This window comes from Magnolia sinica, chromosome 7, assembly GCF_029962835.1.
Source record: "Magnolia sinica isolate HGM2019 chromosome 7, MsV1, whole genome shotgun sequence".
Classification (NCBI taxonomy): Eukaryota; Viridiplantae; Streptophyta; class Magnoliopsida; order Magnoliales; family Magnoliaceae; genus Magnolia; species Magnolia sinica.
Genome location: NC_080579.1, coordinates 55,946,792 through 56,090,970, shown reverse-complemented (window position 1 = coordinate 56,090,970; position 144,179 = coordinate 55,946,792).

Here is a 144,179-nt window from a genome sequence, read left to right as displayed (position 1 = left end):
GTAATGATGTCTGGTATCTCGTTCCTAGACTTAAAGATAAACACATTATCGGAATAAAATGGATTTTTAAAAATAAGTCTGATGAACTTGAAAATATAATTCGAAACAAGGCAAGACTATTTGTACAAGGGTACACTCAAATTGAAGGCATCGATTACGATGAAACCTTTGCCCCAGTTGCTTGCCTTAAATCAATCAGACTTTATATATCCATTGCATGCTATAGAAAATTTAAGATTTATCAAATGGATATAAAGAGTGCTTTTTTTGAATGACAATTTATATGAAGAGGTATATGTTGAACAACCTATAGGGTTTGAAGACCCTAAGGTTACTGATCATGTATACCATCTTAAAAAGGCTCTCTATGGTCTAAAACAAGCTCCTAGAGCATGGTATGAGAAATTGACTAAGTTTTTACTCAGTCATAATTTTCAAATGGGCAGTGTAGATAAGATGCTTTTTGTTAAGAAAAACAATAATAATGTTTTAATGGTTCAGATCTATATTGATGATATTATTTATGGATCAACTTGTACTAACATGACTATTGAGTTTGCAGATTTAATGAAATCTAAGTTCGAGATGAGCATGGTTGGGGAATTAAATTATTTCCTAGGGTTGCAAGTAAAACAACAACCTGATGGAGTTTTTATTTCTCAAACCAAGTATACTTTGAACTTGATTAAAAGGTTCAGATTTGAGAATGGTAAGAATTTTGATACTCCTATGAGTACATCTTTAAGACTCTCAAAAGACTCTACAGGTAAAGATGTAGATCCTAAATTGTATCGTATCATTATTGGCAGTTTACTTTATTTAATTACTAATAGACCTGATATAGCTTTCAGTGTTGGTATTTGTGCTAGATATCAGTCTAATCCTAAAGAATCTCATTTAACTGCTGTTAAGAGGATTATTAGATATGTTACAAGTTCTGTGCATTTGGGTCTTTGGTATCCATATGATACTAGTGTCCAGTTGGCTGGGTATTCATATGCTGATTGGGCTGGTAATATTGATGATAGAAAATCAACCAGTGGTGGTTGTTTTTATATTGAAAATTGCTTGGTTTCTTGGTTTAGCAAGCAACAAAGTTCTATATTGCTCTCAACTGCTGAGGCTGAATACATTGCAGCTGGAAATGCATGTACTCAGATTGTTTAGATGAAACGTATGTTAAGCGATTATGGAATTACACAGGACTCAATGGTTTTATATTGCGATAATTCCAGTGCAATAAATATTTCTAAAAACCCAATCCAGTATTCACGTACCAAGCACATTGACATTAGGTATTATTACATTCGTGAATTAGTGGAAGAAAAAATAATATCTTTGGAATATATTCCTATCGAGACTCAACTTGTGGATATTTTCACTAAACCACTTGACAAAAGTAGGTTTAATAAATTAAAGTTTTATCTTGGTATGTGCAATTTAAATTAAATATTCTTGCATTATTGTATCATATTATATATATATATATATGTTTATTTATCTTTTTGGTTGAATTTTAAAAGTAGTTGTAAAATGTAATTTTTGGCTGGTACTCGACCAGTCGTGAGTATACACGACCAGTCTTGGTACGACCGGTCGTGTATATCCATGACCAATCGTAGAACTCATGAAATCACTTTAAATTGGAGAAAAGCTTCTTCTTCTTCATTTCCATTTCACTCTCCAACAAGCCTAAGCCCGACTGGTCGAACCCACCATCATTTTCCTTCAAGGTTAGTAGTTCTTTTGCATTTTTCTTGTAGAATCTTGCTTATTGTATCTCATTTTTCACTCTTGTGCACATTATTTGGTCTTTCAGTGTAAGATTGGGGTTCTTCTTTTCAAAAAATCCAATCTATCAAAACCCATTCCATATTTTTTGAATCTAGTTGTTTCCTTATATCTGGTATTGCAAATAGATCCTAAAGGGAAAAAGAAATCTTCACGTGGTCCATCTTCTTTTAGATCAACTCCTGTCACACAACGCCATCTTTGGTCTCCCCAAAATGATCCATCCGATGTATGGGATTTGCATATGCGCAATGTCATCGTTGAACGTCCAATTAATCTTAACCACATTGCTCACTTTGGTATCCTACCTCTACTCCAATCTATAGGTTGGGATAACATCTTACATTGGGGTGGGCCTGCATACCAGTGTATTGCTCAATCCATATTAGCATGCATCTCTGATATTTCATATGAGAATTTGATGTTTAAAATTGATACTAGAGAGGGTCTATTTGAAGTAGATCGACATTTAATAGCTGGTCTCATGAAAATCCCTGTTAATGATGAGGGTATTCCCATTCATACATTATCTAAAAAACCCTCTGAATTAGAAAAACAAATGCTCATTAGAGATTTATGCAATATGGAAGTGCAATGGACCCATAAAGGAAATGCGCTCCCTTTAAGGTATTTGTTACCCAAATACAGGGTTCTTCATAGAATCTTTATCTCAAATCTGTATATGCGGTCTGGCAATAAAACAGAACTAACTGCCTTTATGGTTCGTGTTTTGCATTGTGTCATTACTGGTGTAAAGATCTGTCTACCTTCTTTAATTTGTCATTCCATCATTCTGTTTCGAATCCATCCTGGTCATAGTGATCTTCCATTTGCCTATCTCATGACTGTTTTAGCTACTCACATGCTCATGGCTATGCCTATTGGAGAGGCCCCTATTCATCATCTTATTTTTAACAATACAAATATTAACAAGATGAGATTGGGATTGGCTCCTGGCCAAGTGGTTGTTGGTGGTAATGGTACTAAAGCTAGGAATGAAGCGGAAGATGCTAGCAATCTTCCTGATGATGTTGATATGAATGATATTTTCGATGAACTTGATTCAGATTCTGGAAATGATCCTGACTATGAGCCATCTGAGTTTGATGCTCATCTTCGTGCTCTACAGGAGAAGGTAGAGAATATGAATGTTACCCATGATCTTCAGTTTAAATATATGCGCAAGTATCTTAAGCGCTTGAACAAGGGGATGCATAAACTTGATCCTACCATTCCTGCTCCATCTTCAGGATCTGATTAAATGATTTTAATTCTTGGTTTATATTAACTTTCATACTTATGTTGGATTGTACACTTTAGTTGGTTTACTGACTTTTTAGTTAAACTAGTAAATTGATTATGAACTTTTAATTATATATTGTCGATTAAATTCATCCATTACTCCATCTTTTAATCCTTTACATTGTTTCTTCCTTTGTCATTTTTGTGACAAAAAGGGGGAGAAGGCTTTTGGAAGCTCTTTTGGAAGGTTTTGGTTTGATTGCTTATGGATATGAGTAGTACTATAATATGTGTAGCAATCATTATATTTTTTTCATATGTGTGCTGCTACTTAGGGGGAGTAAGTATAGATGAATGTTGTGTGCTTGCTAGTTTATGTCAACTGGTGCATGATTCTTTATTATGCATGTGGTGCTTCTCCTATTTTCATATGAGTGTATTTTGTCAAAAATTTGACTAAGGGGGAGATTGTAAGTACTATGGTGTCATGCTCCTTTGATTGTCAAATTTTGTTGTGCCAAAACCTCTATCTGTGTCTTGTGTTTGTATGTTGATATGTATATGATCAAGACACTGCATCACAATGGTTCAAGACATGTACGTGCTCTGCTTCAAGAAATGTAAAGTCATGTACTTTAAGCATCTATGTTCAGAGCTACATCGATAAGAAGAGTACATTTCAAACTTAAGATGAAGTTTAATTTCAAGCTTTAGAAGATCTCAAAATCAAGCTACATCAAGTAAAGATCTCAAGCTTCATAAGGTTCAAAGGTCAACCATTATCTGAAAAGAATGAAGTTCAATGTTCATACTTAATGATCCAGGTACGATAGACCTTAGATTGACCTTAGGGTAGGTCATTTTGTATACTTAATTCAAAATGAATCTATTTATATGACTTAGTATGTTCTAAGACTAGTCCTGGACCTTGTTCGACTAGTCCTAGCACTGGTTTGACCAGTCCAAGAAATTCCACGACTAGTCCTAAGTTGTTGAAGATTTTCAAAAAATTTTGGTTACTCTACAACCAATCTTGGAGACTGTTCGACCGGTTGTAGGGAGGTCACGTCTCGACCTTCGACCAGTCCTAGAACTACTACTCAAACTCCAGAACCCAAGCCTGGTTGTCTACAACCAGTCCTAGGTCAGCTACAACCGGTCGTAGGTGGTCCACGACTAGTTGTAGACTCCTTAAGACCAGTCGTAGAACGGTTTTCAAAGATCGTACTTTAAAAATTCAAAATGTTGTTGAAGCTACGACTAGTCGAAGGGTTCCTAAGACCAGTCGTAGATGTGATCTTTTCATTTATAAATTGAACAGGAATTTCAGAGTTTTTCATCGATTAATTTCAAGAAAATTCAAGCCTCCACTCTGAGATAAGTTTGTTCATTTTAAGCTATGTTGTGCATACTTAATATTCTTTTGTTAGCTTTTCTTATTTAATTTTATTCTTATATTCTAATCTTATTTGAAAGAGGAATTATTGTATTCCTTCTTCTTGGAATCAAAATCAAATAGAGCTAAGCCCATTTGATTTAATTTAAAATCAATTAGAACTTAGGACCATTGTAAAGTGAGTATTGGACATTGAACGTTGATTCGAACATCTACTCCGATTGGTTCTACTGGGCTACTACAAAAAGGAGAAATCAAGGTATTTTACGTTTATGTAAAATTTCTGTTCTTTTAATTTTTATTTGAGATTTGCTATCTCATTATGTGGTTATCTGAGGAGAGCCAGAAAACTCAGACAGTATGGGGTTTTGGATTGTGTAAGCCCAAGTTAAAAAGACACAATTTTGAAGGTTTTAGGTGAACCTATGAAACCTATTTTTTTAGTGAACGCTAATATCCCCTGTGTGAGGATATTAGGAGTGAAGTAGCATTCTATGTGGCTGTTGTTGAACAGTTGGTGTACACACAGGTGAACCACTATAATTCTTTGTCTTGTGGTTTGAATGCTTGCTTAAGTTTTATATCTTTTATCATTCAGATTTGTGGAATGTATGTGTGGATGTGAATGTTGTAAAATTTACATTTCAAGCATAGTGGGAATGTTGTAATAATTTAGATTCAAATCCCTATAATTTATTTCAATTCCTTGCTATTTATTTTTTCCTCTCCGGTTTGTGTTTTAGATACAAAGGACGTTCTAGAAATAAGGTTGTCCTGTCATAAACCCTAGGTTTTTATGGTGTAAGGTTGTCCTTAGAACTAAATTCATATCAACCTCTCAATTCTTATTTACTGAGGTTACTTTTATTTCAGCATTGTGAATTGATTTATTTTATTTGGTTATCATATTTGTTCATTCATAACATCATCACTCATAAGTACGTTGGTGTTAGAGACAGAAAGGGTAATAGAAGAGTTATCAGTAACCACACCGTTAGGTGAGCATTCTAACCTAAGCCTTATCTGCAAAGATTGCCCAATGATGATTGGAGATCACATCTTGCCCACCGATTTATTTGTTATGAAGATGTCAAAGCTGGATGTTATTTTATGTATGGATTAGATGGCTGCATATCATGCATCATTAGATTGTTTCGAAAGGACAATCACCTTCTCTATAATCGGCTAGCCACAGTTCCGGTTCAGGATTGTTCCGGTTCAGGATTCTGCCAGTAGAGCAGACAGGGACATCCTTGGCCTGCCTAGTAGAAGAAGAAAGGACCCTAAGGATTGAGGAGATTCTAATCGTATGTGAATATCTTGATGTCTTTCAAGACATCCCGGGCTTACCACCTCAAAGGGCAATGGATTTTTGTATTGACCTGATGTCAAGTACTGCAACCATTTTAAAGGAGCCATATCGCATGACACCCATGGAGTTGGAAGAATTGAAGAAGCAGTTGGAGGAACTTCAGGCTTTGGGCTTTATTCAACCAAGTAGTTCTCCTTGGGGAGCGCCAGTCCTATTCGTCAAGAAGGACGGGTCGTTGAGACTTTGTGTGGATTACTGGGAGCTGAATAAAGTGACCATCAAGAATAAGTATCCATTAATAAGGATTGATGATCTGTTCGATCAGCTTAGGGAGGCACAGTTCTTCTCGAAGATTGACCTACGTTCTTGATACCATCAAGTTCGAGTTTGAGAGGAGGACATCCCTAAGACAGCTTTTCGGACCAGATATGGCCACTTCAAGTTCCTAGTCATGTCCTTCGGACTAACGAACTCCCCCGCTGTATTTATGCAATTAATGAATGAGGTATTTCACCCTTATCTCGACCAGTTTGTGGTAGTATTCATAGACGATATTCTGATTTATTCGCGTACCCGGGAGGAGCATGAGCATCATCTACGCACTGCTCTGCAGATGCTTCGTAATCATCAGTTATATGCCAAATTGGAGAAGTGTGAATTTTTGCAGGAAGAAGTGAAGTTTCTTGGCCATGTCATTACTAAAGGAGGAGTGGCCGTAGATCCGGCTAAAGTCAAGGCTGTGCTTAAGTGGTAGCAACCCACTAATATCACAAAAATTCGAAGCTTTTTGGGTTTAGCGGAATCCTATAGATGGTTTATTCGAGGGTTTTCTCGTATAGCAGCACCTCTGACGCGACTGACTCATAAAGGAGCACCTATTGACTGGAGTGAAGCCTACGAGAATGCATTTGTGGAGTTGAAAGATAAGTTAACAATGACACCAGTTCTCACCTTGCCATCTGGAAATGAAGGGTTCATAGTAAACATAGATGCCTCACGGGTTGGATTGGATTATGTGCTAATGCAACATGACAAAGTTATAGCATACGCTTCTCGACAGTTAAAGGCCTATGAGAAGAATTACCCTACGCATGACTTAGAGTTGGCCGCAGTAGTGTTTGCAGTAAAGATATGGCGGCATTATCTATATAGGGTTAGATTTTAGTTGTTCACGGACCACAAGCACCTTAAATATTTATTCTCTAAGAAGGAGCTTAATCTGCGGTAGAGAAGGTGGTTAGCGTTGTTAAAGGATTATGATTTTTCTCTTCAATACTACCCAGGTAAGGCCAATGTTATAGCTGATGCCCTCAGTCGCTAGCCATGAGGAATTATTTCTCACCTTATGGTTCGACAGTGGAAAATGTTAGAAGAAATAAGGGACTTTGATTTTGAGTGGAACTTACAGTCAACTAATATGCATTTTGTAAGCTTATCCATTTAACCATCACTTATATCTCGAGTCATTGAGGCACAACAGACTGACCCAGCGATCATCAATCGCCGTAAGGAAATGACTGATGAAGGTTCGTCCGAATGGCTAGTCGGTGTAGATGGTGGGCTTCACTATAAAGGGCGACTGCATGTGCCGGAAGATGTGGAGCTGAGGTAAAAAATATTGACCGATGCACACCGGCCCAAATTCACAACCACCCAGGAAGTACAAAGATGTACCACGACGTTAAGAGACAATATTGGTGGCCAGGGATGAAGCATCACATTGCTGAATTTTTCGCACAATGCGACACATGTAAAAGGGTTAAAGCAGAGCATCAACGACCCTCTGGTACCTTACAACAACTGAAGATTCCTCAGTGGAAGTGGGAGCACATTACAATGGATTTTATTATGGGGTTATCGTGGACTCCTCAAAGTCATGATGCAATCTGGGTCATCATTGATCGACTGATGAAGTCAGCACATTTCCTACCAATATGTGCTACCTACTCCATGGACCGACTTACTCAGTTATTTATTAGCAAGATTGTCAGGCTATATGGAGTGCCAGTATCAATAGTATCCGATTGTGACCCAAGGTTCATGTCGCAATTCTAGAAAACCTTTCAGCGAGCCTTGGGTGTGACTCTGAAGTACAACACCGCCTACCACCCCAAAATAGATGGGCAGACTGAGAGAGTTAATCAGGTTCTAGAGGATATGCTTAGAGCATGTGTGCTAGATTTCCAGGGTAGCTGGGATACTCATTTACCGTTGGCTGAATTTACATATAATAATAGTTATCAAGCAACCATCGGCATGGCTCCATATGAGGCCTTATATGGCCGACCTTGTAGGTCACCCAGTTGTTGGACAGAAGTTGGAGAGCGGAGTTTGCTCTGGCCTGAAATCATTCAATAAACCACGGAAAAGATAGAGCTTATCAGAAAGAGTATACGCACTGCTCAAAGTTGACAGAAGAGTTATGCTGATCATCGGTGTAGGAAATTGGAATTTACTGTCAGAGATTATGTCTACCTCAAGGTCTCACCCATGAAGGGGATATTTCGATTTGGCAAGCAAGGAAAGCTTGCCCCACGTTTTATAGGTCCCTTCGAAATAGTAAAGCGGATTGGCCAAGTGGCATATCGACTAGCCTTGCCTCCCCAGTTGTCAGGTGTTCACAATGTATTTCATGTATCCATGTTGAGGAGGTGTGAGCCGAAGACAGAGAACATTATCGACTGACAACCGATCAAAATCCGTGAGGACGTGTCATACATAGAACATCCGAAAGGAGAAGGTCCTTCGGTCAAAGATGATTCCGTTGGTGAAAGTTCAATGGGGACACCATAATGAAGCAGAGGCCTCGTGGGAACGTGAGGAGGACGTTCGAAAGAAATATCCCCACTTGTTTTAATGAACTTTATAAACACCGTAAAAACATCACCAATGTATGATATCCTTTCTGCTATAAAAAGGGTTTTTTGTCATTCACTTTTCGATCATGAAGCCCGCTTTTTATCCAATATAGTAGAAATTTCGAGGACGATATTTTTATAAGGAGAGGAGAATTATAACACTGATCCATCCTATAAGTACGACCGATTGGTTAGTAGGTGAGACTCACCTTCTGAAATAAAACTTGATAATACCTATATGTACAATTTAAATACTCAAAAGAACCCCTTATAGTGCACCCCTCATAATGCGACCATAAATAACTAAAACCGATACCATGATGACCACCCTGACCATTCCATACCATTTTCTATGCCTATGTGCACGATGATCAACGCTTTTGGCCAGACTAAGATCGGCCATGCATAGTACACACCCGACTGACCGGAACCCCAAGACTTCAAAACCTATTCCATATCAACCGCTACATCGCCGCGATCATGGAGGTACCACCAGTGCATTTATGCAACGCTCTGTTAGTGACATACACTATGAAGAATCGTCAGTGTCTCATGTGCGCAAGGCGCTATATAACATGTGCACAACACATGCTCCCACACATGTACCATACCACACATGGGTGAGAGAATCTCTACCCATGTGTGTGATGTCACACACCCATACCCCTCCCTCTCTCATGTACACCCCAAAGTCAACTCTTTTCCATACCATCTCTCATGCATGACATCATCACACCATGCCATGCCGTGCCCCTTTAATCCACATTAATTCTTAATCATGTAGAAATTCCCATAATCTTAGCCTAGTTTAAGATTAATCACATTGGCTTATTCTAACCATAATCTTATCCATTTCTCTACATAAACCCTTCCACCCCATGGCATTTTCACCATTTTTTCTACAACAAGAGAGAGAGAGAGGAGTGATCTTGGTGGGCCATCAATCCCATCCTTTCCATCCATCTCAACAATCCATTTAATCCATCGAGGTAAGTACACCCTCCTCACTTAGTCTTATTCTATTTTTTTTTGTTTATGTATAGTGGAGATGATGATGATGATCTAAATAATTGTAATGATGTTGATGATGAGATTAATGGTGTGGATGCATAGAAAAAAATACAAAATTAAATTGTTAAGGAATTCATGTGGGACCCACTGACAGTGGACCCCACCAAAATGTTTCTATGCCATCCAAACTATCTATGTATGGGGCCAAACTCACACACACATCCCTCACACACCACACAAAAATTTAGAAATAAAAATAAATAAATAGATAAATAAATAAACAAATAATATTCATATATATACACAATATATAGGAGAAGTGGATGCTAACAGCGTCCATGAGATGCTGCAGGAAGGAGCCTGCTGACAGCGTCCAGGAGACGCTGAAGGAAGCAGCATCTATACTGCTTTAATAAGAAGAAGGGGACTGTGGGCCAAAAACACACCCAACATGACTCGTGTATCTGATCCACACCGTCCATCTTATTTTCCACATCATTTTAGGCGTTGAGTCAGAAAATGAAGCCAATCCGAATCGCTGGTGGGCCACATTATAAAAAATAGTGATAATTACGGTTAAAGTATGTTAGGGCCCACAATAATGTTCTGCACTTCAAAACATACTGAATATTGGGCTCATTGGACCCGTCCAGAGCTAGAGGACCCCGTAGATGGGTTGGATCGTCCTGATGTAGGCCCCACCACTGAAAAACCACAAAAAAATAAAAATAAAAAAATAAACAAATAATACAGCAGACGCTGCTGCTGTCAGCGTCCTGCCGCTGGACGCTGGAGGAAGGGGTCCCACCACTAGTCCCACCTTAATGTATATCAATTATCTACACCATCCATTTAATGAGTCTCCTTTAAAAATTGGGTCATCCCAAAAATCAGCCGTAAATGGAACTCAGGTGCCCCACACCATCTAAAATCAGGTGAAGACATGTTAAAACATATAAAAGCACTCGTTGGGCCCCACCTGAAATTTGGATGTATCTGAAACTTGGACTGTCCTCTTAATCAAGTGGGACACACATAATGGATGGACTAGATTCATGAACCACACCTTGGTGGGCCCAACAAATGATTAAGAATGTTTTAATGAAGGGTGACACCCTCATCCTTTGCATATGGTGTGCCTGACACAAGTCACTTGTGGACTTGATTTTTAAACCCTAGGCCCACCATGTAACGATGCATCTAACTGATGGGGTAGATGTTCGACACGCATCACGCTGGGTCCACACGTTGTCTAACTGTTGGGGCAAGTGTTCAACATGCATCATGATGGGCCCACACAGCTCGATCATGTTAGGCCCACAACAGCTCAACCTCATGGGAACGTGTGCTGGACCACTTAGAACCTTTTCCTATATATATAGATATCTATATATATATATAAAATTGTTACCTGGTTAGTACACCTCACTATTAGTCCACACTTCACTGTTAGCCACCCCCACTAGGGATCCATACCAAGACCTAAGTAAATGAGGTATCTTTCACTCAGTTTACCACCTGAGTTATGGATCAGAGTGTATATACATAATACATATATGGTGAAACTAAATTTTGGGCCTCTCAATAACTATAGGTTCTCCTCATCAAAGCCCAATCCAATGCCCATATAAGCCCACCATGAATACTTCATTGTGTATTGGACTTAAGATCACTCTATATGACAAGAATTTGTGGCCCAATTTCATAATTATCTTAAATAGTCATACTAGGCATGTAAATCACCCAATACAATGCAATGATCAAATCGTGCAGTATGCAATTCGATTGTTAGTAGGACATTCATACATAAGAAGGGATGTTAATTTATAAAAATGAGTCATAACTAAAATTACGATCAAGTATCATAGTTTATAAATTACAAGGACTACAATTCGACTAGTCATGATTAAAACAAGAAGAGAAAAGTATTTTGTAGTCAAAAGTACCAAGCTATGAGGCCACAAGTTGACAGCATTATGTTAGAATTGGTTACTCAGGTACGCAGCTCTTTAATAATCTTGCACCCTGCATATTGGTATACAATGAGTTCTAGTTATCCTTGAGTCGTTTGTCATTATTATCACTATGCATTCCATGGCATGATATATGATGAGAATTAGTAATTAAATTCTTTACAACATCACGGATTGACCGTATTACGATAAGGATGATGATATTGAATCATAGACACCGGAAATATGAAAATAGTAGGGGATGATGTGGCCCTTAGGTTGAGAGTCCCTAAACCCCAATGGTACCTTGGGATGCCTCACCGTTGGGCCGGTTGGATATATGAGCCATGGATTTGACTCCCACTGACGAGGCCAGGTTGAGAAGGGGTATGTCTGACCCGCCTTAGAGCTAAAGTGGCAAATGGGGACCAATTTGACCAGCCGGCGAGGAGGGCAAACGAGGTCCGCTACTAGTGTACACAATGTTGGTTGTAACCCCATTCGTGGGTAGTGAGGTTAATTGTTGGTGTCTGGGCGCATGGGCATCGACCCTAGTGGATCTTAAGTTCCAACAATATATTGATCATAGTCGATATGATGATGTTCAGGAGTAGTGCAGTCAAGTCCATGGTGAGAGGACTATTGGTAGGTGTTTCTACAGTTAACATACAGTTATGTTATGCATTTCACAGATGATCATGCTCCATCATTCATTAAGACATCGCTTTTCACAGTTTATTACTTTTGGCAGTTCTTTCATTATATCTTTTATGTTAACTTATCTTGCGTACTTATCATGTGGACTTTGCATTTGTCAATTATATCTTTTATGTTAACCTATCTTGCGTACTTACCATGAAGGCTTTGCTCTTGTTAAGTTATAAGACTTACTTGTCTTTTAACCACTCTGGTAAAGGATCTAAAGAAGGAAAAACAAGAAGCGACTACGAGTTAGGTGCCACGTCAAGAGAACTGATTTGACTTTTAAAAATTTTGAATTGTACATGATGAATATATGTATCGCATAGACAAATGTTATACTTTTGAAATTTTATAGTACCTAATTTTCTTGTATGCAGATGTTACTTATCTTATCTCTGATGTTTCTTTTATGAAGAATGAATGGTGAGATTTATCCTTTACATTACCTTGCCAGACGCCGAGATTGGGGCTTAGTGTGTGAGCATCGAGTACCAATCCCGGAGTTCGGCTTGTCGCGTGCCATATCCAATAGGTATAGTGGTATTCTAAGACTATTGGGTCTAGGCTGTGACAATTGGACATTGAACTTTATATTCGAACTTCTACTCCATTTTGGTTCTTCCGAGCTGCTACAAAAGGAGAAATCCAGGTATTTTACATTTGTGTAAATCTTTTATGTTTTTGGTTTCTTTGAGATTAAGCCAGAAAAATCTCTAAGTGTTGGTTATCTAAGGAGAGCCAAAAAACTTAGAGTGTGGGGGTTTTTGAATTGTGTAATCCCATTTGAAAGACACAATTGTGAGGGTTTTAGGTGAACCTGAGAAAATCCTATTTTCATAGTGAACGCTAATATCCCCTGTGTGAGGATATTAGGAGTGGAGTAGCAAGTTGTGTGGCTGTTGTTTAACAATTAGTGTACACACAAGCGAACCACTATAACTCTTTATGTTTTGTGGATGTGTGATTTATTTTTTTATATCTTTAATCATTCAAGTTTGTGGGATGTATGTGTGAATGTGAATGTTGTAATATTTATATTTCAAGCATTGTAGGGAATGTTGTAATAGTTTAGACTTTCATTTCTTGTTATTTCCTTTCATTCCTCTTCAGTTTGAGACATTGATACTTAAACCATTCTTGTAAGGTTGTCCTGCCATAAACCCTTGGTTTTTATGGTGTAAGGCTGTCCTTAGAACAACATTTGTATCAACCTCTCAAGACTTGAATTTTAAGGTTGCTTTACATTTTCGTATCGTGAATTGCTTAAAGTGTGATCTTTCCTTTATTCATTTAAATTCCACTATTATCATTTTAATTTGGCATAGTCCTATCCCCCCTTCTCCCTCTAGGACTCATAGCTAGGCCTTTTCAAGTGGTATCAAAGCCTAATAGCTCACCTTAATTGTTATATTTTTTTGGATTTATTTCCTGAGCTAATCGATCTAAGCTATTTATAAGATGTCAAATTTTGATAGCCTTTTAGTCACTAGGCCTCCTCCATTTAATGGCTCCAATTATTCCTATTGGAAAGCCAAGATGCGAAATTTCTAAAAATCCATGGATGAGAGTGTGTGACAAGCCACAGTGACTGAATGGACCCCTCTTACCACTGAAGTAACTAGTATCGATAGATCAAAATCAATGAGAGTAACACCTTATTTTTCTTAGACCATACTTCAGAAAAGTGAGAGTAGTGCAAATGCAAAAGCACTAAATGTAATCACTTGTGCACTATCACCGGATGAATTCAAAAGAATTATATCCTGTGATTCTGCAAAGCAAACCTGGGATATTTTAGAAATGACACACGAGGGAACATCAATTGTCAAGAAATCTAAAGTCCAAATCCTCATAACCAAATTTGAGGAAATACATATGGAAGAAAATGAAATGTTTATGGACTTCTATACTAGATTAAATTACATTGTGAACTCTATGTAGGGTCTTGGTGATAAAATTACTGAAAGTAAAGTATGCGCAAAGATACTGCGCTTACTTCCTGAACGGTTCAATTCTAAAGTAACTGCGATTCAGGAACTTCGTGATACGGATAATATGGGGGTAGAAGAATTAGTTGGGTCTTTACAAATCTATGAGTTAAATTTTAAAGCTCCTAAAGGTAAATCTATTACCCTTAAAATTTTTACAAATGTTTCTCAAGAAAACAATAACAATTCTGATTTAGAAAACTCAGAAGATGATATAGCCCTTCTAGAGAAAAAGGTTTATAAAAATTTTAAAAGTAAAAAGAGGGTTGATTTTCAAAAAGCTAATGATAAGAAAAGATCTAAATCTAAAACTTGGAAATCATTAAAAGACAGTTAATGTTACAACTGCTAAGAATATGGGCATTTGACAAATAAGTGATCCATCTGGATGTACAAACCCACCAGCCATGCAGTGACATCACTGGTGCTGTGGACCCCACCATATATGGGTTGCATCCTCACCATCCACTCAAACGGTGGGTCCCAGCCATTGGATGTTGCGTTAGCATCAGCATCAGCAAGTGTTGTGTGGAGCCCACCTACGATGTACATGTTTTATCCTGACCATCCATCTAGATGGACCCACTAGATGATGTATGCATTATATCTAAACCGTCCATTCATATGGCGAGTTCTTCTTAGGGCTTGAGACTAAAAAAATAAATAAGACAAATCCAGTTATCAGGTGGACCACATTACAGAAAACAGTGAGTTTTAATAGTGAATGTCCACCATTAAAACCCTTGGGTTATAGAGTTTGGACCAATATGATATTAATTTTTTTCCTCTAAATCCAGGTCCTAGTGACCTTATAAACAGACTGGATGAAAAATTAACATTATGGTGGACCCATTGAGGTTTTAACAGTGGAAAAATCATTATCTCCACTGTTATTTGTGGTATGGTCCATATGATCTTTTGATATGATTTATTTTTTTATATAATACTCTAAAAATGATTTCTAAAAAAATTAGATGAATGGTGTAGATGGTGCAGCCTAAGTAGTGCGGCCCACTTGTTGTATTTGAGAGGCCCAATATGATGTATTTGCGGCCTAGTTGTTAAGGCCCAATATGATGTATTTGGGACCTATGGGTTGAGGCCCATTGAGAGGTATTTGGGGCTCATGGGCTGAGGCCCATTGAGAGGTATTTGGAGACCATGGGTTGAGGCCCATTGTGATATATTTGAGCCCCATGGGATGTGGCCCCTTTGTGATGTATATTAGTCCCATGTAAGAGGCCCATTACGATGTATATTAGGCCCGCATGACCGGCCCATTGTGATGTATATGTGGCCCATCGTGATATATTTCCGTCCCATATGATGAGGCCCATTGTGATGTATTTCTGGTCCATTTGGTAGGGCCCAATGTGATGCAAATGCGGCCCTTTTGATGAGGCCTGACGTGGTGTATATGTGGCCCTTGAGTGAGTCCCATAGTGATGTATATTGGACCCTTGCGTGAGGCCATAGGCCCACGATACATTTAGCTCTATGTGGGCCACTTCTTGGAAGCAATATGGTTAAATGTCCACATTGATGGGCGATGATGATTAAATGTCCACATCGTGACCTTCCCTTAGACCCTTTGTTAGGTCGATTACCGATTCCGATTATCGAGGCTGATTTGGATTGTCGAGGCCAATTTCGATTATTGAGGTCGATTCCGATTGTCAAGGCCAATTTTGATTGTCAAGGATAATTATGAAGGCCAATTCCGATTGTCGAGGCTGATTATATAGGCCAATTATTGATGTCAATTATCATTGCCGGTTGTTGATACTGATTATAAGTATAACATCATAATACATGCACATACGCATCATATTCATGTTTGTTATTAGATGTGGTTGACCATTAGATATGTCATTGGGCATGTTGTTTTGAGACTCCCTAATAGGTGGAGATTGTCTCACATGAGCATATGGTATGCGCAAGATTGATGCATGACGGGATTGTATGACTCATGCAACTTGTATTGTGTATTGAGATTACTATATGCCCTATCAACATCAGGGACGTAACTCCACAGGCATATCGTGGATGGCTAGATGGGACACCAAAAATCTGTTGTTAGCATCGGGCTTCCATAGATGGCCCTAGGTGAAAATCCCTAAACCTTCTTGGTACCAGAGTTCGCCGCAACATCAAGACTAAGTGGATATATATGAGCGCATGAGCGCCGTATACCAGTAGGTCGCGTCTCCCACTTTGTCGTGGTCACTTGGGAGGGGGTTTGGCCATACTCGCCTGAGGGAGTAGGCATATATAGGCTGAGTTTGGCCAGCTCCTAAATGAGTCAGGTATTGATGAGCCGGGCCAATATTGGTAGGCGGGTAGTGAGGTCTCTTCCACTTACCCAGTTGCATTGTGCGCTTGATGGGGTGACAAGCTGGAGTAGAGTGTACTAGACCCCGGTGATGATTCTAGAGATGTACTGTACTGATACGTGGACTTATTGAGTAGGAGTTACATACTCATTCATTCATTCATTCACTATCCACTCAGGCTGATGGTGTGCAATTATTTGTTATGTGTACCTTCATAATGGCCAGGATTTCGGTTGGGGCACGTGACTAACCCGAGATCAGGAGTTTAACACATTGAGTCTGACTATCCAAATTTAGGTATGGGACTGGTTTGGATAGAAATCCCTTGTGGTGGACCTCGTAGCCTTGAATATTAAGCACTAACTATAAGTGCTACGGTCTCTTGCTCATTTGGTTGTCAAATTTTGTAGTTCCAAAACCACAGTCTGTGTCTTGTATAACACACTGGTATATATATATATATATATATATATATATATATATATATATGGTTAAGGCAATGCATAACATGTACAAGGACAATGCTTCAAGACAAGAACAAGGTCTACTTCAAGAACTGCAAGATCAAGTACATTGTTCAGAGTTTTAAAACTACATCGAAAGACGAGATCATGTTCAAGACTCAAGGTGAAGTACAACTCAAGAACTACGGATTCAAGCTTCCAAATATCTCAAGTTCATGCTTCATCATGTGTCAAGAACTCAAGCTTCATGAACTTCAAAGATCATCCAACATCTGAAGAAAAAGAAGGTTCAATGTTCATTACTAACAAGGTTTGAAAGACCTTAGATTGACCTTAGGGTAGGTCATTTCGGATACATAATTCTATTGCTTTCTTTATAAGTGTTTTGGTCTGTTCTTAGATTAGTCTTGGACTCTGTTCGACTATTCCTAGTACTGACTCGACTAGTCCAAGAAATTCCTCGACCAGTCCTAAGTTTGTTGTAAATTTTTGAAATTTTTTGTTGAGCCACGACCAATCCTGGAGACTGCTCGACCGGTCGTGTGAACAGTGCACGACTCGTCCTCGACCAGTCCTACAGCTACGACTTGAACTCCAATGACTATTTCAAGCATTGTGCAACCAGTCATGGACAAGTCATGACCAGTCGTGGATGGCTTATGACCAGTCGTGGAATGGTTTTATCCGATCGCACTCAAAATTTCAAAAATCTGTTGGTTCTATGACCAGTCGTAGTGTCCACAGGACGAGTCGAAGGTACGATTTCTGCACTTATAAATAGAGCACGATTTTCAGAGTTTGATATCAAATTTAAGTAAAATTAAGGCATCACTCTGAGAGATAAGTTTGTAAACTTATTAAGCTAGATTGTGCATATTTAATACTCTTTTTATTAACATTTTATATTTGATTTTGTTTCTGCATTCCAATCTGATTTGAAAGAGGAATTATGATATTCCACTTCTCGGAATCAAAATCAAATAGAGCTAGCCCAAATTGATTTAATTTAAAATCAATTAGAACCTACAACCATTTCAAAGTGAGTATTGGACATTGAACTTCTCTATTCGAACTTCTACTCCAATTGGTTCTTTCGGGCTACAACAAAAGGAGAAATCTAGGCATTTTACATTTGTCTAAATCTTTTGTTATTTTGTTTCTTTTAAGATTGAGCTAGAAAAATCCCATTGTGTTGGTTATCTGAGGAGAGCCATAAAACTCAGAAAGTGGGGTTTTTAAATTGTGTAAGCCCATTTGAAAGACACAATTGTGAGGGTTTTAGGTGAACCTGAGAAAAACCTATTTTTCATAGTGAACGCTAATATCCACTATGTGAGGATATTAGGAGTGGAGTAGACGTGTGGCTGTTGTTTAACAGTTGGTGTACACATAGGCGAACCACTATAATTCGCTGTGTTTGGATGTGTGGTTTATTTTCCATATCTTTTATCATTCAATATTGAGGAATGTATCTGTGATTGTGAATGTTGTAATCTTTTACATTTCAAGCATTGTGGGGAATGTTGTAATAACTTAGATTTCAATTCCTTGCTATTTATTTAATCCTCTATATCAAGTTTGTGTTTTTGATACAAAGACCTTTCTAGGAATCAGGTTGTCCTACCATAAACCTTGGTTTTTGGTATAAGGTTGTCCTTGGAATAACATTTGTATCAATCTCCCAATACTCATACTTTTGAGGTTGCTTTTCATTTCAGTATTGTGAATTGATTATAATGCTATCATTCCTTTAATTGTTTAAATTCCGCTGTTATTATTTTAAATTTGGCATAGTCTTATTCACCCCCTCCCCCCCCCCCCCCCTTAGGACATATAGCTTGGTCTTCTCAAGTGGTATCAAAGCCTAATAGCTCATTTTAATTGTTATTTCTTTTTGGATTAATTTCTTGAGCTAATCGATCTAAGCTATTTATAAGATGTTAAATTTTAATAGCCTTTCAGTCACTAGGCCTCCACCATTTGATGGCTCCAATTATGCCTATTGGAAAGCCAGGATGAGAATTTTCTTAAAATCCATGGATGAGAGCATGTACCAAGCTACAGTGACTGAATGGACCCCTCCTACCACTGAAGTAACTAGTATCGATGAATTAAAATCTATGAGAGTAACACCTTATTTCTCATGGACCACTCTTCAGAAAAATGAGAGTAGTGCCAATGCAAAAGCACTAAATGCAATCACTTGCGCACTATCACTGGATGAATTAAAAAGAATTATATCCTATGATACTGTAAAGCAAGCTTGGGATATTTTAGAATGACACACGAGGGTACATCAATTGTCAAGAAATCTAAAGTCCAAATCCTCACAACCAAATTTGAGGAAATACATATGGAATAAAATCAGATGTTCATGTACTTCTATACTAGATTAAATGACATTGTGAACTCTGTGTGGGGTCTTGGTGATGAAATCCTAGAAAGTAAAGTGTGTGCAAAGATACTACGCTCACTACTTGAACGGTTCAACTCAAAGGTAATCGCGATCCAGGAACTTCGCAATATGGACAATATGAGGGTAGAAGAATTAGTTGGCTCTTTATAGACTTATGAGTTAACTTTCAAAGCTCCTAAAGGTAAATCAGTTACCCTTAAATCTTCTAAAAATGTTTCTCAAGAAAATTGTAGTAATTCTAATCTAGAAAACTCTGAAGATGATATGACCCTTTTAGCCAAAAAGTTTTACAAAATCTTCAAAAGTAAAAAGAGGATTGATTTTCAAAAATCAAATGATAGGAAAAGATCCAAATCTAAAACTTGAAAATCTTTAAAAGATAGTCAATGTTACAACTGCCAAGAATATGAGCATTTAACAAACAATTGTCCTAAAAAGGATAAACCTAAAAAGAAAGGTATGTTGGCTACTTGGGATGAATCTTTTGGCACTGAAGCTACTTTTGAATCAGAAGATTTCGAAATCGAGTCAGGCAATGAAGTTAAAGGCCTTATGACTCTAGCCAAGTTTACTTTTTCATATCATGATGATTCAACTAGTGAAGAAAATCTGAATAGTGATCATGAAAATAAAGAAGATCTTCAAGATGCTTACGATGCCCTATACAAGGAAAGTTATAAAATTGCCGTAAAATTAAAACTTCGAAAAGAAAAGTTTTTATAACTTAAAGAAAATTTTGATTCTCTTATTTTAGAAAAATCTCACATTTCAGATTGTTTTGAAAAATCGAAATGCAATTTAGATTTCAAAACCTCCCTTATTGAAAATCTTAAATCTAAAACAGAAAAAATTAAACTTGAATCTCTTCACTTTTGAGTTTAAAGGATACATGGAGGTATGCCTAAGGAGATCCAAAGTTAGAAAAGCTTTTGTCTGAATCAAGAAAATGTGGTGACTGATCTTGTTTGGGCTACGATAAAAATATTCCTCATATACAGAAGAATACTCCTCCTAAGTTTGTGAAAGGAGAGTCTTTAAACTCAAAAGGGAATAGTTCAAATCAAAATTTTTCTAAAAATGCTAAAACTTTTCAATCTTTAAAACCCAAATGCAACCATATCAACTATAAAAATCAGAACCGAAACCCTTTAGCTGAAAAAATAGTTGATTTACTTAAGGAGCTCTTAAAATCTAACTCAGTAGGTCATTCTTACAACAACTACAAACATAAGAAGACCAACTATACTCCTAAACCCAAAATAGTTATGAAATGGGTTCCTAAGGTTACTGGCTTGGTTGTCCACACCGCTTTTAAAGCGACAAGCCATTCAAAGTGGTACCTAGACAATGGATGCTCCAGGCACATGCCTAGTGACAAAGGTCTGTTCACCACTCTTAAAGACATGACTGATGGTTCAATCACATTTGGTGATGGTAGCAACTGTAGGATTATTGGCCAAGGTACGGTTCAACTTTCTAACCTCCCTTTATCTGAGAATGTTTTATATGTTGAAGGTTAAAACATAACTTGTTAAGCATATCTCAAATATGCGATAAAAATCAAAGTGTAAAATTTTCCAATCTTGGCTATGAAATCTTGAACAAACACGATTATGTAATATTAACTGGTCGCAAAAGTTCTGAAAACTGCTACATAGTAAGTGATGCTAGCTCATCTAACCAATCGTGTTACATGGTCCATATTGATGAAACCGAATTATGACATAAACGCCTTGGACATATATACTACCGCAATTTGTATAGATTGAGCAAACGAGAACTGATAAGAGGTCTACCTAAATTGCAGAAATTAGATAAAATATGTGGTGAATGCCAGATTAGTAAAAAAATTATGAGCTCTCACAAAAAGGTGGACTCCAATGCCATATCAAAATCGCCCGAACTCATCCACATGGATCTCATAGGACCAACCAGGATGGAGAGTCGAGGTGGCAAAAAATACATACTGTTAGTCGTGGATAATTTCACCAGATTCACTTGGGTAGCCTTCTTAAGGGATAAATCAGAAACCCTTGATGAAGTAAAAAGAGTTCTCAAATGGATCCAAACTGAAAAAGGTTCTCAAGTCAGTAAGATCCGTAGTGATCATGGATCAGAATTCAAGAATAGTAGTTTTGAGAAATTCTGTAGCGATCAGGGAATATCACATGAATTCTCGGTGCCCAAAACACCACAACAAAATGGTGTTGTTGAAAGGAAAAATAGAGTGCTTCAAGAAATGGCTAATGTAATGTTGAATAGCATGAAGCTCCCTAAAAATCTATGGCCTGAAGCCGTAAATACTGTCTGCTATATAATTAACCATGTTTACATTAGAAAATCTAATGGTAAAACCACTTATGAAATTTGGTTTGAAAAGAAGCCTACTGTCAAATATTTTTGAGTTTTTGGCAGCAAGTGCTATATTTTACGTGACCGTGAAAATCTGGGTACGTTTGACACCAAAAGTGATGAAGGGATCTTTTTAAGATATGCCTTGAATAGTCGAGCATATCGAGTACTGAATAAGGACCGATGTAATTCAAGAGTCCATCAATATGGTCATTGACGATCACTTGAATACACCTGCCTCAAGTTCAGATAATGATGAAGTTCTCTTAATTGATAAACAAGATACTTCATCAAGTCAAAATAACTCTGAACTGAGGACCATCAAAGATCATCTAACCACTCAAATTCTTAGAAACCCTCTCACTAGTGTGCGCACTTGTAGACAACTAGAAGACATATGTAATTATGTGTGCTTTACATCTCAAATCGAACCGGCAAACGTAAAAGAAGATCTTACTGACGAAAACTGGATAGTTGCGATACAAGAAGAGCTTAATCAATTTATAAGAAATGATGTTTGGTACATAGTTCCTAGACCTAAAGATAAACATATTATCAGAACTAAGTGAATTTTCAAAAATAAGTCTGATGAACTTGGTATTATAATTCGAAATAAGGCTAGACTGGTTGTAGAAGGGTACACTCAACTTGAAGGGATCGATTATGATGAAACCTTTGCCCCAGTACCTTGTCTTGAATCAATCAGACTATTTATATCCATTATGTGCTTCAGAAAGATCAAAATATATCAAAATGGATGTAAAGAGTGCATTTTTAAATGGCGATCTGCATTAAGAGGTATATGTTGAATAACCAATGGGGTTTAAAGACCCTAAGAATGTTGATCATGTCTATCACCTAAAAAAGGCTCTCTATGGTTTGAAATAAGCGCCCAGGGCATGGTACGAAAAATTAACTAAGTTTCTATTAAATCATAATTTTCTAATGGGAAGTGTTGATAAGACTCTTTTTGTTAAGAAACATAACGATCATATCTTGATGGTGCAGATCTATGTTGATGATATTATTTATGAATCTACCTATACTAACATGATTGTTGAGTTTGCAGATTTAATGAAATCTAAGTTCGAAATGAGCATTGTTGGGGAATTAAATTATTTCCTAGGGTTGTAAGTAAAACAACATCCTGATGATATTTTTTTATTTCTCAAACCAAATATGCTTTGAACTTAATTAAAAAGTTCATATTTGATAAAGGAAAAAATTTTGATACTCCTATGAGTACAGCATTAAGACTCTCAAAAGACTCTACAGGTAAATGTGTGGATCTTAAATTATATCATAGTATAATTGACAGTTTACTTTATTTAACTGTAAGTAGACCCGATATTGCTTTTAATGTTGGTATTTGTGCTAGATATCAATTTGACCTTAAGAATCACATTTAACCGCTGTTAAGCGGATTATGTGATATGTTGCAAGTTCAACAAATTTGGGTCTTTGGTATCCACATGATACTAGTGTTCAGTTGGCTGGGTACACAGATGCTGATTGGGCTAGCAATATCGATGATAGGAATCAACTAGTGGTGGTTATTTCTATATTGGGAACTATTTAGTCTCATGGTTTAGTAAGAAACTAAGTTTTATATCATTCTTAACTGCTGAGGCTGAATACATCGCAGCTGGAAATGCATGTACTCAGCTTGTATGGATGAATAAAATGTTAAGCGATTACGGAATTACACAGGATTCAATGGTATTATATTGTGATAATTCTAGTGCAATTAATATATCTAAAAATCCAATCCAGTATTCACGAACCAAGCACATTAATATTAGATATAACTACATTCATGAATTAGTGGAAGAAAAGACAATTTCATTGGAATACATTCCGACTGAGACTCAACTTGCTGACATTTTCACTAAACCGCTTGACAAAAGTAAGTTTAATAAATAAAAATGTGATCTTGGAATGTTCAATTTAATTAGATTATTCATGCATTTGTATATTATAGTAAATATATATTTGTAATTATTTGTTTAAATTTCCAAATTATGTGAAAAATGCATGTCTTTGTGTGTACATGACTAGTCGAGGACATACTCGACCAGTCATGGTACGACCGGTCGAGGATGTCCCACGACCAGTCGTGTAGTGCACTGGATCATTTTTATCTGGGGAAAAGCTCTTTCTTCCTCATTTCCTCGTTGCTCTCCAATGGGTCGTAGCACAACTAGTCCTACCCAACTTCTTAATTCATCAAGATTAGTGCATTATTTCAATTTTTCTTATAGATTCATGCTCTAATCACTTCATTTTCTTTCCCGAAGTATTTGATTTCAAGTTTTCTTGAAGTTTTTGGGGTTTTCTTCTCTAAAATCTAATTTTGAAGAAATCCACTCTACATCTTTTACAACCTCTTAATTCCTTCATTTCTTAGTTGTAAATAGATGTTAGAGATAAAAAGAAAACTTCTCGTGATGCGTCATCTTCTAAATCGACACCTATCACATGGCGCCACCTTCGGTCACCCGAAGATGATCCCTCCTATGTGCGGGATTTACAGTTGTGCAATGTGATAATTAAGCGACATGTAGATATTGCACATCTTGCTCCTTTTGATATCTTTCTGCTTCTCCAATCTGTAGGATGGGATAACATTCTACATTAGGGTGGGTCGGCATATCGGTCTATTGCGCAGGCTATGTTCACATGCATTCCTAATTTCTCTACAAAAAATTTAACTTTTAAAATTGCTACAAGAGATGGCCCATTTAAAGTTGATCGTCATTTGATATCTGGCCTTATGGATTTACTTGTCAATGATGAGGGTATTCCCATTAGTTCTCTAGTTAAGAAACCTTCTGAATCAGAAAAATGTATGATTACGAGGAAATTATGCAATATAGATGCGCAATGGACTCATAATGGGAATGCGCTTGCTTCAAGATTTTTGTTACCCAGATACAGATTCCTTTACAAGATTTTTATTTTAAATGTCTATCCTATGTCTGGTAATAAAACCGAACTCACTACTTTCATGGTTCAGATTTTGCATTCCATCATTTCTGGTGTTAATGTCTATCTTCCTTCATTAATCTGTCATTCTACTATCCAATTCTGTCTCCATCCTAGCGACCACGATTTTCCATTTTCATATCTTATGAATGTGTTAGCTACTTGCATGCTAGTTGCTATGCCTATTGGAGAGGCACCCATTCAACACCTCATCTTCAACAATAAAATATAAACAAGATGAATTTTAAATTGGCAGATGGCCAACTGAATGTGGGTGTTGGTGAAGCTGCAGCAGTGAATGAAGAAGAAGGTGGTGGTTTACCTCCTGATGATGTTAATATGGATGATATCTTCAATGAACTTGAATCTGATTCTGAGGCTGACCCTGACTATCAGTCTTCTGATTTTGCTGAGTGGTTGCATTCTCTTGAGGAAAAGGTGGCTCAAATATGTGTAACCCAAGATTCTCAATTCGCTTATATGCGCAAATATATGAGGTGCATTAAAAAGGGTTTACACCAAATTGATCCATCTATTCCTGTTCCTTCTGGATCTGATTGAATTTTTGTTTGATTTGTAATAACTCTTTTAATACATTACTTTCTTTCAGTTTGTTAGACTGAATTTGGATGAACTTGGTTCATATTAGTTATTTTCGTATTTGCACTTTATTTTCTTATATCTTGATTTGTCTACTCCCTTATTCCTTTTGTGTTCTCCATATCTTGATTTCTTCCTTTGTCATATTGTGACAAAAAGGGGGAGAAGTTTGACATGCTTTGTGGATTTGTGGATATGGATATGGTAGATATGTAGTTTTTTCTTTCTTTCCTTATGAAAGGGGGAGGAGTCGAGTAAAGGAGGAGTAGTGTTTATGCTAGTTAATGATAACTGGTGCATGATTCTTTAACCAGGTTGTAACTGGTTTCTTTTGATAACTATGCATGATTCTTTAACCAGGCTGTAACTGGTTTCTTTTGATAACTGCTACATGATTCTTTATTTGTATTGGTTATGTTACTATGGAGTATGTTTTGTCATAAATTTGACTAAGGGGGAGATTGTAAGTGCTATGATCTCTTGCTCCTTTGGTTGTCAAATTTTGTAGTGCCAAAACCACAATCCGTATCTTGTGTAGCACACTGGTGTGTGTGTGTGTGTGTGTGTGTGTGTGTGTGTGTGTGTGTATGGTCAAGGCAATGCATAACATGTACAAGGACAATGCTTCAAGACAAGAACAAGATCTACTTCAAGAACTGCAAGATCAAGTACATTATTCAGAGTTTTAAAAGTACATCGAAAGACGGGATCATGTTCAAGACTCAAGGTGAAGTACAACTCAAGAACTACGGACTCAAGCTTCCAAAAATCTCAAGTTCATCCTTCATCATGTGTCAAGAACTCAAGCTTTATGAACTTCAAAGATCATCCAACATCTGAAGAAAAAGAAGGTTCAATGTTCATTACTAACAAGGTATGAAAGACCTTAGATTGACCTTAGGGTAGGTCATTTCGGATAGATAATTCAACTGCTTACTTTATAAGTGTTTTGGTCTGTTCTTAGACTAGTCCTAGACTCCGTTTGACTGGTCCTAGCACTGGCTCGACCAGTCCAAGAAATTCCTTGACCATTCCTAAGTTTGTTGTAAATTTTTAAAATTTTTTGTTGAGCTATAACCAGTCATAGAGACTCCTCGACCGGTCATGTGAACAGTGCACGACTCGTCCTCGACCAGTCCTACAGCTACGACTCGAACTCCAGCGACTATTTCAAGCACTGCAAGACCAGTTGTGGACAGGTCACGACCAGTCGTGAATGGCTTACGACCATTCGTGAAACAGTTTTATCTGATCGCGCTCAAAATTTTAAAAATTAGTTGGTTCTACAACCAGTCATAGTGTTCATAGGACCAGTCGAGGGTACAATTTCTGCACTTATAAATAGAGCACGATTTTCAGAGTTTGATATCCAATTCAACTAAAATCAAGGCATCACTTTGATAGATAATTTTGTAAACTTCTTAAGCTAAATTGTGCATATTTAATATTCTCTTTTTATTAGATTTTATATTTGATTTTGTTTCTGCATTCCAATCTGATTTGAAAGAGGAATTGTGATATTCCACTTCTTTGAATCAAAATCAAATAGAGCTAGCCCAACTTGATTTAATTTAAAATCAATTAGAACCTAAAACCATTTCAAAGTGAGTATTGGACATTGAACTTCTCTATTCAAACTTCTACTCCAATTGGTTCTTCCGGGCTACAATAAAAGGAGAAATCTAGGTATTTTACATTTGTGTAAATCTTTTGTTATTTGGTTTCTTTTAAGATTGAGCCAAAAAACTTTCATTGTGTTGGTTATCTAAGGAGAGCCATAAAACTCAGAAAGTGGGGTTTTTAAATTGTGTAAGCCTATTTGAAAGACACAATTGTGAGGGTTTTAGGTGAACCTAAGAAAAACTTATTTTTCATAGTAAATGCTAATATCCACTGTGTGAGGATATTATGGGTGGAGTAGCCATGTGGCTATTGTTTAATAGTTGGTGTACACACAGGCGAACCACTATAATTCTGTGTTTGGATGTGTGGTTTATTTTCTATATCTTTTATCATTCAATATTGTGGAATGTATTTGTGAATGTGAATGTTGTAATCTTTTACATTTCAAGCATTATGAGCAATGTTGTAATAACTTAGATTTCAATTCCTTGCTCTTTATGTAATCCTCTGTATCAAGTTTGAGTTTTTGATACAAAGACCTTTCTAGGAATCAGGTTGTCCTATCATAAACCTTGGTTTTTGGTGTAAGGTTGTCCTTAGAACAACATTTGTATCAATCTCTTAATACTCATACTTTTGAGGTTGCTTTTCATTTCAGTATTGTGAATTGATTACAATTCTATCTTTCCTTTAATTGCTTAAATTCCGCTGTTATTATTTTAAATCTGGCATAGTCCTATTCACCCCCTCTTTGACACATGACTTGGCCTTTTCACTATCATCCCGACTTCACACTCAAGCTTAGTCAATTCATTCGCATCGCATATTGCATTACATCCATAGGTATTTAGCATTTTGGGTTACTATGTTTCTGCATTTATATGGACTACATACGGTTGACGATATTCATGAACTCATCAGGAATTATATATTGCATTGCATCCTCGACATTTGATATTTGGCTCTTTATGACTCCTCATATGCATAGCTGATCTATATTGTGCACTTTAACATTGTATGACTCATGGACTTGACAGTATTTCTGCTTACTTTGATATCGTATGATTCATGATCTAGCCAGTGTTTCCGATATTGTGTGATTATGGCATTATATTGAATACTTAACACTTACCTTGTGCACACACTTTCACCACCCTCTAAGCTTTTTATAAGCTTATACATGATAAATACATGTAGGTAGCGTTAGGTCGCAGTAGTGTCGAGCTTGGAGAGTGCTGTAGACTCCTGGAGGTTTGATTTCGACATATGTATTTCCCTTTCAGCATTGTATTCAAATGTTTATATTAGTGGATATGTGATGATGATGTTGCCTTTGTGATTTGGGTAAACTTGTGGTTATGCATGTTATGAAATAAATGTACATTAAAAAATCCTCCTTGTAAGATCTCAGGATCAAAATCTAGTGTATATACGTTAGAGGCTAAGAATGGGTTACTATGGAGGCTGTCGGCACAGAATTCGGCGATCGAGAATTTTGTGAGCCCGGATTCCGAGTTTGGGGCATGACAGAAGATGGTATTGGAGCATAACTTGGGAATACCTAAGGATAACATCACATATATGCTGATAGCTAACCCTACACTCTATGATTATTGAGAACTCATAATGGTCTGATCCCCGAGTTCGAATAACTTAGAGATTTTCAGATATAACTCCCCACCATTGAGATTATGAGGCTGCATAGTATTCCCTTTTCAATCGTTTCTGATCCAAAATCTGAGGTTTAGTAAGGGTCACCATTCTGTTGAGGAGAAGTCTTGGGAGTGCAAGGCTAAGATTAAAGGACGCTATCTCCACTTGTTTAAAGATTGATTATGCCTTGTATATGTTTATATCGATGCTTCCTCTTCCCTTGCCTTGTCTTACGTGATAGTAAATTTCAAGGATGAATTTTTTATAAGGTGGCAAGAACTGTGAGACCCATATCCTAGCCCGTACTGTTCCATATGCCTCCACGGTCCTCCCGGTTGAATTTCGGTGACCCACGATTTGTTATCGGTGTTTACGCGTGATCTTTAGTTATGTCCCGTATATCAGAGTCGGCTCGACTCAAAACTTGTACCCTTGTGACCATGCCGCCGCTGCGGTTCTGATGCCACATCTCGCGCGCCGAGACGATACCCAAGCGAGGAGATGTGGGCCTACGTTCGGTTCGAGGAAAATGTCACGCGTTCTGAATTCTAAGGGAATCTCTATGATCTATGTAACACCCCGGTTCTCAAAACCTGAGGATTGCCGCTTCTCATTGAGAACCCGAGTATTACGTTATAAAATGGACCATCATATATCCAACTAATAGTAAATTTTAAAGCATGAAGTAAAGCAATCACTATATAAGCTAAGGATATCAAGGATAATAACGAGGAAGTTTAATACATGTAAATGGGAGCAAAATGAAATCCCATAACAGGGAAAATATTTTTACAACTCAAACAAAACATATAGTCTGAAAATTATAAGCATGTAAATCGTAAAATATCAGTTAAGCTCCAACGGCTCAGCTACTTCGGCATAGAGGCCCTCCTTGTCAAACTCCACCTCCGCTGTACCTGGAATCCCGTCATAGGGGTCTCCACCTGATCATCGTACCTGTGTCTATTTGGTGCAACCACACGATTGGGTGAGTGAAAACTCAGTGGGAACTTCCTGCAGGGATTCATGCATATCATATAATTCCAAAACAGTTTAAATCAACATATTCAAATTACAAGGAGACTAATAATGAAATTATAAATGAATAGATGAGTGTATGAATGTATGTACAAGTCACAAATCTGGGGATGCACATCCAGCTGTCAAAATAAAGGGTCGCCCAAGGCGAACTAGTCACCTGAAAAAATACTCATAGGTACGCCCAAGGAGAACTAGCCACCCAGAAAAGACCATGTAGACTGCCTGTGGTAGATTATCTACCTGGAAAAAGTAATGTAAGTGAGTGCACCTAAGGATATTTCCTGAAAAAATACACGGGATATGCTCGAGGAGTGTCTAATCCCGAAAAAGCCTCATGTAAAGAAAGAGCGCCCAAAGTGGCACAAACGCACATGCTTTGTGAGTTTAACCAAAGTGTTGGAACTTTCAATAAATTAAATAAAGTGCGGCTTACATTGAACACTTGGAAAACCTCATATGTCATGCGTGAATGTTATGCATCATGATACTCATGGATACTTCATAGGGTTAACAAGCATGCTTTCATAAACATGACTAAAGCTCACAGTCTTTTAATTTGAATATGAATTATCCACACATGAGTTCAATATAAATCCATTTGCTTTCACAAGGTCTAAAGGAGGTCCACAAATATGGCATTTCAAGCATGTTAAATTAATAACAAATTTACCCCACATTTCTCATGGAAGATAACATTCCGCACATGACCTTGATTTGCAAAATAGGATAAAAGGAAATGTCCTAACCCTTGTCATTACTAGTAGGAATATGTTTAAAATCCAGTCATTACTAAAATATCATTGAGCATATGAGACTAAGTTCATAGTTATCAATTGTGGGGCTTGGATTAATAGAATTTAATGTACTAACTCATGTTCATCACATTCACATGGGAAAACTAAGAGCTAACTTACTATTGGCGTCATTCTAAAACTTCATTAGAATCAAATTGTAACGAATCTAGTCCATATGAGGAGAAATGGAGTAAGCTATTCATTGGAATGGAAACAAGAATTCTTAAATTTAATATATCTAGCAGGAGTGTACATGTCCATGAGTAATTTCACATGTAGTATAATGAATATGCTAATGTTCATATTAGATAGATTTGAGTAACACAATTTAAGACTTTCCCACATATTTATTCATATCAATTCAATATTAAAGGAACACAACTACTATTTGCAGGATTATAATGCCCTTATACAACTATATTAGAATTCCATGAAATGATGAAGCCATGCTTATTTTTTCTCTACTCATTTCTTTTATTATTTTTCACCGTTTCTCATTTCTTCATTTTTATTATTATTATATAATATATAATATATATTATTAAATGATATATATACAATATATATATCTGTGGGCCCCACGTGGGACCCACCTGATGGTAGTTGGGATGGACTGTGTACATACACTAGTCCTGTGGACCCTCACTGTAGATGGGTTTCATTCCACCATCCATCTGGACGTGGGAACCAACTAGCAATGCAGTGACGTCACCAGTCCTATGGACCCCACCTTATATGGGTTGCATCCTCACCGTCCACTCAGATGGTGGGTCCCAGCCGTTGGATGCTGCATTAGCATCAACAAGTACTGTGTAGAGCCCACCTACGATGTACATGTTTTATCCTGGCCATCCATCAGGATGGACCCACTAGATGATGTATGCGTTATATCCAAACCGTCCATCCATATGGCGAGCTCGTCTTAGGGCTTGAGACTAAAAAATAAATAAGACAGATCTAGTTATCAGGTGGACCACATTACAGAAAATAGTGGGTTTGAATGTCCACCATTAAAACCGTTGGGTTACAGAGTTTAGACCAATATGATATTTGTTTTTTTCCTCTAAATCCAGGTCCTTGTGACCTTATAAACAGACTGGATGAAATAAATGCTATAGTGGACTCATCGAGGTTTTAACAGTGAAAAAATCATTATCTCCACCATTATTTGTGGTATGGTCCATATGATCTTTTGATATGATTTTTTTTATAGATAATACTCTAAAAATGATTTCTTAAAAAAATAGATGAATGGTGTAGATGGTGCTGCCCAAGTAGTGCGACCCACTTGTTGTATTTGAGAGGCCCAATATGATGTATTTGTGGCCCATTTATTAAGGCCTAATATGATATATTCGGGGCCCAAGGGTTGAGGCCCATTGAGAGGTATTTGGGGCCCATGGGTTGAGGCCCATTAAGAGGTATTTGGGACCCATGGGTTAAGGCCCATTGTGATATATTTGAGGCACATGGGATGTGGCCCCTTTGTGATGTACATTAAGCCCATGTCAGAGGCCCATTACGATGTATATTAGGCCCGCGTGACCGGCCCATTGCGGTTTATATGTGGCCCATTGTAATATATTTTCAGCCCATATGATGAGGCCCATTGTGATGTATTTTTGGCCGATTTGGTAAGGCCCAATGTGATGCATATACGGCCCTTTTGACGAGGCCTGACGTGGTGTATATGTGGCCCTTGAGCGAGGCCCATAGTGATGTGTATTAGGCCCTTGCGTAAGGTCATGGGCCCATGATACGTTTGGCTCTATGTGGGCCACTCCTTAGGAACAATGATGGTTAAATGCCCACATTGATGGGCGATGATGGTTAAATGTCCACATTATGACCATCCCTTAGACCCTTTGTTAGGCTGATTACCTATTCCAATTATTGAGGCCGATTTCGATCGTCGAGGCCGATTTCGATTGTTGAGGCCGATTCCGATTGTCAAGGCTGATTATTGAGGCCGATTATCAGTGCCGGTTGTCGATACCGATTATGAGTATAACATCATGATACATGCCTATACACATCATATGCATGTTTGTTATAAGATGTGGTTGACCATTGCATATGTCATTGGGAAGGTTGTTATGAGACTCCCTGATAGGCAGAGATTGTCTCACATGAGCGCACGGTATGCGTAGGATTGATGCATGATTGGATTGTATGACTCATGTATCTTGCATTGTGTATTGTGATTACTATACGCCCTAGCGACATCAGGGGAGTAGCCTCTATAGGCATATCATGGATGGCTAGATGGGACACCAAAAAACTATTATTAGCATCGAGCTGCCATAGAGGGCCCTAGGTGAAAATTCTTAAATCCTCTTGGTACCAGAGGATGCCCCAACGTCGAGACCGAGTAGATATATATGAGCGCATGAGGGCTGTATAAAAGTAGGCTGTGTCTCCCACTGTGTCATAGTCGATTGGGAGGAGGTTTGGCCTTACTCGCCTAAGGGAGTAGGCATAGCTAGGCTAAGTTTAACCAGCTCCTAAATGGGTCCGCTATTGACGAGTCGGGCCAATATTGGTAGGCTGGTAGTGAGGTCTCTTCTACTTACCCAATTGTATTGTGCGCTTGATAGGGCGGCAAGCTGGCGTAGAGTGTACTAGACCCCGATGATGATCCTAGAGATATACAGTATTGATACGTGGACTTATTGAACAGGAGTTGCATACTCATTCATTCATTCATTCACTATTAACTCAGGCTGATGGTGCATAACTATTTGTTATGTGTACCTTCGCAATGGCTAGGATTTCGGTTGGGGCGCTCGACTAACTAGAGATCAGGAGTTTATCACATTGAGTCTGACTATCCAAATTTAGGTATGACACTGGTTTGGATAGAAGTCTCTTGTGGTAGACCCCGTAGCCTACGATACTACGTAGTATCATCCCGACTTCACACTCCAGCTTGGTCATTTCATTCACATCGTATATTGCATTACATTCGCAAGCATATGACATTTTAGATTACTATGTTTCTGCATTTATATGGCCTAGATATGGCTAACGATATTCGTGAACTCATCAGGAATTGTATATTACATTACATCCTCAACATTTGATATTTGGCTCTTTATGACTCCTCATATGCATAACTGATTTGGATTGTGTACTTTGATATTGTATGACTCATGGACTTGATAGTATTTCCACTTACTTTGATATCGTACAATCCATAATCTTGCCAATGTTTCTGATATTGTATGATTATGGCATTATATTGAATACTTGACACTTACCTTGTGCACATACTTTCACCATGCTCTAAGCTTTCTATAAGATTATGCACGATAGATGCGTGCAAGTGGCGTTAGGTTGTAGCAGCGTCAAGCTTGGAGCATGCAGTGGACTCCTAGAGCTTTGATGTCGACATATGTATTTCCCTTTTAGCATCGTATTCAAATATTTATATTAGTGGATATGTGATGATGATGTTGTCTTTGTGATTTGGGTAAACTTGTGGTTATGCTTGTTATGAAACAAATGTACATTAAGAAAATCCTCGTTGTAGGATCCCAGGATCGGAATCTAACATATGAACGTTGGAAGCCGAGAATGGGGTTCTAAGGAGGCTGTCCGCATTGGATTCGGCAATCTAAAATTTTATGAGCCCGATTTTCGAGTTCGAGGCGTGACACCGACCATATCAATGAGCACGGATCAGCTTTAGAAGTTGTTGCAGGCAATGATCGCGGTTCTTCAGGGGCAAGGTAGGCGACCCGCGATACATCCGCCGAGGCTGAGCAGGAGCGTGCGAGCTCCCTTATATGCAACTTCAGATGACTTGATCCCCCCACGTTTCTAGAGAGGAGACCGAAAGAGGAAGGTCCCCTCCAGTAGCTCCCAGCAGTGGCAGCGACGGGCGCAATGGCACAGGAACCATCCATCCTTTTAAGCACCAGTAGCACCTCCAACACCACCACCGAAACAATTCCTATGTGTTTTCTTTGGATGCAGTGAGATAGGGCATCATAGGCCCGAGTGTCCCCGCCCTCAGTAGTAACATCGACCACAGTATTTTCCACTGAGACCCTAGTAGTGGCGGCAGCGGCCACATCAGCTACCGAGGCACCTATCGCAGTATAGGCCGCTACAGTAGCAATAGCAGCAACAACCACAAGGGGGACATACACCTCCCCAGCAGGACCCTCACTCATCAGGAGGAGTCATCAACGATTCGTACGACCAGGCCTTAGGATCGTCTTGCTAGATTATTCATGGAGGAGACATCTTAGAAGCGAGGGCTGAGATTCGCAAGCGTTATCCCCGTCTCCTTGTTGTTTCACTACATTCGTGTGTTGTGTTTATAATTTTACATAGTGGAATAATTTCTCTCTTTTATGAGCTCTAGTTAGTTGTGTCATAGAGTAAATTTCAAGGAAGAAATTTTATTAGGAGGGAAGAGCTGTAAGGCCCATATTCTAGTCCGTACAGTTCCTTAAACTCCCGCGATCCTCCTCGTCGAATTCCGGCAACCCGCGACCTGCAATCGGTATTTGTGCACGACCCTAAGTCGCATCCCATAGATCTGAGTCGACTTGACCCGAGACTTATGACATTGCGACCACATCGTCGCCGCAGTTCCAACACCATTGCTCACGTTCTAATGCGGTACCTAAGCTAAGAGTTGTGGGCCCACATATATCCCAAGGAAAACACCATGCTTTACAAATTCTGAGAGATTCCAAAGAATATCTACCCACATTTCAAATCAGTCAATCAATCAATCAAGTATATATCCCATCACTAGCCATGCTTTCTTTCTCCCCAAGACAAGCAACCTACCCCCTAAGTCAACTCTCATGTCACTCACACTCATCACCCATCACCTCTCTCTTACAACACCCTCTCTTCTCTCATTCCCTCTGCCATTTTTCAAGCAACCAAAGAGAGGGTGGACGCCCAAGCTTTCCAAGAGAGAAAGAGTCTAGTGTGTGGCCCACTTCCTACCCCTAAACTCCCACTCCACCCTTCAATTCACATCTCCCACTATCAAAATTGAAGCCAAAGAGCTTAGCATTCCAAGGAGCCTAGTGTGTAGCCCACTTCCTACCCCTAAACTCCCATCTCCACCCTTCAATTCACATCTTCCATCATCAAAGTTGAAGCCACTGAGCTTAGCATTCCAAGGAGCCTGGAAGAAGTGGAATCGGTGGGTGATATTAGGATTTCCACCCTTGATTTCTATTTGAGGGCCCACTTGTGGTGGGACCCATTTTGATGTACGTGTTGTAAACTAAGAGGAGCTCGTAGTGGTAGAGCTCCTCCCTTCACCACGCCATCTCTCTCTCTCTCTCTATTGTGATTGAGTGTGACCCACCTGATCCAGACTGTCCATGTGTTGGGCCTCACCTTGCTGCCTGTCCAAACTGGATGAAGAAAAAACACAAATATCAGTTGATCTAGAGCTGTGGTGGGCCACCATGCAGACCCACCTTGATGTGTTATATCTAATGTCGTCCATCCAGGCCTGACCTGGTAAATGAGGCAGATTCAAATCTTTGGTGGAGCACACCACCGTCCAGCGTGTGGGATGGTGGGTACCACCCATGGTGTATGTGTTTTATCTACACCGTCCATCTGTGGGACCCACCCACTGATGTATGTTTTGCTCCCACACTGTCCAGCAAAGGATGGTGGTGGGGCACCTTGATGTAAGTGTTTTATCAACACCGTCCATCCGGTGGGACTCCACCTGAGTATGGGTTTTACCCACATAGCCCGTCCATTTTAAGGGAGTGTGACCCACCCCACACGTGCTGCACATGTGGGGGTGGGCCCACCTTAATATATGTGTTGTATATTCATGTCGTCCGTCTCTGGATGGTGTGCCATGTGGGGCACCTCGTGATATATGTGTTATATCCCAATTGTCCATCTGGATGGTGGAGGACCACCTAACAATATAGTTATTGTATTGGCGTCAGCAAGTTCTGTGGTCTGATCAAGAGGTATGTGTTATATCCAAACTGTCCATCTGTATGGATGTCAACAAGTTCTGAGGGTTTGATCATGAGGTATGTGTTATATCTAGTCCGTCCAGATAGTGGGACATGGGCCACCTTGATGATGTGTTGTATACACACCGTCCATCCATGGGACCCACTGTGATGTTTGCTTTGATCCACACCGTTCAAATAGGTGGAACGCTGATGGACCATCTGTCTAGTAGCCGCAGTAGCCCACCTTGGTACAGGTGATCTATATCCGCACCGTCTAGCCATGGACGATGGGACTCACATGATGTATGTGTTTTATATCCACGACATCCGTCTGTATTGTTGAACGTGCAGGGCCCGCCTGCTGTACATGCAGGGCCCACCTGATGTACACGCAAGCCCACCTATGTATGTGCAGGGCCCATTGTGGCCGTATGTGAGGCCCATTATGGTTGTGTGTAAGGCCCACTTGATTGTATATATGAGGCCCATGTAAGTAGCCCATTGTGATGTATATTAGGCCCATGTGAGAGGCCTATTGTGATGAATATACGGCCTGTGTTTCAGGCCCAATGTGATGTATATGCGGCCCATGTGATGAGGCCCATTGTGATGTATATACGGCCCATGTAATGAAGCCCATTGTGATGTATATGTGGCCCTTATGTGAGGCTCGATGTGTTGTATACAAAGCCCATATATGAGGCCCAATTGTGATGAGTGATTCCACCATGATGTATGTTTTATATTCACACTGTCCATCCATTTCTTTAAGGCTGTGGTCCCCATTACCTTGAGTGGCTCACCCTGATTTTTAAATCATATGTCCACCATGGGGCTGCCTTATGAGGCCCATCATAATGTATGTGTTACATACACGATGTCCATCCATTTTCATCGATTTGTATAAGGGTTATGGGTCCCCATAGAGAGTTAGATTCAAATCCCAAGTGGATCGTACACTAGGAGACAATAGTGGTTAAATGTCCACCATTGAAATCCTCCTTAGGGACCATTGTTAAGCCCATTACCTTGGGAGCAATAATGGTTAAATGTCCATGTTGTAATCTTCCTAAGGCCCATTTTAGTCCCATTATCATCTTCTCTTATTGGGCTAACCCAAACCATTGGGGCCTCATTGATGCTAGTACCTTCCCACCTTGCCTTGTAGGGTTGTCCAAACCTTGGAGCTCACATTATATCAGGCCTTCCATAGAAATGTGACTCACCTAGATTCATGTTTTTCCAAAGTTTAGTGACCATACCCAAGGCCCACTTAGGAGTTGAGTGGACTACCCAATCCGTTAGAAGGACACATAGTCCTAGTATATGAACTCCACCAAGCCCACTTTGTGTATGTATCGAGCCCCATAGGAAAGCCCAGTTTATTCATGATAAGAGGTTGAGAAAGCCTAATTTTTCACCCTATTAGCTCACCTTGTGAACTCACCTTGTTATATACCCACCTGACTTACCACGAAAGGTGTATCCTACCTTTGTACCCCATTTGCAAGGACTTCATAACATGTACATATCATCCACACCATCCATCTCTTTGTTGAGACAAGTGTGAGGTCCATTCTTGACATTAGCGTATCATCTGGGCCTTCTGTTGCTTAGTACATCACCACCCCTTGCTATAGATAGAAGAATATGTAGTATTAGGTTTGATATATCCACTATGTAGAACCTATCTCGACATATGGACTAGCCCCGTCATCCCCATCTTGGATCATGTAGAGCCTTGGAAGTCTAATGTAAGTCATACTGCATAGGCTCTGATAGTTGTAGAAGGAGCACGTCATTCAGTTTATACTCGTAGTATGCGATATGCCGATGGTGGTTGATTGTGGATTATTGTTATCTACCCTATCAGATAATCATGCCTATATACTTTATTACATCATGATACATGCCCATACGCATCATATGTATACTTGTTATGAGGAGTGATTGATCATAGCATATGCCATTGGGTTGGTTTATTATGGGACTCCATGTGAGATGGAGTTGCCCCACATGATCCCACGGTACGCGGAGATTTGATGCATGACTAGATGGTATGCCTCATGTATCTCGCATTTGTGTCACAAGATCACTTGGCGCCTAGTGATATCATGGCTGTCACCTCCACAGATATACCGTGGATGGACAGATGTGATACCTGAAATATTTGGTTCTATTACTATGGGCGCTTTGGATGTCCTTGGGTGAAAGTCCCAAAATCCTCTTAGTATCGGAGGATACCCTAATGTCTAGACCGAGTGGATACGTGAGTGCCTAAGTGGTGAATACCAGTAAGCGATGTCTCCCATTGTGTCGTGGTCGGTTGGGAGGGGGTGTTGCCTTATCCGCTCGAGTGAGGAGGCTATAAGCTAGGTTGAGTTTGACTTGCTCGTAAATGGGTATATTATCGATGAGCCAGGTAGGTATTGACAAATTACTGGCTAGGCGGATAGTGAGGTCTTTTCCACTTGCTAGTTGTGCGACTAAGGATGTGGTAGCCATTGTGGAGTGTATTAGACCCCACTGATATCCCAAAGATCAGCCATACTGATACGTTAAGTTACTGAGTAGGAATTTTGTACTCAGCATTTGACTCATTCATTCATTCATTCACTATCCTCTTCGGCTGGTGGTGCACAACTAAATCATTACGTGAACCTTCGTAATGGCCATGAGTTCGGTTGGGTATGTGACTAACCTAGTATCAGGAGTTTACCATGTTGAGTCTAGCTATCCAAACTTAGGTATGGGATTGGTTTGGATAGAAGTCCCTTGTGATGGACCCCACAGCTTGCGATACAATGTACTATCATCCTGACTACGTACTCCAGCTTTGTTATCTCCTATGCATTACATACTGCACTGCATCCTGTACATATGATAGTTAGTTACCATGTTTTTGTATTGCATACCCTAAATGAGGTTGATGGTATTATGGACTCGCCAGGATCTACATATTGCATTACATCCGTGGTATATGGCATTTGGGTTGTTATGTTTCTGCATTTATATGGCCTAGATGAGGTTGATTGTATTCGTGACTCATCAGAATTGCATATTATATTGCATATTCGGTATCTGATATTTGGCTCATTATGACCCCGCATTGCATAGCTGATCTGCATTGCATACTCTGATATTGAATGACTTATAGACTTGCTAGTATTTTCACTTACTCTGATATTTGTGTGCTTGACACTTATCTTGCGTACATACTTACACCACCCTCTAAGTTTTCTATAAGCTTATGCACGACCGTTGCGTGTATGTGATGTTAGGTAGTAGCAACATTGAGGCAGGAGCTTGTGGCAGATCACTTTGGAGTTTTTGTTATTTATGTATTTCCCTTCCGCCATTGTACTAGAATGTTTATATTAGTGGATATGTGGTGTTGATGTTTTTCTTATGATTTAGGTACACTTGTGGTTATGCTTCTTTACAAAAAATAAAATAAATTCACAGTGAAAATCCTCCTCGATGAATCCCAGGAACAGAATCTGGCGTATGGGCGATAGGAGCTTAGAATAAGGTACTACGGAGGCTATCGGTGCCAGATTAGCAATCAAGAATTTTGTGAGCTCAGTTTATGAGTTTAGGGCCTGACATTCTTTCTCTTTGGGTTGCTTGGGGAATGGGTAGAGAATGAGAGAGAGGATGGTTGTTGTGTGAGGGAGATGGGATGGAGTGATGGGTGGAGTGACATGAGAGGTATGGGCTTGGTTGACTTTTGGGGTAAGAGGGGATGGGTTTCTTGTCTTGGGGAGAGAGAAAAGCATGGGTTTGAAATGATGGTGATGGGTTGTGAACTTGACTAGTTGATGTGAAAGATGGGTAGAGATTCTCTGAAATCTCTTGGAATTTGCAACGCGTGACATTTCCTCGAGATATACACGGGCCCACAATTCTTAACCAGGGCATCGCATTGGTTCACAAGACATAGCACTGAAATCGCGGCAACGGTACGGTCGATGGGGTATAGGTTTTGAGTTGATTCGACTCAAATCTTCGGGATGCGACTTAGGGTTGCACGCATTCACTGTCTACAAGTTGCGGGTCACCGAAGTTCGATGAGAAGGATTGCGGGAGTTGGTAGAATTATACGTTACAAGGATATGGGCCTTACAACTCTCCCCTCCTAATAAAAATTTCACCCTCAAAATTTACACTATCATGCAATTAGACAGAACTCATAATGGAAGAGAAATCATAGCATTATATATAATCAGAGATAATATAAAATACAATCAAACATCGAAGAGATGGGGATAACGCTCATGAATCTTAGCCTCTCGCTCCCAAGACGCCTCATCTACACTATGATGACCCCACTAAACCTTCACCAAGGGAATGTCCATGGTCTTGCTTGATGTAAGAAGCATCGTCATGAACCTCCAGAGGCTGTCAATCTATCACATGAACGATATCTAACCCACACTTCCTCAACTTAGAGACATGAAAAACGTTGTGGATGTCAGACAACTGAGGTGGTAAAGCAAACCTATAGGCCATGGCGCCAACGTGCCCAGTGATCTCGAAAGGTCCTATGAATCTCGCGGCAAGCTTGCCCTTTGCTCCAAAATGAACCACACCCTTCATGGGTGAGACCTTAAGATAAACATGGTCCCCAACTGCGAACTCCAAGGGACGACGCTGACGATTAGCAAAACTCTTTTGCCAGATCTGAGATGTGCGCATCCTCTGCCTGATGATATCGATGGCCTCTAATGTCCTCTGCACAAGCTCGGGACCTAGGAGACGATGCTCTCCAACCTTGGTCCAACAACTCGGATATCTGCACGGTCTGCCATATAATGACTCGAAAGGAGCCATGCCAATGGTCGCCTAATAGCTATTATTGCATGCGAACTCAGTCAGGCACAAATGCTCATCCCATCTACTCGAGAGGTCAATCACACTGGCTCGAAGCATATCCTCAAGGATCTGCTTGACCCTCTCAATATGCCCATCGGTCTGCAGATGATATGCGGTTCTAAGGTACAAGGTAGACCCCATCAACTTCTGAAAGCTCCTCTAAAACTCAGACGTGAACTTGGGGTCTCAGTTAGAAATGATCGAAACTGGAACACCATGCAGTTTGACAATCTCCTCGATGAATATCCTAGCAAGCCGGTCCAAAGGTTAGGTCGCAAGAATCACAATAAAATGTACCGACTTAGTCAGTCGATCAACGATAACAAAGATGGCATAATGACAGTGCTGAGTCCTCAGCAAAACCATGAGAAAATCTGTGGATATGTGCTCCCACTTCCAAAAAGGAACGCTTAATGGCTGCAACGGACTTGAGAGTCTCTAATGATCAGCCTTGGCATGTTGGCATGTGTCACACTTGGTTATAAAACTAGTAATTTGATGCTTCATCCCCGCCCAAAAGTACTACCTCCTCATGTCGCGGTACATCATCACAAAGCCTGGGTGGATAGAAAACCTCGATTGATGTGCCTCAATCATAAGATCCCTGCACAACTCTGGAACATTCAGGACACATAATCGACCTTTGAAATGAAGTCCACCATCATAACCAATCTGTCAATCTGGCTAACTCTTAGATACCGCCTTTGCTCGATAATCCTGTAACGACTCGTCTGTCTGCTGAGCCTCGATCATCCTTGCAATAAGAGAGGGTTAAATTGAAAAGCTCAATAATTGTATGATAGAAAACTATAGACTAAACTCAAAGTCATACTCTGCTATATCCTCGAGCATCCTCCACTCTTGGACCATCATATGTGCCACCAGGCCCCACGGCTAACGGTTAAGGGCATCCGCCACCACGTTCACCTTGCCATGGTGGTACTAAAGATCAAAATTGTAGTCTTTAAGGAGCTCCAGCCAACGTCTCTACTTCATATTCAACTCAGACTGTGAGAAGAGATACTTCAAGCTCATGTGATCAGAGAAGAGCTCGAACCTAACCCCATAGAGATAGTGCCTCCACACCTTCAGTGCGAAGACACCACCAGCTAACTCTAGATCATACGTGGGGTAGTTCTGCTCATGGACCTTAAGCTGGTGAGACACGTGGGCCATTGGCTTACCTTGCTGCATCAGGATAACACCCAAACAAACATGAGAGGCATTGGTAAATACTACAAATCTTTCACTCCTAGATGGAAGAGTGAGGACATCAGCGGATGTGAGGCGGTCCTCCAGCTCTGCAAATGCTTGCTCACATATGTCACTTCAAACGAACTCAGCGCCCTCCCGGGTTAACCTGGTCAATGGGGCTGCAATACGGGAGAATCCCTTAATGAAACGTCGGTAGTAGCTCCCTAAACTAAGGAAACTGCGGATCTCGGATTTTTTCGTGCGTTGGAGCCACTGACGCACTGCATCAATTTTTGAGGGGTCCACTGTGACACTCTCCCTCATCACCACGTGATTGAGGAACTTCACCTCCTCCTTCCAGAACTCGTACTTCTTCAACTTCGCATGAAGCTGGTATGCACGGAGGGTCTGCAGAGTAATCTCTAAATGCTGCTCATGTTCCTCACAGGTCTTTGAATAAATCAGGATGTTGCCGATGAATACCACAACAAACTGATCAAGATACAAACGAAAGACCTCATTCATTAACTGCATGAACACTGCGGGCGCATTGGTCAATCGGAAGGACATGACCTGAAACTAAAAATGACCATAGCAGGTCCTGAATGCTATCTTCTGGATATCCTCCTCTTAGACACACACCTGATGATAACTAGACCGTAGGTCTATCTTCGAAAAGAAATGCACCTCCTACAGCTGATCAAACAAATCATCAATCCTCGGAAGCAGGTACTTGTTCTTAATCGTGACCTTGTTGAGCTCATGGTAATCCATGCAACGAGCCATCCTTCTTCTTCACGAAGAGTACCGGTGCTCCTCACGGCAAAATGCTAGGACGTATAAAGCCCAACTCTCACAACTGTCTAACTACTACTTCAGTTCCCCCAACTCCAATGGTGCTAGACGATACGGGGCCTTTGAGATAGGCGCGGTATCGGGTACAAGGTCGATCTGAAACTTAATACTTTGGGGAGGCAGTAATCCCAGAATCTCCTGGAACACATTGGGAAAACCATAGATAATCAGCAACTGGTCGATACTCCAGGTAACTAACTCCTCTACGGTACATGTCATCAGACAAGAAAGCTGCTTTCCTCTAGGCTCAGCTATGAACTAGAACTACGGCAAGCCGGGTATATAGAACGTGACTGTCCTCGCGGAACAGTCCAAGATGGCGTGATACTTAGGGAGCCAGTTCATGCCCAAGATGACGTCGAACTCAGACATTGGTAAAGCAAACAGATCAGCAGACAAAAAGGTCTCCCCTATCAAAATGGGGCAAGATGAACACAATCGGCCTAAACTACAGTCTTCCCCAAGGGCGTCGACACTAACAATCCCTCACGAGCAGACTCTAACAGTAACTTGGTCGAACGTTAAAAGTCCTCGGACACAAAAGAATGGGATGCGCCAGGAAAAAAAAACTCGAGCTATGCATGCAGAGACAGGGAGAGTACCCTCAACGACTCCTCTAGATGACTGAGGGACCTACTAGGCTACATAAAATCTGCCCTGAGCCTATTGGGGAGGTGTATGTCCCCTCTGAGGTCATTGCTACTACTGTTGTGGTGGTCTAAACTGATGCCTTCGCTGTTGCGGTCTCAGAGGCTGGTGGTTCTGTTGCTACCGTGGTGAAGGTTGTTGCGGTGCTCTTGGCTGTTATTCCTATCACTGAGGGTGGGGACACTCCCACCTATGGTAACACTCATGCCTACGATGTCCTATCCTACTGCATCTAAAACAATTACCTAAGAACAATCCAGGAGGTGGTGCTGGAGTGCTGCTGGTGCTTGGAATGATGGGCGGGTCGTGCGTCGTTGCTATAGAGAGCTACTGGAGAGCGCCTTCCTCTTCCGGTCTTCTCCCTGGTCACAGTCCCTCTGCAAATCAGGGCAATCTACCTCATAAATGTGGGCCCTCTATATAATATGCTTAAATGTTAAAAGTATGTGTCTGACCATACGACTCCTAAGGGCAAGACGCAAGCCGTTCTCAAAATTTTGAGCTTTTCACCCTTCATCATCAACAAGGTATGTCACGAACCTCGACATAGTGATGAAACATGCCACATACTAAGACACTTACATGTCCCCCTGCACGAGAGTCTTAAACTCTAGTGCGTACTACTATCAGACGTGGTCCGGGAAGAACCTTCGATCAAACCGGTCAATAAAATCCTCCCAGGTCCACTCAAAATTAGCTCCTACTGCTTGGGAGACTGATGCCCACCAATGCTCAGCCTCTCCCTGGAGAGAAATACAGCTAATGGGACCCCCTACTGGGTCGTACATCTCATGGTGTCAAAAATCTTCTCCAGCTCGGAGCACCATATCTTTGCTGCAGTCGAATCTGGCTTGCCCCAGAAGCATGGGGGATCGAGCTGTAAGAAGTCTTGAAGAAGGACGCTCATCACTCCTGCTCTACTTGGGCTGGTGTAACAATGGGCCGCCTGCCCAGCCCCTGGAGGATAGTGGTCATCGCCTGTAGTATCTGCTAAAGCTAATCTGCAGTCACGGGTGCTGTTGGGGCTACGCTAGACTCAGATGGGGGAGCGAGGGTCGCTCGGGTCGCTGTACTAGGCAGCATGTCCTACGGGAAGGGACAATGGGCTTATCAGCCTTGAGAACCCTCAGAGGCACACACGTTAAGGGTTTATATCCAAAAATTACTAAGTTACTCAGACTCGGGACCTATACATTCTAAGTTCATAATAGATATGTGATGTGATCCTCAGGTATTCCCAACTTGGCTCTTATACCAACTTCTGTCACGCCCCAAATTCGAAAACCGAGCTCACAGAATTCCTGATCGCTTAATCCGACACTAACAGCCTCCATAGTACCCCATTTTCAGCTTCTGACATCCATATGACAAAATGAATGAAGCGCATTAAAGACTTGAAGTGAAGAAAAGGAACCCTAAAAATCTGCCTCCGTCGACTAGTCGAAGATTCCTTGACTCAAACTTCAGTGATAAAATCTTCTAAAAACTCGTCACCTTCGACCAGTCGAAAGAAACCATCAACTAGTCGAAGGAAACCCTCGACCAGTCGAACATGGCCTTCGACCAATTGGAGGTTGTCCTCGACCAGTCTAAGGTTACGCAGACAACACATGAATTATAGAAATTTGAGGAGGTTTTTGAATTTTTCCAACTCGGTGCAAAAGTTGGAGTTACAAAACTATAAATAGGAGTCCCTAAGATGTTCCTATGCATCTTTTAGGGTTTAAAGAGTGAATAAAAAGTGTGGACAAGCTGTCACCATCTTTCTTCCTTTTCCTTAGTTGTTTTTGTGTTTTTGTTAAGAGATTTTAGTTTAACCATGTCTATGGTTGGCTAAACCTCTTAGCTAGGGCTAAGAGGTAAAGCTTGTAGCGTGATGAGATTTTTCTTTTACTTTAATTCATATTTATGTTGAACCTTCTTTGATTTTAGTTTGATTTTAAATGAATACTTTCAGTTCTTAATGGTTTATTATGACTCAAATTACAGTAGATCTGTAATAGCTTTGAGTATCTACTTTTCTTGATTTTGAGTTGTGGGATTGGTAAATCTTGTTGTTAGCTATCGTCTCATGGGCATGGTTTGGTGATGGAATCTCTTCCAATTATCACAATTCTCCTCCAATGAGAATTAGGGTAAGAAAAGTTCAGATTGTTCTTAATTGTATATCTTCCGATGGGATAGGATAGGACTCCAATTCCAATCGTGTGACTAAAATCAAGTAAGAGGGCTCCCTGATCTCTATAAGTGGATCCTTGGAAACACTAGTTACTACCTTTGAATTTGTTAGTTTTAATCACTTTAATCACAATTACTCTCTCAATTAATTCAGATTTAAATTCACATCTTCTTCTAGTTCTAGTTATAGTTACTTTCATAAACGTACAAGATTAGTCCCCATGGATTCGACCTCGGTCTCACCGAGATTATTACTACATCACGACCCTACACTTGGGGTTATGAACAATCTTATCCTAGTTTTGATTCTAATTACTCTCGAAATAGACACACAAGATTAGTCCTCGTGGATTCGACCTCAGTCTCACCGAGATTATTACTACATCGTGAACCTACACTTGGGGTTGTGAACAAGTTTTTGGCATCGTTTTCGAGGACTAACAGTTGCATTTTTCTGAGATTGACTAGTTTTAGAGGTAGGTTAAGATTACGATTTATTTACTTTCTATTTTTAGGTTAGGGTTTTTCTGAATTATTTGAACTTTTTAATTCTAGGATTAGAAATTTTCCTAATTTGTTTTTAGAAACTAACTCATCTTTCTTCTTTTTAGAAAATTTCTATTTTCTATTTTTAGAAAATTTCCTTTATCATTTTTAGAAACTAAGTTGCTTTCTTATTTTATTTTAGAAACTAACTCATCTTTTTATTTCTGTTTTAGAAACTGACTTGTTTTGTTTTGTTCTGCAGGATCTTAACATAAAACCTTTTAATTTAGTAACTTCTTTCTAATTCCCTCTCTCTTTCTATTTCTAGATTTCTATTTCCCCTCTCTCTTTTAGGTTTAGGTTAGAATCTAAAATTGAAGGCTGAGAGTGTTTCATGCCCAAGTGGGTCCGTGATAACACTCGACGTGTCTTGAGTGAAGGAGGATTGGTTGAGGGGTTATCTATCCATCACAGGATTAAACACCACTCAAGATCCTCAGTGTTAATTAAGATTATTGCTGCCAATCAACTGGTCAATTAACCTAGAAGATAACCTCAACTTAGGGTTGAGGAAGTCCTGGATGAGAATAAGGTGCATCAAGCACCCCCGCCTCATACTTTATGAGATTATCTACAACGGCTGGGGTGAGTACACCCTCATGCATGGTTTTTCCAGAAAATATGGGACACATGGATATCAAGCCAGGGGTGATCCAACTCCTTCCAAAATTTCATGGGCTTAAATATGAAAATCCGTATCTACACTTGAAAGAGTTTGACGAGATTATAGACACCTTATACTTTACAAATGTGTCTGATGACACGGTTAGGCTGAAACTCTTTCCTTTTTCTTTGAAAGAGAAAGCTAAGACATGGTTGCATTCACTATGTTCTCGATCTATTAGTAGATGGAATGACATGAAAAGGCAGTTCATATAAAGAAAATTTTCCCATACCACAAGACGAACACCCTTAGAATGTCGATCATGAACTTCGCCTAAAAGGAAGATGAAACATTCTTCCAATGTTAGGAGTGGTTCAAGGATCTTGTCAGTTCATGCCCACAACACGGTTTTAAAACTTGGCGCATCACAAAAATTTTCTATGATGGACTAACATCTTCCATTTGCCAATTGGTCAAGACAATGTGTAATGGGGAATTCATGAATAAAATGTCGATGATGTGTGGTACTACTTTGATAAGCTTGCTGAAAACACACAATCATGGGACATCTTCCCAAAATCATGTACCACATTTAGGCCAACTCAATCCAAGGAGAGGGGCAGAATGTATCTCCTGAAAGAGGATGATGATATCAACGCTAAAGTGGCTAATCTCACTAGAAAACTCGAGGCCGTGGAATTAAAGAAGCATAAGGCTAAGGAAATTGTTTGTGGTATTTGTACTTGCAATGTTCTCACAACTGAAAATTGTCCAACAATACATTCCTTTCAAGAGGTATTGAATGCGCAATCCAATGCCATGAATAAATATTAAAGACCTTTCAGTGGGCCCACCTCTAATACGTACAATCCTAGCTGGAGAAATCATCTAAACTTCATTTGGAGAAATGGACAAACTGCTACACCTGAGGGATTCCCTAATCGAATTCCACATCAAGGGAAACCTCGGGAGGATCCGATTTTAAAGGATCTTCAAAATTAAGAACTTTTCAATCAGGGTTTGTTACAAGTCTTTCAAGACCTGACAAAGGCCATACAAGGACTTAAGACTAAAAGTGTGATTAAGAATAAAGGGAGCCTTCCAGCTCAACCTTTTCCCAATCCAAAACCACAATATGAAGTTAGTGACCCAATCTCTTCAAATCAGATGGAGCACGCTAAATCTATCACCACTCTTAGGAGTGGGAAGACCATTGATAAAACTATTCCGGTTAGGGCTGAAAAGCCTAAGGACCTGGAAGAAGACAACAATGATAGATCTAATCATGCCCTACAAGAGTTAGAACCGGAACCTCAAGGGAAACCGATTGCCCCATTTTCCCAATGGTTGATAGCACCAAAACCTCTCTTTAACTCTCATGACATTTTAGAGGTGTTAAAACAAGTGAAGGTCAATATTCCTTTACTGGATGTCATAAAATAAATACCTTCATATGCCGAATTTTTGAAAGACTTATGCACGACCAAAAGATGATAAAATATATAAAGGAAGATATTTTTAACTGAAAAAGTGAGTGCCATCCTAAAGAAAGATGTGTTATAAAAGTACAAAGATCCTAGTAGCCCAATCATCGCTTGCATAATTGGGAACTACCAGTTTGAGCACGCACTTCTTAACTTTGGAGCAAGAGTGAATCTGATCTTGGACTCGGTCTAGAGCAACTAGGTATAGGTGAACTGAAACTCACCTGGACCACGTTACAACTTGCCCATCGCTCAGTCTGTGTACCAAGAGGGATAATCGATGATGTGTTGGTACAGGTTGATAAATTCTACTATCCGGTATATTTTATCTTCTTGGATACTTAACCCATCGTGGACATGAGCACTCAAATTCCCATCATTCTTGGTCGCCCATTCCTTGCCACTTCAAATGTAATCATTAATTGCAAGAATAGAGTCATGAGTATGCCTTTCGGGAATATGATATTGGAGTTGAATATCTTTTTCAACACAGGCAAATAGTTAGAGGATGAAGATGATCCCCACTATATTAACCTGATTGATTCTTTCATGGAAGATAGAGCACTTCTGACCTTATCGTCTGACCCTCTAGAGACATGCCTGGCCCAGTCCCATGATTTTAATGATAACATGATTAGGGAGATGGGGACCATGCTGAATACCATCATGAGGAAGGACCACTTCTGTTTGCCTTTTATTGATCAAATTTTAGAAAGGCTAGCTTGTCCTTCCTATCATTGTTTCCTTAACGGATATTCGGGCTACAATCAGATCGAAATAGCCCTTAAAGATCAATAAAAGACCACGTTCACATGTTCCTCTGGCACCTTTGCTTACTGAAGGATGTCATTCGGATTGTGTAATGCCCCCACCACCTTTCAGTGATGCATGTTGAGTATTTTTTCTAACATGGTGGGGCAATATCTAGAGGTCTTCATGGATGACTTCTTTGTCTTTGGTCCATCCTTCAATGATTGTTTAAAAAATCTTAAATGTGTGCTGAAGTGATGTGAAGAAAAGAATTTGGTACTCAATTGGGAGAAGTGTCATTTCATGGTTCGTAAGGGAATCGTTCTTGGACACATCATCTCGTCTAAGGGAATTGAGGTAGATAGAGCAAAAATTGGTCTTATCTCTACCCTACCCCCACCCAAAATCATACGAGATGTGCGATCCTTCTTAGGACACGCTGAGTTTTACAAGAGATTCATAAAGGACTTCAGCCACATCTCTCATCCTTTGTGTAATCTACTTCAAAAGGATATTCCATATGAGTGGACTCAGTAATGCCAAGAAGCTTTTTCTAAGCTCAAGGGCATGTTGACTACCGCACCTATCATTCAGCCACCCGATTGAAATATTCCTTTTGAACTTATGTGCGATATGTCTGACTATGCTATTGGGACAGTTTTAGGTTAGAGAAAAGAAAAGAGGACCTACATTATTCATTACACAAGTAGAACTCTAGATCCTGTCCAAGTGAACACTTTACTATGGAAAAGAAACACTTAGCCGTAGTGTTTGCTTTGGACAAATTTACGTCATACTTGATTGGATCTAAGATCGTCATTTACACAGACCATGCAGCGCTTAAGTATCTTCTTTCCAAGAATGATGTTAAATCTCGCCTGATAAGATGGATCCTCTTACTCTAAGAATTCAACTTGGAAATAAAAGATAAAAAGGGAGTAGAGAACATAGTGGCTAACCATCTTTCTAGACTTGACCACCCTGATTCCCTTAAGACAACACCCATAAATGACATGTTCCTTGACGAACAACTGTTTAAAGTCTCTCATTCACCTTGGTTCACTGACATTGCTAATTATCTTGCCACGGGTTTCATGCTGACACATTGGACTGCCAAAGATAAGAAGAAAATTTTCTTCGATGTGTATAAATTTTTCTGGGATGATCCTTATTTATTTAAATATTACCCACATCTTAAATATTACCCACATCAAATTTTAAGGAGATGTGTGGCAGACTACGAACATTAAAGTGTCATCTCCTTCTGTCATTCTTAGGCCTGTGGTGGTCACTTTTCTGCCAAAAAGACCACGGCCAAAATTCTGCAGTGCGGCTTTTACTAGCCCACTATGTTCAAGGACACTCATGAGTTTTGTAAAGATTATAAGTGTTGTCAAAAATTGGGGGCATTATCCCATTGAAATATGATGCCTTTGAACCCCATTCTCATAATTGAAGCATTTGATTGTTGGGGCATCGATTTCATGAGACCATTCCCCCAATCTTTTAGAAATTTATACATTTTGCTCGCCGTAGACTATGTCAGTAAATGGGTTGAAGTGATTCCATGCTGGAACGATGATCATCAAACTGTCATGAAATTCTTAAAAGAAAACATCCTTTCCCAGTTCGAAACACCTCGAGCCATTATTAGTGATGGTGGTTCACATTTTTGTAATAGGCAATTTGCGAACTTAATGAAGAAATATGGCATATCCCACAAATTGAGCACTTCGTACCACCCACAAACAAGTGGGTAAGCTGAGATTTACAAATTAAACACATCTTGGAAAAGACGGTTAACCCTGATCATAAGGATTGGTTAATTCGATTGACCGATGCCTTATGGGCTTACCGTACTACATTCAAAACCCCTATTGGAATGTCACCCTTTAGACTTGTCTATGGGAAGGATTGCCACTTGACTGTGGAGTCGGAACATAGAGCCTACTAGGTGATTAAAAATATAAACTTTAATTTGTACAATGCGGGCTCGCTGCGCAAACTTTAGTTGAATGAACTTGAAGAAATCTGAAATGATGCATATGAGAACTCGAGAATTTACAAAGACAGGATGAAAGTGTTTCATGACCAAAATATTCTTTAAAAATCATTCACACCGGGTCAAAAAGTCCTCTTGTACAATTCTTGGTTACATCTTTTTCTGGGAAAGCTCCAATCTCGTTGGACCGCCCCTTTCACTATTACAAATGTCTATCCTCATGGGGCTATTGAGATGGAGAATCCAAACAATGGACAACGGTTAAAGCCATTTGTTGAGAAATTCGATTCAAAGGACATGTCCATGCCTCTGAGCGATCCTATTTACCAGGATTGATCTCGTATTTTGATGGAGGTATAGGTTGGTTTATCACTTTCATAGGATTAGGGTAGTTTGCTTTCCGCTATTTAGGATAGTTTGCTTATACTCTATTAAGTTTTGTTGTGTGCTAACCCATTTTATGCTGAGATCCGTGGAAAAGTATCAAATTTCCTTCCTTCAAGCACTATCTTTCCATCACCATTCCCTTTTCTTTTTGTTGCCTCATTTGCATTACATGCTTATTTCTTGTACATTGAGGACAATGTAGAATTTTAGGGGGGGGGGGGGGGGTGTGGGGATTAGGTAACTTAATCAGTGTTTTCCTCAGTTTTGGGGGCAAAATTTTTTGAAAATTTTCAATGTTTCAAGTTAAAATCTATTTGGGAAGCAATGGCTTGTGTACTTAAGAATGCTTTAAGTGTGATAAGGTAAAGATTGAATCTTGAATTGTTGGAGTCTAATCATCTAAGTAACTTATCACATAAGTGCTTGTGTGCAATTATTTTAGAGGTAGTTTGAATCTTACATTAATCTAGATTACAGGACACATTCAATTTGTCTTCTGAAAGTCATGCTAGAAATTCTGATTGTTAGTATGTGAATCATTAATAGATGGTGGGAATCGAGTCTGGTGAATTTTATCTACCTTAAAAGAAGAAAAGAAATAGTTAAAAAATAGGAGATCGATAAAGAGGTCAAGAAAACGAATGAAAAGAATGAAAATTCTAGAAAAGAATGCAAAACTAAAGAATGGATAAAAATTGACAGTCGATTAAAAAAAAGAAAAAAAGAAAAAAAATAAGGAGAACGGGATGAGTTCGGAATCAGTACTTGAGTTCAAACTAATCTTGAAGTGGTGAGCATGACTAACATTATGAAACGATACTATTCGTATGGAAAATAAGTTAATTTCATTGAGCACATTGAAAAATATGGTATATAGACTTATACTCCGATCTGATTGACAAAGAAATTATGTGATTAGTTACCTATGTGATTCGGCTCCAGGGTTTTCAAATCTCACTTTCGTATCTTATCTGTACTCATTCATACTTGATTGCACAAAAGATTGTTTTTTGAAAAACGTTTTTGAACTTGAGATTGAAGATTATGTTTAGCATATTTTTCTCGGGACTAGCGAAATGCTGGTTAATGGTATATGTTACATGTGTTTGTGTTGCAAGGTAAATTTAAGGGCTTGGATTGAAAAGAAAGCTAAAAGCATGAATTTAGTTCTCAAAAGTCACCAAGGCAAAGAATGGATCTTTGGAGACTAAGATTGAAGATTTCAAGTGTAAGACCCGTATCATAGTCCGTACCGTTCCGTGAACTTCCACGGTCCTCCCGGTCGAATTCTGGTAACCCTCGACCTGTATCCGACATTTTCACGCGATCCTAAGCCGGGTCCCGTATACCAAAGTCAGCTCGATTCGAAACCTATGCCCTAGCAACCGCGCAGTCGCCGCGACTCGCGCACCGAACCGATACCCTAGCTAGGAGATGTGGGTCTGCGTTCATCCCGAAGAAACGCAGCGCGTTACAAATTTCAAGGGAATCTTTACAATGTGTCTCATCAATCAATCAATCACCCAAGTCAAGTACACACCTTACCCCAAGAACAACCAACCCATCCCTCCTTTTCCCTTAAGTCAACTCTCTCTCCCCTCACCATCCATCTTTTACAAAAAATCAAACAAACCCATACATTCCTTACAACCACCACATCACCCCATCCCTTTTAGCCATTACTTCCCTCTCTCTCTCTCTCTCATTCCATCTCTTCACTTCCAAGCAACTAAGAACCCCAAACATCTAAGCCTCCCCAACTCTCCCAAAAGTCAAGTGTGGCCCACCCTCTCATCTCTCATGCTCGCCATCAAAACCCCATTAACCTCCATCAAAAGTGAAGTTAAGGAGCTAAGGAGTCCAAGGGATCAAGGAGAAGGCCTAGAGGTGGGTGATCCACCGTTAATTCTTAATTTAGGGCCCACTTGTTGGTGGGACCCATTTTGATGTATGTAATGTATCCATGAGGGGCCCATAGTGGCGGGGTCCCTCTATCACCATTTCTCTCTCTCTCTCTCTCTCTCTCTCTCTCTTTCTCTTTCTTTTGAATGATGTCTTGTGGCCACCACGGCAAGATGATCTTGACCATCCGATCGTGAGGCCCACCTTGCAACGGGACCATCGGACGGCCAAGATGAAGGAAAAACACAAGTATTAGATTGATTCAAATCAGGTGGGCCACGTTTATGTGGGACCCACCTTGATTAAATGTGGGCCACATACATGTGGGGCCCACCATGATGCCATGTTTATCCATGCCGTCCAGCGTCCCTGGACATTGGACGTGAAGGTAGTAGGGGCGGCTAACATGGAGTGCGTGTACTGGCATGGGTGTGTACTAACAAGCTAACATATATATATATATATATATATATATATGTATATATATTTGAGCTTTTAGGGTGGGCTGCTTATGCAAGCCCCACCTTAATGCATGCACTTAATCTAAGCCGTCCATCCTTTTCCTCAGATCATTTTAGGCGTTGAGCCGAAAAATTAACTGAATGTGATTTCCTGGCAGCCCATAGCATTGAGAATAATATTCTTTACCGTTGAAATACACCTTGGGCTTGATAGGTTTGTATGGAGCCATGAAAACCAATGGTCGGGTCTAATTTCCCTGATGTGGGCCCCACCTAGGAAATTCCTCAGAAACACTTATTTTTTAAAAAAATAATTAAGCTACAGCAGCAGCAGCGTCTGCTGCTGCCGTCAGAGATGCGCTATGGGCGTTAACAAGGCAAGGACCCACGGTCCCAGCTGTGGGCCCCACTATGACGTGTGATGTATATCCACGTCGTGCATTGGGTGGGCCCCCTTCTAATTGTGGGCCACCCCAAAAATCAGCGGTACTTGGGACTCAGGTGGTCCACACAGCAAGAAATAGTGTGATTGAACGGCTGCCATTGAAACTTTTTTTTGGGTAGCAGAAGTTTTAGGATCACTATGAAATCTGTTTTTCCTTTTCATCCAGGCACGTGTGACCTTATCAGTGGTTTGGGTGGAAAATAAACATTACAGTGGGCCCCAGGTTAGTGTGACCTTATCAACAGGTTGGGTGGAAAACAAACATTATGGTGGGCCCCAGGTCTGTATGACCTTGTGAACAGGATGGGTGGAAAATAAGCATTTTGGTGGGTCTCAGATCTGTGTGACCTTACCCACAGGTTGGGTGGAAAATAAACATTATTGTAGGCCCTACAGGGGACCCACTTATGTATGTATTGTATCTACACCTTTCATTGGTGTGGACCTCTACCATGAGGTATGTGATTTATCTATGTCGTCCATCCCTATGGGACCTACCATGATGCATGTGCTACATCCAAATCATCCAACCTTTAGCAAGCTCATTTTTAAGGCTTGAGATTTAAAATAAGATAGATCTAGGCTCAAGTGGACCACATTATAGAAAACAGTGGATTTGAACATCCACCATTAAACCCTTGGGAATTCTAATGGTGGAAATCCTTATCACTCCTTATATTTGGGTATGGCCCATTTGATATACATGTGGCCTATGTGATGTGGCCCACTTGCCATAGTTATGACCCATTGTTGAGGCCCACTTGATATGTATGAAGTATGTTGTTGAGGCCCACTGTGATGTATGCAAGGCCCATGTGATTAGGCTCAACTTGATGTATTTGTGGCCCGCCCACTGAGGCCCACTTTGATATATATATATATATATATATATATATATATATATATATATATATATATGGGGCCCATGTTATGGGCCCCATTTGATGTATCTGAGGTCCATGGGTTGAGGCCCAATAGGATATACATAAGGCCCATTGCAATGTGCGATTCCACCATGGTTTATGTAATGGTGTTCATGGCAGGTCGTGCCTTAGGAGCAATGATGGTTTGATGTCCACATTATAGGATGATGTTGGTTAAATGTCCACATTGTCACTCTCCCTAGGGCCCATTGTTAGGCCCATACTTATAGTGTGTAGGCGTCTAGGCCCATCTTCGCTATGAAAAGTACTCATCACCACATAACATGTTTAGTATAGATTTATGATTCATGATCATATGCATCATATGTATGCCTGATGTGAGGAGTGACTGATCATAGCATATGCCTTCAGGCAGATTGTTTATGGGCCCCCTGATAGGCGGAGTTGCCCTTCATGAGCGCGCGGTACGCGCATGACTGTTGCATGACTGGTAGTGTGATTCATACACTCTACATTTGTATGACATGATTACTATATGCCCTAGCGATATTAGGGTTATGACCTCCACAGACACATCGTGGATGGCAGGATCGGATACCGAAAATATTGTTACTAAGCATCGGGGTGCCATAAATGTCCCTAGGTGAAAATTCCTAAACCCGATGGTACCAGAGGATGACTCTAATGTCGAGACTGAGTGGATATATGAGCGCACGAGGGCTGAATACTAGGAGGCCGCATCTCCCACTGTGTCATGGTCGGTTGGAAAGGGGTGTGGCCTTACTCGCCTGAGAGTAAAGGGCAATACTAGGCTGATTTTGACCAGCTCGTGAATGGGTCCACTATTGACATGCCAGATAGGTATTAACAGACTATTGGATAGGCGGATAGTGAGGTTTCTTATGCTTTCTTGGACTGTGCAGCTGAGAGAGTGGCAATGCCATTTGGAGTGTACTAAACCCTGGTGATTATCCAGAATGAGAACTGATATTTAATGAGTTGTATGAGGATTAGCATGCTTGAGCTGCATCTCGCATTGCATGGTCTTGACATGGTCGATAGCATTCATATCTTGCACCGCATAGCCTTGGTATGGCTGGTTGCATTCATGTACTCATCAGCATGTTTTTGCATTACTCTGACCTTACATTCTGAGCACGCTCATATTGCGCACACACTTACACTGCCCTCTAAGCTTTCTATAAGCTTATGCACGATTGATGGGTGCAGGTGACGCTAGGATGCAGCCGTAGCCTTATCGCAGTTGGAGTCTGCAGCAGAGCTTTTAGAGTTTCTGTTATTATCATTATCTTGTATTTCCCTTCATACGCACTGTATTCAAAGTTTTTGTTCATAGTGGATTTTGTGATGGCGTTCTTGTGGTTATTGTTCGTAGGTTATGCTTATGGTTATGCTTATACTGAATCAAAATCATGCTTAAAATCCTCCTTGTAGGATCTCAGGATTGGAACCTAGTATGTAGATGCCGGGAGCTGAGAATGGGGTACCACGGAGGCTGTCGGCACCGGATTCAGCAATCGAGAATTTTGTGAGGCCGGTTTCTGAGTTTGGGGCGTGACATTGAGACACAAAGACTGTATCATCGAGAACCGTTCGATGACATCGAAGATCACTTCGATGACATCGAATTTATGAGAGGAAAATCAAGTTGGTTACTGGACATATTGGTTTCTTTTCTCGATCAATTAAAGACATATTCGACGACTCAAAGGAAGGTGCTCGATGACATTGAATTTATTGAAGAAATTGAAGAAACTCGCTGGATTGTTTTGGACACATTCTTAATGACTTGGAGACTTGTTCGATGGATCGCAGCTTTGCTCGATGACATCGAAAGATGGTTCAGTGCAAAAGAAGAAAATGAGTGACTTTTGAATTCAAACCCCTTCGATGACATCAAAGGGTGTTCGATGACATCGAACTGGTTATGCAGTGTTACACATACTATGTAAATTTGATCCGATTTTGCGATTTTACGGAACTTGGCTTATAAATAGGGGTTTCCTAAGTCTTTTCAGGATATCTAGGGTTTGGAAAAGTAAAGAAAAAGGGCGGAGCCGCTTCCCAAGAGTTCTTCTTTCATTCTTCTTAGTTTTTAATGCTTTCTTTTAGGGTTTTTAATTCAATCATGCCTATGGTTGGCTATATCCCTTAGCTAGGGCTAAGGGGCGAAGCTTGCATCATGATTGGGATATTTTTCTTGTTTGGTTCTTATTATTGTTGAACTCCTTTGATTCTAGTTTAATATTTAAGGAATAATTTTAGTATTTAATGGTTTATTGTGACTGAAATTATAATGGATCTGCAATAGCTTGAAGTATCTTCTTTTTCTGTTTGGAGATTGTGAAAATAAAAAATCCTATTATTCTCCATCATCCCTTGGGCATGGCTGAGTATGGAATCCCTTCTATTATTCACAATTCTCCTATGTTAGTTGTTGGATCGGTATATCTTATTGTCTACCATAGTCTCCTGGGCATGGTTAGGTGATGGAATCACTTCCAATCTTCACAACTTCCATTCGTTGAGATTTTGGTCAATGGAGCTTCAGATCTGATCCTATTGAATACCTTCCAATTGGATAGGATAGGACTCCAATTCCAATTGAGTGCCTTGAATCAAATAAGGAAACGTCCTAATATTTGTAAGTGGATCCCTAGAAACCTTAGCTTCCCACCTTTGAATTTCTCAAGTTTTTCATTAAATCTCTAACAATAACTCTCTACAATTCTAGATTTAGTTTAAATCTTCTCCTAGTTTTGATTCCAATTACTCTTAGAATAGACACATAAGATTAGTCCTTGTGGATTCGACCTCAGTCTCACCGAGGTTATTACTACATGGTGACCCTACACTTGGGGTTGTGAACAGGACCACTTGTGATTTATACATTTTATTATTTCATCCAATCTAAACACTCATGTACATTATTTTGTGTCTCTTATTTATGGTTTGCTAGCATGTGGGCCCCACTTTCCATTGGATTTATTTGATTTCCTTTAGACTCTCTATCAACTGAAATTTTTCTAAGTACTTAACTGTATTGTATGTAGGCCTCTTTGACATCTTGTAATGGGCTCCACGCTCTGTATTAAAGGGTACTACTATGGGTATGTTTAATTCGTATATCAGTGTTGGGGTATACAATTTGGTTAAGGGGAAAAGTTTCAAGAAAGAAAATTGGTGAAAGAAATGAAGGATAGAAGTGAAAGGTAGTTGAGTTGCGTAGGACTCGAGTTGCACAAGAGGTGAGTTGCACGGGAGCCATGTTGCATGAGAGCTGAGTTACGCAGACCCGCGCAACTTGTCTATAGTCATGTTGGGCATCGCAACTTTCACCAGAGAAGGATTAGGAATGCAGAGTGGGGTCGACGACACAGGATTCGAGGGCTCACACATATGAAAGCATATAAATACCCCCTACCCTCTCATTTAGAGCATCAGATTTTCAGAAGACCAGTGCCTCTGACAGGTATTGGAGACAGAGAGAATGAGAGGGAGTGCAGAGCATTGAAGGCCCAAACTGCACTACTCCTGACGAGTTGTGCAGGTCCACGCAACTCCTCGGCCCGCTCCACGCAACTCCTCGACCCGCGTAACTCTTATGAGTTACGCAGGTGCTCTTTGAGGCAGCAGATATGTTGAAATTTTTCCAGATCCTTAGGTTATTCCAGTAGTTTCAAAGGGATCCAAGCACTACTTTATCATGACAATAAGGGACGAAATGTATAGGAAGCCCACACAACTCATCTCCCCTGGATATATGATCAATATGAGCCAAAATGCTGCTGAAATTCATATTTCAAATTTATTTAACTTTGTATTTCTAGTATTTTTAATAGATTCTATCATGAAATTAAAGGACTAAAAGGATGTAAATGAACTCAGAATAAATGAAATTTGATGATTATTCTCTTTGTTCTATCTTTAGTTAAAATTAAGTGAGATATTTCTCAAATCAAATTCTTTTCGTTTCTAGTCAAAACAAAATGGCAACTCCACTGGGGAACTTTATCTTACTTAGTATTGACTTAAGAATGACGTAGAGAATTTCATCACTATTTGGCGATCTATAAGGCGTCAAAATGGTGACTCTCAATGGGAACATCCTTCCTCTCATCTTCGAGATAGAATATGTTTATGAATAAATACTAACCAATATCGCATATGTTCTTTGACAGAGAAAATTACAAGAGATGTATGCATTCAAGCTTTAGATTTCAGGAGATATGTCGATCTTAGCGAAAGAGATGATTTTTAACTTCATACCGACAGGATTTGTAGTCAAGTATGCCTCTAACCAGCCTCAGACCTAACAAGAGCGGCCTATACTGAGCAAGAAAAGTAAATTTCCAGTTTCTATTGGGGTTGTAATAGTCTCCCCAATAGCGCAAGAAAATGAGAATGATTGGATAGTGGTGACGCATCGGAGATTGAGAGTTGTAGTCAGAATGAGCCCATCAGTTCCAAGAACTAGGGGACCTGTTACACGAAATGCAGTAAAAAAAATCTTGAACTCGCTCCCCTAGCAATATATCCAGGAAAATTTTCATCTTCGCCCTCGCGCCAAGTACTTCCAGCCCTACCTGCTACAAATGCTTGATAGACTAGAAAACAAAAAGGTAAGTCACATATGGAGAGTTCGTCAATTTATGTGTCACCTCGAAGTCTTTCACCTCGCATTATGACACAATCAGTTGAATCTTATGAAAGCATGGAAGGGTCAAACAAAACTCCTTTTCCAATAAGTCCTGTCACACCAACCTATTCTTGCTCCACCCCGATGACAGCCTCATCGGGGAATAAAGAAGCTACAGTATGTATGGCCGAAACGAGTAGACCTCTCGCCTACCACCGAAGATAGACTAGTTGAAATGGCTCGAGTGCAAAAGATGTTGATGGATGAGTGTAAGAATCTTCAGGAAGCTCTGGTTACTCTCGCACATAATGCAGTCCAAATAATATCACCCCTAATGATGGCTACCATGAATGAATGGGAACAGCAACCTGAAGGTTCTCAGCCGCCTAGAGTGGGATCTCATGGATCCATTCCCGCGACGAGAATTATAACTCAGGAAGACGTGCGCCAAGTGGTTGCGGAAGCCGTTGGAAAACAAAGGGACCATGACAGCACAGGAAGGTTCCAGTATCGAACGTCTTATCTTGAAAGTGCCCTGGTTTGTCAATTAGTGTGAGAGTTGAGTTGGTAAGAGAAGTGAGCTCCATATGAAGATCATTCAAGCGTCTGCCTCAACTGGATGTGTGCTCCGAACTCATCAAAGGTAAACTTAGCCTCACATCATATGTCTCAAAACACCTAGTTGTATAAAATCCTTAAAAACCTTATAACAACATAGGATTAAAAGTTTGAAAACTGATTTAGCAAACAGGAAAATTTTCCAAGTTTTCAGCTTTCTTCGATGTATCGAACTTACATCAATGACATCGAACACTCATGTTTGATAACAACGATATAACTTTGATGACATCAAATTGAGGTCTTTTATGCCTAGCAGCCAACATGATATTTGGACATGATTATCGATGACTTGACCGAGCTTCAATGTCATAAAAAATGGGCTAGTCTGTGTCCAGCAAGCTTCAAGGGTAAATCATGAATTTCATTGATGATTCGAAACAAGCCTCGATGACATTGGAATTCAAATCCCGAGACATCGAGGGAGATTTGATCTCATCAAATTCGGACAAGACTTGTCCAGCAAGCTTGATAGGAAAATCATTTGGATATGTTCGAGGAATCAAGCTACCCTCGATGACATCGAAATTCAAATCTCAATCATATTGAAACTAGGTTGATGACATCGATTTTGGACAAAGGAATGTCCAACGAACTGATAAGGAAAATCTTTTGAAAAGATCAATGTATCAAGTAGGTTTCGATGAAATTGACATTTGAAATTTGATGACATCGAAGTAGGCTCGATGACATCAAAGTTAGCCTGATCTATGTCCAACAAGCTCTTATATATACATTGTCGAGGAATTGAACCTTGGGTCGATGAATTTGGAGTTCAAATCCTGATGCCATCGAAGCAGGTTCGATATCATCGAGCTTCGGTCAAAAAGTTATAGTTGTGTTTTTCAAGTGAGTTCGTATCATCGAACTATCATTCGATGTCATCGAAAGTATACGTTCGATGACATCGAACTCAGTCAGAAACTGACTATTTTATTAATGTTGGGACTTTTGCCTATATAAGGAGACTTGTTCTTGGTTGCTGTATTAAGAAAAAGAGAGAGCTTTGGGAGAGTAACTGCATATAACCTATCCTAAACCCTTTTTCTCATGGGAGTTCATCCTTCAATCCACCCTCATCATTGATATCCAATAGAGTGGATTGGTGAATGAACTTTCACATTCAAGGATCATCCAGCTACCACCTTAATGGAAAATCATTAAGCTGGGATCCCTTGAATGCTTAAGACCTTGGAATCACTCCGTCTTTTCAATGATGAACATTCATTAGAGTAGATTCCAACATAACATTGACCCAACCTGTCGCCTTACATTGGAGCATCATTAGTATTACGGATCAAGGGAGTTGAAGAATCTCCATCATCAAGAGAGATAGTCTTCATCAACATGTAGAATGGGTCTCATCTACTTATCTATAAGTTAATAGAGTCCAGAGACTGTTGATCATTCCTTGAGTGGGACTAGGTCACAAGTGCTTCTCAACCTTACAAGCCCTCTTTTGAGGCCTCTGACGGGAGAGTACGTTTAGGTGTTGTGTGTTGACCTTTGCTCTTGTTTAGTGCATAAAGTCTAGGGTCCTTGTGTGGATCCTTGGCCTGTGTGGCCTAAACTAGGGTCCTTGTGTGGATCCTTGGCCTGTGTGGCCTAAACTAGGGTCCATGTGTGGATCCTTGGCCTATGTGGCCTAAACTAGGGCCCTTGGCCTGTGTGTCCTAAACCGATGTTCCTTGTATGGATCCTTGGCCTGTGTGACCTAAAACCCTAGGTTCCTTGTGTGGATCCTTTGCTTTTGTGTAGGGCATTAAAGTGTGCCTTTGTGTAGGTATTTTTAGGTAGCTTGTGTAGGTCCTAGAGTTAATTATGTGTAGGTTGTAAAGGTTAGAGGTGAACCTGATTTGAAACCTTTGTTAGTGAAATTTAGTACACTCAGGGATTGAATGCGTCCGCCGGGAGTGGAGTAGGCACATAGCCGAACCACTATAAACGACAGTGTTTAGGATTGCCATTTGCATATTCTTTTAGTTGTGTTTATCTTGAATGTTTACATGAAGCATGATAATATGGTTATATAGATCTGATAAGAATCACAACTCACACACTCTCACATAGTCCATCCATCATTGACTAGTTGTTATAATCTGTTACATATTAAGTAGTCTTGTGATTAGATCCTCTATTTGGCTTGAAAGCCATTGGAGTTAAATTAAGTATATCTTGATCATTGCACCTTGAATCAAGATTGGGATAGTGGGATTTTAAAATTACCATAATATCTAATAAAGTTCTATTCACCCCCCTCTAGGACACTTTGACCTATTCCTACTTCTACTAAAGCGGTCTTTACTGCAATTTCAATTGGTATCAAAGCGGGTCTCTCTTAAGGCTTAATCGCCTAGAGAGTGATCTTGACTGAAGTTGGGAATCATGGCCAAAGGAGAGGTATCATCAGTGTCCAGACCTCCTATCTTTGATGGTTCAAATTATGCGTATTGGAATGCTAGAATGAATTACTTTCTATAATCTCTAGATCGTGAGGTTTGGGAAATAGTTGAAAATGGATACGTACCACCAACTAACAATGTAGTACTTGAAAATTGTACAACTATCACCAAACCCAAATCTAAAGAGATGTGGAGTGCATATGATAAAGAAAAGAAAACATGTGAAGCCAAAGCAATGAATGTTATCTACTGTGCAATATCACAAGAAGTCTTTAATCAGATCAGTATGTGTGGTACATCAAAAGAAGCTTGGGACTTGTTGGAAACAACCCATGAAGGAACTAGCACAGTGAAAAGATCCAAGCTACAACCTATAACATCATAATTTGAACATCTTAGAATGGGGGAACATGAGACATTCATGGAATTCTTTACTAAACTAAACATCATCTGTAATTCCATGGGTGGACCGGGAGAAGGTTCCAATATCAAAAATTTGTAGGAAAATTCTAAGATCCTTACCGGAATGGTTCAACTCCAAAGTAACAACTATTGAAGAGTGTAGAAATGTGGACAAAATGAAAGTAGAAGAACTCATAGGTTTCCTATAAACATTTGAACTACACTTTAAACCTGCCCCTAAATCCAAAAATAATTCCCTCAAAACTTCAAAACATATGACCCCAAATGTGGAAGAAGAAAGTGAAAAAGAAAATGAGGATGAGGAAGTGGCTCTTTTGGCACAATGATTCAAGAAATTCTTCAACAAAAACCATGGCCGACCTTTTAATTACAATAGCAAACAACTGGACAACCAGCATATAGGTAAACCTCATAAAAAGTCCAGAGAGCCTTAGTGTTATAATTGCTAAAAATTTGGGCACTTGTCCACTAAATGCCCCAACAAAAAGACTAAGGGAAAGGCCATGGCAGCCACTTGGGAAGACACTGAAGAATCAAACTCAAAATTCAGTGATTCAGAGAGTGATGGAGACTAGAAATCATTTAAAATACTTATGTCCTTCACACCTATAAACATTCCCTTGGAAACTGAGAAAATTGAGGAATGACGAGCTGAAGAGTCATTTCCATCAGACGAAGAGGAAGAAAAGGATAACATACATGATGCCTATGATCAACTATATATACATTGCATTAATATCCTTAAAAGACTTGGCATTAATGAAAATAAGAATAAATTGTTGCAATTAGATCTAGATAAAACTTTAAAAATCAATACACACTTGATTGATGATCTTCAACAATACCACTCAGATAATGATGGGCTTAAAAGAATCAATTCATTTCTCAAATCTGAATTAGTAAAGCTAAGGAAATAGGTTAAAGTACTGAAAGATCAAAACATGCATCTTAAGAATGAAAATCACACTCTTATGTTTGATGCAGAAAAATTTAAACAATCTGCTAAGCTTTGTTACAAAATCTCCCAAGGTAGTGAAAAGCTAGAAAAACTCTTAGGGATGGGAAGACCACAAAAGGACAAGAGTGTTGAGGCATAAAAAAGAGTGAGAAAGAAGAAAGCAGGATCTGTTGTGCAGAAATTAACTGAAATCAGCCGTTGTGCGAAAATCCTCAGTTGTGCGGAATTCAACGTTGAGAAGCAGATCTGCGCACAAAGGCATCTGCACAAAGGAGGAGCGCACAATAAGGTCTACACAACGGGGAGTGTGGTGTTGACATGGCACATCCACATGTGTGAGGGGGCTATAAATACCCCTCGACCAGTTTAAAGGGGTAATTAGCAGTTGATTGAAGAGAAGAAGGTACAACTCACTGACCATTGTGCGGAACAACCTTTGCGTGCACAAAGCTCTCTATGCACAAAGCCCTCTGTGCATAAAGGTCATCATCGCACAAAGCTCACTATGCACAAAGCCCTCTGTGCACAAAGGTAATCAGTGCACAAAGCCTCCAGCGCACAAAGGCTTCAATGCACAGTGGACCCTCTCAATGGCTTTCAGCCTGATATTTGATATAATCAAATATTATAATTAAATATTTGCTTTCTACTACAATCTATGAATATTCTATTTTGGAATCAAAGGAGAACAGGATGTAAAAGAACTTGGAATAAATAAATTAACATTGCGATTATATTTCTTGATTTCTTTTGTTAATTATAAAGTGAATAAATATCCCCAAACAAAACACATTTGTTTCTTGTTCGAAACAAAATGGCGACTCTATTGGGGAATCCTTATTTTACTTGAATATTAACTAAAGAATTGCAAGGGAGATAATTGCGACTGTCTGGTGCCTTCAAGGTACTAAAATGGCGACTCTCAATGGGAACATCCTACCTTTCATCTCCAAAATAGAATATGATTTAATATAAGTATTAACTTGGTTTCTTTTGTTTTTTTTTTATTATTAAGAAGAAGGAAGAGAGCAGATAGGAAAGAATACTGCAACTAATCAAGCAATGGCAATCAGTCAAGGAAAAATAGTTTTCTACTTCACTGCGACATGGTTTGTCGTGGAGTATGCCGATAAACAAACTAAAGATAGCAAAGATAAAGTAGTACCGAGTCAGCGAATAGAATCATGAGTAGCTGTTACAGTCGTAACTGCTTCACTGGGTAGTGCAGGAAGAAAAAGATGAATGGACCGTCATCACTTGCAGGAGGACAAGGACCCAAGGTGTAACTGCGGCAAGAACAAATTCGCTACTGACGAGAGTAAGGGGACCGATAACACGTAATATTGCCATGAGGAATCCTGAACTCGCTCCCTTGCATTATATCCTGGACGAACAGCTCCGTAGTGAGCGTTGCACGACTTCTTGGCTTTGGCCGCCCCGAGGGTCAGATGGACAAGAGAGCAGAAAGGTAAGGCGTTATTAACAGGCTCACCAACAACCATATCGCCTCGATCGATCAATAGCACTGGAAGTGTTCAGAAGTCAAATGAAAATCCATCCTCTCCTCTCTTCATAAGCCCCATTATGTCGACGTACTCTCACCCCACTCTAACTACAGCTTCGTCAAAGAGTGGAGAAGTTGTAGTACATACGATCAGAACAAATGAAGAAGATATGCCGACTACGGAAAATCGTATGAATGTAATGGCAGAAGCACAAAGAACACAAATGGAAGAATGCAAAAAGCTCAGAGAGGCTTTAACAACCCTTGCACACAATGTAGCCCAGATAGTGGCTCCACCAATGATGGGCACGATGAACGGACAAGAAAATCAGCCCGAAGGTTTTCAACCACAGTGGGAAGGATCACGAGGGTCTATCCCAACTGCGAGAACCATAATGTAAGACGAAGTGAGACAAGTTATTGAAGAAGCCGTCAGAATAGAAAGAGAATGTGAAATTACTGGCTGTTTTAGGTACCAAACGCCATACCCAAGAGAGGTTCTAGCCAACTTTAAGCATCCAGATTTTCAGAAGTTTAATGGGGAGGGATCACCAGAAGAACACTTAATGCACTTCATTACTAGTATGGGGAATTTTTCTATGATACCGCAATATTGTTTATGATTGTTTGGGTCATCACTAACACACAAGACATTTCGATGGTACTCCAGTTTGGCCCTAGGGTCGATACGTACTTGGGAACAGATGCAAGATGCCTTTATGGCAAACTTCTTCTCTTCAGAGCGTGATGTTAGTATTACAAAATTGGCCTCTGTGCAATAGAAGGAAGGAGAGCTGGTGGAAAAGTTTATAAACAGATGGAAAACATTGGGAGCCTCATGTAGACAGTTGTCGAAAGAAAAAGAACAGGTCAAAATGTTTCTGAATTCTATGGAGACAGGGATCGCGTTTAGACTCACCAGCACCGACATCAGATGTAATGACCTTGGAATTTTTTTGTGCTAATCTTTCCTTAAGTAGTTGTTTTTGGGGTAATTAGCGCTTCACTCGATTGCTTGTGAAATTCGCATCAATCACTTTAAATTGTATCTGCATGGCTCTAAATATGTAGATTAGTGAGCGCTACGTTACTCTGAAATCTGGGATCCATCGCTAAATCCAGTTGTTCTGAGGAATTTTTAGAAGATCTGGATCGGACCTAGACCGCGCGTCGAAAGTCCAATGGCGATGATCTTAGGCTGTTGCGGTCACCGAGTTGGGCTTGGTCATCCCCTCACAAATCAAGTCCATCTGATGTTCTGCGTCGATTTGCTTGAGCCCGGAGTGAAGAGTGTGAGAACGGTTGGAATTTATTAAGCTTTTATTGAAATCTGAGTCGTGTCGCTTGCGCGACGATTTTAAGCATTCTGACTGTTGGATTTTGACCCAATTTCACCCTCTGATCAGGATGGTTGGCCTAGGCATATCCTAGTGCTTGTGGACCTGATCGAGTTTTCGTGACCGTTGAATTGAGTGTGGTCCGCCATGGCTGATCTAAAGGGCCGGTCGGTATGAAAACTCTGCTTGACCTAGATCCATGGTCAAGGAGCTTAAGTCCGACCTTTCGTGGTTATAGGCCCACCAGAAGTGCTTCGTTGGATCGAGAAAGGCTTACTTTGGTTATAACCTAAGTATACCTTGTCCCTAGGGTTATTTTCATCAAGTAAAGGCCTATTTATAGTCCTTAAACCCTAGCTCTCTTTTCCATACGATTTTCTCTAACCCTAGCTTGGAAAGAGAGTGGAAAGGAGAGAGAAAGTGAGAGAGATAAATTGGTGAATCATCTTGGATTCTTCTTTGTTCTTCTTCATCTTTGAATCTTCGCTTTGAATCGTTCTTCTGACGATTCTCAATTCTTTTGGGGTAAGTTAACCTAACCCTAACCTGTGTTAGAGCTTAGATTAGACTTGGTGTTGTTGTATCTCATTTCCATCTTTGTTCTAGGGTATTCTAACGCCGTTGACGAAGACAACTTGTCTAAATCAGTTCGGTGGTTCTTTCTTCGCTTAAGGTGAGGACTTTAAGTGTATAGGTTATGGTTTTCAAGGCTTTCAACACCAGTTAGTGATTTATTCTTGTTATGGATGAGATTTCACATGTCAAATGTTATGTTTACATTGCTTTCTTGAAATGCATGTGCTATAGTGAGATTTGTGTATTCTATGTGTATTTATAAAGTACCGTATACGTATAAAATATGCACTTGTGTTTGTCATGATTATTTGTCATGTATGTATGCTAGATGCATGTATGACAACTCCTTAGTAAAAGGAATTGCCTAAGTGCATGTATTTCAACATACGTCATGTATGTTGTTCCATGTATGCTAAGTGTTTGTAGAAATGCATGAATGATCTAAGTGTAATTTATTGCACTAATTGTGGGCGTTGAGAAGTGATTCTCAATACTCCTATTGATGCGCATGATTTCCTTTATGCAGTTAAATTCCAAGTTATTTAAATTCAAGCATTACTTATGCTTACATTTATGTTAAGTTGATATTCTTCAGATGCGTATGTACCATGATTGGAGTTGTTGTTCCATTACTGTCTTACATTCCATATGAATATCTGTAGTAGTGTAAGGTGTTTGGGACTATGCCTTAGTCCAGGAACTCGGTAATTGACCCTACATGCGTGGTTGAGATTGCTTTCGCCACGTAGGATGTATTAGACGAACCCGAGTCATATTAGAGTTGTCGGCAGTGGTTTGGCCACACGGAGTGTTTGCGCACTCTATGTCGCTCAACTCAACGTGCGCTCGTGCTAGTCGAGTTCGTCAAATAACCTGATTGTCCGATATATGTTAACCATGTATGGACGCTACTGCTTGAATCTAGGGTACCAAACTTGCCAGTGAAATCCTATTAACTATGGTACTTGATCCGCTAAGACTCATGAGCCGGACATGGTGGTATGGGACACCGTGGTCGAGTTGTCGGCCTACGCTGGGGTGACGAGCCTCCCTGTAGTGACCAGTGAGCAACTAAACTCGTGAGCCGATTATGGTGGTATGGGACACTATATTCGTGCTGTCGGCCTACATTGATTGGTGACAAGCCCTTTATAGTGACCTCGAGCATACTTGGATACCGCAAGGAGGTGACGAGCCGATCTGTGGTAGTAAAGGTATGAAATGCGTGCATTGATTGGTGACGAGCCCTTTGCTACGACCTCAAACATATGATCGTATGAGATGTCTAGGATTGACGACCCTAGTATGGATCACTGTTTGGATGGTGATATGAGGAAGGTATCTTAGCTTCCCAATCCTGCTGTGTGAAATGGACTAATAACAACTTGGTAATCATATCCATGCACCGCATTTGCATGTGCTTTGTAGATGTGGCGCACTTTGAGGCGATGTCATGCGTAACGTAAGATGAAGACGCTGAGGGTGTACGCGTGAGGGCATGCATCATACCGCATTCATACTTGCATTAACAAGAGTACTTAGGATTTATTTAATTGTCCTGCTTTATCATTACTGTTTGATTGAACTGATAACATGTTAACCAGTGCCTTATTGTTCCACTGAGTTGATCACTCACTCCCACGTTTCTGGGGCAGTGTTAAACACCCACCAGACTCTGTCTTAGGCTCTGATGTTGCAGATGTGGATGCGACTTCTGAGGCAGAGCGGGAGCTGGATGACGACGAGGCTGCCTTCTCCTATATGCAGTTTTCAGACGGGTTCTAGCGAGCCTCGATCTGATGCGCGAGATCTTTGGGACTATTTTTGGGAATTGAAATGATGTAATTTGATACTTATAATTTTGTTAAATAACACTTTCATACGGTCTGGCTTGTATATGTAATTCAGGGATTTACACTTGTACACATATTTTGCTATAAGTCTTCCGCTTGCTTTATTCACTTATCCCTGAATCATATTTTTGTTTTGGCTTAATCTATTCCATGTTTTATGCACTAATACAGTCAACATACATTCATCATTAAATATGTTGCATAAGTGATGTTTTGGAACTCGGGAGCTGAGTTATGCTCGACCCTCAGATTTCAGGGCGTTGCAAGTTGGTATCAGAGCATGATCTGGATTAAACCGGACCTGGGTTATGGCCACACACCGCACGTTATTGTCACTTTAGTATAATTGGGTGCGGGTCTATCATCGCTTTGTGTTTGTGCTCCGTAGCTTCTATTGGCGAAAGTTCCTTGAAAACCTTTGCCGAGATCGAGTCTGTACTCTTACCTGATCACACACAGCAACCCGAAACCTTTCCTAGACCCTCTATTAAGGAGTGTAGATGGTCTATCCTCCCTTTTTCATCTTTAAACCTTTCAGAAATCGTTATCTGGATCAGATTTCTGTCAAAATGACCCGATAGGCGTCAAACTACGCAAGGGGCCAATCGGGGCATTTTCAGTGGGACCCAGGGGGGGAACCACATCATTCAGACCAAGGGGGACCAGGAGGGCCTAGCCAAAATGGCGAGGCATTGCCGATATGTCCAGAGACTGGTGATGCCATCGCCGGTTCGGCGAGGGATCGCCGGTCGCCGGGCCAGGCCGACGCAGGCCGATCGTCCATAGGCCTTGTGTGGCCCATCCCTCCACGGTTTCACCTTTATATCTTTTTCTTTTACCTATTTTCTTCACAAAACCCACTCCCAAGCTCTCCCTTTCTTCCAAAACCTCTCCAAATCCTCTCAAATCTTTCCTCAATCTTCATCTTCCTCCATTTTTCGTGCAAACCCATCACCCCATCTTCAAATCTTCCTTTCCATTGCTGATTTTTCCTTCTTTCCTTCTCATTTGAGTCCTTGCAATTCCTATTTGGCTAATAGTTGTGTGGAAGCTTCACCATCTTCCTATTTCTCTCTTTCTCTCATTTCTCATGGCCCTCTCTGAGATTGTGACGGCCATCTTTTCCATTTCTTCCCTTCTTTCCTTGATGGGGAAGAAGAGAGCGCCCGTGGATGAAGCCGAGCCGAGCCGCCCAACCCGTGCACGGAGGCCGAGAGGTGCCGCCGCTAGCACGTCCGCCACACGCGAGTTCCAGACGAAGCGTGACCTCGATCCTCGAGCTCCCGTTAGTAGGACTTTGTTGGCGAAATTGTCGCATGGAGTCTATGAAGGGCGTAGAGTCCTTTTTGAGGCTCATGTTGATCCACGGCTCTTTGGTGAGTTCTTCTTGTTGGTGCGCCTAGAAGGGGCTGGTTGGGGTCCCTTGTTTGAAGATGAGTATCATGCGAATGCTAGCACTGTTCGGGCCTTCTATGCCAACATTCTGGAGCCTTCGCTGGATCCTCTGCAGTTCAAGATTCCCTGTGGTAGCGGTCGAGTTGGTATTGTCAATGTTACTTTGATATCCCGACTCTTGAAGGTGCCACTTGGGGAAGTGCATGCCAGCGAGAAGAATGTGGACAGTGTGCGCGAGAGGGATCGTCGCACTCGATCCTTGTGTGGTCGTCTGGTTGAATGGCAGCTGAATATGAGTCTTTTAGCTTCTCATATGATGGACGACTTCCGTTTGCTTCACCACATCTTTACGTTTAATGTATATCCAAGGTGGAGCAACCACAGTGAGTGTACGCGCCTGATGGTGGATTTCCTATATCAGGTGGGGCAGGAAGCGAAGTTGTGTGTGCTGACGTACGTCCTCCGCCAGATTATTCTCATCGCTCGTTCGAGTAGAAGGACCGAGTCGCTTCCCTTTGGCCGCCTCATTTGCAAGATCGCACATGAGTTTGGCTATAGGCTTGGAGTTGAGAAGCCGGTTCCTATTCGCCATATCAATCTGAGGACTCTCAAGCTGATGGAGGTTGGTTCTGGTCGGCTTGCCTCAGAGGGTGAGGCTGAGTCTGAGAGCGGTGATGATGAGAGTTTTGCTGAAGGTGGTGCGGAGTCTGAGGAAGAAGCAGAGCAAGACGAGGATGAGATTGAGGCACAGGATTCGAGTGATAGCTCTCCTCCTGTGGTGCCAGAGCTGGGTGCAGAGCAGACTGCCAGAGATGCCCGTCTTACACGGCTTGAAGAAGGGCAAGCTGCTTTACGCCAGGAGATGGTGGATCTTCGAGGCTTTGTTAAGCATAAGTTTAAGAAGATGTCTCAGACTGTGAAGTCTATCCTATGTTGCTTGCAAGATAAGGGTGCTCCGCCTCCATCTCCTAATTCCGACGAGTAGCATCGTCGTGGCCGTCTTTGCTTTGTTTGTGTTTTCTTTCTATGTGTAGCCATTGTTGGCTTGTAGTTGGAGTGTTGTAGTGTTGTAGTTGTGGTAGTTGTTTGTGGTTGTAGTTGCTGTGGTTGATGAAGTGTTAGATGTTGTTGTTTTCATGCTTTCCTAGTCGTGATTCATGTATTGCTGCACTACTTATATTGCGACGATTTTGATTAATGGAATGCATGTTGTTTGTCTTTGAAGTTGTGTTGTGCTGTGCTGTTGTGTGGATGGATTATGTGACTTAGAATCTGACAAGTTGCACCCTCTATTGAATGTAGGGATGCCTCCTAAGGGTTCGAAGACTTCGGCCCGTCTCTCTCTGATTGAGTCGCTTGCTGGGGTTCCTCCCTTGAGCGATAGCCAGTCGGATCCGCAGGCGGGTCCATCTCGTGCCGGTGTTGGGTCGACACATATGGCTCCCCCAGTCACACCCTCGGTTCCTGAGCCGAGCTGTGCACCTTCATCTACTCCACCTGTTGATAGGTTTGAGCAGATGATGTTGTTGATGCAGTAGCAGCAGATTCAGCAGCACCAGCACCACCAGCAGCAGCAGCAGGAGTTCCTCTCCTCCATGGCTAGCATCTTTGCTCAGTCAGTAGGGGCGACTCCACCTGTTTCACCTATGCCTCCATCTGGGAGTGCCAGTGTCAGTGCCAGTGCCAGCGGCACATTCGAGCGATTCCAGCGCTTGCGACCTCCTACTTTCGCGGGTTCTCATAGACCCGAGGAGGCTGAGTATTGGATTGACTGCATCTCTAAGATGCTGAGACCGTTGAGGTCGAGCAGGTTGAGCTTGCCACCTTCATGTTTGAGAAGGAGACCAATTTGTGGTGGGACAGTGTGCTTCGCACTGTCGAGGAGGACTTCGTGTGGTCATGGCAGGCGTTTGAGGCGCGCTTGCTTGAGAAGTATTTCTCGGTTACGTACCGACACGAGAAGGAGAGTGAGTTCCTTCGCCTCCACCAGGGAGGGTTGTCGGTTACGGAGTATGAGAACCGGTTTACTGAGTTGGGGTGGTATATTCCTTTGATCCTGGGTGATCAGCCGATGAGGATGCGGCATTTTTCTGAGGGACTGTGACCTGAGATCCGATCGAAGATTTGCTATGCTAGCATTTCTTCTTATGCGGAGCTGGTGAGCATGTCCTTGCGAGCAGAGCAGGATGGTGATAGAGCGTCCCGCATGCGAGCACCGATGGCTCCTAGGCCACGACCAGACTTTCAGGGTGCACCTTTCCTCGGCAAGAGGCTGCGTGTTGATTCTCCTCCGAGGCATTCAGCGCCGCCCGCTCAGTAGATGAGAGCTGATCTTAGATGTTCTTATTGTGGGAAGGTGGGGCACTTGGACCGTTTCTGCTTCTCCCGTATGCGAGCAGGTGGTTTTACTCCACCGCAGAGGGTTAGCCGTCCGATGCCTCAGGTTATTTCTCCTCCTCCTCTTCGATCAGTGCCAGCTCATCTATCCTTCAGACCTGCAGTTCCTGGTTTCAGGCCACCTCAGCGGCCCATGGTTCCTCCACCGAATCGTCAGCAGCAGGCTCGTGTTCATGCGCTTTCAGCTGAAGCGCCTATGTATGACTTGGTGCCGAGGTCCTTTGAGGTGACAGCGCATATTGAAGGTATTCCCATTTCTGTGTTAGTGGATACAGGGTCCACTACTTCTCTTATTTCTTATGCGGCAGTTAGGCGTTTGGGTTTGAGATCTGTTCCTATGCAAGGAGTGACGCATACTACCACTACGAGGATGTCCTCTGCTTTGGGCAAGCGTTGTATGGATTGTTTGGTCGATCTGGGAAGTGGATCGATCCGTGTTAATTTGCTAGTCACACCGCTTTATCACTACGATGTTATTATGGGTATGGATTGGCTCACGAGGATGTGAGCTGAGATTGATTGTGAAGCGAGATTAGTGACGATCCATGGACCTGAGGGCGAGACTGTTACTTTCCCAGTTCAGGTCAGTTACCCTCTTCGTATTGATTTTTATTCTTCTCTATTGAAGAGTTCGGCCGATTCAGCGTTGGTTAGTACGCCGGTAGTTCAGGAGTTTGAAGATGTGTTTGAGTCGATTCCTGGATTACCTCCTCAGCGTGAGATTGATTTTGCTATCGATCTTATGCCTGGTGCGGTGCCCATTTCTTTACCCACCTATCGGATGCCTTCGAGTGAAATGGAGGAGTTGAGGAACCAGATAAATGGTTTGCTGGAATTGAGTTTTATTCGGCCCAGTGTGTCTCCTTGGGGAGCACCTGTTTTGTTTGTGAAGAAGAAGGATGGTTCCTTGCGATTGTGTATTGATTATCGCAGGCTGAATCTGGTAACTGTGAAGAATAAGTACCCTTTGCCCAAGATTGATGATCTGTTTGATCAGTTGAAGGGGGCATGGTACTTCTCGAAGGTTGATCTACAGTCAGGGTATCATCAGTTGCGCGTCAAGGATGGGGACGTGTAGAAGACCGCTTTTAGGACCAGCTTCGGTCATTATGAGTTCCTTGTGATGTCGTTCGGTCTGACGAATGCACCGGCCGTGTTCATGGATCTGATGAACAAAGTGTTTCGGCCATTCCTGTTTCGATTCGTCATTGTCTTTATCAATGACATTTTGATTTATTCGCGAGCCGGGGAGCACGAGGAGCACTTAAGAGCGGTTTTGGATACTCTTAGGAGGAATCAGTTGTTTGCACATCAAGAAGTGTGATTTCCGGAAAGAGGAAGTCAAGTTCTGGGACATGTTGTGTCCGAGGAAGGAATAGCCGTCGACCTTGCCAAGGTAGGTGCAGTGCAGGAATCTCGACAAACATTCTTGAGGTGAGGAGTTTTCTGGCCTAGCGCAGGCTATTATCGACGCTTTATTCAGACTTCTCGAAGATTGCCAGGCCGTTGTCGTAGGTGACACGGAAGGATTTGAAGTTTGCTTGGAGTGAGCGGCGGAGTTAGCTTTTCGGGAGTCGAAGGACAAGTTGACGTCCGCCCCGGTGCTATATTGCCGAGCAAGGGGTTAAGTATATTATATATACCGACGCCTCTCGCATTGGTCTGGGTTGTGTCCTTATGCAGAAGGACCGGGTGATTGCTTATGCTTCGCGTCGATTGAGGAAACACGAAGAGAATTACCCTATGCACGACCTGGAATTGGCAGCCGTTATCTTCGCATTAAAGCTTTGGAGACATTACCTCTATGGTGAGGAGTTCGAGCTCTTTGCGACCACAAGAGCCTTAAGTATATTTTCACGCAGGCGTGATTTGAATATGAGGCAACGCAGATGGATGGAAACATTGAAGGACTTCAAGTTCGATGTTTCTTACCATCGGTAAGGCGAACCTTGTGGCGAGATGCGTTGAGTCGCAAGAAGGCTTTGGAGTTTGCGGCTCCGATGATAGAGTGGGATATGTTGGAGTTCGTGTGCGATTTTGAGCGAAGCTTACGGTGGTTGAGCCGTATGAGGTTATCGCACACATTCGTGTACGGCCCGCTTATCGGCGAGAGGATCGTTGCAGCTCCAGGGAGATGATGAGCTTTTGGTGAAGATGAGGCGGCGGGTTGGTACAGATGAGAACTCCGTCTGGAGTGTAGTTCTGATGGGGGCCTACGTTTTTGTGGCCGGTTATGTGTCTGACATCCCTGACTTGAGGCGTGAGGTTCTCGAGTTAGCCCATAGTTCTAAGCTTGCGATGCATCCAGTAGCACGAAGATGTATCGAGGATATGAAGAGGTCTTATTGGTGGGACAATATGAAGGTCCAGATTCTTTGAATTTGTTTCTCGTTGTCTCACGTGCCGGCAGAGTTAAGGCGAGCATCGCCGACCTCTAGGTTGTTGCCCATGCCCATAGCTGAATGGAAGTGGGATTTCATCTCTATGGATTTTATTTCTGGGTTGCCGAGGACGAGAAAGGGATTTGACTCTATTTGGGTGATCGTTGATCGATTAACGAAGTCGGCACATTTCTTACCGATCAGAGTCACTTACTCTGCAGACGAGTTGGCTAGGTTGTATATCAAGGAGATAGTGTGTCTGCATGGAGTTCCCCTGGAGATTGTGTCTGATAGAGACACGCGTTTTACATCTATCTTCTGGACTCGTATCCAGGAAGCAATGGGTGTGAAACTAAAGTTCAGCACCGCGTTTCATCCGCAAACAGATGGGCAGACGGAGTGCGTGAATCAAGTCCTGGAGGATATGTTACGAGCTTGTGTTTTGGATTTTCAAAGACAATTGGGATGATTGTCTTCAGTATGCAGAGTTCGCGTATAATAATAGTTTCCGAGCGAGTATCGGTATGGCTCCCTATGAGGCGTTGTATGGTCGCCCGTGCAGAGCACCACATTGTTGGGCAAAAATTGGTGAGCGTAGTTTGCTTGGCCCAGAGTTGGTGCAGGTGACTTCTGAGAAGGTTGACATCATTCGACGTCGACTTCTGACAGCGCAGAGTAGGCAGAAGAGTTATGCTGATACAAGGCATCGACCGCTTGAGTTTGTAGTGGGAGACCATGTTTTTCTGAAGGTCTCTCCTATGAAGGGAGTTCTGCGGTTCGGTAAGAAGGGGAAGTTGACGCCGAGATTTATCGGTCCATTTTAAGTTCTGGATCGAGTGGGAGCGGTAGCATACCGCCTTACTTTGCTCACACCTCTTGCGGGCGTGCATAACGTATTTCATGTTTCTATGCTGAAGAAGTACGTTTCTGATCCTTCGCATATTATCAGTTGGGAGCAAGTGCAGTTGAGTGAGGATGCCACTTATGTACTGCGACCGACGCGTATTCTTGACAGGAAGGAGCAGGTATTGCGTAGCAAGGTTATCCCTCTTGTGAAGGTGCTATGGACGCATCATGGTGTGGAAGAGGCTAATTGGGAATCTGAAGTAGAGGTCAGAAAGACCTACCCTCTGATCCTCGAGGATTATATGAAGGTATGAATTTCGAGGATGAAATTTTCTTTAAGGGGGGTAGATTGTAACGACCTTGGAATTTTTTTGTGCTAATCTTTCCTTAAGTAGTTTTTGGGGTAATTAGCGCTTTACTCGATTGCTTGTGAAATTCGCATCAATCACTTTAAATTGTATCTGTATGGCTCTAAATGTGTAGATTAGTGAGTGCTACATTACTCTGAAATCTGGGATCCATCGCTAAATCCAGTTATTCTGGGAAATTTTTGGAAGATCTGGATCGGACCTAGACCGCGCGTCGAAAGTCTGATGGCGATGATCTTAGGCTGTTGCGGTCACCGAGTTGGGCTTGGTCATCCCCTCACAAATCAAGTCCATCTGATGTTCTGCGTCGATTTGCTTGAGCTCGGAGTGAAGAGTGTGAGAACGGTTGGAATTTATTAAGCTTTTATTGAAATCTGAGTCGTGTCGCTTGCGCGACGATTTTAAGCATTCTGACCGTTGGATTTTGACCCAATTTCACCCTCTGATCAGGATGGTTGGCCCAGGCATATCCTAGTGCTTGTGGACCTGATCGAGTTTCCGTGACCGTTGAATTGAGTGTGGTCCGCCACGGCTGATCTGAAGGGCCGGTCAGTATGAAAACTTATCTTGACCTAGATCCATGGTCAAGGAGCTTAAGTCCGACCTTTCGTGGTTATAGGCCCACCAGAAGTGCTTCGTTGGATCGAGAAAGGCTTACTTTGGTTATAACCTAAGTATACCTTGTCCCTAGGGTTATTTTCATCAAGTAAAGGCCTATTTATAGTCCTTAAACCCTAGCTCTCTTTTCCATACGATTTTCTCTAACCCTAGCTTGGAAAGAGAGTGGAAAGGAGAGAGAAAGTGAGAGAGATAAATTGGTGAATCATCTTGGATTCTTCTTTGTTCTTCTTCATCTTTGAACCTTCACTTTGAATCGTTCTTCTGACGATTCTGAGTTCTTTTGGGGTAAGTTAACCTAACCCTAACCTGTGTTAGAGCTTAGATTAGTCTTGGTGTTGTTGTATCTCATTTCTATCCTTGTTTTAGGGTATTCTAACGCCGTTGACGAAGACAACACGTCTAAATCAGTTCGGTGTTCCTTTCTTCGCTTAAGGTGAGGACTTTAAGTATATAGGTTATGGTTTTCAAGGCTTTCAACACCAGTTAGTGATTTATTCTTGTTATGGATGAGATTTCACATGCCAAATGTTATGTTTACATTGCTTTCCTGATATGCATGTGCTATGGTGAGATTTGTGTATTCTATGTGTATTTATAAAGTACCGTATACGTATAAAATATGCACTTGTGTTTGCCATGATTATTTGTCATGTATGTATGCTGGATGCATGTATGACAACTCCTTAGTAAAAGGAATTGCCTAAGTGCATGTATTTCAACATACGTCATGTATGTTGTTCCATGTATGCTAAGTGTTTGTAGAAATGCATGAATGATCTAAGTGTAACTTATTGCACTAATTGTGGGCGTTGAGAAGTGATTCTCAATACTCCTATTGATGCGCATGATTTCCTTTATGTAGTTACATTCCAAGTTATTTAAATTCAAGCATTACCTATGCTTACATTTATGTTAAGTTGATATTCTTCAGATGCGTATGTACCATGATTTGAGTTGTTGTTCCATTATTGGTTTACATTCCATATGAATATCTGTAGTAGTGTAAGGTGTTTGGGACTATACCTTAGTCCAGGAAATCGGTAATTGACCCTATATTCGTGGTTGAGATTGCTTTCACCACGTAGGACGTATTAGACAAACCCGAGTCATATTAGAGTTGTCGGCAGTGGTTTGGCCACGCGGAGTGTTTGCGCACTCTATGTCGCTCAACTCAACGTGCGCTCGTGCTAGTCGAGTTCGTCAAATAACCCGATTGTCCGATATATGTTAACCATGTATGGACGCTACTGCTTGAATCTAGGGTACCAAACTTGCCAGTGAAATCCTATTAACTATGGTACTTGATCCGCTAAGACTCATGAGCCGGACATGGTGGTATGGGACACCGTGGTCGAGCTGTCGGCCTACGCTGGGGTGACGAGCCTCCCCATAGTGACCAGTGAGCAACTAAACTCGTGAGCCGATTATGGTGGTATGGGACACTATATTCGTGCTGTCGGCCTACATTGATTGGTGACAAGCCCTTTGTAGTGACCTCGAGCATACCTGAATACTGCAAGGAGGCGACGAGCCGATTTGTGGTAGTAAAGGCATGAAAGGCGTGCATTGATTGGTGACGAGCCCTTTGCTACGACCTCAAACATATGATCGTATGAGATGTCTAGGATTGATGACCCTAGTATGGATCACTGTTTGGATGGTGATATGAGAAAGGTATCTTAGCTTCCCAATCCTGTTGTGTGAAACGGACTAATAACAACTTGGTAATCATATCCATGCACCGCATTTGCATGTGCTTTGTAGATGTGGCGCACTTTGAGGCGATGTCATGCGTAACGTAAGATGAAGACGCTGAGGGTGTACGCGTGAGGGCATGCATCATACCGCATTCATACTTGCATTAACATGAGTACTTAGGATTTATTTAATTGTCCTTCTTTATCATTACTGTTTGATTGAACTGATAACATGTTAAACCAGTGCCTTATTATTCCACTGAGTTGATCACTCACTCCCACATTTCTGGGGCGGTGTTAAACACCCACCAGACTCTGTCTTAGGCCCTGATGTTGCAGATGTGGATGCGACGTCTGAGGCAGAGCGGGAGCTGGATGACGACGAGGCTGCCTTCTCCTATATGCAGTTTTCAGACGGGTTCTAGCGAGCCTCGGTCTGATGCGCGGGATCTTTGGGACTATTTTTGGAAATTGAAATGATGTAATTTGATACTTATAATTTTGTTAAATAACACTTTCATACGGTCTGGCTTGTATATGTAATTCAGGGATTTACACTTGTACACATATTTTGCTATAAGTCTTCCGCTTGCTTTATTCACTTATCCCTGAATCATATTTTTGTTTTGGCTTAATTTATTCCATGTTTTATGCACTAATACAGTCAACATACATTCATCATTAAATATGTTGCATAAGTGATGTTTTGGAACTCGGGAGCTGAGTTATGCTCGACCCCTGGATTTCAGGGCGTTACATCAGAACTTTTCATGACTTGGCCACTAACGCTCGTGCTTTGGAATTGATGACCCACAAGATGCCAGCATTTCACCATGAGACAGCTAGGAGAATACCCAGCAAAATGGCCGTAAATACTGTCAATCGTGAAAAGAGAAGCAAAGATACAAAGGACTCAAGGGAAAAAAGGCTGGAATGAAAAGAAGAATGGAATCAACTAAGAAATAAATACAGTGGAAAGAGGTCCAGGATACTTAGTTCTCATGAAGGGTTCATGTTTGACAAGCAAGACGTTATTCCTATGATGAACCAACTGTTAAAAGCCGATACAATTGAATTACTAGAACCCAAGCACTCTGAAGATGTGGCAAGAACCAGAGAAAGAGATTTTTGCCACTATCATCGCCTGTGGGACATCCGATGGAGAATTGTTATACATTGAAATGCATAATGCAACGGATGATAGACATGGGTGAAATAGTAATTGGGAAAGAAAAGGAAAGGAGTACAATGGCAACGGTGAATTTACTTACGATCCAAGAAAAGGGCCATGAAATAAGAAAGGAAGAGGACCACAAGATGACAAAAAAGGTGGTAGTGATTACATTACGATCAGGAAGGAATTTAACAAGCCTTGTGAAGCAAAAAGTAGGGATTGTAAGGAGAGAAGTCATTGAAAAGAAGATTGATGATGATGAGAAAGAAAAGAAGAGTGAGATGGTGAAAGTGTCTTATGATGTAGTGAGTCATTTGAAGGGCATACCAGCTCGATTAAGCATCTATGATACACTTGAGTTGTCAGAGGAATTTTGGCAGAGCTTGGTCCAAGCATTGTTTAATCACAATGTTAGAGAAACTTTATTTGTAGAACTAGAATGTAAAGAACACGATGAGTGAGAAAACTGCTTGCCGGTCGTTTCCTTTTCCGATGATGATTTAATCTGTGAGGCAGAGCATAACAGGCCGCTAATGATAGAAGGCCATATACGTGGGAAGAAGATCAAGTGGGTTATAATAGATAATGAGTTTGTGGTGAACCTCTTATCACTCTTGATGTTGAGTAAATTAGGCTACCGTCGTTCTGACCTGCACCCTAGTGGAATGATGTACAGGGCTTCAATCAAGATGGGTAGCATGCACTTGGTAAGATTACAGCGACGCTAGAAATAGGAGAGTTGATTACCGATGTCGTGATGACATACAATCTTCTCCTAGGAAGGCCATGGATCCATTAATATGGCATTATACCCTCTACGCTGCATCAATACTTCAAATACTGTAAGGATGGAATACAGAACAAAGTAATGGCCGATGCAAAGCCATATACAGAGGCCGAGTCCTTCTTTACAGATGCTAGTTACTATAAAGGGTTTGCCAAAGATAAAAGAAAGAATGATGAGAGCAAAGTCCTGAAGGACAGTCAAGTAAATGTGATTAAAGAAGAAACAAAAAGGGCAGAATCATCCAGGACTATAGCAGTAAAGAAGAAAATCTATGTTGTGCTGAAACATCTGAGATAACTAGGACAGCTGCCGCTAACCCTACTATCACTGGAATAGTTGAGAACTTTGCAGTCTAATTATACAGTGTCGTTACCATGTGTTGAGAGAACGAAGCCATTTTTGGCCGCCCTAGGAAGATTTCAGGTAAAGGCTAGTGCAAAACACTCGAAGCCAATAGAATTTTATACTTCAGTGGAAAAGAAGATAGGAGAAGAGATCAAGAACAATGTGTACCACGTTAGGCTAACACCACAAGACCTCAAAAAGTATAGTCCAACAAGCAAGAAAATCATGAGAAGCATGGGGTTTGATTTTGAAGAACACATCGGTTTGAATCATGGGAGAGGAATTCAAATTCCTATTAGGGTCGGCTAGAAAAATAAAATAAAAAATCAAGGACTGGGGGTAGAGTCATCGGTGATTACGGTTACAATTGAACGATTATCAGAAGAGGGTCCTCAAACAGTTGAGCATCCTGAAATGGCTCTGAAGCAGATGGAAGACGGGGGACAACCAACAATAGACAGTTTGCGAGAGATAAACCTGGGTACCGAAGAAGAGCTAAGGAAGACATTCATCTGTGCCGGTCTTCTTGAACAAGAGTTTAAGAAATACATTCGGCTCCTTAAGGAAAATAAGGACGTCTTTGCTTGGACGTATGCAGAGATGCCAGGCTTAAAACCTTCTGTAGCACTGCACTGTTAAATATCTTTAAGGAGAAGAGGCCGATTAAGCAAGCGCAAAGGCGATTTCATCCGGACTTGGTTCCCCTGATAGAAGAAGAAGTTAGTAAGTTGATAAAAGTCAGGTTTATCAGGGAGGTCAAGTATCCCAAGTGGATATCAAACATTGTCCTCGTGAAAAAGAAAAATGGACAAGTCAAGGTGTGCGTTGACTTCAGGGATCTGAACGAAGCCTGTCCGAAAGATGATTTTCCTCTCCCGATCATTGAATTACTGATTGACAGTACAACTCAGTATGTTATCATGTCCTTTATGGACGGCTATGTGGGGTACAATCAAATTAAAATGTCACCTGAAGATGAAGAAGCAACAACGTTCAGAATGTCGCTAGGAATTTACTGTTATAAAGTTATGTCGTTCGGTCTCAAAACTGTCGAGGCAACATATCAGAGGACATTGCAAAATATTTTCCATGACATGATGCACAAGCATGTTGAGTGTTATGTCGACGACTTAGTGGTCAAATCAGGAGATCATCAAGAGCATCGCGAACACTTGGCATTGGTTTTTCATCTACTTAGAAGGAAGCAATTGAAGATGAATCCAGCTAAATGTGCATTCAGGGTGTCTTTAGGTAAATTTCTCAGTTTCGTGGTTCGACATAGGGGCATTGAGATCAATCCAGGGAAAGTTAGAGCCATTCAAAATATGCCGCCACCAAGGACATTAAAAGAATTGAAGAGTTTGCAAAGAAAGTTGGCATACATTTGCCGTTTCATTTCAAATCTAGCAGGAAGATGTCAGCCGTTCTCCCATTTGATGAAGAAAGATACAAAGTTTGTATGGGACCAAGCCTAGTAGAACGCATTTGATTCAATAAAAGAGTTGCTGAAACAGCTGCTGATATTAACAACTCTAATAAAAGGAAATCCATTTATTCTATATATATCTGCAGCTGAAAACTCTTTAGGCACTTTGTTAGCTCAAGTAAATGAATCTGGGAAAGAAACTGCTCTTTATTATTTAAGTCGAACTCTGATGGATGCAGAATGCAACTACTCTCTGATCGAGAAAGAGTGTCTAGCAATGATATTTGCAGTTCAGAAATTAAGACATTATTGTCTCTCCCATGACATAACTTTGATTTCAAGAGCAGATTTGATAAAGTTTTTAATGACAAGGCCAATGTTGTCTGGAAGATTGGCCAAATGGATGCTGTTACTTTTGGAATATACTATTACGTATGAGCTGACAAAAGTAGTAAAAGGACAAGCAATGGCAGATTTCCTTGCAGTGCACCCTGTAGCAGAATACGAAGCCATCAGTGATGATTTTCCAGACCAGCAAATTATGTTGGCTAAGTTGCAAAGCCTATGGCAGATGTACTTTGATGGTGCTGCTCGAGCATCAGGAGCAAGGGCAGGAGTGTTATTCATTACTCCTGAAGGAGATTTTTTACCATACTCCTTCACGTTGGGCACTACGTGCACAAATAATGAGGCTGAGTACAGAGCCCTCATCATTAGAATGGAAATGGCTCAAGAAATGGAGATAAAAATGCTGCATATCTTCGGGGATTGTAAATTGATTATAAATCAATTAACAACAGAATTTGAAGTAAGAAAGTAGGAACTGCTATCATACTGCTGAAAAGAATAGCAGTTGCTAGAATAGTTCTGTCATGTTGAAATTAAACACATACCATAGTCTGAAAATGCAAGAGCAGACGCTTTGGCCAGCCTGACAGCAGCTCTGTCCTGCCCGAATCGAAGTCCTCTCCAAGTAACTATAGAAGAAAGAAGATTTTTACCATCTCCAAAGGTCATCGAAGAGATCGTCGAACACTTCCTGTATCGTGTTTGGAGATAATGACAAATGATTGGTGTCAGCCTTTCATCGATTATCTCAAATATAACATCCTACCAGAAGATCCAGCACAAAGACAACAAGTCAAGCAACGGTTAAACAGATTCATCATATGCAATGAAGTATTGTATAGAAAATCTTATAATGGAATGCTGCTAAATTGCTTAGACAAACAAGAAGCAAGCCAGACATTGCGAGAAGCACACTCTGGAGAATGCGAGGCACATCATGCTAACTGAAATCTATTCAATAGAATACATCGAATGGGGTAATATTGGGCTTCCATGTTCAAAGACGCGATAGATTATTTGAAGCGGTGTCATGAATGTCAGATTCATGGAGATGTTATACACGTCCCACCAGAAGACCTGCATCAATCAGTCGCCTCTTGACCCTTCTCTGCTTGGGGACTTGATGTCATTGGTCCTAAAAATCCACCTTCGTCTAAAGGAAAGCAGTATACTTAATAGCAATAGATTATTTCTCCAAGTGGACAGAAGCAGTTGCTTTACACAATGTTAGAGAAAAAGATGTGGTTAATTTTATCCGGCACGCATTAATATACTGCCATAGTATTCCAAAGAAAATTGTTACAAATAATGGTACTCCCTTAAAAAATAAAGGCATGGAAAAGTTGTGTCAGAAATTCAGCATTCATCATTTGTTTTCAACACCTTACTATCCACCGGCCAATGGATTAGCAGAGGCATTTAATAAAATGATAGTCAAGATACTGAAGAAAATAATGACAGGGAATAAACGTGATTGGGATGAAAGATTACAAGAAGTTTTATGGGCATACAGAACTACTCACCGGACAGCAACAAGAGCGACACTGTATTTGCTAGTATATGGTGTAGAAGCAGTAATCCCGATTAAAATACAAGTAGTATCACTTAGAGTGGCTGTGCAGCAGTCTGTTACAGATAATGAAAATGCAAAAATAAGGCTGAAAGAGCTAAATTTGCTTGATGAGAAATGCTTGGTGGCCCAACAGCGATTGTAATCATATCAAGCAAGGGTACCGGCCACCTTCGATAAATGAGTTAAATATCGCTCTTTCAAAAAGGGGGATCTGGTGCTGATGTTGAAAAGACCTATAGTGGTCACCCGCCGAACAGGGGCAAGTTCAAGCCTAACTGGGACGGGTCGTACATTATAAAGGAAGTATACTCCAACAGCACATATAGAGTCATGCATCAAGATGGACAAGGTATCAGTATACCAATCAATGCTTACTTCATCAAAAGATATCGTCCCTAAAGATGCTACTGATTTTGATCCAGAATATTATCAGCATAATGATTCCATATCAAAAGGGGGCAAGAATAAACAAGACCATGTCTATGTAACGTTAGATGAATGAATAAAGATAAAATTTACGAGCATATCAAGACTATATATCAACAAGTATTGTGAAAGGAAAGTGACCATCGTCATCATCAAGCGAGCCCCGCAAAATTCTGTCGAAATTGGTATCGTCACCAAGTTAATATATTATGAACAACACAGACAGATCCTCTTGAAGATATTATCAGAAGTGGTGATGTATCAATCTCAATCAGAGATGTCTATCATTCTCGTAGCAATGATGATCACACCTATTATTATCTTTTAAGGCATTTTAAGGCAGTTTAGCCAAGCCCTAAAAGGGTTAACTATGCATAAGACCTACCATTTTCATCATTCGGGCAGCAATGAGAAGCCAATGGCCCTAAAAAGCCCGTGAAGGCCATTATATACATACCCATGCGGGCAGCTGACGGAGTCAATGACTAAAAGCCTAAAAGGCCAAAAAGTCCTCAACGGCCAGTCACGTATGAGAAATGCCATCTGTATAGCTTTCTGGCAACGTCACGGGGAATGGAGGAAAATACCCTCCCATGAATGGGCTCAACCTTGTAGACAAAGGAAAAGTGGGCCGTAGTGTGAGCTTTTTGGTTATGTCCATAGATAGGCCAACCATGCATAAGACCCCCTAGATCTTTGGCTTGATTTCAGTACTAACTCATGAGGAAGGGCCTAAACCTACTCATTGATGGACTGGCGGCCCTAGATTTGGTACCCCAAAGGTCGCCTTGTGAGCCCTGTGAACTCTAGAGAGTTACTGTGACCAACCCTATGTGTAATTCCAACCGAGTTCACAGCCTCGATAGCTTCACTGGGCCCCTCTGATGGATCGCAGTTTGTGAACTCACCAGGCTTTGAGAAGTCCAGTGAACTCCTAAGAGTTATAAAGACCATCACGTGAGACCCGACTCCCGCATGAGTCTAAGAAACTGCTTGCTCCACTACTCAAGAGCTTAAACTTTGTGTGAACTAACATTACTAACTTCTAAACAAAATAGTTCTGACCATTGAAATAAAACGCCGCATAGGATCACTATTTAGTATACGAAAAGAAAAAGAATGCAAATTCATTAAAATACTATAGTTTGTTCATATATTGCCAAAAGGAATAAAGAAACATGTGCATCATGATATAACATGAAATTTCTTTACAGATCTTCAGTTATGTTCAATACTGTTATATAGTGTTGTAACTCCTCTTTTAACCAGAGCTGTATTGCAGAAGTTGTTTGCTCAGCCTCAAGAATGATTTTAGCCTGATCAGGAATATCGACCAATTCTGATTCTAAAAGAGCGGCAGTTTCCTGATTTTTCTTCTGTTCAGTCTTTACAAAATCAATGGCCTAGATATTTGCTTCAAGTTCTTCTTTGATTTGATGAATAATCAAATCTTCTGCTTCTTTTTTACCCTTGAGCAACAGAATCTCTTTCTCAAGAAGGGTAATCTGATCATCGATAATCGCTTTATTTCTATCAGAAATTCTTAGCTTCTCGTGGAGAGACTGGCCAGTAGTCTCATGGGTAGCAAGAACATCATTCGAACAAGAAAGCTGCTCCTTAAGTGATGCCAATTCTTTCTGACGGTTGAGGATTTCTGGAGCAACAACGACACTTCGAGCGGCTTCTAAATTTTTAGTCAAACTATAGAATTCTGATAGATAGTCATGGAGGGATTGAACGTTGACACGCGTGAGGCAAGCAGAGTGAGCAAGAATAGTCAAAGCACTATCCAAGAAAAGCCATTGAGTTAGGTCTTTAAAAGCATCAATGATGACCAAGAGTGCGTTCTTGAACAATCTTAACATGGAGGTGGTACTTTCTCCAATGAAAGTCCATCAAGGGCTGTAACCACTGAGTTAGAGCCCTCGGAACCACTTGTGGTTGGCATGATTGTAACTGAACAAGAAGGAAAAGAAGATTGTGAGCTTAGAAAAAGAAGATACATCAAATAAGAAAATATATAAGTATATATATGTACCTTTTTCAGGAACAACGACAAGAGTAGTTTGAGTAGAGTAGGTTGAAGGAACTATAGATCATGGTGTATCTGTAGTTATAACAACGTTGAAGGAGAGTTCCTGAGCCCCTCTCGTGCTAAAATCAACAGTTGTTGGGGTTAGCACATCAACAAGGTCTGAAAGAATTCCAAACTCCAAGCCACAAGCTGAATGAAGGAAGGACACACCGTGAGAGATTTATCTACACGAAGAGGAAAATCAAGTGGTACAACTGTGGTTGGCAAAATTTCCTCTGTGCTATGACAAAGAGGAGCATCTTCTATTTCTATTGAAAGTCTTGACGATTGGGCCTCTGTCTCTATTAACATTGGTGCTCCATAAGTAGTCGTGCCGGTGGTCTCTACAATCCGTAGAGAATATGTGGCATCAAAGGAGAAGATATTCACTCCAGGGGAACATTCGTATTCTCCATAGTCAAGTTGCTTCTCTTATAAAAAATCCATTGTGGTTGGGAGAGGAACATTTGAATTGGTTGGAATATCACGAAGTGATGATTTAGTCCTGACATCTCTTCCTTCTCCAACGTCTACTTTAGCATCAGTATTCACATCCAGCAAAGCATCTCCTTTATCAATCAAACTCGTAGAAGAAGATAGATTGTCACTGCCAGTGTTAGCCGAATATTCTGAAGAACTGTCTTCTACCGATATTGTCTATTTCTCTTTATAAACAGTCTTTACTGGAAGAAGACGTTTACTTTGAATCGGAGAAGGAGCTGGTTGGACCAAAGTAGTAGGAGATAATGATTTAGCACAAGATCCGGTCATCGGAGATGTGACAGCTTGATTTGCAGCAGGAGAAGTTGAGGTTGCAGTATGACGAGCTACTGGAGAGAACGCGACTATTGTGGGGCCCATGGTAGTGCAAACAATATTGGAAGGAGTAGTAATGATCATAGGTTCTGTGATAGCAGGGGCGGCAGAAGTACCATGAATATGTTGATCTCCTCTTTCAGGAGTTAGAGAAGGTAGAGTACCACCCTCAGGTCTCTGACCCCTCCCAAGGAACAGAAGGTTGTATTCCTCGCTTTCTCAAATCTAAAGGAGAGCCAAATGCAAACCAGCCTTCTAGGGTGTTTGACGGTTTTATCTCTCTAATAGGCTCTTCTAAGGAAATCTTGTGATAAAGTTCTCTAGAAACAACAGCTTGATTTTTCTCATAAAAATAACATATTCCCTATTTCGGCCTGCAGTTCCTCAAACGTGAAGGAGGAATCCAAATGAGATGGTCCACTGGAAAACATTTGCGAACCAAATGGTAATGGTGCACCCACCATCGCATTCAAGCTTTTGAGGCTATCACTCAATGGTTATATCCTGGAAGAACGAATTGAGAACCAAGGTTCCTTAACAAAAGTTGCTTCCATATCAATGCCTAGTTATAGGGGCCAACTCCATAGCTTCGTATAATCTGGGTGACATCTTCTCCTATTTGCGGCACAGTCTGGTTGTATCTAAGTTGCCTGGAAAATCGATTTGGGTAATACGTCTCCCTCTAAAATTCTACTCCTTCTTGTAAAGGAAGACTGCAAGAACGAATGCATACAAAAAAGATTTGCTCGATAGGGTCTAGCTTTTTATTGTCCTCGACGTCCCTATCTTCGGCCTGATGATCTAAGTGGAAAGAAAAGAAATCGATGGATTCCATATTGTCAATCTTGTCTACTATCCAGTCATATGTTTTCTTTATCATTTTTAACCTCTAGAAATGCCATAAAGGTAGATGATTAGGATGAACATAGGCTTTTTTTGGGTCATTATATGTCCAAGGAAAGTAGATGCCTAACTAACTAGAGAAATAATGCCAAGGAGTGAAAGAAGATGAGACTCCTAGTGCTGGGCTTGAGCAATGCGCTGCAGCATGTCCAAAAGCTCGGTACAATGAGCATAATACAGGAGGAGCTAAAGAATATCTTTTTCTATCCTCTGCCATTACGCCGACCACAATAAACAAGGTGGGTCGAATGGAATCTGTGCATTTTGAACTTTGAAGCATGATCAAGCTCAGCCAGTAGGCTAGGAAGGCAGCCAATTCAGTTTCGACAGTAAATTCAGTAGGGCCCTTTATCTTTTTCTGATTAGCCTCTAGTTCGGGGCTGTGACTACCAGGAAATCTGAAAAGGGGAAGAAGGAAGGATTAGCAATGTATACAAATAAACAGGCATTATGTGAAAGATGAAGAGAATGATGAGGATACTAATGCTAAATATTGCAAAAAGTGTGCAAGCCATGAATGGGGCTATATCTTATGAATGTTTGGAAAATAAGACATTTCTTGAAAAAGTGCAATTGTTGAAGAAGTAATTTTCGGGATCCTATTTGGGGCCACATAAGCAAATTCTTCGTTCGCGGTTATGTATTCGTCCAAGAAAGATTTGGTAATGGGTAAGCCGGCCATTCTGAATAAATCCCATAAACTGATGCTTACTTCCCCAACAGGGAGGTGGAAGGAATTTGTGGTAGAAGACCAATATTTCAGAAAACCCTTGTAAATCATTGTATCCTTGTGAAAAAACTTAGAGGTAGCTTCTATGACATAGTAAACATTAGCTGCAACAAGGACATCTTCATATTTCTTTAAAATTGCCTTCGTCCATGCACTGTAGTATGGACGATCTATCCAAATACCATGGGTTCTAAATTCGTCCTTACCCCATAAAGAGTCACAATGATGGAAGCGTTGTTGAATTGTTTTGAAAAAGTGGGTGGGGAATAAGTCGTGAGGATTGTAGCACGGAATGAGGAAGCGCATGTATGCTATCTGCCCAGTTTTCTGGACCAATCCTTTCTCCGTTAGGTAGCCTTCAAGAAGTTTTGGCTCCTTTATTACCCAATTTGACACGTACAGAAGCCTGTTTTGTGTCATGAAGTCTGTTGGTTCACTTTGCATTATGGAACGATGACAGTGAAGGAGCAAAGGAATGGTGATGGTTTCGTCTTTATAGGGATTGTGGAATTTGATCGAGTCTGGATATGATTTGATTGAATCCCAAGTGTTTTGGAAGCACCTTTGATTATGTTCTTAGATCTTCTCTTGGAAGATTTCGTCCTTGCTTTTCTCCTTCTTCTTTTTAGTAAAGGCTGTAGTAGGGGAAGTCTCGATGGCAGATAATTGGGTTACATCTGTGTGAAGGTTGGTTGTGGATTTCAACCAATCCTCCAGTCTGACTCTTGTCCCTCTGTTGGGGGACCCTCTATTTCTCACATTAGAACGGCCGTTCGAATGTTGTCGAATAGACACTGAATACGATCAGTGAAATTGATGATGATAGGGGCCGGTTCCTTGAAAAAGATGGAATAATCCTTAGACCTAGGCCTTTTGTGAGTCTGGGACTCAGTTGGCTAAGGATCGGAGGGTCCTGCAATGTTTACAGAAGTGTGAGGCCTCTTTGATGAGCCTACCATCAGAACCTGCACGAGGAGTTAGTAAAAATCAGATCTAAAGAGAAGTATTTGTCAAAATTTTAAAATTTGGAGATAAAGTATAAAGTCTGTTGTGCGTTCATCCTTGTGCGTAGACAGATGAAGCTGTTGTGCGTTCATCCTTGTGTGTAAATAGATGAAGCTGTTGTGCATTCATCCTTGTGCACAGACAAATAAAGTTCGTTGTACGCTGACAAAAAGAGCTGTTGTGCATAAAAGGGTTACCTATTCGTACATGAAAAAGTTGTTGTGCACAGAAGGTTGTAGTCCGCAGATTGTGCAGTGCATAATGAGGTTAGCGCACAATGGAGTCGTTGGGGCGAATAATTCAACATGGTGTGCAGCAGACGGGAATGAATTGAAAATTGCAAGTTCTGTATTTATAGGTGAAGAATGGCCTGTTGTGCGCTAACCATTGTGAGTGCACAATTGAAAGAGTGACTGCATTCCAAGAGTAGCGCACAACAGAAGGAATGAAAATAAGAGTGGGGGAATTAATTTTATTGATCCCACATTTTTTATAAGTATGAAAAGAATATAGGATCAAGGGGGCATCTGTTGAGGCATAAAAAAGAGCGAGAAAGAAGAAAGGAGGATCTGTTGTGCAGAATTCAACTAAAACAGTCGTTGTGTGAAAATCCTCTGTTGTGCGGAATTCAACGTTGAGAAGCAGATCTGTGCACAAATGCGTCCGTACAAAGGCATTCGCACAAAGGAGGAGTGCACAGCAAGGTCCGCATAAGGGGAGCATGGTGTTGACGTGGCACATTCACACATGTGAGGGGGCTATAAATACCCCTCGACCCCTTTGAACGGGTCATTAGTAGCTGATTGGAGAGAAGTGGACTGAGGAGAGAAAAAGGTAGAGCTCACTGACCGTTGTGCGGAACAGCCTTTGTGCGGCACAAAATCCCTCTACGCACAAAGGTCATCAGCGCACAAAGCTCTCTGCGCACAAAGCCCTCTGCACGCAAAGGTCATCAGTGCACAAAGCCTCCAGCGCACAAAGGCTCCAGCGCACAGTGGACCCTTTCAATGGTTGTCAGCCTGATATTTAATATAATCAAATATTATAATCAAATATTCGCTTTCTACTACAATCTGTGAATATTCTATTTTGAAATTAAAGGAGAATGGGATATAAAAGAACTAGGAATAAATAAATTAACATTGCAATTATATTTCTTGATTTCTTTTGTTAATTATAAAGTGAATAAATATCCCCAAACAAAACACATTTGTTTCTTGTTCGAAACAAAGAGAGGATTGGGATATGAAAAATTCAATCCAAATCCCACTCTTGCAACTCAAATGATCAAGAAAACTGCTACATCAGGAAGTAATCCATGAGCCAATCCTATTTGTCACTCATGTGGAGACTCGAGTCATTATAAATTTGAATGCCTTACTATTGGCAGGACACAACTGGACTCCAGTTTGAACTCTACTGATAAATCTAAACCAACTGAAAGAACAATGCAAAATATTTAGAATCTGCCAGGGTACATGCCAATAGGCAAGAAACATTCATCTCCACAGAGAATGACAAACAGAATGGAGGAGCTCCTGAGTCAAGTAGCTCAACTAAATCAGAAAACAAGAACTCTAATGAAACATGGAAATTTGATTCAATTGACCAAAATGCCTAGACAAGCCTATAGTGAAGTAAGAACATCTTCTCCAAGAAGAACTGTCACCAAATGGGTAGCAAAAAATGTCAACTAAGCAAAGAGAATAAGTCCAGGTCATGACATCTAGTCCTTGATATGTGTGAGAAATGATGCATTTTTGTGATTTTCATGATATATATATGAGGTTTCTATATCTCAAAAAAATCCTTTTGGATATAAACATTGTAAATGTTTATAATTTTGGGTTTCGCAACTTTTTGTATAAATTTTGCTGTGTATATGAGCCATGAAGGAAATATTCTATGATATGCATTTTTGAGAGTCTATCGAAGTACACAAATCAAGTCATATGTTTCACTTCGATGAGTTAGTCGATGCCATCAAACTAAGTTCGATGTGATCGAAGCACTCTTAGAATTGGAAGCGTCGCACATGATAAAATGTCATCGAACACCTATTCGATGATATCGACTCAAGGCGATCTATATCATCGATATTAATTTGATAATATCGAAAAAGCCCATGTGATAAAAGACGAGTAAGCGGGAACTTTTTGTTTTTATTTCCATTTGTGGGGGTTTCTTCTTCCCAGGGTTTCCTGATGCCATTAACGAGTTGAAGAGTCGTTTGCTCCCTAGATTCAAAGATTCCTAAGCATTTTCATCTGTTCCTTCCAAGGTATTCATCATTTTGATTGAGTTATCCTAGGTTTATTAGAAGGTTATTTTTGGTAAAAAAAATTCTTCAAGGGATCCCACTGCCTATTGGATACTTTCATCTTCCTTCATCAGACGTTTGCATTTTCCCAAGGCTATCATGTCTAAGGATAAAGGAAAAGCTCCAATCATTGAAGAATCCTCGCGGCATACTAAAAAAAAAAGACTTTGGCTCTGCTTGAACAAGCTAGAACCTCAGAATCACCCGCTCACCGCCGTGGGACCACCGGCAGAAATTTATCACTGGGTGAGGCTCTGGGTGTGGCTTCTGCACCTCCATTAGTTGTAGAAATTCCTCCTCCACATGTAAATGTACTAGAAAAATATATGGGGAGGAGTCTTGTACATGAACGTTGGATAGATAGGGAATGTATTCGAGCTTTCGACTTGGAATCCCTGTTGTCTGCAGTTGATTGGTCGCCTATTTTGGATTTTGGGGGACCATGTCGTGATGAAAGGACCTATCCGTTTCTTGCCTATTGTCATTCTCCTGTCCTTGAACCTCCCTCGGTCACAGTTACAGTTGGGGAGATGAGTGTGGAAATCACTACCGGGTCTATTGCAAATCTGTTTGGTTTCAAACTTAGATCGATTAGCTCGAGAAATTAATCCAAAAATTAAAGTGAGCTATTAGGCTCTGATACCATTTGAAAAGGCCGAGTTAAGAGTCCTCGAGGTTGAATAAGACTATGCCAAATTTAAAAATAAAATGCAGTATATAACAAATATGAATAAAAATAACACTTAAACAATCTCACAAAGCAGAAATGAAAAAGAAACTTCAAATGTACAAGTATTGAGAGGTTGATAAAGATGTTGTTCTAAGGACAACCTTACACCAAAAACCAATAGTTTATGGTAGGACAACCTGATTTCTAGAACGGTCTGTGTATCAAAATCTCAAACCGATACAGAGGAATAAAGAAATAAGAATAACAAAGAAAATAAACTAAGCTATTACAACATTCCCACACTTGCATAAAAAGATTACAACATTCTCCCACAAATACATAAAAGAAAATTACAACATTCACACAATGTCACAATCAATAGATCAATCACCACATGACCAGAAATTATAGTGGTTCGCTTGTGTGTACACCAACTGTTTAGAAAAACAGCCACACAACTACTCCACTCCAAATATCGTCACACAGTGGATATCGACATGCACTATGAAATAGGTTTTTCTAAGTTCACCTAAAAACCTTCACAATTGTGTCTTTTAAGTGGGCTTACACAATTCAAAACCCCACACTCTGAGTTTTCTGGATCACCTCAGATAAACCAAAACTGAGATTTTCCTGGCACAATATCAAAAATTAAAAAGAAATTTAGAGAAAAGTAAATAAACTTATCTGGATATTCTCCTTTGATGAAGCTCGGTAGAACCAATTCGAAGAAGATGTTCAATGTAGATGTTCAATGTTCACACTCACTTATGAAAAGGTTCTAGGTTCTAAATGAATTTTAGATTAAATCACTTCGGGCTTGCTTGATTTGATTTTAATCTCAAGAAAGGAAAAAACTTAAATCCCGTCTTTAAATAAGATTGGAGTAGAGAGAACTCAAAATCAAATACAAAAAGCAATAAAATAATTTTAAATACTAACTAAATTGCTTCTCAAATGTGCGGACAAGTTTTCTCAGAGTAGTCACTTGAATATCTTGAAATGGAACGCAATACTCTGAAAATCGACCTCAATTTATAGGAAAAAATACTGTTCACTCGACTGGCCAAGAGGTCGGTTCGACTAGTCGAAGGACCAACAAACATTTGAAAATTCGGGCGTGATAAGATAAGACCGTTCCATGACTGGTCGAGTGGCTTGCTCGACTAGTCATATGGCCTGCACAACCGGTCAAGTGGCATGCTCAACTGGTCATGTGGGACCAAATTTGGTTGTTGGACTTTGAGTCGAGCAGTCTCCAGGACTGGTCGAAGATTTAACAAAAAATCTAAAAAATCCATAACAACTTCTGGACTAGTTGAGGAAATCTTAGAATGGTCAAGCTAGTACTACGACTAGTAGAACATAGGCTAAGACTAGTCGAGAAAACAATCTATACACCTATAAAGTGACCCACTTAAAGTATGCAATCAACATGACCTAACCTATGGTCAATCTAGGGTCTTACATACCTTATAAGCAATGTTTGAACATTGAAACATCTTTTGCTTCAGTTAATAGTTGATCTTGAAGTATATGAAGCTTGAACTTAATGTTCTTTGAAGCTTGAACTTGAAGTACTTGACTTATATTTCATATTGAGCTTTGAGGTTTGAAGTAAAGAACTTTGTGTTGACATGAATGAAGCTTCGAAACCTTTAACCATTGAATCTTGAAAAATTGAACTAACACTTGGTGTTGTACTTGATCTTGAACTTGTATAACTCTTGATCTTGCATTGAAGTTCTTGAGGTATAGACCTTTGTTCTTGTACATGAGATGTATGATCTTAAATATGTGGATGAGCTACACAAAACACAGATTCTAAGAGGTGTTGGCACTACAAAATTTGACAAACATAAGAGCTAGAAGACATAGCACTTACAGAGATGTTCCCCGGTGTTAAGGAAATGTACTTAATGCTAAATACATGCAACTAAAATATTGGGTTTTGCATTGGATTTTTTCCACAAATGTGTATCCAAACGGAACTAATCGAGCCAATCTTACCAGCTTCATGGTCCTAATTCTGTACAACATCGCATCTGGGGTCAAACTGTGTTTGCCCACCCTTGTAGTCCATCAGTTGGCTATTGTTGTCCATACTTCCTGAGCAACTCATCTTCCATTTCCTCATATCATTCATATTCTGAGCACTGAGTTGGGACTACCTGTGACGGATGATCCATCAAGTCATAGAAGGGCAGGCTGAGGAAGAGACTCAAGGTGAACCTGAGGTAGCAGCACCGACTGAAGAAGAGACACAAGGACCATGGGTCCCTCCCACCACACCTGACTTTGCCCGGACTCAGAAACAAAAGTGGCATCAGGATCAGGTTTGGGCGACTCTACGAGGGGTGGCGCGTCTTAAAGACAAACTCAATCGACAAGGGGAGTGACTCTCGAGCTTGGAGCAGATGGTGGCTGCTTTGCAATGCACGACTCAGAATATAGTTGATTTACTCACTTACCGGCATGACGACACAGCTCCATCCACCTCAGCGTCATAGTTCTGTTGATTGCCCCATCAACTACATATGTTCTTCACTCATACTTAGGACATGGATATCTTTTTTATTATCCTAAGTACTTATGAGTGTATGTGATGGTCTACTGACTTGTATAGTCTGATAGTATAGTGTGTTTGTATGGTCCTTAGAAGGACTAAAAATTTCACGTCCCAAACTCAGAAACCGGGCTCACAAAATTCCCGATCACTGAATCCGGTGCTGACAGCCTTCGTAGTACCCCATTCTCTACTCCCAGCGTCCATATGCCAGATTCTGATCCTGGGATCTTACAAGGAGGATTTTTCTAACGTACTTTTATCTCGTAATAAGCATAACCACAAGTTTACCCAAATCACAAATACAACATCATTATCACATATCCACTAATGTAATCATTTGAATACATGCCAAAAGGGAAATACATATATTGAAAATCAAAGATCCAGAGATCTGCTACATTCTCCAAGCTCAATGCTGCTGTAACCTAACGCACTTGCACGCATCTATCATGCATAAGCTTATAAAAAGCTTAGTGGATGGTGAAAGTGCGTGCACAAGGTAAGTGCCAAGTAAGAAATATTAAAGTAATCAAAGTAAGCGGAAATACTGACAAGCCTATAAATCATACGATATCAGAATACTGCGAAAACATGCTAATAGGCCCATAAATACCGTCAATCTTATTCAGGCTATAGGATACAAAAAATATAATAAACCAATATCATATATTGAGAAAGCAATGTAGATCAGCTATGCAATACAAAGACAGTAAGCCAAATAATATGTATTGAGGATGCAATGCAATATGCGATGCGAATGAAATGACCAAGATGGAGTGTGAAATCGGGATGATGGTACGTAGTATTGCAAGTTATGGGGTCCACCACAAGGAACTTCTATCCAAATCAGTCCCATACATAAATTTGGATGTCGGACTCAATGTGGTAAACTCCTGATCTCAGGTTAGTCACGTGCCCAACCGAAATCCTTGTTATTATGAAGATCCACAACAATTAGTCATACACCACCACCTCAGTGGATAGTGAATGAATGAATGAATCAATATGCAACTCCTAATCGATAAGTCCATCTATCAGTACGGTTTCTCTTTGGGATCATCACCGGGGTCTAGTAAGTCTACATGCAAATCGCCACCCACTGACGCGCGACTATGCAAGTGGGAAGAGACCTCACCATTCGCCTGGCCAATAATCAGCCAATATCTACCCGGCATGTTGATAGCGGACCCATTCATGAGCTGGTCAAACTCAGCCTAGCAATACCCCCTACTCTTAAGCGGTTAAGGTCACACCCCCTTCCAACCAACCATAACATAGTGAGAGATGTGGCCTCCTGGTATTCAGCCCTCATGTACTCATATATATCCACTCGGTCTCGACATTGAGGTGTCTCCTAGATAAGGAAGTTTAGGGATTTTCACCCAGGGACATCTACGGCACCCTTATGCTAGAACCAAACATTTTCGGTGTCCCATCTGGCCATCTGCGATATACCTGTGGAGACTATGGCCCTGATATCGCTAGGGCGTACAGTAGTCACAACACACAATGCAAGATGCATGAGTCATACAATCCAGTTATGCATTAATCCTACGCATACCGTGCGCTCATTTGAGATAACTTCCGCCTATCAGGGAGTCACATAACAACCTGCCCAATGACATATGTAATGGTCAACCACATCTCATAACAAACATGCAGATGATGCGTATGGGCATGTATCATGATGTTATGCTATCACATACTCATAATCGGTATTAATAACCGGCATCAACAATCGGTATTAATAACCAGCATCAACAATCGGCCTTGATAATGTGGACATTTAACCGACATTGTCCCCAATGAATGGCCCACATAGAGCCTAACATATAGTGGACCCATGGCCTCGCACAAAGGCCTAATATACAACACCATGGGCCTTACTCAAGAGCTTAATACACATCATGATGGGCCTTTTACATGGGCCTAATATACATCACAAATGCATCACAATGGGCCTCATCACATAGACCTCATATTCATCACATTAGGCCTTAAACACGGGTTGAATACACATCCCAATGGGCCTCAAATACGAGCCGCATATATATCACATTGGGCCTCAAAGATGGGCCGTATATATATCACATTGGGCCTCAAACACTGGTTGCATATACATCACATGGGTCTCAACAATCAGCCTCAGCAATAGAAATCCGCGTTGATAATTGGCCTTGACAATCGGAATCAGCCTCGATAATTAAAAACGATAATTAGCATCGACAATCGGCACCGACAATCAGCATCAACAATCGGCATCGACAATTAACATTGATAATTGGCATCGATAATCAACATATAAAGAAGGCAAGATCCCTAAATGAACAGCCGATCAACCGTAATATAAAGATCGGCCCTCGGCTGTGGTTATATCAAATTCGATAGCATGAAACCATCCGTCTATGGCGAATGGGGCCCACTTATCTGGGTTAACCCACAAGAGAATTATGAGAATGGGCCTAACAAGGCCTAAGGGAACATCACAATGTGGACATCCAACATCATTGCCCATCAATGTGGACATCTAACCAACATTACTCCCAAGGAGTGGCCTACATATAGAGCCAAAACATATAATGAGCTCGTGGCTTCACATAAGGGCCATATACACATCAAGTGGGCCGCATCGCATGGGCCTCAAATACATCACAATGGGCCTCACTCATAGGCCTCGAATACATCACAATGGGCCTCGTCCACGGGCCTCAAATACATCATAATGGGCCTCGTCCACAGGCCTCGAATACATCACATTGGGCCTTGCCCATGGACCTCGAATACATTACATTGGAACTTGCCCACGGCCCTCGAATACATCACAGTCGGCCCACACAAAGGGCTCACATACGGCTCATTGGGCTTCAAATAAATCAAATGGGCTGATCAAATGGGTTGAATCAAATTAGCCAATCAAAAGGGTCGATTAAATTGGCCGATTCAAATAGGCCGAATCAATGGGCTGAATCAAATAGGTTGATTCAAATGGGTCGAATCAAATGGGCAAGATCAAATGGGCCGAATCAGTGGGTCGTATCAAATGAGCCAATTCAAATGGACCAATTCAAATGGGCTAATTCAAATGGGCGAAATCAATGGGCCTGATAAAATGGGCCAGATCAAATGAGTAGATTTAAATGGGCTAAGCCGAATAGGCCGTGTCAAATGGGCCGAGTCGCATAGGCCGAGTCACATAGGCTAAGTCAAATGACCGAGTCAAATAGCCCAAGTCAAATGGCCGAGTCGAATAGGCCTGAGTCGAATAGGTCGAGTCAAATAGGTCGAGTCAAATGGGCGAGTCGAATAGGCCGAGTCGAATGGGCCGAGTTAAATGTAAGTTGGAAAATCCTCCTTGTAGGATCCCATGATCAGAATCTGGTGTATGGATGCTGGGAGCCGAGAATGGGTACTACGGAGGCTGTTGGCACCTGATTCGGCGATCGAGAATTTTATGAGCCTGGTTTCCGAGTTTGGGGCGCGACAGAAGATCTTAAGCATAAATCATGGTGGGTCCCACACGTGTGGGCCACTTCTCATATATATAATGTATAATATATATATATATATATATATATATATATATTAATATATCATACTTTCTTATATATATATATAGCTGCTATAGTGCTTTCCCTTACATAGTCTAGCAGCTGAGAGTGCTGGATGTCCAAGGTATGGATGTAACACCTTCATCAAGGTGGGGTCCACGTATGCGTGGCCCACCAACCACATATATATAGAGGTGGCCCCACTGATACATGGTCCTCAGATGAACGATCTGGATCTAATCCATTCATCACGGTAGGGTCCATACGTCCCAAAACAGATAGTATGGATATAATATGTACATCATAAGCGGGCCACTCTCATCATCAACATCACTTAAAGAAAAGGAGAAAGAGAGAGAGGGTGAGAAAGAGAAAAATAGTGAGATAGAGGGACCTCGCCACTATAGGCCCCTCTCTACCCTTCATACATCAATGTGGGTCCCACAACAAGTGGGCCCTAAAATTAAAATCGATGGTGGATCACCCACCTATTACAGTCCTCCTTGGTCCCTTTGACTCCTATGCTCATTACCTTCAATTTTAATGGAGGTAGATGATGAATGAATGGTTGAGATGGGAGATGAGAGGGTAGGATAATGGGCCACACTTGGATTGCTCTTGGAATGCTTGGATGTTGGAATTTTTGTCTCTTAGGAGAGTGTTAGAGAAATGAGGGAGAGAGAGAAGTGATGGATTGATATAGGATGGGTGGAATGGGTGTTGTAAGGAAGGGGATGGAGAGGTATGGGTTGGGTTGAAATTTAGGTGAAAAGGGGATGGTTGGAGAGAGAGAGTTGACTTTGAAAAAGGGAAAGGGATGGGTTGCTTGTACTTGAGGTATGGAGTGTACTTGACTTGATTGATTGATTGATTAATGGGACATGTTGTAGAGATTCTCTCAAAATTTACAACGCGCAGTGTTTCTTTAGAATGGACATGGGCCCATATCTTTTAGCTTGGGTATCGGATCGGTACGCGAGTCACGGTGTTGGAACCGTGACGACGGTGGGGTCGCTAAGGTACAAGTCTCAGGTCGAGCTGACTCTGAAATATAGGATATGACTCAGGGTTGTGCACAAATGCTGTCTATGCTTCGTAGGTCACCAAAATTCAACCAGGAGGACCGTGGAAGCTACGGAACGGTACGTGCTAGGATACGGTTCTTACAAAAAATGTTAAAAGTATTGGGATGCTTTGGTTGGTTGGGATATTATTTGATACTGCCCATGAATGGGCAAAATTGTTGATTTTTTCCCATAGAAGGGCTAGATGATTTTTGGATGCTTTAAATGTTCATTCTGCCAAGCTTGGGCAGTTTCTGTGCTTTAATGAATGATGATATTTCTATACTTGATATTAAATTGTCTATGCGAATGGATCATGTCTGCAAGATGCTAGATATTGCATATTATATGCTCGTAGGGTTTGAATGCTGCATAATTGTAGACTGGCAGTTGTTTTTCTAGTCATGCTTGTGGAAAGGTTTAATTATGATTGTTCAATGATGACTTTAATGATCTATTCTTAAATACATATGTTGTTATTATGTCTCTTTAGAATATTGTATACCCTGCTATCTATATTATGCATTTTGGAGATGTGGTTATCTGTTCTAAAGAGAAATATGTTGGCATTATGGACTAAGATTTCACTATCATGAATTGTTTCCCACATAGTTCTCCTATTGCCTTACTTCTCCTAGTTTCTTTAATGTCAACTTTAGTCATTCAATCTGTTATTGGTATATGCTAACCTTTGTCAATGACTAACAACAGGGGGGAGAACAAATCCCACTATGAAAAAACTTTGGATATATGTGGTTTTAAGCATGGTGATGCAGGTGATAGGGGGAGTAGCTGCAAGAAGATAGGGGGAGCAGCTACTTGAATCAAGATTGTGTGTGAACTCAATAGTATATTTGTAAAATTGCGTAAAGTTTATGTATACACAAATTAGGATGTTGTTCTAGGTGTGCTTTAAGTGTTTTGTCACATAATTGACAAAGGGAAAGATTGAAAGTGCTCTGGTTTGTCAATTAGAGTGAGAGTTGAATCAGTAAGTTAAGTGAGCCCCATATGAAGATCATTCAAGCGTCTGTCTCAACTGGATGTGTGCTCAGAACTCATCAAAGGAACCTTGGTTTGATGACATTAGAGTTAAAATTCCGATGTCATCGAAGCATGTTCGATATCATTGAGCTTCTGGCAAAAAGTTCCAACTATGTTTTTCAAGTGAGTTCGTATCATCGAACTGTCATTCGACGTCATTGAAAGTATACGTTTGATGACATCGAATCTAGTTTGATGACATCGAGCTTAGTTAGAAACTGACTATTTGATTACTGTTGGGACTTTTTGCCTATATAAGGAGCTTGGTTGCTGTATCAAGAATAAGAAAGAGAGCTTTGAGAGAGTAAATGCATATCACCTACCCTAAGCCCTTTTTCTCATGGGAGTTCATCCTTCAATCCACCCTCATCATTGATATCAAATAGAGTGGATTGGTGAATGAAGTTCCGCATTCAAGGATCATCCAGCTACCACCTTAATGACAAATCATTAAGCTGGGATCCCTTGAATGCTTAAGACCTTGGAATCTCTCCGTCTCTTCAATGATGAACATTCATTATAGTAGATTCCAACATAACATTGACCCAACCCGTCACCTTACATTGGAGCATCATTAGTGTTGCGGATCAGGGGAGCTAAAGAATCTTTGTCATCAAGAGAGATAGTCTTCATCAACGTGCAGAACGGGTCTCATCTACTTATCTGTAAGTCAATAGAGTTCAGAGACCCTGTTGATCATTCCTTGTGTAGGACTAGGTCACAGGTGCTTCTCAACCTTACAAGCCCTCTTCTGAGGCTTCCAAAGGGAGAGTACATTTAGGTGTTGTGTGTTGACCTTTGCTTTTGTGTAGGGCATAAACTATAGAGTCCTTGTGTGGATCCTTAGCCTGTGTGGCCCAAACTAGGGTCCTTGTGTGGATCGTTGGCTTATGTGGCCTAAACTAGGGTCCTTGTGTGGATCCTTGTCCAGTGTGGCCTAAACCTAGGTTCATTGTGTGGATCCTTGGTCTGTGTGGCCTAAAACCCTAGGTTCCTTGTGTGGATCCTTTGTTCTTATGTTGGGCATAAAAGTGTGCCTTTGTGTAAGCCCGTTTAGGTACCTTGTGTAGGTCCTATAGTTTACCGTGTGTAGGTTGTAAAGGTTAGAGGTGAACCTGATTTGAAACCTCTATTAGTAAAATCCGGTACACTCAGGGATTGAGTGCGTCCGGCAGGAGTGGAGTAGGCACATAGCCGAACCACTATATACGACTGTGTTTGGGATTACTATTAACATATTCTTTTAGTTGTATTTATCTTGAATGTTTACATGAAGAATGATAATATGATTATATAGATCTGATAAGAATCACAACTCACACACTCTCACATAATCCATCCATCACTGACTAGTTGCTATAATCTGTTTACATATTAAGTAGTCTTGTGATTAAATCCTCTATTTGGCTTGGAAGCCATTGGAGTTAAATTAAGTATACCTTGATCAGTGCACCTTAAATCAAGATTAGGATAATAGGATTTTTAAATTACTGTAATATCTGATAAATTCCTATTCACCCCCCTTTAAGACACTTTGATCTATTCCTACTTCTACTAAAGCAATCTTTACCGCAATTTCATATCCAAGGGAAGTAGCAGATGTACCTGTCCTTACTAATTTCAAACATCCTAAGTTTCAAAATTTTAGTGGAGACGGATCCCCCAAGAAACATCTGATGCAATTCATCACGTCTATGGGGAATTTCTCCGCTGTTCCCCAATATTATGTATAGCTATTTGGGTCTTTCTTAATGGGTAAAGCGTTTCGATGGTATTCAAGCCTGGTCCCAGAATCAATACAGACATGGGAATAGTGCAGGATGTGTTTATGTCGAATTTCTTTTCATCGGACCAGGATGTTAACATTGCAGAATTAGCATCCGTAAGACAAAAGGAAAATAAGCCTGTGGAGAAATTCATCAGCAGGTGGTAAACCTTAGGGGCATCATGCCGACAATTACCGGAAGAGAGGGAGCAAGTGAAAATGTGTCTATGCTGCATGGACACAGGGATTGCATTTGGACTCATCAGCGCTAATATAAGGACTTTTTGAGATATGGCGACCAAAGCGCATGCATTGGAGCTGATGACTAAAAAGATGCCAGCCTTCCAAGCCAGAACCGAAAGAAGAGGGCCGAGCAAGGCAGTAGTAAAAGTTCTTGATCAGGAGAAAAAGAAAAACACCTTCCTCAACAAGAGGGAAGTGAGAGAAGAGAAGATTCAAACCAACAAAGGGACTATAAGAACGACAAGCGACCATGGCCATATGACCCACACAGAGAGTATGCATTTGAGAAAGTGGACTTATTGCCAATGATGGAGCAATAATTGGCTGCCAGAACCATTCGGTTGCCCTCACCAAGATATCCAGAAGAAGTTGCAATGATGAAAGAAAGGAATTATTGTCATTATCATCACTATTTGAGGCATCAAACAGAAGATTGCTTTACAAAGAAAAATATACTGCAAAGAATGATAAGACAAGGAGAAATAGTTCTGAAAAGGATGATTAACAACGACGAAAGGTAACAACGAATTTGACGTCCGTAAAAGGATCGTCAGTAACATTGGTTAGAGAAATTGATTTAGGAGAGCTATCTTTTGTCCACCACCAGAACAATGAACCGGTGGGACAGTGCATCAGTCGTAAGAAATTCTGGGGGCATCTGCATTTGAAGATGCCCGATAATAGACAAAACTAGGGTATCGTAGATTAAATACCCCGATAAAAGAGACGAACAAGGTAAAATATATGGAATTGCAGCATAAAACAATTTCCGCCAACATGCATATATTTGGTTTATGGATGATAACCCAATTTGAAGAGCCACGGTAATTTTAGTTTCAAAAGGTATTGGCATCATAACCTTCAAAACCAAATGGGGCAAGATATGTAATAGGAAAATGATCATAGAATGTATTTCCCTTTCTTTCTATATAAGTGAAATGCAGGTTTTCAGGTACTTGCCAATGATTATCGTCAATGATTATCACCAATGATTATCGCCAAATGACCATTATTGATGCACCAGTGATTATCACCAGAGTTGTTGCAAAAGCCGTCCTTACCATTATCATGATATTGATGCGAGGCCATTTTATTATTTAAATTTATCAAAATTAATAACACCATCAAGATGATATACCATTTTAACCATAAGATTTTGTTGAGTATTATCAAGTAGTGTGGTATATTAATTTTGATTCATTATCCCAGTGAGGCCAGTTCATCATTTATTGTAGTAGAACAGCGAAAAAGACACCGTTATAAAGCCGACTATACATAAGGTTTATCATTATTGGCAATGGCGATATGACAAAACTATACAGGTAGCACTGTCGTTGTGGCCTTAAAAAGCCTGGAAAGAGCATCACGCACACCCATGCAGGCAGTGACCTATGCCATTTGTACAGCTTCAGGCAGTGCCACGTGGGCAGCTAGAGAGCGCCCCCTCGTGAATGGGTCTGACCTTGTAGATGAAGGAAAAGTGACTCTCTGAAGCAGGATGACTCCCTAGATCCCCAGTTTGATTTCAGTAGTAATGCATGAGGGAGAGTCTCTAAAACAAGATGACAAGTCTTTGAAGTAAGAGACCCCTCATTGATCCAACGGTAGCCTTGTGTTCCCCGTGAACTCTAGAGAATTACTGTGGCCAACCATGTGTGTAAATCCTATTGAGTTCGCTGCCCTGGTAGCTTCACTGGGCCTCTCTGATGGATCGTGGTTTGTGAACTCCCTAACAATGATAAGCCCCGTGAACACTAGAGAGTTATAGTGGCCATTCGTGTAAGACCAACTCCAACTACTTATGAGTCTAAACTATGATTGCTCCAACTACTTACAAGCCTAAACTGTGTATGCTACTAACTGAAATCAGAACTTAGCACTGCCTATACGAGATAACACCATATAGGCAATGCCATATGTTAATAACAAAAATGCCAACACAAAAAACAATGCTAATAAAAATAAATAAATAAATACACAGTTAGAAGAATTGACTGATCATTTATGATATTCATTCATGATATTCAGGCATGATATTCATTCATTCATAGCATTCATGATTCATCAAAGTTCATTTATGATATCAAAAGAAAAAAGTAACAAATGCGAAAGCAAGCCATGATAAATATATATATATATATATATATATGTATATATATATATATATATACATATATAAATTCATATGTCCTCTAAAATTCCTAAAGCAAGCATATATCGGCGTAGGTCATCTCTTAGTTAAACCTCAGCGGTCCCGTTCTCAACTTCAGCATCCATAATAAGCCCGGTCTGGTTCGGAGCATCGATTAGCTCTTGCTCCAAGGAAATCACTACTTCCTTCCCCTTTAAGACCTCTAGCTGTTCCAGATTGGCTATTTAAATATTAACTTCAATATCAACCTCAAGTTGGCTAGTTCTTGAATCAGTTTTGCACTCTTGAGCCTCTAAGTCTAAAATTTGCTACTTAAGGTTTACAATCTTCTCTGTTATAGTCGTCGAGGAATGCTTATAGCCTTTACTTACTCCTCCAAGGAATGAAATTCCTTATCATAACTAAAAATTATCGTCATTGCCTTTAAAACTTTTTCTTTAAGCTGCAATAATTCTTGTTGTCGAGTAAGAATTTCAAGTGTGACGATCATATTCCGGGCATCTCCCAATTTGAGAAAAGTCTCATAGAAATGGAATAAAAATTCGCACAGAGGGGAAATATTAATCTTAACAATTCGTGACATATTCTCCAGAGAAGATAACACTATCTCCAAATCGGACCATTGGGATGGGTCTTTAAAGAAGTAGATAGTTGTTAATACTGAGCTCTGCAATAGGGATAGTGACAGAGGAGAGATCTTTTCCAGTGAACTTGCAGAGCCACTAGAGACAGCACAGACTACAAAATACAAATAAAATACACAAGTTAAGATATCGATTGCAGGTAAATTAGTATAAAGTAAGGAAATAAAGTAAAGTATACCTGTAGCTACAGAAGGTGTCAGAGCAAGAATTGCTGCTTCTGTAGATTACCTCTCTTCTAGGGGAGCAAATGGTTCACATAAATTTGGAACTATATTGGTGAAAGACGACACTCCGGTCTCAGTGCTTGATGCCATGGTAGTTGGAGTTGCAACTTCAGCAGACTCTTTTTGGAAATTTATTTCACAAGCTACTTTGCTAGTCTTGATAGGAAGTTTGGGGGGCTCCCTCATTTTCTTAACTAAATGCTCGCCAGAAGCAAAGGCTGGAAGGGCAGCCTAAGCTACATCTGTGGGAGCCGGAAGAGTCTTTGGAGATGTTATAACATTGGTCAGAGAATTTGAAGGTGTTGCACGCGAAAGAGGAGAATAGTTACTACTAAATGATATATGTCAAGTCGGCCCCAACTGTATCATCATACTCCCCATAGTCCAAAGGTTCTTCTTATTTGTGAAAACCCTTATTTGTGAAAACCCATAATAGTGGCTGGGAGAATGTTTTCTTGTGGAATTTCTTCATTGATTTCAGTAGCTACACCAATTCCATCATCTTCGCGCACGTCCACTTCTCCTTCTTTCACTGCTTCCTCTTCTTCGACCTCCCCTGCATCTGCATTCAACTCACCTTCTTCTTTTGAGTTATTAAAGGATGACTCCTAATTAGTGGAAGTAGAGTCACCAGAAGTGGATTCTCTATTTTCCCCTTCTACGGATGACAAAGACGATGATGATTCCAGAGAAGATTCTTCAATAGCCACTTATTTTCCTTTTTGTATTGATTATCTCTTTTCAATAGAAGTGGGGTCTTCTGCGGTAGTGGTTATTGGAGATATAGAAGATCTCAGCCGCGTTTGTGATTTGGTCATGGGTGATGAAGAATCTCTGTAAGGAGGTGATGGAGAAACAAATGAAGGCACTTCTTGAGGTTTTGAAGGCCCTATGGCCTCTGGAGTAGGGGTAGGGTGTAAGGCTCGTATCATAATCTGTACCATTTCATAGGCTTTCGCTGTCCTTTCGGTCGAATTCCAGCAACCATCGATCTGTATCCAACATTTGCACGTGATCCTAAGCCAAGTCCTACATATCAGAGTTGACTTGACTGGAAATTTGTACCCTTGCGACCGCGCCATCTGTGCGGTTCAGATGCCGCATCTCGCACGCTAAGGCGATACCCGGGCCAGGAGATGTGGGCTTGCGTTCAATTCGAGGAAAACACCATGCGTTGCAATTCTGAGAGAATCTTTACGACACGTCACATCAATCAATCAAAGTACAACCCATCACTCTATCCCATCCCCAAGTATAACCACCCTCCCCAAAAGTCAACACTCTCTCTTACACAAGTACACATCCATCACTCACTCACCCATCACACCCCACCACTCACCCATCCCTCTCTCTTTACACCTCTCTCTCACTCATCTCTCTCTCTCACTACTCTCAAGCAACCCATGAAAGCCTAATGTCCAAGCTCTAAGCTCCATGAGAAGAGCTTGGTGTGGCCCATCTTCCTACCCCCACATCTTTCATCCTAACCCTCTAAACCTCATCGTCCTCTATCAAAGTCGAAGCCGAGGAGCTAGGGATTCCATCGGACCGAGAAGATCGAATGGTGGGTGTTTTATAGGCTTAGAATTTATTTATTTTTTATAAACCAAGTGGGGCCTACCGATTGATGGTATAGATCCCATTTGGGACCCATCTTGATATGTGTATTGATGTATGTATTAGAGGGGCCCACAGTGGTGGGGCCCCTCCATCACGCTGTTCCTCCTCTCTCCCTTTCTCTCCATTTCTCCCTCTTCCCTATGTACTGTGGACCCCACCATGATGTATGTATTTTATCCAGGCCGTCCATCCCTGGGACGGTGGGACCCACCTTGCACATGTGGGATCTCCACCATCCAGCAAGGACGTGGGACCCATCTAGAATGGAAGTGGGTGGCTGGGGTATCTCATGCTAGCCATATAGCTGTTGTAACTATGTCAGCAAATCTGTGGGGCGAACCTGAGGTATAGAGTTCATCCAGACCGTCCATTTATGTGGGCGCTAGCAGGATGTAACTGTCGTGATGATGCCAGCAAATTCTGCGGTCCCACCATGAGTCATGGTTATATTGTGATTGTCTAGATCGTGGGACCCACGTCTGATCCAAGTCATCTATCTATTTGGACGTGGTAGCGGGACCCACCAGAAGTATGCGTTTCATCCCTACCATCCTCACGTACACATGGGATGTGAGGCCATCCAAATGTAGGTGTTTTAAATCCACCATCCGTCCAGACGTCCAAACTCTACACGGTAGACGTTGGACCCCTTTAAAAAAAAGAGAAAGAGAGATTATTATAATATATAATATATGCCCATGTGGGACCCACCTTTGATGGCAGCTGATTGACTGGAGCATCCCACACCAGCTATAACTGATGTACGACGTAAGCAGGTTTTGTAGCCCACCGTAAGGTGTGTGAGATCCACACCGTCCAGCCACGTGGATGGTGGATCCCACCACGAAGTATATGTTATATCACAAACCATCCATCCATGGGCTCGCCTAAACTATTCAGGCTCATCTATGATGTATTATGGTCCATTAGGTGTGGCCCATCGTGATGTATATGTGGCCCATATGTGCGGCCCAGTATGATGTTTGTGTGGCCCATATGTGCGGCCCATTATAATGTTTGGGAAGCCCACTTGATGTCGCCCAGTGCGATGTATTAACGGGCCATAGAATGTGGCCCATTGTGATTTGTATTGAGCCCGTGTGTGAGGCCCAATGTGATATATATTAGGTCCATGAGTTGTGGCCCATCTGTGAGGCACACCTTGATGTATTTGTAGCCCATCCATAAGGCCCACATTGATGTATTTGTGGCCCACCTATTGTGTATTTGAAGCCCATGGTATTAGGTCCATTGATGCAACCAATTGATATAGCCCACCTGATGTGTATGAGGCCCATTAGTGGGCCCATTTATGCGACCAATTGATGTACCCCACTTGATGTGTATAAGGCCCATTAGTGCGGCCCATTGATGCAGCCCATTGTGATGTGTGTTAGGCCCATATCATGCGGCCCACTGTGATGTGTTCGTGACCTTTGGCGAGGCCCATGATGATGTATATTAGGTCCTTGTGTGAGGCTGTGGGCCTACTGTATGTTCGGCCCTCTGTGGGCCACTCTTTGGGAGCAATGTTTGTTAAATGTCCACATTAATAGGCAATGATGGTTAAATGTCCACATTGTGACCTTCCATTACGCCTGGTTAGGCCCATTCTCATCATTCTCTAGTGGGTTACCCCAAACGATTAGGCCCCATTGATATTGCTTGGTCCATCATCGACTGTCCATATAGGGATCCCGCCTTCCATAGAGGTCGATTACCGATTCCGATTGTTGAGGCCAATCATCAAGGTCGATTTCAATTATTGAGGTCAATTCCAATTCCAATTGATGAGGCTGATTCCAATTGTCAAGGCTCAGTGAAATGCATATGCGGCTCATATTTGAGGTCCATTATGATGTGCATCCAGCCCATGTTGAAGGCCCATTGTGATGTATATTAGGCCCATGGGAGTGGCCCATTGTAATGTGTATTAAGCCCTTGAGTGAGGCCCATGGTGTTGTATATTAGGCCCTTTGTGAGGCTATAAGTCCACTATACATTAAGCTCTATGAGGGCCACTCCTTAGGGGTAATGTTGGTTAAATGTCCACATTGTCGAGGCTGACCGTCGATGCCAATTATCGAGGTCGGTTATTGGTGTCGATTATGAGTGTGTGACAGCATAACATTATGATGCAAGCCCATATGCATCATCTACACGTTTGTTATGAGACGTGGTTGACCATTGCATATGTCATGGGGCATGTTATTATGAGACTCCCTGATAGGTGGAGATTATCTCACATGAGCACACAATATGCGCAGGATGGATGCATGACTGGATTGTATGACTCATGCATCTTGCATTGTGTGTTGAGATTATTGTACGCCCTAACGACATCAGGGACGTAGCCTCCATAGGCATATCATGGATGGCCAGATGGGACATTGGAAATCTGTTACTAGCATCAGGCTATCATAGATGACCCTAGGTGAAAATCTCTAAACCCTCTTGGTACCAGAGGACACCCCAATGTCGAGACTGAGTGGATACATGAGTGCCCGAGTGCCGAATACCAGGAGGTCGCGTCTCCCACTGTGTCGTGGACAGTTGGAAGAGGGTATGGCCTTACCCACCCGAGAGTAGGGGGCATAGCTAGGCTAAGTTTGACCAGCTCGTGAATGGGTTCGCTATCGACATGACAGGTAGATATTGGGTGACTACTGGCTAGGCAGATAGTGAGGTCTCTTCCACTTGCATGGTCACGCGTCAGTGGGTGGTGATTTGCATTTAGAATGTACTAGACCCCAGTGATGATTCCAGAGATGTACAGTACTGATTTGTGGAGTAGGAGTTGCATACTCATTCATTCATTCACTACCCACTCGGGCTGGTGGTGCGTAACTATTTGTTACATGACCTTCACAATGGCCAGGATTTTGGTTGAGGCGCACGACTAACCTAAGATCAAGAGTTTATCACATTGAGTCTGACTATCCAAATTAGGTATGAGACTGGTTTGGATAGAAGTCCTTTGTGATGGACTCCATAACCTGTGATACTATATACTATCATCCAGACTTCACACTCCAGCATGGTCATTCCATTCGCACCGCATATTGTATTACATCCGTGGCATATGACATGTTGGGTTACTGTGTTTCTGCATTTATATGATCTAGATGAGGTTGATGATATACGTGGCTCTTCAGGATTTGCATATTGCATTCCATCGTCGGCATCTGATATTTGGTTCTTTATGATTCTGCATTTGCATAACCTATCTGCATTGCATATTCTGATATTATATGACTCGTGGACTTACCAGTATGCTTTCACTTACTGTGATATCGTATGATTTATGAATTTGTCAATATTTCTGATATTGTATGATCTATGGGCTTGTTAGTATTTCTGCTTACTCTGATTACTCTGATATTGCTTACTTGGCACTTACCTTGTACACACACATTCACTACCCATTAAGCTTTCTATAAGCTTATGCACGATAGATGCATGTAGGTGGTGTTAGGTTGTAACAGCATTGAGCTTGGAGCATAAAGTGGACCTGTGGAGCTTTGATTTTCGACATATCTATTTCCCCTTTCAGTATTGTATTCAAATGTTTATATTAGTGGATATGTGATGATGATGTTGCCTTGGTGATTTGGGTAAACTTGTTGTTATGCTTATTGCAAGTAAATGTACATTAGAAAATCCTCCTTGTAGGATCCCAGGATCAGAATCTGGCATATGGATGCTGAGAGCCGAAAATGGAGTACTACGGAGGCTTTCGGCACCAAATTCGACGATCGGGAATTTTCTGAACACGGTTATTGAGTTTGGGGCGTGACATAGTAGAAGCATGAATATGGGGTGTTTTGATGGCATCTGCAGGAGCATTTTCTCTATTTATAGGAATTCTTTGGGACTTGAAATGTGTTAATGAAAACCCATGGGCGATCCAACCTTCAAGAGTGTTGACGGGTTTGACTTCACGAATGTGCTCTTCAACAGAAATCCTCGTGCAAGCTTTACAGGAGGTAAGAGCATGGTCATGTTCGATAGTGTAGCCTATCCCTTCTATCATATCACGTTTTCTGATTTAAGGGGTGAGAATCCATATTGGTGAGTCTACTGGTAGACATCGACGAATGAGAAATGCTTGGTGCACCCACCATCGCATCCATGGGTAGGCCATGCGGATAAAACATCCAAAGCCTGGAATAATGAATTTTGAATTGATTCAGATCGGAAGTAGTTGACTCCAGATCAAGCCCTAGTTGTAGGGCCCCACACCATAACTTTGCATGCTGCGAGTCACTTCCTCAGAATGTTCAGGAATGTCTGATCATATCTGAACTGTCGCGCAAACCAATTGGAGTAGTATGGCTCCTTCAAAACTCACTGCCCTCTCATAGAGGCAGGCTGTTGGTCCGTATTGATATGAAGAAGGCTCGTTCGGCCGGAGGAAGGTTGTCATCATCAATAGCTTCATGATCTACGATGTATTGGGCAAATGAGAACTGGTAGAAGTCAATAGTATTTGTTGTTTCAATAGCATCAATCACCCATTTGTACATTCGCTTCGACATTATCCTTTGCTGGTAATGACATAAGGGGAGTCGTGAGGGATGTATGTAGGCTTTTTCTAGAACATCATATGTCCATGGGAAGTATATGCCCAGCCACCCAGAAGTAGTGTCATGGGGTGAATGCCAAACTGGCTCCGACGAACGGGTTTTGACAGTGCAAAGTGATATCTCCGAAGGCATGATATAATGAAAAAAGTATAGGAGGTGCTAATGAATATTTTCGCCCTTCTGCCAATCTGCTCGCGACATCAAATACGGATGGTCTGATAGCATCTGCCCACTTAGATTTGGGTAACACTACCACACTCAACCAGTATGCCAGGAAGGCCGCTAGCCCGCCTTTGGATGAGAATTTTGATGGGTTCCTTATTTTGTGACACGTATTTTCCAGTTCATCTAAATTACTATTCTTAAACCTGTCAGAGAAAGAAGAGTACGAATGAGAACAATGCTAGTAAATGTATAAGAAAAAACTAATGATGAAAGGAAAGGGAATGTACTGTAGCTCTTGAGAGAAATGAGCCAGCCAAAGGAGATGTGGAATCTTTTCGATATCGGGGAATTTGGATATCCCCCTAAAGAGTTCAACAGAAGCATCCAACACCAATGCTTGTCTTTTGGAAGAGGAAAAATGTGAGAATTCCTCGTTGGTGGGAACATACACGTCATAGAAGCGACCTGTTATGGGAAGGCCTACCATCCTATGAAGGTCCCACGAGGTGATGCTGACTTCACCAAGAGGTAGATGAAAAGAGTTCATGGTAGGGCACCAGTAACTAAGGAACCCCTTATAGACCATATGATCTTTGTATAAGTATTCAGAAGTAGCCTCAATTGCACTATAAAGGCCAACCTCCATTAGCGTCGCAGAATGTTGGTGAGAATGGCCATAGCCCAGTCAGTATAATATTTATGAGGTGATAAAAATCCGCGCGTGCAGAATTCTTCAGTCCCCCATAATGATCTTCTCTCTCTGAAGCGTTGGTGTATTGTCTCGTGGAAAACTGTAAAAAATAGTGCATGAGGACTATATCATGGAATTAGAAATCGCATTAGATGTACTTCTCAATTTGTTGCTTCGACCCTCTCTCTGAAAGAATACCCTTCAACATTCTTGGTTCTCGAATTGACCAGTTGGAAGTATACTTCATACGACTCTATATCGTTCGATCTGTCGGTTCACTTCAGAGAATAGACTGATGTCACCGAATGTTCAGTGGGATCATTATTAATTCATTCTTAAAAGGGCTGTTGAATTTTATGTAGTCATCTTAAACCTTCATGGTGTCTCAAGATTCGGGAGCTTCCTCTTCTTATGCTCTTGAATCTTCTCTTCGAGTTCTTGATGCTTCTATTTCTTCCGCTTCTTCTATGAAAGTGTTGGCGGTGGTGTATCTTCTCTTGCAGGAGATCGGACAATATCGGTGTGAAAATTGGCTGTTAACTTCAGCCAGGCTTCCTAGTCAACCTCCTGACCTTGCTTTAGAGGTCCTGTTATTTTGTCGGAAATGATCGCCTGACAAATTGGCCAAGAGAATGTTTTGATTCTTCTAAAGAAGTCAAGAACAGGCAAGACTGGTTCCTTTATATACATAGGCTATTTTTTATTACTTTGACTCATTTTCATTGAGGCTCTTCACGTGATGGAGGGGGAGAAGTGGTTACTTGGGTTGTAGATGAAGGTATAAGGGCTGTAGCAGTCGGCGAGGATCCAGGGACTTTAGGAGAGTCAGGGAGACTTGCATGAGATGGCTAGTCCGTTGGTGCTTCTACAAGGCAATAGGTTCTCTTGGTATGGGCCATGGTTGGAGGTTTAGAGAAATTTGCTAGGTTAAAAAAAAATTAGAAATTTCGACAGAGTTTCGGAGCAGAAGTTTTTAGCACTAAGTGCTGATGACTTGCCCAGACGAGCTGCGCGTGAGAGTAGCGTGGATCAGTTGCGCAGAAGGGGAGTTTCACTAGGAGATGGAAAAATCTAAAGTGAGGAACGATTAAGAGGTCTGGTATTTATAGATCAGTGGCACCGACAGCGAGTTGCGCGGGTGTGAGTTACACGGACCCGCACAACTTAGGTCCTAAAAGAAGAAGTTGATCCTTCAAATTGACCTGGAATGGTCAAATCTTGGATCAAGGGGGCATCTATTGGGGTATAAAATTTAGTTAAGGGGAGAAGCTTCAAGAAGGAAAATTGGTGAAAGAAATGAAGGATAGAAGTGAAAGGGAGTTGAGTTGCGCGGTACTCAAGTTACGCGAGAGGTGAGTTACGTGGGAGCCATGTTACGCGAGAGTTGAGTTGAGCGGGTCTGCACAACTCATCCATAGTCATGTTGGGACACGCAACTTTCACTAGAGAAGGATGGATTAGGAATGCAGAGTGGGGTCCAGGACATAAGAATCGAAGGCTCACACATGCGACAGCCTATAATACCCCCTACCCCCTCATTTGGAGCATCGGATGTTCAGAAGATCAGTGCCTCTGACAGGTATTAGAGACAGAGATAAGGAGAGGGAGTGCGGAGTATTGAAGGCCCAAGCCATGCTACTCTTGACGAGTTGCGCGAGCCCGCACAACTCCCTTGAGTTGCGCGGGTGCTCTTTGAGGCAGCTGCTTTGTTAAAAAATTTTCAAATCCTCAGGCTACTCCAGATGTTTTAAAGGGATCCAAGCACTCCTTTATCATGCCAATAAGGGACGAAATGTATAGGAAGCCCGTACAACTCATCTCCCCTGGAGATATGATCAATGTGAGCCGGAATGCTACCCAAATTCATATTTTGAATTTATTTAACTTTGTATTTCTTATATTTTTAAGATATTCTATCATAGAATCAAAGGACTAAAAGGATGCAAATGAACTCAGAATAAATGAAATTTGATGATTATTCTCTTTGTTCTATCTTTTGTTAATATTAAGTGAGATATTTCCCAAATCAAATGCTTTTCATTTCTAGTGGAAACAATCAGTGAGATGGGATGTCCCACCTTTTTGTCTGGAATGATCCCTAAGTGTTTGGAAATTTGGTCTTAAGTTGTGACAGACCCATTGCTGCAAATTGTCTAATTTTTTTGTGTTTTGTACTAACTTTGGGCCTCTGTAGTGGACCCCACGCACAAGATATAAGTAGGAAACCACTTAAAACCTTTAAGCTATACCAGTGAATAGAGAAATTATATATTACTTGAGACAAATAAGACCTCACATGATCAGGGAGTGGATCTCAAAATGGGACAAGGCACAGTTGTGCAGAAAATTAAAATACGTATGTTTGGCTCTATACCAAATATTATGCGTGCACAGCCAGTTGGTCAACTCACGACACACTGAAAGGTGGTCCCTTATTATCATGGGACATACTCAAAATTGGGCCAAAACTAATTTTGCAATGTGTTTCCTACACATTTCTTCCAAGCACTCAAGTTTGAGTCTTCACCAAAATTTGTATATACATGATTAAGTAAGGTTACCTTATGGGTTTTGAAGTAAATATATAACTCTTCCAAATTCCATTTTTCCTTCGAAAGTAGTGGACCCCATATAATTTGGGAGTGGATCTCAAATAAGACCAAGAGTAGTTGTGCAAAAAATCCCATGCAGAAAAATTGAAATACCTATGTTTGGCCTTATGCCAAAACTCATATGCGCAAATCCAATGAACTGAACTATTTGTATTTTGAAGGCCACACATAGGACTACTAAAGGAACCTAATTACATGCGAATAGGTAGCCCCACCTGATTGTGGGACACGCCCAAAAATGGCTAAGGGTCATTTCTGCACATCTCTCCCAAGCACTCATGTTTAGGCCTTCACAAATACTTGTGCATGCATGATTAATGAGAACTGATTTTTTTATGCCTATATATAAAACTATTATATGGATATTTTACTCCTTCAAAAGTGGGCCCTCGAAAGGAAACAACCCGACAACAGGAGAGAGGGCACCCACATGCTAATCAATGGGCCCTGACCCTAGGGGCGACACTAAAAATCAACGAACCACTTCTAGGTGCAGACCATTACTTCTAGGTTGCCAATTATCGAACCTATGTCATAAATAATGATTGTGTAGTGAAAATTGTGAATTGTATGCTAACTAGTGACTAATTATCCTCCATGAAGTGAAATTTTTGTTTATGGTTGTCGATTATTGATTACATGCTGGAATAGACCGGATACACTAAAATTTCATGCCCACGTGTTACATATTTTTCCCTGATACATGAACCTATTTAGCTAATTATGGTAAATTTTACGATGATTGCATAATGCACTTACATGCTAATCTGTTTGCCCATATTAGCTAGAATATCCTAAAATACTATGTAGTTGGTTGCCTGTTCCTTAATAGAATTAATTGTGGCATGCTGTAAAATAATACTCTATTGGTAATTGGGTTGGCCAGCAAACTGGAAAAAATCACAAGGACAGCCCTACTGGATTAGCTGCCCCAGGCCAATCCGACCGATTCATGCCGAAGATGGACAACCGACAGTAGTTAGACTACACGCGATGCTTGCACCCAATGCCGGTTGAGTCGTAGTTCACTTAAGTCAGCCAAATTAGTCCACTAGTTTGCCAAACATGTACGATCACCATGTATGGTCACGCCTGCCTGAATCTGAATCAGAACACCCCATACCTTTTGAGAGGCCCAATAATAACCTTTAGTGATAAGATCTCACTAAGACTCGTGAGGTGGGCATGGTGGAATGAGACACTATATCAGAGTTGTCGGCATACGCTGGGGTGACGAGCCTCCCTATAGTGACTAGTGAGCAACCAAGTCTCGGAAGTCGGGCATGGTGGAATGGGACACTGTGTTCGTGTTGTCGGCCTACGCTGGGGTGACGAGCCTCTCCAAAGTGACCAGCGAGCACAGGAGGTAACAAGTCCTTGTTCGAACAGCCCCTGTTAAATTACCCGGCCAATGGTTCTATGCTAGAGTGCCATTTGAACGACCCAGGCATTAATAGAATTAGGTGACGAGCCTTTTCTTGTGGTGATTTAGTTATGTGGAAAGCTCGCACCTCGAAACTGAGTGATCATACTTCGTGTTTGGGTGACGACCCTTGGAATTAATAATTTGTGAGACAAATGGATGATACCTAAATTTGGATCAAGGATTGCAGGCTCAAATCTGCTATGGCTGCCTTGGGTCAAGTGATCTAGATAAGGCCATTGATTTAGTGGAGGTGTTTCAGCTTCCCTAATCTTGCTGGATGAACAGACTTAATTAAATACTCGGCAATGGAGGTCACCTTATGAGGGAGTGTTAGACATTGCGAACGTTAGATGGTGTCGCTCGAGGGAGTGTTGGATGGCGAGGGCATGCATCATATCATAATAACATGCATATGCATTAAAAAGAGTAACTAAGAACTTTTGTGTTTGATGCTTTTCATTAATTGTGCATGTGGATTTGATAGCTTGTGTAACTTAAAGTTAATGGAACCATTGAATTGATCACTCACTCCCACTCTGTGATAGTGTTTTAAAACACCAATTAGGCGATATTATCACTTCATGTACTATCGACATTTCAGACGGTTAAGCTTAGAGTGACTTGCACCACCGATGTTGTGTTTTAGAGAATTGGACCAAACTAAAAACTTGCACTTTAATCATTTTTGGTATGTATATTGTGTCTTGAATAATCCTCATTTAGGAGGACACCATATTTTAATTGTATCTTTTTATCAGCCCCCTATTTATTAATTTTTGTTATCTCTACCTCACTTTGGTTCTGCTAATTTGAATTGCATTACTTGAATTGCTCGTGTGTAAAATGAGGGTGAATACGAACGAAGTCACGGGTGCATTTTATTTGGTTAACACACAGAAACTCGGGATCGAGGTCTCTGTACTCGGGTGTCGATTTTCGGGGTGTTACATAATGGCTAACTCAACAAATAAGAGAGTGGGAAGGTCCAACTCGATAAAAAGAAGAGTGGCAAGGGCCAACTTAATAAAGAGGAGAGATGCAGGGCTAACTCAATAAAGAGAAGAGTATCAAGGGCTAACTCAATAAAATTGATAAGGCGAGGGCCATGCCTGTATCCATCGCTCCACATAAGTTCATAAAGATCACTTGTAATTAATATCATATCATAATTCCTAAAAGGGTAGATAATGATTGATGATAAAATATTTATAGGAAGAAAATCATGGCAACATGAAAACATAGTATCTAACGAGTAAGATAATGCATATTAACTTAAATTACTGTAAGCTTAAAGGAATAAAACCCTAACATTATACAACGACAAAATAAATTCTACCAACTCAAATTAATGTAAGCTTAAATGATAAAAACCCTCACCTCTAGCGTTGTTTCCTCCTCGAAGGTAGGTATGCATTGAAGGATTAAATCCTTTATCTTGGTGAATCAGCGGGTTGCGATCCGCGGGCGTCCAACGTTGATGGACTCTTTCTTCTTTCCTTTCTTTTGCTTTCTTTTCTTTTTATTTCTCTCTCTTTCTCTTTCTCTTTCTCTTTCTTTTTCTCCTTTTCTCTCTCTCTTGCTGTTGTTGCTTGGATGGAGTTTCCTTTCTCTCAAGTCTCTCTCTCTCTCTCTCTCTCTCTCTCTCTCTCTTTTATGTGTTGTATCTTCTAGACACTAGGGTGGGGATGCTTTTATAGGGCGTCCAAGCTCCCAGAAGTCTCGTGTGAATACCTTACACATTCCACAGTGGAATTGGTTGGGCTTACGCCGCCCCTGTTTTTGCATAAGGAAGTCGGCAGTGACTTGCGTTATGAAGGACGAATTGGCCACCGATCCCTACGTGTGGTCTTTCCAAACGTCCTTCTTGGAGGGGGTCAAAATCCCTTATAGATGGGTTTGAATGCTTTTCATTGCACCATAGGTTGTGCTACTGATCCCAGTGCAGTTGGTTTTATAAGTTTTAAACTTTATGGTTCCCTTTTGTGCTTGTTGTTGCGCACACAACAGTTTGCATGGGTCCTTACAGATTCTAAGGCTCTGGTTCTTGTCATGTAATAAGCATAATGGATAGTTCAAAGCCCCGTCGAGATGGCCGAAGTGTGGCGCAACTTGGTTTGATCACCGATCATTGGTTTGCAACCCAGCTTATTGCGTTCAACACCCTATACAGGTGCCTGCCTAGAAAGTCGTGTGAAGACTTAGGGCTCAGTCAGTTTGGTCTTCTGACCATAATGTGAAAGGACGAGCTATAGATGTCCTAGAAGGGAGGTGAATAGGATAATGCCAAATAATTTGATACAATGCACAATAAGAATTCAATTAAATACAATATTGTAAATTATTGAATCCTTGATACCAAATAGTTCGTAGGACAACCTTACACCTAAAAGATTTAGGTAGGACAACCTTATTTCACGATGTCTTTCAAATCAAAGTATCAAACTAATTGCAAAGAGTAAGAAAAACATAATAGCACAAATAATCAAATTCAATCACCACAATACACAAAAGAGTTATAATGGTTTAGTGCTACAATGCAACCTACTCCACTCCCAAAATTACTATCCTCGCAATTTTGGCTTTCACTATTTCAAGGTTTTCCAGGGTCACCTTAACAACCTTATATAGTTATTATAATTTTCATGTGCTATAACAATCAAATCCACTTTGTGATTTTACGGGGTCACCACAAATAAACCCGCTGAGATTTTCAGGCCATCTCAAAAAAACCCAAACTGAAATAATTAAAAACAAACAGTACTTATCTTCGATTTGGCGAGTTGAAGTGGTAGCTGTAGCTTGAGTGCAGCAATCTTCTTCTTGGGATATTGATGAAGCCAATGTATAAGTTCAACCCAAAAAGATGCAACGAGATCTAATAGATTTTCAATGAAATGAATGAAACCCTAATAGAGTATGGATTACTCTTATCAAATTAATTTAATCTAACTTTGAAAAGGAGAATAGAATAAGCTAATAATAAATTATGAATTACAACGCAAATAGCTTAAAGAGGGTTTAAGAATTTTTCTCTACAACACAATAAATGAATATGAATTTTCGTGATTTAGAATGTAAGAGAAAGCCTCTATTTATAACCAAAGATCTGTGTAGTTCGGCTAGCCAAACTCTAAAGATAACGTTCCAATCAGAATCTGAAAATCACGGGATAAAATCTTTCAAATCTTCAACTGGTTTAAGCCCAGGTTCGGCTGGCCTAAGCTCAAGTTCAGCTGGCTTAACTGGCCTAGATTCTGAAATCATTCCATTGCTGGAAACTTGACCGAACCACCTTGGGTTGGACGAAGTTAGGTTCGGTTGGCCGAATCCTACCTTGGGCTTGCCAAACCTACCGCAAAAGAATATCTTATGAGATCTGAATTTTGTCTAAATTTTGTAGGGTTGGTCCAAGTAGTTAAGTTGGCCGAATCGAACGTCGGGCTGGCCTAACAAGTATGTATTTAACATAAAATGCGGTTCAAGATATGCATGAGTGTAACACCCCGAAAATAGAGGGTCAAGCAAAGCTCAACTCTCGAGTTCCAACGTATCATTTATGCAACATAGATAATGATGATTAAATGTTGTCCATATTAGTACATTAAACATGAGTGAGATTATACTAAAACAACATATCATACTCCAGAGATAATTAAATTAAGCAAGCGGAAGACTGAGATAGGTATATAAAATACAAAGTGTTTCTCAATCCCCAGAGTATGAGTATGATACCAGGCTGAATATATACATGTATTGTTCCAAAATTTACAAAATATCCAAGTGTAACCATCTAACTAATCCATGTAACCCTATAATACCATCGAATCATAACAAGGTCTACGGAGACCCGCTGATAGCTGGACATAGGAGAATTCCTCCTCCTCGTCCATGACGTCCCTTTCAGCTGCATAGACTCTGTCATTACCTATATTTACAACAAAGTCTAGTTGGTGTTTTAAAACACCATCCCAGGTTGGAATGAGTAGCTAATTTAGCGAAATTATAAAGCAAATGTTAACATGTTATCAATTCAATCAAGTAGTAATGATAAAGCAATGCATCAAAAAATCGTGGCTACTCTTATTAATGTAGGGATGATATGTGGAAATGATGCATGCCCTCTCCTACACTCCCTCAGTAACACCATCTTATAGTCGCACATGCTACTCCCACTGTGCACTTCCTCACCAAAGTACATGCAGTGCAGTGCATGATAGTGTTAGCCGAGTTCTTAATTAGGTTCATTCATACAAAAGATTTGGAAAGCTAAGGTACCTCCCTTTATATCATTTAACCAAACAATGATCCATCTAGGGTCGTCAATCCTAGTTAATCACATACGATAGGTAAGTTATAGGGCAACATCACCCCTAATTTGAAAGCAGTGGATAGACACATTAAATTGATTATACTCGAGGTCACTCTACCAACGCCCTACCAACTAGAGCACTATTTTCGAAGGGGGTCTAAATCGGACAGTACACCCCAACCTATGCTGGGACCACAGCCAAGCTACGCCAGTGTAGGTCGACAACTTGAACACTGTGTCTCATACCACCATATTCAGCTCATGAGTTTGGGTTACTCACTAGTCACTACGGGGAGGCTCGTCACCCCAACGTAGGCCGACAGCTCGACCACGGTGTCCCATACCACCATGCCCAGCTCATGAGTCTTAGCGGATCGTGGTACCATGGTTGAAACGGGTTTTATATTGGTAAGTGGTACCTTAAATTCAAGCAATAGTGTCCATAAATGGTAAACACACAATAGGCCAACCAGTTTATTAGACAAGTTCGACTGGTATGAGCATACGCTGAATTAATTGACATGGAGCGCATGAGCACTCCATGTGACCTAGCCACTGTCGATAATCATTGTACGACTCAGATTCACCGAACACATCAAAGGTGGCAAGACTAATGCAGCTACTTAAACAAGAATTGTTACCAAATGCCTTAACTACGTAGTAGTCCCAATCATACTCAAATGCAGCATGTGGAGACATGTGATAATCATATAGGCATTTAACAAATAATCCAAGTACAACACTCATTCAAGCCTTTTATCAACATATTGAACATGCTACCAAACATTTCAATTCATCCCTAAATTACATAGTTAAAATTTAGATTATATGAAGAAAATTATACATATAGATAAGGTAATTGAGAATTCTATCTCAACACTCTTATTAAATTCAATTCATCAAAAAGTATCTCACTCAGACATTTTGTCGAACACATATAACATGTTATTACACATGCATTTTATACATAAACCACGTAGTTGAAATAAGACTGCATGAAGGAAATTATACATTTAGATAAGGCAATTGAGAATCCTATCTCAATGCCCTTAATAAATACAATTCATTGGACGATTTCTCATTCTGACATTTTATCAAACACTTAAACTACACATTACCACATATATGAACTAAATCAGTTATAGCATATATTATGGCAAATCCTTTCACAAAGGAGTCATCATACATACAACAATCATATATTCGAGGTTAATAGTCATGGCAAGCACAAATCATGATAGCAATTTTGTTCAAACATTTCAACAAACACATGGAATGCGTTATATATTCACATAGTTCACACACATGTATTATTTATCGAATACATCGTAACAAAGATCATATGGTGGCAAAAAAAGTCAGACATAAATCATTAGTTGACATTGAAAGCCTTGAAAGCCATAATATAAACGTTTATAGTCCGCACCTTTCATCGGATTGCTCGTTTCAAACTCGGTTCGAATCCTAAGCTTTCGTCTATAGAACAATGGCTACCTAAATCACAAAATAGGTTAGCTGTTTCGTCGATTCCTTTATTTAGATTCCTAAAACAAAATTAGGGTTAGAATTTCTTACCCAAATCAGAATCGAAACAAGTTGAGTACGTAGTAGAGAGGTGAATCGATGTGAGGAGTTGTGGGAAAAGATCCCAACAACTATCTCCAAGAATCCTTCTTCCTTCCTTCCACTTTTCTCTCCTTCTCTCTCTCTCTCCTAGGGTTTTTTAGGAAATTTGTATGAGGGAGAGAAGGGGTGGTTTAAGGGCCTTATATAGGCTCAAAACTTATGTCAATGGCCCCATGGCCATGACATACTTAGGTTATAGCAAAAAGGCAACTGTTACGGGCCAACGGGATTCATCCGGAGATCCATTACTCACCTGCGGTGCAGAGCAAGTTCCTTGAAAATAGATCTGTGCTAGGTTAAGATTTCAGTCCGATTGGATTAGTGGATCGATCGTAGAGGACCGTTTCAGTTCAACAGTCATCGGCACTCGATCAGGGCCACAAGTATACCAATGGGTGCAGGGAAATTTCCCTGACCCATGGGTGAAGTTTGGTCTGAATTTGACGTTCCGAAACCTTAAATTTGTCCTGCAAGCGAATGACCCAATTCACTTAAGTTTGAGTTCATTTTCTGAAGATATTCGCGTCTCTCACACACTTTACTCCAGCCTCAAGTTGTGTGTTTTTGGATACTATTTGGGCTCGATTTCTGCATTGGTTGTCAAGCCCAATAACATAGTCATAACCTTATAGTTTCACGGTAATCGGACTTTTGACGCGCGGTCCAGGTCCGATACAGAGTTTCAATGTGCTCATGAGAGCAACTAGGTTTTAAGATTGCTCTCAGGTTTTTACGTAATGTTGAGTTAGTGATTTTAATAGTTTTGGGTCTTGTAGTTTATATAGAAAGTGGTTCAATCTAAATCTATTGATTATTTAGTTTAGTACTTAACTAAATTCTGCCCTAATTACGACAGAATATGGTTCTAGGGTAGTTCTATGCCCCTTTTAGGTATTTTTAGTTAGTATATTATTTTAATTATTTTTTAGTAGTTCTTCATCAATTCTACTCTATCTCTACTAAATTTCATTAGATTTCATATTGTAGAAAAATTCTAAAAATTCTGAAGCAGCAGCTGTCCGGACTAATAATTTTTTGGACAATTGTCACATCAACCTAGATTCAATTATATTAAATTTTTTTATATTTTTTACTTATTTTTATATAAAACTATACTTATCAAGCTTCAATTTATCTTTTGAATCACCTAAATCAGAGTTATAACGAGGGAGATATGACTTTTTTAATTTGGTCGAAAACTGCAGAAATTTGCAGCGAGGGTCCACCGAATTTTTGGTGCACCGGCGATGCCTGGTGGTCGGCGCGATGGCATTGCAGTCTGCTGGACCTGACCGCGAGGCCTCGCAGTAGGCGCGATGGCATCATGCTCGCCTGGTGGTGGTTCTGCCACTCATTTTCTTGAAACGGGCATATCTTTCAATCCGGAATGAGTTACGCGACGTGCCATATATGAATTTGGGGTAGGAGAAGCTAATATATCCAAATAACTTATGTATTTTATGAGGATCCATAAGGTTAATAGTTAAAATCCCATTTTATTTATATATTTACTATTTATAGTAAATTTTGTTTGAGCATAGTTCTTTATCAATTAAACTTTAGGATTAATGTCTAATATTGAAGTACTTAGAAAAATTTGAAGAACAAGGTGATGAAAGGTGAGATTTTTTTGAAAAAAATTGGTTGAAAGGGGATTTGAGACTTTAAGATTGAGTTTTAAGAAGTCAATAAGGTGTTATGATCGACCCATTGCTTAAGGACGTCTAACTCCTGGTTGGTAAAAAATCCGGGACATTACAAGGAGTAAAATACACGTAACTTATGGTCTAACTAGTATATACCACCTATAGGTTGACTCATATAAAGTGTGCTGAACTTTGAATCATGAATGATCTTGCATTGAGATGTTAAATCTTCTTTTTAGGTACTTAATCGAGTTGATAGCTTGTCTTCAATCGAGCTTACAATCGTAACCGGACTATGAAATCTGACAAACTAATTTGTGCTTTAATTATATGCACTTACAATCTCTCCCTTTTGTCAATTTCATGACAAAATAACAATATAACTTATCATAACATATTACAACATCTTAAGACAACACAAATCTTTTAAGTTGACACTATTAATCTTGTTCCTCTCCCTGAGATCATGCATTTGTATTACTCCCCCTGAGCACTTAGTCATATCTGTAAAAACATAGTTCATAGAGTGCATACAAATATGTGTGTGCTCATATTTATGAGAGAAATGATGATCTCATATCTATATCACAAAAATATATAATATTTCTCCCCCTTTTTGTCAGAAGCTAACAAAGGAAGAAGCAATCAATGAATCACAATGGATATAAGGAGCAAATAACATAAGGATTTAGTAGCATAAAATAAGCATAGCATAGTGTCATATCCAGGTGTATGTCAGTAAAAGTAAAAATATATCAAGTTATTACAAATTAAAAGTTTAAGAAAATCAGTCAAAACTGGAGGAGATAGAGCCAGCATGTCAGGATCATTAATCCTCAAACTCTTGTTGAAATGATGAAAGTACCTTTTCATGTACGTCATCTGTTATTTCTGAGTCTGAAGTAATATTTCCTGAGAAACATGTAGGTCATCCACCTTCTTCTCTAAACACGCCAACCTCTCTGAGTACTTTGAGGGCTAGAAATGAGAGTCATCTATATAATCAGTTTCTTCCAAATCTGCAAAGATATCATCCATATTGACATCTTCTTCAGGAACACCTTGCTGATGTCCTCGCTACTCAGGTCTCAGCTCAAGTTGCATCATGTTGATATTAGCATTACCAAATGGGAGCTGAGACTCCTGTACTTTAGTTGCAGGGATTTGAACATTATAGTGCAATGCAATGTAAGTCATGAGATATGTAAAAGGAATAGAGTCATGATAAGGATGAAGATGGTAATCTATAATTTAATAAGTAATTAAAGATGGAAGAGAGATACGGATACCAAAAACGACCGAATGAAGAATATGCATCATATAGGGAGTAAAATTTGTCTTATTCCCACGATGAGGATAAACATTCGAAGTGAAAATACAATGCAGGACGCGGTAATTGGGAAGAAGATTGTATGTGGGGAGCGAGTTATGATTACTCCAAGTTGCATTAAAATTGCATAACTCCTAGTGAGAGATTCTCTTTCCAAGGCATGTTGCAGGAAAATGGATACAACCTTTGCTAAGTCCCTAAGAAACACTCTTGTAACACCCTGAAATTCGGGGGTCGAGTATAACTAAGCTCCCGAGTTTCAAAACATCACTTATGCAACATATTTAATGATGGATGTATGTTGTCTGTAAGACTACATAAAACATGGAATAGATTAAGCCAAACTGCAAACATAGTTCAGGTATAAGTGAAGAATGCAAGCGGAAGACTTAAAGAAATATATGTGTATATGTACAAATCCCTGAAATACATATACATACTAGGTTATACTTACAAGTGTTACTATCAAAATACAAGAATCAAAATGAAATATCTATTCCAAAAGAAAACCCAGAATTCCCGCGCATCAGGACATGGCTCGCAAGAACCCGCCTGAAAACTGCATAAAAGAAAATGCGCCCTCATTATCCTCGAACTCCTGCTCTACCTCAAGGGTCGCATCAATATCTGCATCTAAGACAGAGTCTGGTTTGGTGTTTAAACACCGTCCCAGAATGTGGGAGTGAGTGATCAACTCAGTGGAACAGTAAAGCAAAGGTTAACATGTTATCAATTCAATTAAGCAGTAATGATAAAGCAGACCAATCAAACATGTCCTAATTACTCTTGTTAGCGCAAGGATGTATGTAGAATGATGCGTGCCCTCGCCGGTATACCCTCAGTGTCTTCATCTTATGTTACGCATGACATCACCTCAAGTGCTCCACCTCTTCCAGGCAGATGCAATGCGGTGCATGAACATGATTACCAAGTTGTTATTAGTCCTTTTCATACAACAGGATTAGGAAGCTAAGGTACCTTCCTCATATCAATTTCCACACAGTGATCTATTCTAGGGTCGTCAGTCCTAGACAATCTCATACGATCATATAGTTTTAGGTCGTTGCAAAGGGCTCGTCACCAATCAATACACGCTTATGATACCTTCGTTACTACAATAAGACTTGTCACCTCAATGCAGTATCCAGGTATGCTCGAGGTCACCACAAAGGGCTCGTCACCAATCAATGTAGGCCGACAGCACGAATATAGTGTCCCATACCACCATAATCGGCTCACGAGTTTGGTTGCTCACTAGTCACTACGGGGAGGCTCGTCACCCCAGCGTAGGCCGACAGCTAGACCACGTTGTCCCATACCACCATGTCCGGCTCATGAGTCTTAGCGGATCAAGGTACAATGGTTAACGGGATTTCATCGGTAAGTTCGGTACCCTAGATTCAAACAATAGCGTCCATACATAGTGAACATACATCGGACAATCGGGTTACTTGACGAACTCGAGTAGCACGAGTGCACGTTGGATTGAATGACATAGTGTGCGCAAACACTCCGCATGGCCAAACCACTGCCGACAACTCTAATACGACTCGGGTTCATCAAATCAAGTCCTTCGCGGCGAAAGCAACCTTAGCCACGAATTCAAGGCCGATTATCGATTTCCTGGACTATTCCATAGTCCCAAACATATTCCACTACAATAGATATTCATATCAACAATTTAGAATGGTAATGGAACAACAACTCAAATCATGTGGTATGTGAGCGTTTGAAGAATATCAACTTAACATGGATTTACACATAAATACTACTTGAAATTAAACAACAAGGAATGCGACTTGCATGTGGTAAATCATACACATCAGTAGGAGTGTTGAGAATCGCTTCCCAACGCCCACAAATAGGATAGTATGCTACCCTTTAGACCATACAGACATTTCTACAAATGCTTAGAATACATAGTTCAACATACATGACGCATGTTGAAATACACGCATTTGGACAATTCCTTTTGCCAAGGAGTTGACACACATACAATTAGCATAAATACATGACAGATAATCATGGCAAGTACATGTTCATATTTTATACGTATACGGTACTTCCTACATATACATAGAATACACAAATCTCAATCTAACACATGCATATCAGGAACGCAAAATAAACATAGCATTTGGCATGTGAAATTTCATCCATAACAAGAATAAACCATTAGTTGGCATTGAAAGCCTTGAAAACCATAACCTATACGAATATAGTCCGCACCTTAAACCAGAAATAGCGCACCGAACTGATTCAGACGATATGTCTTCGTCAACGGCGACTAGACAACCTAAGGCAAGAATAGAAATGAGCTACAACACACAAACTATTCTAAGCTCTAAAACAGATTAGGGTTAGGTTAACTTACCCAAAGATGAACTTAGAATCGTCGGAATAACGATTCAAAAGTGATGGTTAAAGGATGTAGAGTAACAGGAAAGAATCTCAAATGATTCACCAACTTCTCTCTCACTTACTCTCTCTTTTCCTCTCTTTCTTAGCTAAGGTTTAGGAAATTCGTATGGAAAAGAGAGTGAGGGTTTTAAGGTCTATATATAGGCCTAACATTGATGAAAATAACCCCAGGGCCAAGGTATACTTAAGTTATAACCAAAACAGGCTTCTCTCGATCCAACGGAACACTTTCGATGGTCCCTTTCCCACGTGCGGTCGGACTTAAGCTCACTGACCATGGATCTAGGTCAAACTGAGTTTTCGTACCGATCGAATTTACAGATCAGCCGTGGTGGACCACACTCAATTCAACGGTCACCAAAACTCGATCAGGTCCACAAGCATAATGACCTGCCTGGGCCACCTTCCCTGATCAGAGGGTGAATTTGGGTCAAAATCCAACGGTCAGATTGCTCAAAATCGTCGCGCAAGCAACACGACTCAGATTTCATAAAATCACATTTAATTTCTCACCGTTCTCACACTTTTCACTCCGGACTCAATCAAATCGACCCAGGACATTATCTGGACTTGATTTTTAAGGTGATGGTCAAGTCCAATATGGTGACCATAACTGACTAAGATCATCGCCATCGGACTTTCGACGCGCGGTCCAGGTCCGATCCAGAACTTTCAAAAATTCCCAAGAGCAACTGGTTTAGCGTTGAATCCCAGATTTCAGAGTAACATAGTGCTAACTATTCTACAGGTTTTAAGTCATGCAGATCAAATTCAAAGTGATTGATGCTAATTTCACAAGCAATCGAGTTTAGCGCTAATTACCCCACAAATAGCTTCTAAGGAAAATAGATGTAGTACTCGGGTCTTGGCACAAAATTTTCCGGGTCATTACAACCTACCCCCCTTAAAGAAAATTTCATCCTTGAAATTTGTACCTTCTCATATTCCTCAAGGATCTGAGGGTAGCTCTTTCTGACCTCAGCTTCAGTTTCCCAAGTAGCTTCTTCTTCACTATGATGCGTCCATAATACTTTCACAAGAGGGATGACCTTGCTACGCAATACCTGCTCCTTCCTGTCTAGGATACGCGTCGGTGTTAGTACATATGTGGCATCCTCGCTCAACTGTACATGCTCCCAACTGATAATATGCGAAGGATCAGGAACGTACTTCTTCAGCATGGAGACATGAAATACGTTATGCACGCCCGCAAGTGGTGTGGGCAAAGCAAGGCGGTATGCTACTGCTCCCACTCGATCCAGAATTTGAAATGGACCAATAAATCTCGGCGTGAGCTTTCCCTTCTTACCGAACCGCAGAACTCCCTTCATAGGGAAAACCTTAAGAAATACATGGTCTCCAACCTCAAACTCAAGTGGTCGCCACCTCGTATCAGCGTAACTCTTCTACTTACTCTGGGCTGTCAGAAGTCGACGCCAAATAATTTTAACTTTCTCTGAAGTCGCCTACACCAACTCCGGGCCAATCAAACTACGCTCGTCAACTTCTGCCTAGCAATGCGGTGCTCTACACGGGCGACCATACAATGCCTCGTAGGGAGCCATGCCAATACTCCCCTGGAAACTGTTACTATACGCGAACTTTGCATAAGGGAGACAATCATCCCAACTGTCCTTGAAATCCAAAAACAAGCTCGCAACATGTCTTCCAGAATCTGATTCACACGTTCCGTCTGCCCATCTGTCTGCGGATGAAACACGGTGCTGAACTTCAATTTCACACCCATCGCTTCTTGGATACGAGTCCAGAAGATAGATGTGAAACGCGTGTCTCTGTCAGACATAATCTCTAAGGGAACTCCATACAGACGTACAATCTCCGTGATATACAACCTAGCCAACTCGTCTGCAGAGTTTGTGACTCTGATCGGTAAGAAATGAGCTGACTTCGTCAATCGGTCGACGATCACCCAGATAGAGTCATGTCCCTTTCTCGTTCTCGGCAACCCTGAAAAAAATTCATAGAGATAAATTCGCACTTCCATTCTGCTATGGGCATGGGCTGAAGCAGCCCAGGAGGTCGGCGATGCTCTGCCTTAACCTGCTGGCACGTAAGACAACGAGATACAAACTCAGTAATGTGGACCTTCATGTTGTCCCACCAATAAGATCTTCTCATACCTTGATACATCTTCGTACTACCTATATGCATCGTAAGCTTAGAACTATGGGCTAACTCGAGAACCTCCCATCTCAAGTCAGGAATGTCTGGGACACATAACCGGCCACGAAATCGTAGGCCCCCATCTGAACCAACACTCCACTCAGAGTTCTCATCTGTACTAACCCGCTTTCTCATCTTCGCCAAAAGCTCATCATCTGCTTAAGCTGCAATGATCTTCTCGTCCATGAGGGGCTGTACAATAATGTGTGCGATAACCTCATACGGCTCTTCCACCATAAGTTTCTGCTCAAAGTCTCGCACAAACTCCAACATGTCTCATTCTGCTATCATTAGCGGAGCCGCAAACTCTATAGCCTTCTTGCAACTCAACTCCTCTGCCAAAAGGTTAGCCTTGCTCGGATGATAAGAAACATCGAACTTAAAGTCTTTCAATGTTTCCATCCATCGTCATTGCCTTATATTCAAATCACGCTGCGTGAAAATATACTTAAGGCTCTTGTGGTCGCAAAAGAGCTCGAACTCCTCTCCGTAGAGGTAATGTCTCTAGAGCTTTACTGCGAAAATGACAACTGCCAACTCCAGGTCGTGTGTAGGGTAATTTTCTTCGTGTTTCCTCAACTGTCTCGAAGCATAAGCAATCACCCTGTCCTTCTGCATAAGGACACAACCCATACCAACGCTAGAGGCGTCAGTATATATCGTATACTTAACCCCTTGCTCTAGCAATACTAACACAGGGGGGGACGTCAACTTGTCCTTCAGTTCTTAAAAAGCTATCTCCGCCCTCTCATTCCAAGCAAACTTCAAATCCTTCCGTGTCAACTGAGACAACGGTCTGGCTATCTTCGAGAAGTCTTGTACGAAGCGTCGATAATATCCTGCTAGACCCAGAAAGCTTCTTACCTCAGTAACTGAACCAGGCTACTTCCAGTCCTGAACTGCAGCTACCTTAGCAAGATCGATGGCTATCCCTTCCTTGGACACCACATGTCCCAGGAACTTGACTTCCTCTTTCCAGAAATCGCATTTCTTGAACTGTGCAAAAAGCTGATTCTTCCTAAGAGTATCCAAGACCGCTCTTAAGTGCTCTTCGTGCTCTTCCCGACTCGTAGAATATATCAAGATGTCATCGATAAAGACAATAACGAATCGAAACAAGAATGGCCGAAACACCCTGTTCATCAGATCCATGAACACGGCCGGTGCGTTCATAAGACCGAACGACATCACAAGGAACTCATAGTGACCATAGCTAGTCCTGAAAGCGGTCTTCTGCACGTCCTCATTCTTGACGGGCAACTGATGATACCTTGACTGCAGATCAACCTTCGAAAAGTACCGTGCCCCCTTCAACTGATCAAATAAATCATCGATCCTAGGCAAAGGGTACTTATTCTTCATAGTTACCAAATTCAGCCTACGATAATCAATACATAATTGCAAGGAACCATCCTTCTTCTTTACAAACAGGACAGGTGCTCTCCAAGGAGACACACTAGGCCGAATAAAGCCCAAATTCAACAAACCATCTATCTGCTTTCTCAATTCCTCCATTTCACTCGGAGGCATACGATAGGTGGGAAAAGAAATGGGCGCTGCACCAGGCATGAGATCGATAGTAAAATCAATCTCGCGTTGAGGAGGTAATCCAGGAATCGACTCAAATACATCTTCAAACTCCCGAACTACAGGCGTGCTTTTAAACGCCGATTCAACCATACTCTCCAACAGAGAAGTATAATAACCAAGACGAAAAGGGTAACTGACTTGAACTGGGAAAGTAACTGTCTTGCCCTCAAGTCCATGGATTATCACCGACCTTGCTTCACAATCAATCTCTGCTCGCATCCTCGTGAGCCAATCCATACCCATAATGACATCGTAATGGTAAAGAGGTGTGATAAAAAAGTCAACAAGAATCGATCCACTCCCAAGATCAATCAAACAATCTAAACAACGCTTATTCATAGCAGAGGAGATCCCTGTAGCGGTAGTGAGCATCACTCCTTGCATAGAAACAGTGCTCAAACTCAGACTCCTAACTACCGCATACGATATAAGAGAGGTAGTGGACCCTGTATCCACCAACATAGAAACGAGAATGCCTTTAATGTGAGCTGTAACCTCGAAGGATCTTGACACCAAGTCACCCACAGGCGCTTCAGCTGAGAGCGCGTGAACTCGAGCCTACTGCTGGCGATTCGACAGAGGAACCATGGGCCGCTGAGGTGGCCTAAAGCTAGGTACAGACGGTCTGAAGGATGGATGAGCTAGCGCTGAACGAAGAGGTGGAGGTGATATAACCTGAGGCATCGGACGACTGATCCTCTGCGGTGGAGTAAATCCACTGTCCCGCATACGCGAAAAGCAAGTACGATCCAAATGCCCCATCTTCCCACAGTATGAACTGCGAAGATAAGCTCACACCTACTAAGCGGGCGGCGCTGAATGCCTTGGAGAAGAATCTGCCCGCGGCCTCTTACCGAGAAAAGGTGCACTCTGAAAGTCAGGTCGTGGTCTAGGAACCATAGGTGCTCGCATATGGGACGACCTGTCCCCGTCCTGCTCAGCTCGCAGAGACATGCTCACCAATTCCGCATAGGAAGAAATGCTAGTACAGTACATCTTCGATCGGATCTCAGGCCTTAATCCCTCAGAAAAATGCCGCATCCTGATCGGCTGATCGCTCAGAATCAAGGGAGCATAGCGACCTAGCTCAGTGAACCAGTTCTCATAATCCGTCACTGACATCCCTCCCTGGCGGAGGTGAAGGAACTCACTTTCCTTCTCATGTCTGTACGTAACCGGAAAATACTTCTCGTGGAAGCGTACCTCAAACGCCTGCCACGACCACTCATACCCCTCCTCAATAGTGCGAAGAACACTGTCCCACCATAAACTGGCCTCCTTCTTAAACATGAAGGAGGCAAGCTCGACCTGCTCAACCTCAAAGCAGTGCAGCGGTCTCAGCATCTTAGAGATGCGATCAATCCAGTACTCGGCCTCATCAAGTCTATGAGAACCTGCAAATGTGGGAGATCATAAGCGCTGAAATCGCTCAAAAGTGTCGCTCGCACTAACACTCCCAGATGGGTGCATAGGTGAAGCAGGTGGAGTCGGCCCCACCGACTGAGCAAAGATGCCAGCCATGGAAGACAGAAACTGCTGCTACTGCTGCTGCTGCATCAACAGCATCATCTGCTCAAACCTATCAGAAGGCAGAGCAGACGAAGATGCACGGTTCGGCTCAGGAACTGAAGGCGTGACTGGAGGAGCCATAGGTAGAATCGTAAGTGTCGGCCCAACACCAGTATGAGACGGGCCCGACTGTGGATCCGTCTGGCTATCGCTCAGGGGAGGAACCCCGACAAGCGACTCGATCAAAGAGAGATGGGCCGAAGTCTTCGAACCCTTAGGAGGCATACCCTACATTCAACAGAGGATGCAACCTGTAAGATTCTACGTCCACATAATCCACCCATACAACAATCACAGCACAACTTCAATGATAAAAAACATGCATTCCATTTAACAAAATTATCACAATACAAGAAGTGCAGCATTACATGAATCACGACAGGGAAAGCATGCGAACTAAACATCTAAAACAGCAAACAACAAACAACTTCCAACTACTATACCAACAACGGCAACACAACAAAACAAAGTAAAGGACGACTATAATGACAACTACTCGTCTAAATCAGGAGATGGAGGCAGGGCACCCTTATCCTGCAAGCAACATAGGATAGACTTCAGAGTTCAAGTCACCTTCTTGAACTTATGCTTTACAAGGCCTCGAAGATCCATGATATCCTGGCATAGAACAGCCTGCCCTTCCTCAAGCCGAGTGATACGGGCATCCCTAGCAGCCTGATTTGTGCTCTGCTCTGGTGCCACAGGAGGAGAACTTTCACTCGTATCCTGTGCCTCTACCTCTTCCTCATCCTACTCTGTTTCTTCTTCAATCTCAGCTCCACCCTCGGCATAACTCTCTTCCTCATCGCTCTCTGTCTCAACCTCACTTTTCGAGGCTTGTCGTCGACGAGGCCCAATTTCCATCTGATTTAGGGTCATCTCATTAATGTATTGAATAGGTACCACTTTTCTGCCCCAATCCTATAGCCAAACTCATGTGCAAGCTTACAAATGAGTCGGCCAAATGGGAGCAATTCGGTCCTCCTGTTCGAACGAGCGATAAGGATAATCTGACGTAAGATGTACGTTGACACACAAAGCTTCGCTCCTTACCCCACCTAATACAGAAAATCTACCATAATGCGCGTACACTCACTGCGGTTGTTGCACCTTAGATATACATTGAATGTACACATGTGGTGAAGCAAGTGGAAGTCGTCCGTCATGCTGGTAGCTAGAAGGCTTCTATTAGGCTGCCATTCGACCAGACGACCACACAAGAGCTGGGTGCGATGATCCCTCTCGCGCATACTATTCAAATTCTTCTCACTGGCATGCACCTCACCAAGTGGCACATTCAGGAGTCAGGATATCAAAGCGACGTTGACCGTGGCCTCCCGACCGCTTCCACAAGGAATCTTGAATTGCAGAGGCTTCAGCGAAGGATCACGAATGTTGGCATAAAAAGCTTGAACAATGCTTGCACTGGTGCGATATTCACCCTCAAATAAGGGACACCAACCAGCCCCTTCTAAGCGCTCCAACAACAGAAACTTGCCAAATAGCCACGGATCAACATGAGCCTCAAAAAGAACCCTACGACCTTTATAGACTCCACGAGATAGCTCCGCCAACAAGGTTATTCCAATGGGAGCTCGAGGATCAAGGTCCCGCTTGGTCTGAAACTCACGGGCGGCGGTCATGCTCGCGGCGGCACCTCTTGGCCTCCGTGCACGGGTTGGGCGGCTAGGCCAGGCTTCATCTATGAGCGCTCTCTTCTTCCCCATCAAAAAAAGAAGGGTGGAGATGGAAAAGATGGTCGTGACAAACTCAAATAAGGCCATGGAAAATGAGAGAAAGGGAGAAATAGGAAGAATGGTGAAGCTTCCACACACTTGAGATCCCAAAGAAGGATTTGGGAGCTCAAATGAGAAGAAAAGAGAGTGAAATCAGCAATGGGGGTGAGGTTTTGAGATGGGTTGGTTGGGTGTGCACGAAAATGGAAGAAGAAGGAGATTGGGGAGGGATTTTGGTGGAGTTTTGAGAGAAACTTGAAGAAAAGGAGAGCTTGGGAGGGTAGTTTGTGAAGGAGAGAGGGTTTAGAAAGACCTAATACCGAGCAACCATGGAGGAGTGGGCCACACTAGGCCCCAAAGTCGTCAGCCCGAGCCGGCCTGCCCGGCCTGGCCCGCTGGGCGGCGAGGGCTCGCCGAACCGGCAAGGTCATCGCCGGTCTCTGGACCATCCGGCGATGACTCGCCGTTTTGACGAGGTCCTCCTAGCCCTTAAGCTTGAAAATGAGGTGGGTCCCCCTGGAAATGCCCCGATCGGCCCCTTTGTCCGATTCGACGCCTATCGGGCCACTCGGGTGAAAATCTGATTCAAATAGACGTTTACTAACATTTGAAGGGTTGAGATGGGAAGATAAACCATCTAAACTCATTAATAGATGGTCTAGAAGAGATTTTGGGTCGCTGTGTGTGATCAGGAGTGCGCACAGACTCGATCTCGGCGATCGTTTTCAGTAAACTTTCACCGATAGAAGTAACGGGACACATACACAAATTCTACTATAAAATTGCACCTAAATACACTAAGGTGGCGACAGCGTGCAGTGTGTGACCATAACCCAGGTCCGGTTTAATCCAATTTATGCTCTGATACCAACTTGTAACGCCCTGAAATTCGAGAGTCGAGTATAACTCAGCTCCCGAGTTTCAAAACATCACTTATGCAACATATTTAATAATGGATGTATGTTGTCTGTAAGAGTACATAAAACATGGAATAGATTAAGCCAAACTGCAAACATAGTTCAGGGATAAGTGAAGAATGCAAGCGGAAGACTTAAAGAAATATATGTGTACATGTGTAGATTCCTGAAATACATATACTTACCAGGTTATACTTACAAGTGTTACTATCAAAATACAAGAATCAAAATGAAATATCTATTCCAAAAGAAAACCCAAAATTCCCACATATTAGGACATGGCTCAAAAGAATCCGCCTAAAAACTGCATAAAAGAAAATGCAGCCTCATCATCCTCGAACTCCTGCTCTGCCTCAGGGGTCGCATCAATATCTGCATCTAAGACAGAGTCTGGTTTAGTGTTTAAACACCGTCCCAGAACGTGGGAGTGAGTGATCAACTCAGTGGAACAATAAAGCAAAAGTCAACATGTTATCAATTCAATCAAGCAGTAATGATAAATCAAAACAATCAAACATGTCCTAATTACTCTTGTTAGTGCAAGGATGTATGTAGAATGATGCGTGCCCTCGCCGGTACACCCTCAGTGTCTTCATCTTATGTTACGCATGACATCACCTCAAGTGCTCCACCTCTTCCACGCACATGCAATGCGGTACATGAACATGATTACCAAGTTGTTATTAGTCCTTTTCATACAGTAGGAAGCTAAGGTACCTTCCCCATATCAATTTTTACACAGTAATCCATTCTAGGGTCGTCAGTCCTAGACAATCTCATACGATCATATAGTTTTAGGTCATTGCAAAGGGCTCGTCACCAATCAATGCACGCTTATCATACCTTCGTTACTACAATAAGGCTCGTCACCTCAATGCAGTATCCAGGTATGCTCGAGGTCACCACAAAGGGCTCGTCACCAATCAATGTAGGCCGACAGCACGAATATAGTGTCCCATACCACCATAATCGGCTCACGAGTGTGGTTGTTCACTGGTCACTACGGGGAGGCTCGTCACCCCAGTGTAGGCCGACAACTCGACCACAGTGTCTCATACCACCATGTCAGGCTCATGAGTCTTACCGGATCAAGGTAGAATGGTTAACGGGATTTCATCAGTAAGTTTGGTACCCTAGATACAAATAATAGCGTCCATACATGGTGAACATACATCGGACAATTGGGTTACTTGATGAACTCGACTAGCATGTGCATACATTGGGTTGAACGACATAGAGTGCGCAAACACTCCGCGTGGCCAAACCACTGCCGACAACTCTAATACGACTCAGGGTCGTCAAATCACGTCCTTCGTGGCGAAAGCAACCTCAGCCACGAATTCAAAGCCGATTACCGATTTCCTGGACTATTCCATAGTCCCAAACATATTCCACTACAACAGATATTCATATCAACAATTTAGAATAGTAATGGAACACAACTCAAATCATGTGGTATGTGAGCGTTTGAAGAATATCAACTTAACATGGATTTACACATAAATACTACTTGAAATTAAACAACAAGGAATGCGACTTGCATGTGGTAAATCATACACATCAATAGGAGTGTTGAGAATCGCTTCCCAACACCCGCAAATAGGATAGTATACCCTTTAGACCATACAAACATTTCTACAAACACTTAGAATACATAGTTCAACATACATGACGCATGTTGAAATACATGCATTTGGACAATTCCTTTTGCCAAGGAGTTGACACACATACAATTAGCATAAATACAGGACAGATAATCATGGCAAGTACATGTTCATATTTTATACGTATACGGTACTGCCTACATATACATAGAATACACAAATCTCAATATAACACATGCATATCAGGAACGCAAAATAAACATAGCATTTGGCATGTGAAATTTCATCCATAACAAGAATAAACCATTAGCTGGCATTGAAAGCCTTGAAAACTATAACCTATACGAATATAGTCCACACCTTAAACCAGAAATAGCGCACCGAACTGATTCAGACGATATGTCTTCGTCAACGGTGACTAGACAACCTAAGGCAAGAATACAAATGAGTTACAACACACATAAACTATTCTAAGCTCTAAAACAGATTAGGGTTAGGTTAACTTACCCAAAGATGAACTTAGAATCGTCGGAATAACGATTCAAAAGTAATGGTTAAAGGATGTAGAGTAAAAGGAAAGAATCTTAAATGATTCACCAACTTCTCTCTCACTTACTCTCTCTTTTCCTCTCTCTTTCTTAGCTAGGGTTTAGGAAATTCGTATGGAAAAGAGAGTGATGGTTTTAAGGTCTATATATAGGCCTAACATTGATGAAAATAACCCCAGGGCTAAGGTATACTTAGGTTATAACCAAAACAGGATTCTCTCGATCCAACGAAACACTTCCGGTGGTCCCTTTCCCACGTAAGGTCGGACTTAAGCTCACTAACCATGGATCTAGGTTAGACTGAGTTTTCGTACCGATCGGATTTACAGATCAACCGTGGTGGACCACACTCAATTCAACAGTCACCGAAACTCGATCAGGTCCGCAAGCATAATGACCTGCCTGGGCCACCTTCCCTGATCAGAGGGTGAATTTAGGTCAGAATCTAACGGTCAGATTGCTTAAAATCGTCGCGCGAGCGACACGACTCAGATCTCATAAAATCACATTTAATTTCTCACCGTTCTCACACTCTTCACTCCGGACTCAATCAAATCGACCCAAGACATTATCTGGACTTGATTTTTGAGGTGATGGTCAAGACCAACATGGTGAACATAACTGACTAAGATCATCGCCATCGGACTTTCAACGCATGGTCCAGGTCTGATCCAGAACTTCTAAAACTTCCCAAGAGCAACTGGATTTAGCGTTGAATCCCAGATTTCAGAGTAACATAGCACTAACTATTCTACAGGTTTTGAGTCATGCGGATCAAATTTAAAGTGATTGATGCTAATTTCATAAGCAATCGAGTTTAGTGCTAATTACCCCACAAATAGCTTCTAAGGAAAATAGAGGTAGTACTCGGGTCTTGGCACAAAATTTTCCAGGTTATTACAACTCTCTTGCAAAATGATCTAGTTTTTCACATTCTTAACAACTAACATATTTGTCATGATTTCTAAAAAAAAAGATCGGTGGAATAGAGATTCCCTCTTCCGCCATATCAATACCTAAGATTGATTATATGATGAGGAGTTAATAGTAACTGAGTCTTCCACAAACTGGATGGAAAGTGATAATTGATCTAAAGATGCTGTATTTATAGTGCATACAACCTTGTTGCGATAGACCGATAGGTCGCACCACCCCACACAAAAATCTTATATTATCCTACCGCGGATAGAATTTCTACAAGACCGAAGCGGGCAATATGATTAGTATTAACACCGCCCAATGACAATGTTATCGGTATAAAAATTCTACACATTTTTTGGATCATTTTCAGGTAAATGGATAGAGCGCACAACCCGATTAGCAGATTGAGAGGAAGAACTAATTTGAGGGCCTCGCACAGTACGCTTAAAACGAGATGCCATGTTAGAAAATGACTAGATTTGCAAAAGAAATATCAACAATTGGAAGGAAAAGATGTAGATCAGATTTTTACAAAAAACCCAACAAAATAGAAATTCCAAATTCAAGAAAGATGATGAAATCTACAATAATGGATAACACGGAACTTAAATCTAAAAAGAAATTAAAAAATAATCACTTACAAAACACTAAAGTGATGGGTTGGTCGAAGGAATCCATGAGCTGAACGAAGAAGATGAGAATGGAATGAGGGTTTGTCAGGCCCGTACCATTCTGTAGGCTTCCGCGGTCCTCCTGGTCAATTTTTAGCGACCCGCGATTTGTAATCGGTGTTTGCACGCGATCCTGAGTCGTATCCTGTATTCCAGAGTCAACTTGACCCGAGACTTATACCCTAATGACCGCACCGTCGCCGTGATTTCGATGCCACATCTCGCGCGCTGAGTCGATACCTGAGGTAGGAGATGTGGGCCCATGTTCAATTCAAGGAAAATGTCGTGCGTTGCAATCCCAAGAGAATATCCCATCAATCACATCAAATGTCAAGTACTCCATCTCATCATGTCAAGTACAACACCCATCCCCAAACAACCCCTAAATTCAACTCTCTCTCTCTCTCCACACATCAAGTACACCCATCCATCACTCACCATCCCTCTCTCCCATCACTTCTCTCCCATCACCTCTCTCTCTCATTATCTCTCTCCATTTTCAAGCAACCCCAAAGGAGAGAATCGTCCAGGGCTTCCCAGAGAGAGGAGAAGCTAGTGTGGTCCACCTTCTTACCTCACATCTCCACCATCCAAAGATCATCTCAATTTTTGAAATCGTTCCCTTGGTGCTCTAGAGGTTATAGGCAGAAGAAGGAAGATGAGACCCAACGATGGGTGTTCATCATCTCGTTCTTTGATTTGAGGGTCCACTTGTAGTGGGACCCAAGTGATGTATGTGTTGTATTAATGAGGGGCGCATAGTGGCGGGGTCCCTCCCATTTCCACCAATTCTTTCTCTTTTCCTTTATTTTTCTCTCTCTCTTTCTATTTTGGTGTTGGAACATGGGCCACCTTACTACTGGATTTTTGGCAGTCCCTGGATGAAGGTGGAAACACAAATATCTGCTAGACGCAGGACTTATTGATGTAGGTGCTTGTAATGCCCTAACTTTTCAGGACCCGAGTATATAACTCGTTTCCCAAAAACCCGAATGTTAACCTTAATGGATGGTCAAATTCGAGTATATATATATATATATATATATATATATATATATATATATATATATATATATATTCTTTCATTAGAGTAAGCAGATGTGCGTAGAATGGACAAGAAATTATAGAGAAAATTTTAAATTTCATTTAGAATATACAAGAGGTTGCCCATAATGACTTATATAAGCCAATGTCTCCAAAATTAGTAAATACAAGAATTACATGATCCAATACATGAGAAATAGTAAAATGCAAGTAAATTTGAGTCACAAGACCCCTCAGCTTCTCAAGGTAGATACTACCCTGGCACTTGAACCTGGCTCCTCATCAGCCTGAATCTGAAAATCACTTAAGCTACCTGTGCTACCTATACGGTTATATTTATTTGATGGATGAGTGACTAACTCAGTGTGAATTCCTCTCAAGATTATACACCGCCACATTAGGTAAGTATAGTTATAAAACAAAACATACAAAACAGTACATGATGCAAGTCTTATTATGTGCATGGATGCGTGAATGCAATCATCACCCCAGGGATGCTCATCTGTGCAGACAGTGGGCTCATCACCCATGCAATCATTGAACCTGGGAAAAATCATCCAGTTAGAACAATACATACATCACGTACGATAGCAATAGATGTTAGTCCGTGTCATGTATGCATGCTTAACCAATCCGTTATTAATCCACTTACAACCAGCCATTTTAAATAAGCTCAAAGGTCACTATGAGGGCTTGTCACCAGCGTTGGCCGACAGCTCGGGCATAGGTCCCATACCACCATCCCCGGCTCATGAGACTACCATCTTATGATGTTTAATGGAAACATGTCGACTAGTGGCCAATCATATTATAATATATAGGGCTTACCATCGCATGGTTACACAGTATAAAACATCGACCCCGTATAGGGAAAATACCAAAACTAAGCCACATAGGGCGATATCAAACAAGCCACATAGGATAATTATCAAAATAGGTCACATAGGGTGAGTATCAAACCACACGATAAAAGACCATCATTGAAAACCATTGGACACAACAACCCTGGATGGTTGGCCCACATCAATGGTCAATTTAAACCACCATTCAATAACCACTAAGCCGAAGGTCCATTACAATCATGATTAGTCGGGTTACATCCCAAGTATGGGTGTACATTTATAGGTGAGGGTTTCCCACTAATGTACTAGTTTAAGTTCCAAGAGCAATCCACAAATAATCCACCAGCATGAATAAATATGCAGGATAATATTTAGCATGCAATGTAGCAATTCAATTTCAACAATTAACACATATGACTATGAAATAGAGATATCAATTATAATTTTAAATAAAAACTATAACTTAAGCTAATGGAAAAATGGAAAGCTCAAGGGGAAGAATCATCACCTTATACTTTGAATTGCCTTTTAGTGTCGCTAAGTG